The sequence below is a fragment of the Suricata suricatta genome, chromosome 8, assembly GCF_006229205.1.
Source record: "Suricata suricatta isolate VVHF042 chromosome 8, meerkat_22Aug2017_6uvM2_HiC, whole genome shotgun sequence".
Taxonomy (NCBI): Eukaryota; Metazoa; Chordata; class Mammalia; order Carnivora; family Herpestidae; genus Suricata; species Suricata suricatta.
The window spans coordinates 81,441,886-81,568,608 of record NC_043707.1 but is presented as its reverse complement, the minus strand read 5'-3'; the positions used below and the strand labels follow the sequence as shown (position 1 = coordinate 81,568,608).

The 126,723-nt window shown below is 38.0% G+C and overlaps 2 protein-coding genes, 1 long non-coding RNA gene and 1 other non-coding gene across 7 annotated transcripts; 1 reads left to right on the top strand and 3 right to left on the bottom strand.

The window, feature by feature from the left end:
• Positions 1-11,276: 11,276 nt before the first annotated feature.
• Positions 11,277-45,140, bottom strand: CRYZ (crystallin zeta). 2 transcript variants are annotated; one of them, XM_029947635.1, is made up of 9 exons: positions 45,039-45,140; positions 39,545-39,661; positions 37,985-38,134; positions 34,121-34,284; positions 29,535-29,586; positions 25,052-25,201; positions 21,597-21,698; positions 21,401-21,496; positions 11,277-11,347 (listed from the first exon to the last, which is right to left on the bottom strand). In XM_029947635.1, the coding sequence occupies exons 2-9, from the start codon at positions 39,653-39,655 to the stop codon at positions 11,342-11,344; spliced, it is 831 nt and encodes a 276-aa protein (XP_029803495.1). In that variant the 5' UTR covers positions 39,656-39,661; positions 45,039-45,140; the 3' UTR covers positions 11,277-11,341. The 2 variants fall into 2 exon arrangements, with proteins under 2 accessions (XP_029803495.1, XP_029803494.1); XM_029947634.1 differs by lacking the exon at positions 11,277-11,347 and adding an exon at positions 19,863-20,961.
• An 87-nt stretch (positions 45,141-45,227) lies between these two features.
• TYW3 (tRNA-yW synthesizing protein 3 homolog) lies at positions 45,228-62,665 on the top strand. Of its 3 annotated transcripts, XM_029949723.1 has the most exons (6): positions 45,228-45,475; positions 47,986-48,066; positions 50,077-50,175; positions 50,387-50,458; positions 52,685-52,818; positions 61,483-62,665. In XM_029949723.1, the coding sequence occupies exons 1-6, from the start codon at positions 45,302-45,304 to the stop codon at positions 61,697-61,699; spliced, it is 777 nt and encodes a 258-aa protein (XP_029805583.1). In that variant the 5' UTR covers positions 45,228-45,301; the 3' UTR covers positions 61,700-62,665. The 3 variants fall into 3 exon arrangements, with proteins under 3 accessions (XP_029805583.1, XP_029805585.1, XP_029805584.1); XM_029949725.1 differs by lacking the exon at positions 47,986-48,066; XM_029949724.1 differs by lacking the exon at positions 50,387-50,458.
• Positions 62,666-64,010: 1,345 nt separating this feature from the next.
• On the bottom strand, positions 64,011-74,971 carry LOC115300114. The gene is made up of 3 exons (XR_003912506.1): positions 74,880-74,971; positions 66,643-66,785; positions 64,011-64,128 (listed from the first exon to the last, which is right to left on the bottom strand). It is a non-coding gene; the product is annotated as an uncharacterized LOC115300114 (long non-coding RNA).
• A 38,371-nt stretch (positions 74,972-113,342) lies between these two features.
• Positions 113,343-113,540, bottom strand: LOC115300446. Its single transcript, XR_003912653.1, has one exon. It is a non-coding gene; the product is annotated as a U2 spliceosomal RNA (small nuclear RNA).
• Between the last annotated feature and the right edge of the window lie 13,183 nt (positions 113,541-126,723).

Below are 126,723 nucleotides of genomic sequence, written 5' to 3'. Positions count from 1 at the left end.
TCTTTTTATGGTGGTGGGGGTGGTTATGTTTAATTGAAGTTGCTTTTACAGCACCAAAGACTTAATCATCCATTTTCTATATAAAAAGTAGCTACTTTTTTGCATGGACCTCAAGTATACTGTAGTATAGAGGTGAAATTTAAGGAAAGGTTTTAAGCAGGCTGTGTTTTAGCTTATGGGCAAGTAATAAATTATATCATGTATCTTGAATGTACCATAGATAAGCTGCTATATTACAATTGCCACTCCAGATAGCTGTGAAATTAGGTGATTAACTAGTTGGTACCTAACCTTCTAATTTCTGTATAAGTCTAATTACATGAAATAGAAATGGGGGTTTTGATTTTTACTTTGCTTTTCTGTTTGGAGTATCATTGAAACTACTGTATTGCAAATGATGGAAAATAATTGCATATGTTAAAAAAATAAATTGTATATAAAAATAAAATAAAATAAAAACAAAAAAAACTTATAAAAGGGAGTGAGAATAGAAATAAAGAACCTAAAACTTCTCTGTTTATTAACGAGCTCTGCCAACTCCATGGTGAAAAAGATGTTCAATCTAGAATGTTTTTCTTCCTCCTTAAGGTTTTAAACCAAGAGTCAAAAACTCAAAGGGCGGAAGAAAAATGTAAGATGCCAGGAAGTAACAGGCCTGTGTGGATGAGCTGAAGGGTCAGTCTTAAGGGCCCGTCTTTTTTTTTTTTTTAATAGTTTATTGTTAAATTGGTTTCCATACAACACCCAGTGCTCTTCCCCACAAGTGCCCTCCTCCATCACCACCACCTCTTTTCCCCCCTCCCCCTTCCCCTTCAACCCTCAGTTCATTTTCAGCATTCAGTAGTCTCTCAAGTTTTGCGTCCCTCTCTCTCCCCAACTCTTTTCCCCTTCCCCTCCCCCTGGTCCTCCATTAGGTCTCTCCTGTTCTCCTGTTAGACCTATGAGTGCAAACATATGGTATCTGTCCTTCTCTGCCTGACTTATTTCGCTTAGCATGACACCCTCTAGGTCCATCCACTTTCCTACAAATGGGCAGATTTCATTCTTTCTCATTGCCATGTAATACTCCATTGTATATATATACCACGTCTTCTGATTCACTCATCAGCTGATGGACATTTAGGGTCTTTCCATGATTTGGCTATTGTTGACAGTGCTGCTATGACATTGGGGTACATGTGCCCCTGTGCATCAGCACTTCTGTATCCCTTGCAGAAGAATGAAACATGCAGGGCCCGTCTTTTAAGGCAACTACCCTTGGGCTCAGCTTCCAATTGCCTTCTAGAATGCTTTCTAGAATTGCCACATCTTATTTTTCCAGAGAAGGTGAAAAGCTGTTTTTTGGTGAATTTCTGTAATTTTGAGAACATTATCAGGCTGCACAAACATTATTTGTGGTTAGAAATCTGTCCGCTGGCTTCTAGTTTACGACTTCTAGTTTATGGCTGCAGGAAGGCTGAGCCTTCACCGAGAGGTGATGGGAAGCCCATACATGCATTTATGTCTCCACCTGAGCCAGCAAGTAGCTACTGGGCAACTGAAGCTGAAGAAAGTACAGACAACAGTGCTGGTGGGAAGCTCGAAGGAAGGCGGGATGAAGGTTTCTGCCCCCACATGCGATGGCTCAGCAGGTCTGAAGGGTGAGAGGCTGCCCTGCCCGGTCCTGCAGGAGCTCCGGTGTAACAGACCTGGGAAGGCCACTGGATCTCCAGGCGACTCCAGCCCCTGTTAACTCCCTGGAGAAGGGAGGAAAGTTTTCCCCTAAACGTAAACAAAAATTCTCAAGGCCAAGGAGAAAATTCTTTAAAAAAAAAAGTTTATTTATTTTGAGTATGAAAGAAAGAGAAAGAATCCCAAGCAGGGATCCCAAGAGCCTGATGCAGGTCTTGAACCCAGGAACCATGATATCAAGACCTGAGCCAATACTGAGAGTCAGACGCTTAAGCAAGCAAGCCATCCAGGCAACCTAAAAGAAGAGTCATTTTTAAATAGCGAGGCATTCTTAGGAAGGAGCAGAGATCTAAGAAGTTCAGCAAAGACAGAGATGGGAAGGCCACCAGAAGACTCTCATGAATGCTTTCATTCCTTGGATTTTGTTGCCCTCACACTGGGGGGAATGTTTTTTTGCTGTGTAATTTGCTGCCTTTGCCTGATTAAGGTATAATCCTTCAGCACATGGTGCATCTGACAGCAACCCTGTGTTTGTTTGTTTTTTATTTATTTACTTTTTAATGTTTATTTATTTTTAAAGAAGAGAGAGACAGAGTATGAGCCAGGGAGGGGCAGAGAGAGAGGGAGACATGGAATCTGAAGCAGGCTCCAGGCTCTGAGCTGTCAGCACAGATACCGACATGGGGCTCAAACCCACAGCCAGTGAGATCATGAGCTGAGCTGAGGTCAGACACTTAACTGACTGACCCACCCAGTCACCCCAGCCCTGATTTTAGATGGAAGCTCGACAGCTTGTTCATACAGATTTGAGTTTTGATAGAAATTTAGTTAAACTGCAGAGCACTAGAAGCACCAAAGTGACAGGCACAGAATGATTGTTTCACTGTGTGGAGGAATGTGTTTAAAAGGAATACATGGACAAAGAAGAGAGTCTGAGACACAGATATAAAGGTGATAGATGTAATATATAGATATTCTAGCAATGTATTTTATAATCACATGTGTTTCCTAAAATTAAAGGCAAGTCGCAGACAGGCGGTCTTTATAATTTTCTAGATTGAGAAGAAATGTGATGAGCGGCATCAGGGTTTGTACACTGTTTTTTACTTACTTAGCTAATGCCTGACACACTCTGCTATTCAGGGAAATCCATCAAGTGGAGAACAGCCGCATGATGAAACGGCTGGCCAAATCAGGCCAGATGGCGTCCAGCCTGAACCGCCCCTGCACACAAATGGGTGTCAAACAAGGTCATCAAGAGGCCCTAAGCCATCCAGCTTCTCCTGTACGGGGCTGGTCAGTGATGTGACAAGCAACGTGAACATCCAGGTGAGAAAGTGCTGCTGCTCCTCCCCAGAGCTCTTTGGTCTCACCAGACGGCTGGCCTCCACTAATGTCTTTGGGGCCAACCAGCCTTGAGTGACGGAGTGCTAATGAGTATGAACTGAAAAGTCGTGTACCTGAGGACGTATATCCAGTCATCAATCATTTCTCAAGTTTGGCACCACTGTACAGGCTGACAATTAGCCTGAATGAAGCTAAGGTGATGTTTTTAGTTGCCCTAAGCAAATCAGGCGGGCAACGTACCATCAATGGCATGGAGTTAAAAGCCATATCCAGTTCCCATTGTCCGCTGTCTAGTGACAGGTCCGCTGCTTCTCTGTGGTTCTCTGAGCAGCCACCAGTGGTGCAGCTCATTATCAGAACAAGAAGTAACAACCTGTGTTATAAATCCAACTTATTTGGGGGGAACTTGACAGACAGGATTTTTGGTGATAAAGCATCTGATTACAGATAAGGAACAAAATGCAAGGTTGCCCTGCTGCCCAGTCTCCATTGTGGATGGAGTTCATTGCCATTACCTCCTGGAACAACATTAATTCCACTCTGCAGAAAACACCAAATGGCAACACTGGTAAACCTGTCAAGGAAGAAAGCTACTGATCAGCAGTTGATATCGTATTTGCCCTGCCTTTTTAGTAACTGGCAATAGTTTCAGTTCAACAGTCTTGGAAATAATGAAATTCTGCAGGCGTACACACAAAAATCTGTGGAAATTATAATCCATTGCATAGATTGCTAATATTGGAACAGTATGTGATACTGATCCAAACTTTGACAACATTTTTAGGATGAAAATTTAATATCCTGCATTATTTGGTTCCTTTTGGCAGCAAATACCTCAAATATAATCTCTCTAAAAGCTAAGGATAAATAGAAGGGTCACATGGAGGACACACACTGCTGTCGGGTTTGCTTTCTACACCGTGAGCTGAGTAAGATCTTGGAATTTCCCTACTTTTTCACCAAATCCAATTATTCCTGGAATGCAAATCACAAACTATTAAACAAGTTATAATTCTGTTCATGTTTTGATGACAATAACCTTAGAAATATGGATTGCTAATATTGTCAGGATAGGGACTAATCTTAATTTATTTGGTACACACTGATAGAAAGCAGCAGGTTATTCCTGCTGTCTCAGAGTGTCATCTTCCCAGGTCATGATCTCACGGTTCATGGGTTCGAGCCCCATGTCAGGCTCTGCACTGAAGCTCAGAGCCTGGAGCCTGCTTCAGATTCTGTGTCTCCTTCTCTCTCTCTGCCCCCTCTCCTTTCTCTCTTTGCCCCTCCCCCACTCACTCTCTGTCTCTCAAAAGTGAATATTTAAAAAAATTAAAGCAAACAAACAAAAAGGTTCAAACTGTCATCTTCCCAACTGGTTTTACCCTGTAATAGAAGAAACATTTTCAAGGAAAAGTCTCATGTATTCACCCCATGAAGTCTAAAATGTATTCTTGATCTGATGGCAGATTTGTTTATGTCTTTTTCCTTCAAAAGAAATCTTCCACCAGGAATGTGTTGGCTTCAGAGCCAGCCAGAGCTTCCTCAGAAGCACGAGTTCTAACTGACCACTACCCGAAGTCACCTGGACGCTGAAAACTACCAGTTCTGGTACAGCTCACCTCCAGGGAAGATCCTTCAATGTTTAGACACGGGTAGCAATACCCATACTTTCCATATGTAAGGGATATTTATTGGAACATGGTGATGGGCCAAGAAAGAAAGGGGATATGGGAAAGAGGGGGCAGCTGCAGTTCACTGACTGGGAATCTCACCTCACTGGGAGAAACTGGAAGTGTTTTTATCTGAACTGCCTAGCACTTACCTGCTGCAGGGAAACGCTCAAAAAAAAAAAATGTAGCCTTCACTTTTCTGCTGTAAGACTACTTTATGTTAATGTAGCATTTTAAAGAGCATGAATTATGTTTACATGCATTATCTTATTTGACACTCACGACACTGAAGATACACATTATTTTTTGTTTGGAAACACGGCTGATCTGCAAGGTCAGATCTATGTGGGCCTGGGGCACACAGCAAGTCCATTTTAGAGTCCATAACCCGGACCTTCTGATTCCAAGGACCCTCTATCTCTTTGTTGCTCTGAGCTGCAAGTATTCAGTGATGGGTACCAGGCCACTTTTTTTCTTATTTAAAAAAATTCTTCTTCATTTATATCTTCATACCTTCAAGGATCATATATCATTCTCTCACATTTCCGTTTCTTCCTTTTTAAAAATTTTTTTAATGTTTATTTATTTTTGAGAGAGAAAGAGACAGAGCATGAGTCGGGGAGCACAGACAGAAGAGAGGGAGACACAGAATCCAAAGCAGGCTCTCACAGACCATGAGACCATCACCTGAGCTGAAGTCAGACACTTAACTGACTGAGGCTCCGGTGCCTTAACACATTTCGTTTTATTTGCTTCTCAGTTTTCTCCGGTTCTGTTTGTGAAAGTGTTACATGTGTGAGGGTCACGGATCCATGATTAAGGGTTCCTTACGCACGATCTTGAGCTCTTCAAGGTTAAAGAAACCCTACAAACAAGGCACATTTCATTTCAGCCCTTGGTTTTCCTTTCAGCACTTGTGCTCAAATTCCAAAAACAATTTGCGTTTTGCTTGGGATGGAAAGAAACCGTTGTGTAGCTATAGCTCTTATTGAGCCATTACCATACCGAGGTGTTGATTCTGTGCTTCACATTTTTCCTGTGTTCTTCACTTGATGCCCTATCTTGAATTTTTATTTCGCTCTAATCATTTTTTTAAATTTGAAGTCTTCCTTTTTACTTTGGCAATTTCAGTTGGAACGCTAGGTTTGGGGAAAAAATGTTCACAGAAAAACTGAAGGTTAAATCAGTTTTATTCTGTAAACAGTGCCTAAATTATCATCTCCTTCCCATAACAACCCAATTAATATGTGAGAGCAAAGCTGGAAAGCCAAAAACTGGGCTGAAACGTAGAGTTAGTGCGACACCTTGTGGCGAGGAACAAACTGCACTTGTCGACAGCAGCAAAAACTACTTCCGACAGGGGTCCTCCCGGGTAGCTTCCTTCCAGCAAACCCATCTTCCGTGAACACCCAGCGTATCTCAGGCTCTCCTGCACACACCGGGGATACGGATGCATTCAACAGTCGAATCACTGCCTGGGGAAGAAATAGCTCTAACGACACTCCTACCTATAAAGATGACAATCAAGTATGTCAGCACTCTAGTTAGGTTGGGCGCTCAGAAGATGCTACGGGGGCTGCAGGGCCAACCCATCCTCATGGATCAGGACAGCCTCACAGAGGTGGTGCTGCTCAAGTCTTGAAGGATGAGCCATTTTTGTGAGGCAACAAGCCAAGGGGTGGGTATATATTAGGGAAAGTGCCACGCACTGGAGACTAAGGGGACAGCAGGTGGGCAAGGCTGAGAGGCTGAGAGCGCTTGTTTCCTGACCAGAGCTTATTTCAGGTGCCTGGAGAGAGATGGGGCTAGAGAATAGAGTCTCAACCCTGAAGGGCTTTGGAAGCTTAGTTTAAGAAGTGTGGATTTCATGATCAAGGCTTCAGGGACCCATTGGAAGATATAACCATGACGGTGATTCAATCAGATTTCTCCATGACGAAAATCAGCTTGGCTCCAGCGTGGAGGAAAGAGAGGAAAACTAGTTAGAGTCCTTGTAAAACGGGAAGCTGTTCAAACCTGAACTGGGCAGGGAAGGGGTGCAGTAGAAAGTGTTTTAAGAAAGAGCAGCAGCGGGTATTAGAGAACGTTTAAATGTGGACTCTGAGAAAAAAAAGAATTATCTTATGCTTATATGGCCCAAAATAAAAGGCGCATTTCCTTTCCTTAAACAAAGAGGAAAGCCCCTCCTATGAATGCAGACGTCTTCCTTCTCTTTGTATGCAGACTTAGGAAAGAGTTAAAATACTTCTCATCATATGAGAGCATAATTGCTCTACAACCCAAGCATGCAATTTTACAAACTAAATTTGGAGACTTTCAAAAAAATATTGATCGCACCTGAAAACATTTAATGAATGCAATTTGGAAACAAGGGCCCAGAGACACCAATTTGTATCAACAGTGCTTAAATACTCCCATAAAAAACACACCCAGAGCCTCGGGAAATTTGGATCACCATAACATGTTTTCAAAGCAAGGTTTGAAATTTTTAGATGAACAGCTACAATTATAAATTGAAAGTTAATACAATGCAAAATAGGCGATGATTTCCCTTGCTGTCAAAGTAAATCTAAGGAATATATCGCGCCCACTGAGCATCAGACAAGGGCGTGCACTTACTCCCCGTCTAAACCACATTCCTTCTTACATAGCAGAGTGTTTTTACTTCTGTATCCAAATGCTAATGGATACATTTTTCCATCTAACTCAGATTTAGTATCTAAATATTTCCACTGATCTTACAGGCTCCCTGTTTCCTCACTGATGTCAGCGTCTGTTACTCTCCCACTCCCTCATTCCACCCCCGTCAGGACACCTTAATCATCCTGAAACACACCAGAGAAGTTCCTTCCTCAAGGCTTTTGCACTTGCTAATCCTCCTGCCTGGAAAGCTCTGTGTCCAGAGATCTGTCTGCATGACTCAGTTCCTCATTTTCCTTAGGTCCATTGTTCAAAGATCACCTTCATAGAAAGGCTTCCCCGACCACACTACATAAAATAGCACCCGCTTCCAACATTCCCTTGCTCCTTCCTCGGCTTTCTCTGTATAGCTCTTATCACCACTCAACAGTCTATGTAATTAATCTATTTGCGTATCATTTTCTCTCTCCACTAAAATTCAAATGCTATGAAACCACAGACTGTCACTGACATATAATCAGGGCATAGAACAATGTCTGTTTCAGAGTAGGTGCTTAACAAATATTTGTGAAGTGAATGATGTTTGTTTGAAGTATTTATTAAGTTTTTAGTTAGGTGGGCAAGCTAGAGGTTTTCAACCAATTTACCAACCATTACTATGTAGCAGGAACTATTCTCTACCTTTTATGAGACAAAAGACCACCCATGGATCCATGGATAAATAGAGCAGTGGGGGTCAGACCAGTCAGTTGATAATTGTAGTTAATTATACTTCAATAAAGCTGGAAAAAGAAACAGATAGCTGTAATCCATCCATTCATTCAACATGTATTTACTGAGTACTTAATAGAAGGAAACTGAGTTTCTTCACAGGCCTTTTACGTGCCAAGCATTGTGCAAAGGAACAGAAAGATGATATTATATTTTTTAGAACAATCGGTACCCATTAGTCCTGATTTACAACCATGAAACTTGAAGCTTACTAAGGCTCAAGGTTGCCACACTAGTGAAAGCTTAAAACTAGACCAGGTCTGGGTGCCTGGGTGGCTCAGTCAGTTAAGTGTCCAACTCCTGGTTTCAGCTCAGGTCATAATCTCACGATTTGCGAGTTCGAGCCCCACATGCACAGAGCCTGCTTGGGATTCTCTCTCTCTCTCTCTCTCTCTCTCTCTCTCTCTCTCTCTCTGCCACTCCTCTGCTCACTCTTCCCTCTCTCTCTCTCTCTCAAAATAAATAAATAAACAAACAAAACGACTAGGCCAGGTCTGACTAAACCAGCCCTGCAAGAAATATTAAAGGGGGCTCTGAGTGGGAAAGAAAGATCGAAAGCGACAAAGACTAGAAAGGAACGGGGAAAATCTCAAGATTAGACCAGGTCTTGGTCTGTCTAACTCTGCATTATAGTTACTCTGCTAAAGGAACTCAGAGAAAAACCATCTACTTGTTAGTGAGTTCAGAAGAGCCTTCCAAGCAGAAGTTACACCTAAGGTAAACCTTCAAAGTAATGTGCCAGAATTGGGCAGGTGGAGGGGAGGGCACGCTGAGCTGGGTGGGCAGCATGTGCGGACTATCATGACATTGTACTTTCCACAAAGAAACTTCTGGGCCTTTGTTTTCATTAATAAAGTGGGTTAAATTTTGGTTCTCTGAATTACTGAAACATAAAAATACAAACACACACATACACACCCCATTATAAACAATAGCAAAATCAATTTAATATGTGATATAACTCAATCATGCAATGCAAATAATCAGCATGAAGCGATAATATAAACACAAGACCCAGGAAGATTCAGATTTTAACAAAAGAGATACGATTGCCTATAAACAACATTTTCCATTTATGGTATATAATTAAATAACTTATGTGGCAATTAAATTACATGCCAATTAAATCGAATTGCAAGCTTTAATAAAACAAGTTAAAAACAAGTGGAAGTTATTATTGAAGCACATCAGCTGCTTTTTTCCTACTAAGTTGAATTGACGTCTAAAAATTAATCCTTACCTGTGTTATGCACTTTCTATATTTAGAATATAAGTTTAATAATTAGGCTGTTAAACGTTTTCAAGCTAAATTAAAAAAAAGTATGAGGTCTGGATGCTTGTTTCATTCAAGTAAAATAATAAAGGAAAATGAATGTTTTAATTCATCAGCTTTACTTTTATTTTCTTCGAAATTCCATTTTTTTCCCTCTTAATCATCCAGAGTGAGATTTTTCTCTGAAGCAAGATGGCAGGTACCCAGAGCTGAGCTTTGACAGTACATAAAGCCAAATTTTTCATACTGGATCCAAGTGTTAATTCAGCAATTTACAGTTAATGTACCAACATGTTTACATACCTCTGTGGTATGTAAACCACAATACAGTTTAAACTTCAAATTATATATGTGTGTGTGTGTGTGTGTGTGTGTGTATGTAAACCACAATACAGTTTAAACTTCAAATTAAATATATGTGTAATATACATCGTGTGCGTGTATATGTAGTACTTGAGACACAGCATTATTTGTAACAACACTTGATAAGCAAGCGTTGTTTCTGGGCCACGTGCCTCTCCCTGGTTTGTGGTTGTGCAGGGTTATGGTGCGTACCTGGGACTTTATATGCTTCAGAGAGTTTAGATACACACTGACCAGGATTACGGAGAGAAAGATCGATCTTTCCACTTGAACCTCCTTTGTACCTGTCCAGAGAAAAAATATAGAGTACACTAAACCTAACTAAGGTTATTACAGTCTAGTTGTTAAGTACCATATTCCCCTCATCCTGTCTTTTTTCTCACTTTCCAATGTACTTGAGAAAACTGAAAAATTGTAATGGATTGATTTAAAATATTTTATTTTCTAAAATCCTCTTTTGCCTGTTGTAAGGAGCCCCATTCTCCTCTGATAGGAGAGAGAGGTAGTTACCTGAATCTAGTTTACAAGGGGCACCTGGGTGGCTTAGTTGGTTACAAGTGACCAACTTCAACTTAGGTCATGATCTCACGGTTCATGAGTTCGAGCCCTGCGTCAGGCTGTGTGCTGACAGCTCAGACCCTGGAGCTTGCTTCAGATTCTGTGTCTTCCACTCTGCCCTCCCCTACTTGTGCTCTGCCTCTCAGAAATAAATAAATATTAAAAATTTTTTTAAATGTTATGTAAAAAGAAATTGTAATAAAAGGCATACTCCATTTTCTAAATCTGGGTATGCCTACCCAAAATAGATATGTAAAAAAAGAAAAGAAGTTGTCTTTACAGAAGAAATAAAATTAAAAGGCTTACAAACATATATTCATAAAAAATAGAAGTGGAGCTATAAATAGAACCTGATCTAGCAAAGCTTGCACGTAAGAAAAACATCACCGGCCATTTTAATCCTCACTCCCCAACCACGTGAATGCCTGTCCTCTACAGTGCTGTTAGGTTTTACTCCTCACCTCAAGAAGCTTAAGTTCTAGTGCATGCAAAAAAGTTAAATCAAAAGATAAAAACATTCACTCCTCCTGATTAGCAACTGCTTATCCTACTAAGCTTCAGCCATTCCACATTCCTTCCTACCATGTGGTTTATAACAATTTCCTTTCATTAATGGTTTCAGTGATATCTGATTAGTAACTGCTCCCACATTCTCTCTACTGTCCAGAGAGAAACTGCCTTGCCCGTTTTCCAAACATTGCACACAGGGATGTAGAGAGATCATCTTGTCATTAATCAAATGCTTACTTCTTGAATATATCTGGAGAAAGGGTAATAATGGGGCATAAATGGCATGAACAGGAGTACAGACAGGAAAGTTCTGGGTTTAAAGGCAAATGGGATGAGGAGGCTCAGCAGGACGTGCTCCTTGTGACTGGCTAGAGCTTAGGTGGGCAGACGAAGGGGCGAAAGTAAGGCTGGCGATTGGAGATGACGGCAGGCTCAATGCAGGACTAGGTTTCATTGAGTGACTCTGCGGACGGACGGTGGCTCATACTAGTTGAGGGTATTCCAGGGTCCACCAGGCCTGGTGGAATGCGAGGGCCGGTTATGGCTAATGGATTGAAGAGCAATGAGGGATCAAATGAGTAGAAGGACTGAACGCAGCCAAAGAATGGGTATAGTTAAAAAAATTTTAAGGACTTTAAACTACCCCTGCTCTGGAAGCTGATTTCTTCACTCTCTAGTCACTTTAGAATTGCGTGTTAACTTAAATCTTCCCAGTCCTCATCCCCCGGGGGGCTGGAAGTGAGGCCAGTGTCTGGTCTAGGGCATCCAACTCCCGAAAAAATCTTCCCCAAGTATTTCTAGGGGAGCCAGAGCTGTCTAGACCATGGCTCTTTCCCTGGTCCTGTGGCTGCTGCTTTCCTTCTGCGCACCCTGTGCTCCAGTCAGCCTCTGACACGCTTCTAGGAAAGACAGGCACAGTGCCAGGACGCGTCGGCTGCAAATTCCCCATCCCTTGGTGAAACCACAGTGTTTGGAATTTATACCTGAAAAATGCATTACGAATACATTTTCATGCAGAAGTTAAGGCACATCCCACAAATCAGCGCATAATAAATATTTATTAACTTATTCAATAAATGTTTGCTAAGTTCTTTTCAGTGAGGCAGAGACAACTTTAGGAATAAAAGACAGAGTCTTTTCACTCAAGAAATATATGCCCCTCTAGTCAGCAAAGCAGGCAAATCAATAATAAATTGCAATGATGTAAAAGGTATGCTTTTTTGTTTCCATGTTTATATGTGGCATGTGTGTGTGTGCTTACCTTCTTCCAAAAAGAAATGAATACCGTAGGCAGGGTGGCAAGTGTTCAGATTTATTTTAGGAGCAGAGAGGAAGGGTGCCTAACTCTGATTAGGGGTGGTCAAGGAAAATCATCTATAGGACATTATCATATTTAGTAGGGCTTGAAATTCCATGTGCTGCCTTCATATCTTTGAGACTCACAGGGCCCTGAAGGCTTAGCTATGAATTCCCCTACTCTTGAATGCCTATTCAGAAATGCCCCTGGCCTGGTGGGAATGGCTTCCCACCTTTGTTCCTCTGTCAGCTAGACTGACTGGCTGTGACCCATCCTATCCTCAGTGTAATGGGTAGCACCTCTCTGACAGCTTGTAAAACTCTTCAAACTAATCACTTTCCCCAGTGGGAGCTAGGGGATACTCTACCCTCTTGTTACTACAAAGCCAGACTCCCAAAGTGTATTTGGGTTCATTTTGCTACCAAGTACAACTCCCCATGTGGCCTTCTGGGGCATTCAGTGCCTCTTCCCTGGGCTGTGGGTGTAGGTGACGAATAATTCTTGCCAGTCTCATCTGGCCAGTGTTGGGTGTTGCATGTTTAGCTACCTCACACTGTTTTGGGTGGGGAATCCCTCCTTCACCAGCAAGGTGGAAAGGGGGTATTCAGAACACTCATGTTGGTTGTGTTTTGAAGAATGAATAAGATTTAGGAAGGTGGAGACATGGAGGAAAGCATGTCAGAACAGAGATACAAAAGTATGATGCATTTAAGGAAGGACAAGCAGGTTGGTAGGATGGAGATATAGCGAGGGTTGAGGCAAAAGAGGCAGTGCCATTTGTGAAAAGGTAAAGAGTTCATGTTTTTTTTTTTCTTTTCTGAAACAACATTAAGGGATTTTAATGAGACATTTCACAAAGATCACTCTGGTACCGTGTGGCCAATGGATTCAAAGTAGGGCAAGAATAACGGCCAAGCAGCCAGTGAGAATGCCATGATAGAAAGTCAAGCAGGAAGCAAGGAGAGCTCAGACCAGGCTCTGTAGCGACAGGTGAGTCAGGTTCTGTAGTTACAAAGAATGGAAGCCATTGAAGTTACTAGCCCATAAGATGCAATACTGGAGACAAGGGAAGGGGAAGAATTGGGAGATGACTGCTAGATGTGGGAAGCCAGGCACAAGCTGTCTTCATGCATTGACCTAGGACATGCAAGAAGAGGAACAGGTTTGAGACTGGGAACAGTCTAATTTTGGACATGCTGACTTTGAGAAGTTTGTGGAACATCCAAGCACTGTCCAGTGGATGGTTCATCCTATGGGTCTCAGAAGAGGCTGGAGATAAAGGTTGAGTGCAAAGGTGGTACTGATGCCTGGATTCTAATGCAAGTCAAGAGGAATGTACAGAGAAAAAAAGTCTAAAAGTAAAGCATGCCAACATTTAAAAGGTGAATGGAAGAAGAAATGTTTATAAAGGAAACTAAGAAGAAACCAGGACTATCAGGACAATGTTGTTCTGGAAGTCAGGACAGGAAAGAATCTGGGGTGTTTATGTACTTAGGGGGATGATGAAGCTACAATATTCAGGGAATACTCGATAGAGCAAGGTTCATGAAGAGGCCAGAGCAAAAGGATTCAGAGAAAAGATGAATAAATTAATGCTTAATAAGCAGAATGGTCATCACTTCCAATGAAAGACGAGATGAAGACACAAGAATACAAATAAATTTGTAAGTATAAATAGCTTAGTGCTTTCTTCATTGTGAAATAAAAATTCCAGATAAATTGCTTACCACTGGGTGGAACAAAACTGAAAAACAGTGCTCCTCATTTAGTTAGCCTGCAGGCTGACGATAAAGAGGCAAAGAATTCTAGCAACTTAAGAGTTTTCATTTATGTGGAAATGTAGTTTGCTAGACGTAAAAAGGAACATAATCTGAGAAGCACTTAGAAGCTATAGTGATAGATCTATAAACAAGACTGTGAGGCCAGCTAATAAACCCAAACCTACGTTAGGATAAAAGAAACGGCAAGACATGTAAAAACCCAAATTGTATAGATACACTGTGAAACAGAATTGCAGTTTTAATTCCTAAGCAAAATAATATTTCACCAAATAATACATGGGTCCAATTTTGTTAAAATGCATTTGTTATACCTACTAAAAATGATTTGATTACAACTGATGCTTGCAATTGGATTTCAAATGTGATGTTGCAATCAAAATAAACATCCGGCCCAGGCAAACTGATAAGCCCAAGTTATTCTTGCTTTTTTTTTTTTTTTAATTAACCCTGAGTTAAACCTGAGAGTTCATTACTAGAAATGTACACACAAAGTTTTCCCAGGTTCAGACAGTTCTCATCACCTGAAGAATATTTTATCTTTTTAAAACAGAATGGACTATTTTATGAGGACAATTTATTATTTCAAAAACAGAATAAAATAAGTAAATCATTACAATCCACTTAGTGCAAATTTAACACAAATGCACTAAAATAATTTTTTTCAGAGCACGTCATTAAGAATAAATCATAAATTACCAACACATAAAAATGAATTCTGAATGTACAGGCATACCATTATGGAAGATTCACAGTAAGATATATATATACGTACTCTGAAACTTAGTCATTTGTTTTGGTGTTTTTATATTAAACTTTTTAGAACCTAATATTAATTATATGAGGAAGTATTTCTCTTAAAGTTTAGCTATTGTCAGAAATAACTTTTGTCCAAAAATACTTGAAAATGTTGAAAAAATAAAAGTGTTGAGGGAAGACCTTTATAACTCCACTACTAAATCAGAACCTTCTGATAAGTGTCTAACAGACATCTCTTGAAATGCATAATTAAGCACAGTGAAAGAGAACTGGAATTATACATATTTTGTATGTGCTTTTTAAACTTTATATTTCTAATACTGTGCTCTGAACATCTTTCCATGCTAATGGCTATAGATCTACATGACCATTATAATAGTTACATTGTATTGCACTGTACAAATATATCAGCTTTTTAATCACTTAATTGATGAAAATCTGGGTTGTTTCCAATATTTCACTATGATTAGCTATGCTGCAGTGAAAACAATCTTGACATATGGCTCTATAGACATGTCTATCTCATTAGGATAAATTCCTGTAGTGAAATTAATGGGCCAAAGGTGATCCACATTTTAAACTTAAGGACATTGCCTATCTGCTCTCCAGAACGGAAGCAATTTTATACTTCCATCAATAGTCCATGAGCGCCCATTTCTTGAGTACTAATGAGGGTGAACAACTCTTTCTCTAAGTTTGCTGCCATGTGCATCTATCCTTGCATGGATTATCCACTCATCTCCATTCTCTTCGGGAGTGTTCATTTAATAACTTGAATTTTTTTTAAAGATTAATCATCTTTATGTGTTATTACAGATCTTTTTCTACTTTTCCTATTATGTTCTTTCTTTGATGGCATGTGCTTCTGAGTAATGATGTAAGGGGCTGTTCACCTCTCAAGATTATTAAAAAAATATTCTCCATGCATTTATTTATATAATTTTATTATATTTCAATTTTTGAACCATCTCAAAGCCTCTTGTTGTTACATGTGAAATAAGACTCTAGCTTTATTTTTCCCCCACTTAAAAACCATATTTATCACCCCCAAAAGTGAGAAACAATTTCTAGACTCTCTTTTGTTCCACTGATCTTGACTAATATTTTAGTAACACTAACTTCGGAAAAAATTTTTCCTGTCTGTGGGACTCATTCCAACTTTTAAAATATTTTTTTGAATTTGTCTGGCTATCTGCCCATTTTTTTTCCACAAAAAGTTTTAGAAACATTTTTTCAAGATTCTAAAAAGTCCTATTGAGATTTGGGTATGAATTATTTTGAATTTCCACAGTATTAAGGGGGGAAATCTATACATGAATCTGACCAAGAAATCTTTGAGTATTCCATTATGTCCTACAGGAATTCAATAGTTCTCTTTTTAGGGGGCCTGTATGCTTCCTATAAATTTGGTCACTTATATTTCACTGCTTTTTAAATTGTAATGTATTTCTATTGTGAATAGATCTTTCTCCATTATGTTTTCTAATTGACCAGAAGGTTTATATTAACTTTTGTATATTTATCATGCAATTAGCTATTTTTCTGAACTCATAAGTTTGAACTCTTTCCATTTATTCCTTGTATTCTCCAGAGTTTGAATAACATAACTGTAAATAATGATTTTTCTGTATGCTCCCTTTCAACATAAACATTTTAAAGGATAAACTAGTAGTTTTTATTAATTTTGCCTATATCTAATAAAAACTCTCAGTAAATAAACTTAGCTCTTTTGGTTAGTTTAGGAAAGTCTTTCATTATTATTTCTTTCATCTTTCTGTTTTCTTTGGGGTGGCACACATATAATTCAAAAAGGTGTATTTTTCTTTTTTCTGTCTTTTGTTTGCTATATCTTTTTTTTTTCTCATCTTTCTCTACATTTTTGAGAGTGATCAAATTTACCCATATGACTAATGAAGTTTTCAGTAGTATCAGTTATGATAATTTATTCCTTGTAAAAGAATTGGTTTTGGGGGTTTCCTTTTATTTTATTTTTTTATATTTCAGGATACTTCCTTTCATTCCTCTCTCTATCTCAACTTACTACTTCTTTTTGGCTAATAAAAAAAAAAAAAAGACTAATTGTTTAAACACTTTTGTAGAAAGTACCACTATGGACCTCTAGGGTGTCATGCTAAGTGATATGTCAGGCGGAGAAGAACAGATACCATACATTTGCACTCATAGGTCTAACAGGAGAACAGGAGAAACCTAACAGAGGGCCATAGGGAGGGGAAGGGGAAAACAGAGTTGGGGAGAGAGAGGGACATAAATCATGAGAGACTATTGAATACTGAAAAGGAACTGAGGGCTGAAGGGCGAGGGGGGATGGGGGGTGGTAACGGGGTGGGGCACTTGTGGGGAAGAGCACTGGGTGTTATATGGAAACCAATTTGACAATAAACTGTTAAAAAAATAAAATAAACACTTCTTTGTGCAAGACAGAGCACTAAGTACTTCACAGACTAGAATTTGTTTACTTTCTACAAACACTAAGGTAGAGGGGCGCCTGGGTGGCTCCTCGGCTAAGCCTCCGACTTCGGCTCAGGTCAGATCTCATATTCATGGGTTTGAGCCCCGCGTCAGGCTCTGTGCTGACAGCTAGCTCAGAGCCTGGAGCCTGTTTCAGATTCTGTGTCTCCTTCTCTCTCTGCCCCTCCCCCGCTCATGCTCTGTCTCTCTCTGTATCAAAAATAAATAAAAACATTAAGAAAAAAACCACTAAGGTAGATATTACTCCTACGTTTTGTGTGAGGAAATTGAAACTGAGTGACTAGATCATTTGCCCAGGACTCTACAGCTGGTCAGTAGGAGGGCCAGGATTTAAAGCCAGGTCGTCTGCCTCCAAAACCCATGCTTTTCACAGCCCTGCCAGACAGTCTCACATGCCCTTGAGTCTGTTCATAGGGCAGTTCAGTTCCTTTCAGATCTATACCTGGAATGAGGTGACCTCAGAAATACCTTGTGTCAATTCCAGTGCCTGCTGGACTAAGGCAGGAGCATCTTATCCTCCAATTTTTAGATACTTTGCCATTGCTCAAGTCAGACAAATGCTCTTTCTCCAAGGGTTATACATCCTCCAGCATTCGCCATCTAGGGATCTTCCACCCTCCACCCATTTGCAAGATTTTCTTTGTGGTGACTGTACATGCAGGAGTGCAAAGTCCCCCTCACTCCTGAATCTGCAATTGTACCCAAAACTGAAGTCTGTAGTTTCTAGAATGCAGGTGAAACAAAAGGGGAGATGAATGAACACCGATGGGGGCATAGATCTCTATTCTGGCCAGCTCAGATGATATCCAGGCCACAGGGACTTGATTTTCTGGGTGGCGCAGCTCCTGTGCCCTGAGTTTGACTATGCCCTATGACTGAGCTGGGGGTTGTTACTAATATCTCTCCAGCTAATCCTGGTCGACGAATCAAATGACGGCCACTGGAGTTAGTACACATTCCCAGTGGATTCTGGCACAGGGATCCTTGAGTTTCTAGTGCTGTTACAATCTTCGTAGGAACTTCTGCATGAAGCTGGGAAAGGACAACCAGGGATTGCCAACCTCTGGCATGTTTGCTGTGTTTAACGAGCAACTATCACGCAGCGGGCTTGAGATTTGATTTAGGCTCACTTTTTTATTTTTTTGAGAGAGAGAATGTGAGTGTGTGTGCATGCACGTGAGCAGGGAAGGGGCAGAAAGAGAGGCCAAGAGAATCTTAAGCAGGTATGGGCTCAATCTCATGACCTTGAGATCAGGACCTGAGCCAAAATAAAGAGTCATAAGCTTAAGCAACTGAACCACCCAGGCACCCCTAGACTCACTCTTAAAGAGTTTACATGGACCGTCCTCATCAACACCTAATATTCTGACTCTAGACCAAAGTGATTCTAGATTCCTTTTGATGATATAATGTTTCTAGGCTCTTTTCGTGGATGCAAGAAGTTCCCCAAATATGAGCTATTCCTAAAGCCCTATAATAAAACTGTGTCCTATGACAATTTTCAAATGACATATTTTTTTAAAATCACCATGCTAGGGGTGCCTGGGTGGCTCAGTTGGTTTAGCACTAACTTCAGCTCAGGTCATGATCTCACATTCATGGGCTCAAGCACCATGTCGGGCTCTGTGCTGACAGCTCAGAGCCCAGAGCCTGCTTCGGATCTGTATCTCTCTCTCCATCTCTCCCCCGCTCACACTCTGTCTCTCAAAAATAAACAAACATTAAAAATTTAAGAAAAAATAAAAAAATAAAGTAAAATAGAATCACCATCCTAAAAACTGGGTAGTGCTGGAAAAAGAACTAAGGACTGAGCTGAGGTGTCTTGGGTCTGTGAGACGTGGTTGAGGAGGCAGAGAGAGCCAGGTCAAAGCGACCTGACAGGTTTTGCTATTCTTGAGTGTTTTCTTGCAGGAAAAAAAGCTCTTCACTGGGTGAATTGTGGAAGCCCCTTGGCACACAGAATTTCTCACCTCAGTAAACCTGAGCTAAGGACATTATAAAATACTATCCCCTGAGGCACCTGTGTGGCTCAGTCAGTTAAACATCTGACTTTGGCTTAGGTCATAATCTCATAGTCTGTGGGTTCGAGCCCTGAGTTGGGCTCTGTACTGACACCTTGGAGCCTGGAGCCTGTTTCAAATTCTGTGTCTCCCTCTTTCTCTCTCTGCTCTTCCCCTGCTCACACTGTCTAATCTCAAAAAATAAACATTAACTTTTTTTAATAAAATGCTACCTCTTTTTTCCCCCTTTCAGAAGCACCCAAGTTATGTTGTACTTCTATGGCCAAAGCTACTCTGGATAGAGGCAGATAACAAATGTATCAAACACATTAAATTTGTAACTGGAAATCCCAAGCTACATTAAGTGCCCTTCACCTCTGTTCTTATGTCATCCCCTTGTGCTGATTAGTTTTATGCATCAACGTAGTGTCACCATGTTTTATTTATGTGTTTAATGAGTTACCACGTGACTTTAGGTAGATTATTTTCAATAATGCACATGGGCCAAACTCACTCAGTCAAAAGCCTTAAGAACAAAAACTGAGGTTTCCCAGAGAAAGAATTCAGCAATATAGAAACCCTGTTGGCCCACCCTATAGATTTAGACTTATCAGTCCCCATAGCTGCATGAGAAAACTCCTTAAATCTCTCTATACACATGCATGTGTGTTTGTGCATAGACGGGAGGCTGTGCTCATATGAAGAAAACAGGACAAAAATAACAATCAAACCTCATTTCCTTGCACATAACATTGATGGCATTTATTTAGTTTAGATAAAGACTTCCAACACAGAACACTGTCAGGAGTTAACCACCAGGAACAATGTAAAAGAGATGAGATGAAAGGCAAGTATTATATAAAGATGAAATAAACAGTTTTTGTTTTTCTACAGGATTTACTGCAAGTTACCATGCTGTGAAAACAAAAGCTGATCACTCTTAATATGTCAAATTTGTTTAGTAATTTAAAGAAAAATATATGACTCCCATCACACAGATAATACTAAATCTTCTTTACAAATCAAATCATCAAGAAGTATCTCTCTGGAGAGACTATGGACCTACTATCACACTATAACAAAAATAAGGCTACTATCTTCAGAATGTATGGATAATTAGCAATCACCCATTAACATAGTGAATGTTCTAATATTTGGGGAAATATCAGAAAACTATTTTTTTAGAAAACAAATTTCTCTGGACCTTGTTTACCATGCTGATGAGATTAGTTTGGAAAAGGGGTCTTGTTTAGTCTAGAAAATTTTCAGAGTCCAATATAGCTCTGGGCTAAATAGATACTGAACAACCTTTACAAGGACAAGTAAGCTTGGAAATTACAGTCTTATTTTGAATTAGCTTGCTTTAGTCCAAGGTATGAAATTAATAATCAAATACCAGGAATTTCTGTGATGTACCCAATGCCAAATGGCTACTAACATTCTATTTCCTACTATGACAACTCCTTGATTAGAGGTCGGTGGGAGGCATAAAGCATGTTGTGAACTATAAAATAAACTGTACTTCAATGCCCAGATCTCTAAAGATAAATCTTGTTTTTCAATATAAGAAATCCATTAAATCAAAGGACTGTTAATTAGAGCAAAAGTAGTATAAGTAAAACTGAGGCAGGAAACTTCTAGTTGCAAAGGAAATACATGAAAGGCTTAATCATTCTAAGAGAAGAATCATTTTCCCAGTGGCCCCACTGCTATGGATGATATTTTCATGAGCCTGGGCCACCTTCTCCAATGGATACTGAGAACCTATTACAGGTTTCAGCCAACCAATTTCCATTCCAGCTTGAAGGGCTGCTGCATATTGCCTAAATTCCCCCTAAGTAGAAGAAAAAGGTATGTCTGTAGAAGAACATATGACTCAAGTTTCAGAAGTGTTAAAAATTTTCCGATTCTAAGAGCTAAAACATAAACAGTTTCTTACAGATATGTGGCTTTTTGTCAACTTGTTCAGAACTACAGAAAAAGTAGTTCTATATAGAGTAACCATAAGTCCAATTTGTCTGAGACAGTGTCAGTTCACAAAAGACCTACTGTCCTGAAGGAATTACTAAGAATACGTCTTTTCTCTCTCAAGAGTATCCTGACTTGGAAAAAAAATTACATTTTCACCCTGGTTATCTTATAGTGACTAATCCTTAACATACTCATGTAGTCAGATAACTAAGTTTAACACCTACTTACACTTTCAGTCTGCCTGACTAGACAAACTATACCAATGTTTAAGTTACCAAGATCCCAAACACTTTTTTTCCTACCTTAGTTGATGAGTAGAGAGAAACTCCAATTATACTAGATTCCATTGTCATGGTGTCCCGGGGGTTTATCTCAATAGGACCTCTGCTGCCAACAACCTATTATGAAAAACAGCACGTCTATAGTTAAAGATTACTGCAAAATAGTATTAAATTATGGTAAAACTTCAATGTGGTAAAAAGAAACCAAAATACTTACTATTACTCGTCCTCCTTGTGACAGAAGCTTCAAATCATTATTAAGATTTACATTAGCTAACATTTCAATGATCACATCAATTCCTTTTTCACCAACAGATTTCTGTGTAATAAAAAAGAACCCAGAGGACATAAGAAAATAAGTAAAAAAAAAAAAAAAAACCTATAAAATAGTTATCATAGTCCCATATATGGTAGAATGTGCTTCAAAAGACATAAATGCTACATTTTTAAGACTATCATACAAAATTTTAATGATCTAATTTAAGGTGATGATATAATTGCAAGGCACCAGTCACAACATCTAAAGTGATAAAGATTTATACTAAATAAATTTCAAGTGCTTTGACTTGACTTGACTATAAAATACTTATTCCTTAGTTGAAAGTTTTGTCTTCAAAATGTATTTTCACAGAGAAACAAAAACAAATCCCAAATCCCAAAAAGGCTTCCACTTAAAAAAAAAACTAAAAAAAACTCCCCAAAGCAGACAATCACTGGCTGTTTGGTGATGCAGAATTTTTGTGTGTGTGCATTCAGTTTTGTCCCACGTGGTTTATACTCAGGTTGGCTACTACTACTTTCCATTTGGGTTTTCAGAGATTTCGGCCATCCCAAAGTGGCTCTCAAATAAGTTATAAATATATACCTTATATTCATTTTGTTCTAATAAAAAAATGAATACCTATGTCAGGCATTGTTAAGTACTGGAAATTCAAAGATGGACACAGAGAACTCAAAACACAGCTAGAGAGAAAGATGGACAATACAGCAGACACAGCTGTGAAGGAATGAGCTAGGTGCTGCGTGAGTGGAAATAAACCACAGGTTATGGCAAAAAACAGAGTTACAACCCTGATCACCTGTAATGATCACAGGAGGTTCCATGAGATGAGGACCTGGACACTGAGGAATGAACAGGCGTCCCTTAAGCAAAAAGGGAGGAAGAGGAGCCAGCAGAACTACAGCTGAGGCGCAGTCCCTCTGGGCAGAAGAAACAGAAAAGCAAAGAGCTATAGCCTGAGCATCCACATCAGGATCAGAAAGTAGCTGAGCAGAGCTGAGGCACGTGTTTGGGAATGTGAGGGGCAGGGAGGCAAGAGAGGTGGGGAGGTAGAGAGGAGGCTATAAATTGGAATGGACTGGAAACATGCATCGAATGTCATGTTAAAGGATCTAGACTTTTGGGGGGGGCAGGTGTTCACTAATTAATTTTTGTGTTCAGACTCTGTTTTAGACACTGAGGTGCAGTAGGGAATATGAGAGACAAAAATTTCTACCTCCTGGATATGTATATATATATGTATATATATATGTATAGTTAAGGAGAACAAACAACTCTGGAGAGAGTGAAAATAGAAGGGGGTAGTAAGTCAGTTATAAACAAAAGACAAAGCTGGAGAATATGAAGATTAAACTAAGTCACAACAGAGAAAAAGAAGAAAGATGTATTTGAAAGGCATGACAGAGATGAAACTGATAGAGGGAGGTGACCAGCCTGATGGGTAGGAAGGAGAACAGTGATTAAAAGATAGGAATATAAAAGAAAAAAACCTTGTGTCTCTGTCTAGGGGGAGCAGATGAGTGGTGGCATCGGCAGGTGGATGAAAGGAAGGCAAGGAACTCAGGCCAGAGACAGTGTTGGAAATCAGCAGATTGCGGGCACTAACTGAAGCCATGGCGGGAGATGAGATTGGTCAGGAGGAAGGTCTAGTGCCAGGGAAGATGAGAGACCAAGGGGAAAGCGTAAGGAGCAGCAACACTTAAGTAATATGAGGAGGAAGGGGACTGGAAATGAAGTCGGGAAGTAAGAAGAGAACCAGCTTTCAGGAGATGTGGTCAGGGGCAGCTGCTGCCAAAAAAAATCAAGCAGAATGAGGGCTAGGCCAAAAGCAGCAGATGGGTACCTAGGGGCCCACCGGTGACCTCTGACAAGCAGTATAAGCAGCTGCAGTGGAAGGAACATGCGGAGGAAGGTGATGGAGGTAAGGAAGGAAAAGAAGTGTGGTGACAGAGAGTGTGGAGGGTTTGATAAAAGGCTAAGGGAATGATCCGGAGAATGAGAGAGACTTAGGAAGAGAGAGACTTGGGCAGAGAGAGTCACTAGAAGATGTAGAAGCCACAAGACCTCAAGGTCTTAAGGTCAGACTTCTGCAAAACAAAAACATATTCTTAAAATAACTGGTCATTTTTCATCTTTATAAATATCCTTGGATAATTTTAGGTTTTCTAGATATATAACAAAAGAGTGCCTTTACCTAGCTTTTATTTGGCAAGATGATGTAGTGGTAATACATAAGTCTTCACTCATATTTTCCTCAATTTGTAATGACCTAGGTTACTCAGTAATCAGTACCTGAAAAATTCTAATTCTTTCTCAACATGAGCAAGTAGTCTGAGGATTAGCTTGAATTCTGCTCTAGCAACGAAATACATGCAACGAGTAACTAAAGTCTACCTCACCGCTCTGGTTGTGGCCGTGATTATTCCTCCATAGCGTACAATTAAAAGTAAACTTTGTCCCCTAGGTTAGACAGATCCAGTTCACAATCTGTAGCTACCTAACTTCTCTGGAAAAGTTACACCAACAGAAATTATATTAAGAAATTAAGAAAACCTCATGGTACCCAGAGGTGTGGGGTAGGAACCAGTGAAATGGGTGAATATGATCAAAAAGTACAAACTTCCAGTCATAAAAAAAATAAGTCATGGGGATGTAATGTGCAGCATGACAACTATAATTAATAATACTATATCATGGATTTGAAAGTTGCTAAGAGTAGATCTCAAAAGTTCTTATAAGAAGAAAAAAATTTGGGGGTGCCTGAGTGGCTCAGTCAGTTAAGCATCTGGCTTTGGCTCAGGTCATGATCTCATTCACAGTTCGTGGGTTCGAGCCCCGCATTGGGCTCTTGCTGACAGCTAGCTCAGAGCCTGGAGCCTGCTTCAGATTCTGGGCCTTCCTCTCTCTGACCCTCCCCTGCTCGCACTGTCTCTGTCTCTCAAAAATAAATAAAAACCATAAAAAAAAATTTTTTTTTAAAAGGAAGAAAAAAAATTTGTAACTATGTATGGCAATGGATGTTAATGAGACTCATTGTGGTAATCATTTCACAATATATGATATGTACAAATATAAAAAAAATTAAAAAGAACACCTCACAGCTCTAAATATGAAGCTGTAACTTTACTCAAAATGTGACTGCATTAAAGAGTACTAATTTTTATAGCTGAGGCCCTGGAAAGGCCATATTTTATTTGATAAACATAAACAAGTCAAATGACAGTGTAGGTTTGAAAATTAGACATCTCTGCTTTTTAAGTAAGACTTTAAAACACACATATGCATAAAAAAAGAAAAAACAACTTTAAGACAGTGGTTGATTAAAAAAGTTACAAATAGTAAGTCTCTCAAGAAACAAAATTTACTTTTATAAAACTGTGGACTAATTTTACCTTAATTTTATCAATATAATTATGTTCTCTGTGGTTAAACACTTTATGGGCTCCATTTTGCAAAACGACGTTTTGTCCTTCCTCAGTGCCAGCTGTGCCCAGAACCTCTAAACCATAAGCTCTAGCAATCTGGCATGCTGCCAGTCCAACCTGAAAAACAAAACATAAAACCCACAGTTTTAGATTCTTTGCATCCCTGAAAATGTTTATTAAATACATGTAATAAACTTAAGGTCCTTTAGGTCCTGCCCTACCCTTAAGGAATTTCAAGTCTAAATGAAGAAATAAGAACAACAATAGCTAACTTTTTCTGAGCATTTATAATGTGCCAGGTATCACACAAAATACTTCCTATACATTGCTTTATTTTATCCTCACTATAAGCCTATGAAGTAGATACAATTCAGAGAACAAGTTCCATAAGTGAGAAAACTAAAGCTTACGTAATGTAAGTGACCTGCCCAGATCACAGAGACGGGAAAAGGACCAAGTCACAAAGCTGGACCAAATCAGTCTGTAGAACTTTAGCCTCTAACCACTGTATCAAAATTTGTAGTTAGCATCTGCTTTGTACAGAGTTTAAAGATATTCAAAACATGCTCACTAGCTTCATACTACCACTGTACGTATAAAATATTATATAACAAATAGTATATCATTTAAATGGAAGAGACAAATATATGAGCAAATTAGTTTATTCATCCATATGATGACCATTTACTGAATGTTTACTATGTGCTAGACATGTTACTTCATGTAAGAAACTTATGTCCTAAGAAAGGGGAGAAATAATAAGCACAACAAATAAATGAATAAATTAAAATTCAGAAGATAAAAAGTACTATGATAAAACCCAGCCTATTGTGTTAGAAGGACACAGAAAGAAGGGCTAACTAGGTCATCACGAAAGGCCACTCTGAAGAGATGAGACCTGAGGGAAGTGAGGGACAAGCCATGTGCGGATCTGGAAAGCCTGGTGGAGAGTGCTATAGGCGGAATGGTGTGGCTCACCTTGTGACGTGGGCATGAGCCTGGGGCGTTAAGGACATAAAGAGCGTCCATGTGGCTCGAGGTCAGGGCACACGGAAGACAGTGCAAGATGTGGCCAGAAGGGTACACAGAGCCTTGCAGATCCAAAGGCTCTGGATTATATTTAATAAATATTCAGAACTACCAGATGGAGGCACATGGGTAGCTCAGTCGATTAAGTGACCAACCAACACTTGATTTTGGTCTGGTCATGATCTCATGATTTATGAGTTCGAGCCCCACATTGGGCTCTGCACTAACAGTGTTGAGCCTGTTTGGGGTTCTCTCTCTCTCTCCCTTTCTCTCTGACCCTCCCAGGTTCTCTCTCTCTCCCTCTCTCGAAATAAAAAATTAATAAAAAGAACATTTTATATGGGAGACAAATAAAAGGAGGTGGTGATGGGAGTAAGATGGACCGTCCTCAGAGATTGAATGTGAGAGGTGAGGCACAGAGAAAAGTCAAGGATGTCTCCTGGGTCTCCTCTCTGGGGAGGTTAACAGGTGAGGAAGATTAAAGAGATTACGAGAATCAAGTTTGTGAGAGGATCAAGACTCCCTCTGAACAAGCGTAGCTGTACTTGCTCGCCTAACCGAAGATGTGTAGTAATCAGCTGAACACGCATATGGAATTGGAAATATAAATTTGAGATTCATCAGTTTAGAGATGGTATTTAGAGCCACAGATTGTATGAGATCACTAGACCACTATATAAATGTGCTTATAATAAAGGAGAAATAAAAGAATATTAGGGATATAGATAAAAGCAACTACTTAAATAACAGTTCTAGGAAATCTATGTGTGGTTACATGACCTATGAATGGCACAAGTAAGTGTCACATACATTTAGAGCAGGGCCTCTCAAACTTAGCACTATTGACATTGGGGGTTGGACAGTTCTGTCTTGTGGGGGCTGTCCTGTACATTGAAGGATGGTTAGCAGACTGTCTGGTATCTACCCATCAGAAGCCAGAAGCTCTCCATCCAGTGACAATCAAAAATGTCCCCAGACACTGTGTAAAATGTTCGAGGGGGAGGAGGGATGATGCCACACCACCCCTCACTAATAACCAATGATTAAGGGGAAGGTAAAATCATGGATGGGGCATGACAGAAAAGATTTAAAATGAAAAATGATGATAGAAACTGATTAAAATTGTAACAGAATCACAGACTCTCATGCCTGAAATAGACTTTAAAGATTGTATGGCATATGGGAGTGATGAGCCTGAACTCAGTTGGGTTTTGGCAGGGATTTGTTTGATTTGACCAAAACAAACAAACTCACTGTCTGATGAGTGAAAGAGACATTCAATTCCATGAAATAAAATATACAAAGGAGTTAGCACTACTGATTTGCTATTTTAAATTTAAAAAAAGGGGCGCCTGGGTGGCTCAGTCGGTTTAAGCATCCAACTTTGGCTCAGGTCATGATCTCGCGGTTCATGGGTTCGAGCCCTGAGTTGGGCTCTGTGCTGACAGCTCAGAGCCTGGAGCCTGCTTCAGATTCTGTGTCTCCCTCTCTCTCTCTCTGCCCCTCCCCCACTCATGCTCTGTTTGTCTCAATAATAAATAAAAACACACAAAACACTTTTTAATTAAAAAAAGGCCTCTAATAAAACTATATCTATACTAAAAACAACATAAATATATCTCTTTATGCTCTACTTTAAAGAGGCACTTAATCACTATTTATTCTATTCTTGTCAACAATTATATCAGCAATACTCCTTTGAATAGATGATATACCAATATATGTCAACTATTTTTCTTCTATTTACTTTGTGACATTAAAATAGAGCACTCCCCACCAATCTATCTGCATAACAACCATGTTCATAAATTCCACACCATTTTAAATCCACACCATAATCCCAAAGGAATTTGCATTAAATGAGGACAGAAAATACAAACAGAAGCAAGACAAAACCCAGTACTATTTCCCTCTGGTAGGGCAGGGAGGATCAGAAGCACTTCACACACCAGGCCGCCAGCCTATCCCTGCCAGCCAGGGATTTAACAAACTCAGCCAGCTCAGAGAACAGTGTGGATTTTGCCTTAAAAAAAAAAAAAAAAATCATGGTGAAGCGACTGAGCTTTTTACAAGAGGGTGAAGGGAATAAAAAGAGATTTTCTTTAAATTCTTCTCTCCCTTTCCTACTGAAACCTCTCCCTGTTATACAGAGCACAAGGATAGCTCTCTCAAAGCTAAAACAATTTAAACAAATGCATGTTTGACAGATCCTTTAGTTATTTTGGGTGAAATTTAATTTAACCCAAAAATAGCCTCTTCAGTGAAGCCAGGCAATGGGAATTTTTGACAAGGTATATCTGTCATATTTTCTCAAGCTCCAAAAAGACAATCTTGGTCTTTTTAGGAAATAGTTTGATCTGTGAAATCCTTCGGAATTGATCTATTTGAGGTAGACAGGAAGCTAAGTGTGGCACTTCATGCTTCATCTATCTAAAGTAACAGAAACACAATGGGCTGAATCCTCTGTTTGCACGACCTGGCCACCTTTAGTGGTAAATTCACATTTCCAGGACGCTACTCATTATGCTGGGTACAATGTGCCATTTTTAATAGATTACTTGTGCCAATTTACTCTGCAGAATACACAGTTCTCTGAAAGGGTTAACCAGCTTCCTCAAGGTGAGCCATGTAGCCCCAGGACCTGTATTTTAAAACTGTGAATTCTCATCTCCAAAATTTCTAAAGCCTCTACGTGCAGGATAGAGGTCATGTGGATTTCTTGTTAAATTCCAACCTCAGAGCTCTAACTTTTCCTCTAAGCTCCTCAGAGGCAGATTGACAGCCAGTTTCTGGAAGAAGCTTCTGACAGCCCTGTGTTGGGTTATTTCACTGAAGGGCTTATTTTAAAAGTTCTCCATCCGCTCCCCACCTCCCCACATTAGCATTTTAAGCCACGGGTTGCGGTGTTAAGGACACAGCTGTACACTGTGCATTCCGTGAATGTCATCAAAGCGCAGCAGGCGAGCAGGGGAAGGGAGAGAGAAGGGCCGGAGCACTCACAGTGCAGCTCTGCAGTGCAGTCTGGGGCAACACAGGTGAAGCTTTAATGAGCCTTAGTTTCCTTATCTAAGGGAACACGGAATTAATACTACCTTTAAAAAACCGTTTAAAATTCTAAATAAATATTCTTATAGCTACTCGAAGGCAAAAACAAACCCAGTTTATCTGGGTCCACGCCCAACACAGGTGGAAAACCTAATAAAGACACTTTGAATGGGGTGATCTGTTGAATCTATTAATCAAGAAATGCTAAACTAATGACAAGGAATCACTTTCAGAAGACAGAAAGAAGCTTTACTACAAAAAGCAATATATATTGACTATGTTTATAAATTTGGCTTTTAAAAATGACTTAAAAGAAATATAATGTGAAACCCATTAACAAAATCCCATTTAAAAATAAGCTTAAAAAAATACTTACTCCTCCACTAGCCCCATGTACCAGAACACTTTCTCCAGCTTTCACTCGGGCACTACAAAAGAAGACAGGATCATCACCTCACTGTGAAGCCAATTAATTCAGGTGTTTGTCATTCTTAAGAAAATTCTACCCTCAGTTCAGGGAACACTTCCCCAAACAGGAAGTTCATTCTACTTTACAGCCCCAAATTTTCTCCAGTTTTCAGAGGCTCAAACAATGGCTCTTCAGAGCCACAGACAAAAGACAACCTTAAATTCATTTATTCATTCAACAAACATTTACTGGGAATCTGTTATGTGCCAGGCACTGTGTGGGATGCCTGCCTCTTAAATTCATTCCCCCACAAAGTATCTCAAAACAGGCTTCTTATTAGCTCAGTCTTTATTCTGTGGTCCAGGGTAATGCCCAAGTAAACACAGAAGTCAGATTATTTAAGAAAACATTCTTCCTTCTCTGTGCCTTTGAACATCAGGTTGCACAACCTCTAAGCCGGCATTTCAGATAGTAATGCTGAATCGGTGTGGTAGGAGAGTAAGGAGTATGATAAATCCTGTCACAAAGGGTTCCATGTCACCCCCAAAATGTCTAGATCCTCTTGTGAAACAACATGTTGTTTTTAATTCTGGCTCATACTACTACGATACCAAAACTAAGGCACAGGCAGCAAGACAGACAGGAGACGCTTTATTATTCCAGATGGACAAGTGCTAATGTCACAAGCCAGCAGCTGTTCTGTGATCCAGATCTGCCTCTCGGGAGGATCTCTTGCTTCCTAGAACAACAGGGGTGGCCACACAATACAGACACTGTGGTCAATCTAGGAATAAGAACAAAATAACCCAGGGCCTTGCTCAAGGCTGTATGCCAACAGCTGACAAATGGCAATTGTGAGCAGTAAAGGAAGCTTTTTCCAATACTCTTGCTTAGAGATAAGGGGACTGAGGGCAGTGAGATCATGGAGAGTCTGAAATGATACACTTAAGATAACTACTACCAAAACACGTTGACACTTTAAAACATAAATGTAAGGGAAAGAATAACTAATGTTACACTATGGGATATGAAGTACTTTTCCTCCAACAACGTTTAAAAACAACTTACAAACAATCCCCTCCAACACTAAGAGCACATTCTCCTAAACCATGGGGCTTGGGGCAGGTGGTGAAAAAGCAGACTAACCCCCTCCTGGATTCCCACTGGATTCTGGATATCTCTGTGAAGGGCCTCTTCCAATCAGCTGAAGGCTTTAATAGAACAAAGACTGGCTTCTGGAGCAAGAAGGGATTCTGCCTGCAGATTGTCTTTGAATTTGAAATCGAACTCTTTCCTGGGTCTCCAGCCTGCCAGTTTACCCTATCAGACTTTAAACACAAGCCTCCATAGAGCAATCTCCCTGCCTCAATCTCTCTCTCTCTCTCTCTCTATATATATATACACGTGTGTGTGTATATAGTACATACATATTTTTGCACACATTCTGTTGTTCTGTTCCTCTGGAGGACCCTGACTTATACAGTCATCTCCTCCTGGGGCTCATATCAGGGGCTGGAGCCTTGGCCTCTGAAGCTTCTATGCTTCTGTCCCTCATTCCCTTCCGGTCACTGAAGACCAGTACCTGGCATACAGGCTTTCTTTCCCACCCCAAAAACAGCCCTAATCTAAACATCCCCTGGGGGAAAAACCTTGAATCACAATTCATGAGGTCTCCTCCACTTCAGCAACTCTTTCCCAAGGCTCCACCTGGTAACCGCCCTCACCCATCCCATTCTACCTGAGAAGCAGCAGGCCCTGACAACCAATGCTGTGACAGTCATCTCCTCTCCTGATTCTGCAAGCCCATATTCTCTCAAAATCTTTCCTTTGACTTCCCAGAGACAGCCGTCTCTCGATTGTTCAGTTTCTGCCCACTCGTTGCTCCCAACCTTTCTTCCTACGCTGGACAGCCTGATCCCTGAAGCAGGTTTCCCCAATGCCTCTCTCTCTTCCTTTCCAATGCTCTCAACTTCCTTCACACAGTTCCATTTTACCACTAGTACTCCAGGGCTAGACCAACGTTAAAATCTAACTTCTTTGATAATCTATCCAAATAGCTTAGTACTATAAAAAAAATCACATGACCATGGGTTTTGGTGCCACTTCAGCTCTGATTCTCAAAAGATCACTTTGCCTATTTAATTATGAAAAGTGAGGCAATCACATAGGAGTTCCTTCAACACTCCACCTCCCTACCCACAAATTTTTCCATAATTATACCGTTTTTACCTCTTATAGGTTTAGCAAACGAGCTGTCCTTTGGATATCTGAAGCCAATCTCTCTACATATGTCCACCCTCTCTTCCAAGCCTTCCATCGCCTCCTCTCAGCTAGATCTTATCTCAGCTATAAACATGTTCAATTCTCGCCCAACCTTTAGAAAACCCTGTTGCCCCTCACTGTTCCCTGTTGCCCCTCACTGTCGCTCCCTCTTCCCTCCATTCAAGGAACCAGTTTCCGATTCCTTCTGCAGCCTACTCACTCAGGCTTCTGTCCCACCACTACTGAAAACAACCTGACTGAAGTCACCAATCACCTCCTCACTGCGAAGCCGGCCTGTTCTTTTTTTTCCTCAAACACACCTCGCTGCTTCATTTGATGGCCAGCTTCCCTCCCTAGTAACATCAACTGCTGTTTCTAACACTGCCAACACTGATGGAGTGCTTACTCTGCGCCAGACTCTGTGCTGAGCTTTACCAGGGTTGCCTCAGTAGCAGAACTACCAGGAGTTCTCACCACTCCCCTAGGAGGTTGGTGCTATTACTATCTGTGTTTTTCAATTTAGTAAACTACAGCTCAGACAGGGAAGTAATGGGACCACAGTCACAGGACTGATGGTAGGACAAGACAGTACTCTAACCTAAGTCTTCCTGTCTTCAAAGACCATGACCTTAACAGGTGTTTAACAGACACCAGGACCCCTAGACTCTCTTGGCCTTGGCATAGGCTCCCTTTGGTCTCCTAGGACTCTGACTATACTACATGCTGAAATTCTTGAAGGTTCTATTCTCACTCCCCTGCACTTTACTCCCTGAAGGCTTTCAGTCACTTTGATCTCATCAGCTCCCACCCACAAGCTGACAGCCCTCCTTTCCATCATTAGCCTTCAGGCTTCAGACTTTCACCTAACAGGTTGCTGGTCTTCTCCATTACAATGCCTATCATGGTTTCCACTCCAGAACTGGACTCGGCTTTCTTTTGAAACTTTTTCTTCCTTTTCTTTGTCACAGCTAAATATTATCCAAGCTAAAAAGCTAGAAGTATCTGTTAAGCCCCTCTTCTCTCTCATTGTCCACATGCAAACACTCACCAAACAGACTTGATTTCAGCCTTCAAAAGTTGTCCTTTCCCTTCCACCTTTTCTACCATGCCCCTTACTCTGGCCCCCAAGTATTGTGCCTAAGAGATACTTGTATAAGATCCCCCATTTTCTTCTCCATTCCTGTCACCAAATCCACCCTTCACAGAGCTGACAGGTGATCTTAATGAAACACTCATATGACAATATCACTCTCCTGAATGAAACATTTCATGACCCCCAATCCCTTACAGGACCAATATGTGAGCTCCATCATCTTGCTTTTTACAATATAAAATCTATACCATGTGATAGCTAACATTTATTAAGAGATGACTATACTCTAGCCTAATTCTGTGCTGCTCTTTGCCAAATTGTTATAGCTCTCCCTAAACATCATGATTTTCCCCTGGACACTAGGCTATTCCTATTGTCTAGAATTCCCTCTCCACTCTGAACTATCCTTCCTCAGGATAACTCCTTCTGATCTTTTTCAAATACGTAGGGAATTTGATGAAAATACAGATTCTCAGAGGGGTGCCTGGCTGGCTCAGTCAGTGGAGCATGTGAGTCTTGATCTCAGGGTTATGAGTTCAAGCCCCATATTGAGTGTAGAAATTACTTAAAAATAAAATCTTAAAAAAAAAAAAAAATATATATATATATATATACATACACACATATATGTTTAAGGTGCCTAGGTAGCTCAGTCAGTTCAGCATCTGACTCTTGATTTCGGCTCATGGTTCATAAATATATATATATATATATATATATATATATATATCCTCAGATCCCAGCCATGGAAGATAATCAGTGGGTCTAGGGTAGGGCCTCATATTGTACTTTTAAATTGCAGCAATTAGTTTCAAGGGCTAGATAACAAAGATTTTTGAACCATAACTTTAAAATAATCCAAGCCTTACATCTTGACAGGAAGCCCTAACACCACTGTAACATGCCTTATGATCCCATCAATCCCTATGCACATCTGTACCACTGTACTTCCTCCACATTATACATCAATATTATTACTCTGCCATCTATCTCTCTTACTAGACTATCAGACACATCTTAAAGACAAAGACAATGTTTTGCTCTTCTTTATACTCCCAGTGATTAGAATAATCTCCCAAATTAGCATAGTCTCCACTCCATAAATACTTAATGGTAGCCAAATATAAGAAACAGATATATGGACACATGGTAGGAAGAAGGCAGTATCGGCTCTATCATCGGCAGTGTGTGGTCTCACCTGTGGAGCAGAGCTCGGTAAGCGGTAAAATACGGGATACCGATGGCAGCTCCCTGTTTAAAGTCCAGTTTTTCTGGCAGCGGGTACACAGTGTGATCTGCTGCAAGGGCATACTCGGCATAGCCCCCAGAGATGGTGCTGGTAGTGAAAACTCTGTCACCTTTCTGGGGAAAGCAAGAGATTAATAAATGCACCAGGGGTTGAAAAGTATGTCAAAATGGGTATACCTTTAAGATGCAAGCGTTATAACAACAAATAAGTATTTATGTATTGCTTCCTACATATTAGGGACTGGTAAAAATAGCTTCAAAATCCTGAACATTAACATTTTTTTTAGAGAGAGAGGAAGCACGAGCCGGGGAGAGGGGTAGAGGGAGGGAGGAAGAGAATCCCAAGCAGGCTCCATGCTCAGCACAGAGCCCAAGGTGGGGCTTGCACCCACAATCCTGGGATCTTGACCTGAGCCAAAACCAGAGTCAGGACGCTCAACCGACAACTATCCAGGTGCCTCTGAGCATTTTTAAATGTTTTATTCATAGAAATAAAGAAGAAGAAAAATTAAAGGAAATAGAAAAGATAAGAGGAAAGAGAACCTCCAGAATGGTGTAGCAAGAAGACAACTAATCTTTATCGAGAGCTTACTGTGCAAGACACTGTCTTAGGTGCTTAATGAGTACTGTCTAATTTGATCTTCTCAAGAGCCTATGAGGTAAGTACTTTTCTTATCACCACTTCAGATTAATTCCACTATACAAATGAGGAAATGGAGGGACAAAGAAGTTCAATAATTTGCTCAGATTAAACAGTTAGTAAATGGCAGTTAATACAATCATTTGTTCTCTCTGCTATAGTAGGGAGAAAATAAAAGGTAAGGCTTCTTCCACACACCAAATAACTATTATAAATCCTTTCTACATTTTCACATATACACCAAGAGCAGGAAACTATGCCTGGATCCTGACAGGAAGATGAGCTGGGACAGGTTTCTTCCCTTGTTACAGCACCAGAAACACAGTAAACTCTCCGTAAACTCTGCTGGGTCCCTGCTATTGAACAGCAGATGCACAGTTGGAGGGCGAGGTAAGGCACTCTGCAAGCAAGCCTTGGAGCCTGCCCAACGTGACCTGCAGCTAGAGAAATTAGACTATTCACTGCAAACACCTGCCCCAACTCTTCTTTAAAAAAAAAAAAGTAAATATTCCTTGGAAGAAGCACAACCTTAAGGCATAACTCTCGGTATACTTAAATTTGTCCTTAAAAAAAAAAGAGATCTGAAGAAGTAACAGCACCATGCGTGCGATAGAAACAACAAAGCTTCAAAAGCCAGCCAGGAGTCAAAGACAAGCCTCAGGACTTAGCAGTGTCACTTGCAAATGGTCAAATAGGACTGTGCTGAGATCAGTATCATTTTTACAGCGTAAAAAACGTAGCACTCCTTCCAATATAATTCAAATATTTTCTAAGAATTCACTATGAAAGCAGTACTTTGAGTTCTGTGATGGGTATTAATAACAAAACACCTTCCCCCACTGAAAGCATCTCAAACTCAAGGAAGAGAGAAAAGAAAAGGGTAGGAATAACTATAATGCAAGACAAAGATGATGAACCATCAAAGCTGGGTACCAGGAAAAGAAAGGAATTATTTCCAAGTTGAAGGAATAAAGAATATCTTCACTGGGAAGCAAATATTTAAGGTAAGTCTTGAAGAATAGGACAAGATTTTAAAAACTAAAGCTGAGAAGAATCATTACGAGAGAGGGAGAAACAAAATAAGTAAAGAAACAGTGGCAGGAATAAGTGCTGAGAAATCACTAGCATTTGTACCCAACGAGTGAGTCGTCTAACGTATGGAATGTAATAGTTTCAGGGGGAAAATGAAAGGGAATTAAAGCTGGAGGGTAAAATCTCTTCCACCTATGCTTTTAAGTTTCAGTTCAATCCTGCCAAGCAGAAGAACAACAATACAGTAAAGAGCAACTTTACTAAAAAGTAAATTACAAGGTGAGAAGGAACAGAGACAAGAATGGAAGGATGGTAGGAAGGAGCGTGAAATACCTTCTCTGACAACATAATACTCTGAAATCTGCAAGGAACTAAGGTAAGAAATAACTGTAAAATAATCAATTACATTTTAGAAAATGCCCTTTATACAGCAAGGATTGACTGGAGGGGGAAGGAGGGCAGGTGCTAACTACCCGTTACGACATCAGGTAAGGGAGTAGGTAGAATATCCTGAACTAGAAGCAGTAGGAATGAAAGAGGAGAGAGAAAACATTTCTAGTCAGGGGGAGTGGAGAGAGAGAGTGAAGAGATAGGCCTCAAACCACAGAAGTCACCAAGGTAGTCACACAAGAGAGGGACAGATCTAATGTGACAAAAGATAAGCTCAGTTTCAGACACACATAGCGATTACCAAGAGATGACTATGTGGGTCTCATACTCGGTAACACAACTTTCTGTGGTGACGGAAATGTTCTGTATCAGCACTGTCCAGTAGGGTAGCCACTAGAAACAGGGGGCTATTCGGCATTTCAAATGTTGCTATTGTGACTGAGGAACTGACTTTTTAAATTTTTAATAAGAATTTTAAGTAGGCATATGCGGCTACCTTATTAGACAGCACAGTCCACAGCTTCAGCAGTTCTAAGCTACAGATATCACATGAGATCACGGACACCATGGGAGTGCATGAGATCTTTGCGAAGAAGGGACGGAATACAAAAAGCAGAGGTCTACGTAGGGGCCAAGAGCATTAGGCAGCACTAAGATTTGAGGAGTATCCCGAGAAAAAGAAGCTGGAACACCAATGTCCAGGAGGAAGTGGGGCAGAGGACAGGAGAAAATGATGTCATAGAAGCTGAAGAAAAAAAAATGTAAGGAAAAGTAAGCGGCTGAGAGTGTCAAATGTTACGGAGAAGTCAAGAGAGATAATGACATAAAAGGGCCCATTAACTCCAGCAATATAGAGGCCATTAGTGACATTAGCAGGAATCATTTCAGTGGAGCGATGGGGGCAGAAGCCAGACTGCCACAGGCCGAGGAGTGCAACGCTGTAGGACTCTGATGGCCTTCCTGTGCAGAGGCCACGTTAATCTCCTCTGGCTCGGTCCAATTTTGGTAAATGTGCTGCCAAAGTTGAGCAGGTCAGGGAATTATGGGGAAAGATGCTGGAACATGAATATACTCTCTGTGTTTTATATTTCTCTTGGCATATAAATAATGAAAGCCCTGATCATAACATTTTCATTGACTCAGTCACCTTGATCTGAGTCAGAGCTCTAAAAATGTATAGTTGACCTTGCATCTTTTTCATTTTTTACTCATATTCAAAAGAATTGGCCTTCCCTTTATCCTATGAAACTGAATTTATGAAAGACTTAAACACTATGTAGGCTTGTTTTTATCGAGAGGTAGGAAATAGTATAATTTCCTTGCTTACTTTCTTTCTTACATATATTTCTGCTACGTCAAAAGGATCACAGTTCAATTCTGTGAGAGGAAGGGAAGATACAGAATTTACCCAGCACTTGTCACCAAAAATGCAAACACAGAAGACCCCTAGACAAGAGGTAATCTCTTTTTTGAACAGAGGAGTCCCCCAAGTGGCAGAAATTGTGTAATGGGGACTTTTATTTTTTTGAGTTTTTATTTAAATTCCAGTTAGTTAACATCCGGTGCAGTATTAGTTTCAGGTGTAAATACAGCGATGCAACACTTCGCTACATCACCTGGTGCTCATCACAAGTGCACCCCTTACCGTAAAGGGGCCATTTAAAGATTCAGATACAGACACATTTGAAATCTATGTCAAAATATGTTAAGAAAAATATTATGCCAAAATAGAAATAATTTAAAACGTAATACCTTGAAAGATACATGATCTCCCACAGCTTCTATCACCCCAGCCACATCTGAACCAGGAGTATAGGGTAAGTGTGGTTTTCTCTTGTAAGTACCAGAACGAATATATGTTTCCACTGGGTTTACACCACATGCATGGACCTTGATTAGAACCTGCAATGACAATATATTTTAGTTAAAACAGAACATTAGGCATTCATTCAGCATCATGCTAGGACTATACAGATTATGAGAGCTACAAAAATGGAGGGCAAAACCTTGCCTTCAACAAGTTCACATTACAGTTTTGCAAACCAACATATAAATAAAAACATAAGCCAGAATGGTTTATGTGCTCAAAACATTTGGGGAAATGGTAGTGGAAATATCTGAGAAAATGTGTGGCACAAACCTCTATGTCCTCATCAAACCTATTTCCTCCTCCTCCTCCTGGGCACGTAGGAAGAATATCATTTCATGGCGTCTTCAGTTACGAGTAGCAAAATGACTGACTTTGGGCACAATGAGAGCCGCTCTCAGGGCTGGCCCATAAAGACCTTCTGGGCAAGCCATACTGTGCCTGCCCCCTTTCAGGAGAAGGGAACTCAGAAGGCAGACATGGAAGGCGGCAGAGCCACAGTGATGGAAGAAGCCTAGGTCCCTACCTTAGAATTCTGCGATTTAGTGAATGAGAAATAATTTTTTACGTTGAACGATTGAGATTTTGAGGTCACATTTACCACAGAAGCTAATTTTACCTTAATTAATACCTAATAATTACTTCTGGTGGAGGAGTAAGAGAAGGCCTTACAAAGAAAGCAGTATTTGAGCTAGACCTTTAAAAGAAGAATAGACATTCTTTCAGAATGGGGGAAAAAAAAAGACATTTTAGGTAAAAGGAATAGTATTGCAAAGAAAGAAAGAAAGAAAGGGCCTCCTGGGAGACCAGACAATCTTCTTGGGGAGACCAGACAATGCTGTTTGTTATAGCACAGTCTACTGAGAAGGAGCAGAAGAAATGAAACCCTAAAGTTAGGTTACGGCCAAATTGTAAAAACTCGTAAGGTTCAAGGTTCATTAAGGAAATGAGACTTGAGAGTCATGGAAGGTGCAGTAATAAAAATACATAATTTTTAATGAGAAAGTATACTATTAAAGTCACAGGAAATGATTAAACTCTTCATTTAAATTCTCTTAAATCATATGTGGAAAAGCATGTATACAGAAGAAAACTATTTTCCTATTGTGCACAAAATAAAAATCATGAAAGTTTATAATAGAATAACCTGTTCCAAACTACTTAGGATTTTATCCAGAAAAAATCAATTACTCCACTGCATAGATGATTCCCAACTTCAACAATTTTCTTGCAACAGGCTATTTTTCCTTTTCATAGCTCTACCTCACTAACTGTTATAATTACGTTCTCTTTGTCAGACCTTATATATATCATCAGTATAAACTCTGTCCTAATCCAAGGCCTTTTACAAATTATTGTGAGCCTGCTTCTTTTGAACATTAACCTGATTGCTGGAGACTCATACGCAGTGTAATTATTGCCTGTTTTTATGTCATTACTTCTACCTGATGGTCTTTTGGAGTTGGTACTGCCACATCCGACTGGAGTTTCAGCACTTCCGGTCCACCAAATTCAAAAACTCTAATTGCTCTCATCAATTTCAGTCCGGTTGCCATGGTGATCTAGATACCAAGAAAAAAAAAATGTATTGTCATATGCATCTAGGCTACCACTATGGGTTTTTTTTCCCCTGGAGGGGGCAGATCAAACAATTTTCAAACAACAATTTAAATCTTGAGCTTACACAGATCTCATTTCATGTTTAAGAACCTTTCATCTTACAAATCCTTCAGCTACAAAGCAAAATACTTCATACTACTTCCTACAGGGATTCAGTGCCTTCCACAAGGGAATCAAACATGCAAATAAAAACATCTGGCTAGACATAGCATGATATAATATCTTGGGTTCCTTTTTGTGTAAGCTTATGCTGCAACATCTTAGAAATTTTAGGAGCTGATGTTAAGTTTTATTAACATTAGATAAATAGACCTTCTGTTAGATCATGAAATATTTCAAATATATAGAAAAAAAAGAATATATATAATGAATACATTTGCCTACTACCCTGCTTTACCAAATGTTAGTATTTTAAAAGCTCAGAACTTTATAGACATGACTGAAGCCTTCTGAACCATCTCCAAACTCATTGCTGGCCCACCCTTTTAAGAGGCAATTATTACCATAGACTCAGTGCCCCTCATTCCCAGGCATGATGTCACACCACAACTACATGTATATTCATTAGTCAACAATATGTGCTATTGTGTTGCATGTTCTCAAACTTTATTTAGATTGGATCACACTGTCCTTAATTCTGCAACTTGCTTTTTCCTTTTAACAGTAAGTTTCTGAGATTTATCAATGGTGAAACATTTGACTTTATGAAGTTCTTTCACTTTAACAAAGGAGGAAAACATTAAAAACTAAAAATACTCCTTTGTGAGCAATCCTTTTATAAACTACAAGGGTCATTTGCAGTTAACCTTTATGTCCTACCACTGTTATTTTTTTCTACCACTGTTATTATTGAAATGAAAACTCAGAGCTAAAATAAACTCTAAAAAAAGGTAAAGAACATTTGAATATAAAAAGAGGTAATTATGGAAATCTTCCATACCTACAGATGTAATGAAAGGGTTCAGACTGGATCTCCATAACTTTGCCTGTGTGTTATCACAATTTCTTGAAATTAACCACATCAAATATTTAGATCCTGCCACCACCTAAGACATTGTTGCTAACTTCTGGAATAATTATATTCATCAACCATGAATAGCTAAAAGATCAAAAAGAGTTGTAGAAACTAGGACTTGAAAGAATTAGGACTTTTACTATATTGAAGTTCAATACAGGGCTACTTAGAACAGAGCACATGCTAATGATAAAATGTCAGTGCATGTACAGGGGGTAATCAAGAGTATTTGGATGGTGCTATTAATGGAAAGTTGTTGATCTAATTAATCAAAAGTTGTATCATTTAAAAATCCTTGAAGTGATGCAATATAGTACCTAGCACAGAGGAGTAAGTAAATTTTCCATTGCTAGAAGGCTGTTTAGCAATGGCATCTCCTGAAGGGCAGACCTCAAGGGGGCAGAAGCAGGCAAACAACATAAGCCAAAGGTCACTGTAGAAGCAGTGTGGCAGTCCCTGAGGGTGACACTTGTGGAGTGAGGATTGGGGAAAGGCAGTTCACTCCATAACTACCGGCAGTCTCACTACTATATTTCTACTTACGTCTTCAATCAGGCTGGGTATTTGTTAGACGAGAAAGTGAAACTATAAAGACCATAAAGGGGCGCCTGGGTGGCTCTGTCTGTTGAGCGTCCGGCTTCAGCTCAGGTCATGATCTCAGGGTTTGTGGGTTCCGAGCCCCATGTCGGGCTCTGTGCTGACAGCTCGGAGCCTGGAGCCTGCTTCCGATTCTGTGTCTCCCTCTCTCTCTGACCCTCCCCTGCTCATGCTGTCTCTCTCTTTCAAAAATAAATAAATAAAAATAAATAATAAAAAAAAAGACCATAAAATAGAAACAAGAACAAAAGAAGGTGGCTCTGACCAGAGTGTTCCATTCTGGTAAAATAAGAACACAGTTTTGTTTTTTTGTTTTTTCCTTTTTGTCATCAGCATGGTGTTATGGAAAGAGCATGGGCTTTGGAATCTGACAGCCTTCAGTAGGAATTCCAGCTCTGTCATTTACTAGCCACATGGCCCTGGGCAAGGCAGTCAACTGTTTTTAAGCTTCTTCATCTGAAAACCGGCTTCCCACCCAAGGTTACTGTGCTCGGGACAGGGCAAGCATCAGGCACTGAACCTGGCAAAAATGTTTACTCTTATATATAGTTGATGTCATTATTCCTTTCCTATTTATTTTCTCCTTTCCAATTTCTTACTGATTAAAATATGCTTGATTCTGTAATTCCATAATCACTTTTGATTTTACATAACAATATTTACAGGACTCGGATTATTAAAACAAGACCTTGGCCTCAATGAATTCAGTCTAGAGAATCATTTAAACAAAACATTAATATCAAACGTTGCTATTCATTTAACAATATCAAACATTGTTATTCATTCACCACATTCTCTGTGAACATTAACTGTAAGGGGGGCACTGTGCTAGCCTCAGAGGACAAAAGGGCAAAGAGAAAATGCCCCGGCCCCTCCTAGCTCCTGCTCCCTCCTGCTCATTTCTTCACACAGCTACACACACCATGGAAGATCCGTAGCTCCTTGGCCACTTTCTACCTGCTTCTTGCCTGTTTCTGTCTTTCAAGCACTCGCATCTACCTTTTCACCAACAGACGTCATTATTATCCTCAAAGAACTGCAGTAGTAATAAAAGCAAAATTATCCTGAAATAGGATCTGTCAAAATTATCTAGCACATACATTTCCCCCCCTACATTTTGACACCTACTAAGTTAGGAGAAAAGAACAAAGAAAGGAGGATACTCATTCTCAACAATGGATTTAGAAAACCCTGTTGCCTTGTCCAGTGTGGCCATCTTATCCTATCCATCTTGTTAGGAGACAGGGCATAACCTTGGAAGCGCTGTCTCCTACGTTGCTTCTGTCCATCTTATTTCCCACTGAGCCTTTGCTGCTATGATTGATCAGGCTCCAACTGGCACAAATTGCCTTTGAAAACCCCCTCCACTACCCACAGGATCATCATCTGCTTCATAATACATAAGGTGATAAGTCAAAAGGAAAAAGAAAAAGAAAATAATATAACACACTAGTAACAATTTTAATTCTTAAACCCCTATAATACCTAAGTTCTTCTACAAAGCATGTCTTTCATGTCCATTGGGATAATTATTTTCACCATATGTAAAAAAAAAAACCCAACCATTTAATTGTATGCAGAAATGGAAATAAAATCACCATCCATTTTATGGATGAGACAACATTCCAAGAAGTTAAGAGGCTCACTAGAGACACACAGAAGCAGGGTGAGAACCCAACTCCTCTATCTTAAATATTATAAAGTGACTTTTTCCCCTTACTGTATATCTTTTTCATGTCATCCTTTTAAAGTTGGCATAGAGGACCCTTAATTTCTGAAAAATATACTTTATAATGGTGATAACTGAGACCGGCTGAGCTAGAAATACGAAATTCTACTAACCTGCAGGTAGGATTACATATTTTATGATTAAGGCATCTGCTCAGAGTTTGAAATTTTCCAAACGCCTAGAAGTTCTGGAGATTCAGTGGTGATACACAGGGCATGACTCTATTAGGAAAACTAATTTCCTTATCTGTAAAATGGGGCCAGTATTCCCTAGCAGAGAATCCCTCTGAAGATTAACTCCAAGAGCACCCAGGTGGGCGCTTCCCAGGGCGCCCAACATGCAATAAGCTCTATTATTCACGCCAAACCATTTGCATGTCAGCAGACCTGCCACTTTGCTAGTGTTTTTAAATACATCTTTCTAGAGGCACCTGGGTGGCTCAGTTGGTTAAAAGGTTAAGCGGCTGACTTAGTTCAGGTCATGATCTCATGGTTGGTGGGTTCCAGCCCGCCATCAGGCTCTGTGCTGACAGCTCAGAGCCTGGAGCATGTCTTCAGATTCTGTGTCTCCCTCTCTCTCTGACCCTTCCCTGCTCGTGCTGTCTCTCTCCCTCTCAAAAAAAAAAAAAAAAAAAAAAAGAAAGAAAGAAAAAGACAGTAAATATATCTTTATATTTATCAAATATAAAATTTAAGTGAGAGGATCCTGGTTTAATTTTTCGTTGTACTTTTCACCTATAAAAGATTGCCAAGTATACTTTACAAATCAGAATTTAAAATTCTTCCTCAAATCTTTTCTATGCTCTGTTTCAATCTGTTTCGTTTCACTAAAAACTAAAGGGGTAGGGTAAGTGTTAGGAATATATGTTAACATAGGATAAGGAAAGTCACAGCAAAGGCACAGTACAAGAGAAGAGCGTAAGTGAAATTAAGCAAGAATGGCTGGCAAGACATAAAAAATAAGAACTTGAAAAGAGAATAATCACCAAATGTGCTGTTGATCAAGAAAGACTTATGTAAGCCTATTTTTTTTTATTAGCCTTAAACCAGAGATACTAAAAAAAAAAATTAGAAGTAATCTAAGAAGTCTCTCCCTGGCTGTATAACCTTGACCGTTTACTCCCGTGGCCTGGCTCTCAGAGCCCACTTCTAATAAGGGCGGGTAGTGGGTAGGGAGGGGTTGGTGGAGGAGGATTTGAATAGATAATTCTAAACCCCTCCACGTTTTGGGAAGAAAAGATTGGATGGAACTGGGCAGGCAGCTCTGCGGGTTTGGGAAGAGTTGGGTGGGATGTGCTTCCGCTGACCAGGCACGGTGCATGCCCCAGGCTTCAGTGAGAATTGCACAACCTTTTCCGCTAGCACTCCAAACTTTAGCCTTTAAACAGTTCAAATATTAACACATTCCCTGGTCACTGAAGCTAAGTCGCGTCTCGGAACGAAGTGAACATCAAATGATGTGTTTACGTGATGTTTTGTAAGTTTTTTTGCTTTTGAAAATGATTCCAGGTGGGGGCCACGGGGCAGGGGCAGTCCGAAACACCGTGTATTTCTCTCCAAAAGTATGATGGCAGAGCCGACACAGGGCCGGTCAGGAACGGCCGAGCACAAGCCGTGTCCGCCGGGCGGAGCGCAGGGGCCACGCAGACGACGCGCGCGGCCGCGGGAAGCGGGTGTCCAGGCCCGGCGGCGGGGGCAGAGCCAACGGCGCCCTGCGGCGTGCAGCCCAAACGCGGGTCTCACTGGAGTCCACGGCCGGGAGCTCCCAGCCAGCAAGTTAAAGTCCCCGCGTGATTTACGCCTCAGAACAAGCAGCCCCTAGAGGGAAACGCCCCCGGTCACGAGCTCCTTTTGCAGATTCTCCAGGAGGCAGGAACGCGAGATAGAAGCGCCACCTCAGTCAATTCGGCCCCTTATTGGACTAGCGGCGGGGAGATCCGCTGCGTGACCACCTAAGGGGACTTTCTAAAACTACTTACCCGGTTCTAGAGTGGGGAAGCAAACTCTGCGAGGGTTCACTCAGATTCCACAATAAAGGGGACGGACCTGGGCGTCTTCTACGTTTGCAGGCCCCACCTCGCTCGCCCGCCTCTCCCCGCCCCCAGACGAAGGCACGACCCTCTCCCGAGCTAGGAACGAAGAGGAAGTTTGGGCCTTTCCGGCCACCATCCGCCACAATATGGCTTCCCCCACGGAAAGGCGAGAGCTAACGTTAAAGTAGAGACTTTAAAGGCTTCCTCGCATGGATCGTAGCGCCGAGTTCAAAAGATGGAAGGCGCAGTGTCAGAGCAAAGCCGACTTCAGCCGGAAAGGCAGTGTGGATGAGGATGTGGTAGATATTGTGCAGCTCCTGAATGGGCGAGAACAGTACTTCACCACGAGTTCCTGCGCTGGGCGCATCATCCTCCTAGACGGGGTGAGGCCGTTTTGTGTCTTTCCAGCGCCCGCTCTGTGGTGTACAACACCTGGAGTCCTGTGCCCACCCAAGGCAACACCCCAGTCCAGGACCCCAGTCCAGCCTGTGTTTGTCCTTCTAATGGGTGGTCTCGGCTTCTTTATGAAACGTACAGGTTGAATTAGACCAGTGCTTTTAAAACACTAATGTGTTAGTAATCATCGGGAGCTCTTTAATAGTACAGATTCTGATTTAGGTGTTCTAGGGTGGGGCTTCTAACAAGCCCCCAAGCGATGCGGAAACTGGTGGCCTGGGAATGATCTAGAGTTGCAAAGGTTAGAGAATTTGATTCTCAATCTTAGAGGGAATTTAAAGACTTTCCAACTGGGCGAGGCTACTTTTCTCTTCAATCGCCCGACCAAATCATTGTTAACTACTTGCCAGAAAATCTCCAGGGTTAAGGAGTTTATTGCCTCCTGGTGGCCCAATCCGTTATTACAGTTCTGGAAATTTTTACATTAAGCTCAGTACTATACGGTATAGTGTAGTCTGAGATAGTAGACCAGCCCTCAGGCTTTAGAGTGATACTGCTTAGATTCTAAACCAGTTGTGGGACTTACTGGCTATGTGACTTCTGGAAGGTTACCCAAACTCAGCCCCTCCCTGTTCCATGAACTGAGAACAATAGAGTATTTGCTTCATAGGGATTCAGTGTAGAAGAAATGGGATAATTTGAAATGTTTAGTTAGCATCCTGTCTGTCCCATATTAAGTGCACTAGCACCGTAAAATTAAAGTTATTTTAGCGTTAGGACTGAATTCACAGCATGAAAGACAGCACATTCATATGCTCATTCTTTAGATCCCTCGTTCACTGATAATTTGCTGGTCCCCCAGGTTAAGAGGGCCTGTATATTTTTATATCGCCTCTATTGCCTCCTGAACACTGGCACTCTAGCTGGGCTTACTCTCTTCCACCATTTCTACTTCCTTGTTTTACCCAGATTTCTGCAGTGTTTTCCTAACAGGTCACTGATTTACATTTCTACCCCAAACCAGGCTAAATACTGTTAACAGATTGGCCATCCTAAAGACAACTCTGTGCAAGTCACTCATCTATGCTAAAATCTTTTATTACACGTTTTTCAACATCAGAGATTCCAAGCCCCTACCCTAGTATACCTTCCAACCCTTCTGCTGCTCCCTTATTTTCTGCTACTTCTCTTCATGTTTCTCTATTTACTAAAACTGAACTGTCGTTTTTCAGATTTACCAGCCTTTGCCTTTTTCATGTTTATTTTTCCTGAAATGTTTTCCCCCATCTCTGTGTATTTTAGATGGGACTCCAAAAACTCCCTTCTCCCATCTGAACACAAACATACACACCCACTTATAAGTAATTATAAGTAATGACTGCCTTAGGACTTTTCAGAACCTCTTTTCATTCTATGTAGATTATTTTCACTTAGCCTTATTTCCGGAAGGAATTGCATCAGATTACAGAAAAGCAGTACAGGAAGAAAAATAGAAACTGGGAAAATGTAGGTGAAGGGAGTATAGATAAGATGAAACTACAAATGGCATTAGTTACCAAACATGCCCATGTATTCTGTAAATTTTCTAGAGGTGGCCACACATTTGACTCTAAGATTTACAGCAGCCAGCATAAGATCAGATAAATGTCACTCAATGAAAGCAAACCAGTTATTTAGGACAAGCAGAACTTTTCCCCTTTCCAAAGCCAGACAGTCAAGTCTCCTGTGTACCCATTGTAAAAATAGTTACTTTGTAGAGGTATAGTGATTTAAAAGTACTTGTGGTTTACTGCATTCTCTTTCCAGTGTCCTAAAGGGTAGGATCTGTTTATACCCAAAGAATCTAATAGATCTTTAAAAATAAATATTTTCCCAGTTAATAAACAAACAAAAAAAATCTGATGTTAAGGTATTTGTCTTCTTGAAACTTTGACCTTGCCATCCTAGCTCTGCCCTTTGGGACACATATTAAGTCTAGTCCACAGGTTACAAATGTATGCCGCTAGAGACTAGAGACCTATTATAAGGGTGTGAACAGCTGAGGTGTCAGTGAAAAGTAATGGGTCCTGTGTGGGTTGGCACAGTGCTTTCTGAACTGAACAAAAGGAGTTCAACTTGTTTTGTTTGTTTGTTTGGTTTTTAAATATTGTGCAAGCCAAATAAAACAGCTAGACTAGAGGACAACTCAGGGTTGCTAGTGTACAACCCCTTAGAATAATCCCTTTTCTCCTGACAAAATTATAACCATATTTCAGAGACTATTAAATTTTTATACCTTAATAAACAACTTATTTTCTTTCTATCTTAACTAATTTGGTTTCATTTTTGTTTTGGGTTAACTTTACCCAAAGCCTATTGAATTGTTCTCAGTATTACTTAAAATTACCACTTGGGATTATTCACCTAAAAAAGCTTACAATTATGCTGTGTGTTGTATTTATTATTTTTGTAGATATTATGGGATTAAATTCGGTTTATGTTATCTTTTTAATTTTAGAATATAAATGGTTTTGAGGTTCAAAAGCAAAACTGTTGCTGGCTACTGGTTACACACAAACCTTGTGTAAAAGATGATGTGGTAAGTTTTTATATGTAAATTTAGATATAAGCTTTTTAAATTTACCTTTATTTATTTATTTATTTATAGAGAGAATATGCAAGGGAGAGAGAGAGAGGAAGAGAGAGAGAATCTTAGGCAAGCTCCACACTCATCACAGAGCCCAACCTGAGGCTTGAATCCACAACCCGGAAATCATGACCTGAGCAGAAATCAAGAGACTGATGCTCAACTAACCAAGCCACCCAGGCACCCCTAGAAATGAACATTTAATTCATAGTCACATTACATAAAGAACATAGAACACTTGAGGTTGATTGATGTGCACAGTTATAATGACTGAAAACTAGAAAGCCTGAAGAGAATTCATTACAGTGGACTTCTTGATGTGTAGACATAAAAGTCTATACATATATATACATACACATACATACACACATATATATACATATGTATGGATTACTTATTGCTCAACAAAACACATCTTCTTGGATGTGAGTATATGAACATTGGACACATAGATCAAAAATATGATTTCAGTTCTACCATTTGTTAACTTTGTAACCTGGAACAAATTATAGGAGAAAGGAGCTGGGTGGAAGGGATTAGGGCTGTCTGTATATTACCAGCATACTGATATCAGTAAATTATACATTACTGGGAGGCGTGGGTGGCTCAGCATCTGATTGGTTAAGCATCTGACTTTGGCTCCTGGTCCATGAGTTCAAGTTCTGTACTGACAGCTCAGAGCCTGGAACCTGCTTCAGATTCTGTGTCTTCCTGTCTCTCTGCCCTCCCCCACTCATGCTCTGTCTCCCTCTGTCTCAAAAATAAATAAACATTAAAACAATAAAATAATAATAAATAAATTATATATTACTTATCTGGATTGCTGCTTGAAAATCTTCCTATCTTTGCTGGGTTATTTAGTTTCCTAAATTAAAATGTTGAGATGAGTTCAGATAAGTTTCTCTTAGGCACTTTATCTTACCTGTTTATGTGTTCAGCTGTTGTCTTCGGGTTCTCACTCAGTCTCCATCTCCTTCTTTGGGTTCTGGTTTTTGCAGCATACTTGCCCTTATTCTCTTCTGCTGCAGATGAGCTTTTGTAGGAAAGTTAGCTGCCAGCAGGCTGCGCAGAAAGGAACTTCTTGCTAATATCCAGGTATCATTCCCAGAGGAGTCTGACTCACCCTGCTTGGGTATGTTTGCCCCTTAGATCAATTATTTTTGCCAGTGGAATGAAATGCTATCCTTGAGCAGACCTACGCATTTGGCATCTGTGAAATTATGATAGCAGGAGTCATGAGTGATATAGGGTCATGACTGACAGTCCCACTGGAATCAGATGGGGTAAAGAAGGGAGCATACTGCTCAGGGATACCAAGTGGACAGAAATAACAACTGCCTTGTATAAATTCTAGTTCACACATACATGGGTCTCAAACCTCAGTCTAACAGCAAAGCATTTAAAGAGCACATTCATACCATATTCCTTAATGAAAATCTGTTATGGAATTAAATAGAATAGTAGTTTACTTTCCAAGGTATGGTTGGGAAGAATAGCATAAAAGATTTATGGGAGAATTAGAAATCAGTTCTTTTTTATTTAAAATGTTTATTTTTGAGAGAGAGAGAGAGAGAGAGAGAGAGACACGGCATGATTTGGGGAGGGGCAGAGAGAGCGGAAAACACAGAATCCAAAGCAAGCTCCAGGCTCTGAGCTGTCAGCTCAGAGCCAAATGCAGGACTCACACCCGTGAACCGTGAGATGATGGCCTGAGCCTAAGTCAACACTTAACCAACAGAGCCACCCAGGTACTCCAGAAATCAGGCCTTTTAAAAGAATAAGCAGATTGATCAGTTTTTGGAGAAAGAGGACCAAAAAAGCAGAGTAAAAGGTTATTGTAGAAAAAGGATGCTGGATGAATCTGAATGCTTCTGGGAAAAACTAAAGTTGCATACGATAAAGGGTCACCACAGAACTGGATCATATTTTGGTGTCTTATGCACACATTTTTCATTTGTTTAGATTGTAGCTCTGAAGAAAGCAAATGGTGATGCTGTTTTGAAATTTGAACCACTTATTCTTCATGTGCAGTGTCGACAGTTGCAGGATGCACAGATTCTGGTAAAATTTTATGATTGTACTTGAATCTTGTACTTGGGGTAGATTTGATTTTAAACTTTAAAAGAAGAAACAATGCACTGTTAGTTTAATTAACTAGTTTTTAAATTTAATTATTGGTTCAATAATTATATATGTTTTTGCAGTTTGTAGAGCTAACCAGTTTGTCTGATTAGCCAGATTATTGGAATTTAAACAGCTTCTTTTCTTACAGCATTCAGTGGCAATAGATTCTGGTTTCAGGAACTCTGGCATAACCGTGGGAAAGAGAGGAAAGATTATGTTGGTAAGATAATTTTTGGCAAAAAGCAACTCTTTGGGCACAAAGTGATTCAGCTTATTGAATAACCTCATTAGATTCTAGCCTTTAGTCTCTCCCTACTCAAATCTTGCCATGCCCTTGCCCAGAAAACGTCAGTACCTTACTCTTTCCTACAGAGCAGAGTCCAGACTTCTTAGATTTGCATTTGAGACCTTACTTTATACTGTCCTCCTCTATTTACTTTCAGCCTGATTCTCTGTACCCTCCTCACCATAGTCAAGGCTCATTTAGTAAGCACTATGATATAGTGGAAAGACTCAAAGGCAGAGGGTTTATAAAGTCCTCTACACAGATGTTGGTGGCACCACAGCTGTGCTGTATTAGCTTGGGCAAGCTCCTTAATCCCTCAGGGTTGAATTTTCTTAGCCACTTCAGGGGTCCAGCCAACCACTGCCCTGGGGCCAAGTGCAGTCCACAGGAGGTCAGAGCCCACTACTCCTGCTTGATAAGTTATTGTCTAAGGTTGGTTTTGTGTTACGCTGGTAAAACTGAGTAGTTATGACAGATATAGTATGGCCACAAAGTCAGAAATATTTTCTCTCTATCCTTTTGTAGAAAAAGTTTGCCAGCCCTGGACTAGATGATCTTCAAACCCCTTTCTAACCTCCCAACCTCTCTGAGTCCTTTTCTGGCCAACTAACTCCTAGTGAGTTTGCTCTGGTCTGGTTTCCTGTAGTGTTTACTATTTGTAATGGCATGTATTCTTTGTTTTTGAACTATTTCAGGTTTTCTTCCATTCGAGCTCCCTAGACTTTCCAAGTTTTTATCTTTTTTTTAATCTATTTTAACAAATTGCTCATTCCCCAAAAGAGATGATTTACAAAAGAAAACACCTATAAAAAGCATGACTAGAAAGTCAGAGTCCACAGTCCTGGTCTGTGTCCCTGTCCCCTTCCCCTATGCTGCATCTGGTAGGCCAAGCAAGAACAGAGCCGTTCTTTCACTTTTGTTTCCTTTGTTTTCCATATTTGATTACTTACAAGTTCTATCACATCTGCCTCTAATTCCTTACACCCGACAACACCTCTCCAAGCACCATGTCACTGCCCTGTGTAAGCCCTCATGGTCCCACACCTCAGTCTTGACCATGGTCTCCTGACTGGTCTTCCTGTTGTCCACCTTCTCCTTCAGTCACCCTGAGCCATTCTGATAGTAATCAGAATCCCCCTTTTTAAAAGTGGGTCTCCATATATTTCCCCTGGTATTCAAGGCCTTGCCCAGGCTGTTTTCCATCTACCTTATTTATGCTCATCTCCTGCTAGCATACTTCTGTTCCAGCCATATAGTAAACTATCTGTTGTTTCCCAATATATCATGCTCTTTCGTGTCTCCATGACTATAGATAAGTCATTCTCTGGCTTGAATGCCTCCTTCCCCATTTTTATGTCTGATAAAACTGCACTTATCCTTCCAAAGCCCAACTCAAATGCTACCTTTCCCATGAAGCCGAGGCGTCAGATTCAATTAGTTGCTCCTCCTCTGTATTTCCTTGGCATCGTGTATGTGTATATGTACACACATAGGCATGTGCACACGTACATGCCTAGGTCTCCTGTCAAAGCACATCAAATATTGTAAATGTTCAGTAAAAGTTTATTGAGAGAATTTTTATTTCTCATAATAGTTTTTGTTGCTGTTCTTAAGCTATTTCGATTGTTCAGACTTGCTTGGAACATGTTGACTGTTTCAGCAGCCGGTTTGCTAAGATTGGCAACCCTCAAGCCTGAAGAAAGCAGCCACTTTGTGAGATAGAACAGGCCTGGTTTATTCTTATACCCACACTCTGCTCAAGCAGCACCAAGAGGCTCTTCTGCATCCAGTCCATTTTGATTTTCCCTTGAAGCTACTGTTGAGATTTCATTTATTTCTTTTCTTTAAATAGGACGTTAAAGCTTTGTAAGCTTTAGTGAGAGTGAACTGTTCAAGTGATTGGATTCTTGGATAGTATCTGCTTTTCTGAAAGACAATGTGTAGGATGACTTTCTTTAGAAATAACTTTATGTGATGAGAAAATCTATTTAATCTCCTTTGATTCAATTGTGTTTAGCTAAAGTATATTAAAGCATAAACTTAAATCCTGTAATGGAACCCAACTACCTTTAAACATGACCCTGACTAGGACTTTTCTTTAGTTATCTTCAGTGTCTCTAGTACACAAATCATTGTATCTAAATTGTTTGTTCCTTGTAGGCTATCCGGAGCACTCACGGCTTAGAAGTTCCATTAAGCCATAAAGGAAAGCTGATGGTGACTGAGGAATATATCGACTTCCTGTTAAAGATAGCAAATCAAAAAATGGAGGAAAACAAGAAGAGAATTGAAAGGTATATTAATTAGATAGTTCCATGTGATTCTTATATATCTAGGTCATCTTTGAAAACATTGACACACACCGTTTTCAGTTTATGCTCCCAACTACTTTTCTATTTGTAGCCTTATCACAGATAAAAAAAAAAAAAAAAGGATCAAAGTAATAGATGAGAGTAGCCCAGACTGTAATGAGTACTAAATGGAGCATAAAGGGGGCGCTCCATGGAGGACAGCGGGACATGACTGCCAGCAGCACGCATAGAGAGAAGCATAATCACTCAGGTGAGAGAGCCCAACAGGGACGGGGACCATAACCGTTCGACTCGAAGGCAGCCAGGGAAGAGGGAGGTACACACTGCCCCCGGATGTGTTTTGCTGGAGATTACCTACAATCTCCTTTTGAGGAAAGCAACCTGGTTCATTTTAGTCTGATAAATATTTTACATATTTGGCTGGTTCTTATGGGTTAAATCTAGAATTGCCGTAATTGTCCCAGTAGGAAGGATTATGGCTATCAATTCACATCCTTATACTTTTCTTTTTCTTAAACTTTACCTCCTGGTAAGTGAAACTCTCACATTACTTTGATTTCAGCCTTTTCCTAAAAAAAGTTTTTGACATAAAGAAGTGACTGTGATGCTGCTTTTCTTATATGAAGGTAATGCCACTGATCTCCCATTAGCAAGATGTTAGTTCCGAGTTATTCAAAGACTGATGGTCAACTTCTTGTCATGCATAATTTCCTTTTTCTCTTCTCCTTGGCTACCTCACAACCCAGTTAATCCTTGCCCAAATAATTCTTAAGTCATTCTGCCCTCCCTGTCTGTACTGTCCCTTTCTTTATTCAGGATCACTGAAATAGCCTTGTTAGCTGGTCCCATAGTAGAATGCTTCTAATGTGTCTCTCTGCTAAGCAATTCTCTATCATCACCTCAGAATCCTGACTGTAGGGGCGCCTGGGTGGCTTAGTCAGTCAAGTGTCTGACTTCTGCTCAAGTCATGATCTCCTGGTTTGTGGGTTCCAGCCCCACATCGGGCTCTGCACTGACAGCTCAGAGCCTGCTTGGGATTCTCTCTCTTCCTCTGCCCCCCTCATTCTCTCTCTCTCTCTCTCTCTCTCTCTCTCTGTCTCTCTCTCTGTTTCTGTCTCTTTCTCTGTCTCTCTCAAAACAAATACATTTTTTAAAAAGTTAAAAAAAAAAAAAAGATTCCTGACTAAAATGCAAAAGAATCCTATTGTTCAACTTGCCTGGTTAGCATTCTTTAATACCTATAATTTCTCCCCCCTTTGGAGCAGCTAAGGCTACAGGTGCCAATGGTAGCAGCGTAGGATGGTGGAAAGAGGTAGAATTTGGCTCCAGAGGCAGAACTGAGTTTGAATCCAGATTCTACCACAACTCTTGGCTTAATTTTTCTTGCATCTAACTTGGGAGAAGTACTTACCTTAAAGAACAGTTTTAGTATACATTAAATAGCATATATAAAATGACTGGCCCTATTCATGTCATGTCATGGATTCTCAGGATAGAATAGCTCTTTTCCTTCTTCACTGACACATATAGGAAATAAACCTATGATTGATCACATCCCTACCACCGTTCAGGCTTTCTCAATCAGGGCTCCTCATTTCAACGACAGAATTCACAAAATTATTCAAGTGACTATTTTTATTTCTTTCAACAATAGTATATATCTTCCATTCTAGATACGTTGGCGAGAACTTTACCCATTATGTACAGTGGATGTCTTAGGGCAGCATTAGATACTAATTTTCTGGTAGAACCCAGTTTGAAAAAAATGGGTTATCTGGCTACAAGATGCTTTGAGCAAACATTCTAAATGAAGTGATAATTTCAAGTATGTATGAAGAGCACCTAGCCGCTTGAGCAGACTGCAGAGTTTGAACTACATGTAGGTACTCATTGGTACCATTCCAAAAGTTTACTACTTTTCTTAGGTCGTATTCAGTGAGACTCTCTGCTAAAACGTAGGAAGTAACAAATCAGTTTCTCTGTTTCCTTACTTGAATTTCAACAAGATTATAAATATAGCCCAAGAGCAACTAACTATACACCTGGTGAAGTTAATTGAGCCACGTTCACCAACTATAAAATCAAATTATACTTTAAATCCATTGACTCAAAAATATGTTTTGAGATTATAGTGTGCATGCTGCTATCAAAAGAACCATGCTCATCATATGAAATCAGGGAAAAATTACAGAAGGGTAAAAAGTGTCTTAAGATACTGATTAGAAGATTACATGTGAATTCAGAAAGGGGGAGCAAATTAGAGCGCTCCCTTGGGAACAGCTGCACATCCAACCAAAAGCAGAGAAAAAGTCACCCCTCTGATGTTGAAAAGTGAAAAAATAATAAACACTGGAGGCGATAAGTTGTGCAATCAGATAGAGCACTAAAATTGGTTTGTCATAGGACCAAAGTTTCACAATTCAAATAACTATAGTAGAATGTTTAAAAGTCAAATTTTAATGAGTAACATTTCAGCAGTAAATAATCTAGAAATGTGAAAATCAGTGTTAAAAAGCAAAATGTTTTTAATATAAAAACGGTCTTATTTGTGTAAAACAGGTCCAAAGCCCACTTTTTAGTGGGAAGAGTAAACTAAATTCATAGATAATGATTTTCAGGTAAAAAATACCAAGTTTGGAGATCTACTTATTACTAATTATAAGAGGAAGGCTATCTTTGAATCTGTTAGTAAGAGATCAGGACTGACTTGCGTCAGATGAAGCCACATTTAGCTATGAGTAGAATGAAATTAGCCATGTTCTTCTTTTCACCAACTGTGTAGTAATAAAATGCTAAATGTAGAGTAAAAGGGCTGAATATATTGGCATATAATACTGTTGATAAAGCAAATTGGAGAGAAAAAGTAAATGAATCTATATCGGAAGGTTGGTTGGTTTTTTAAAACTTGTTCTTTTTTATGGTAAAATATATATAACATAAAATTGACCATTTAAACTCCATTTCAATGGCATTAAGTGCATTCACATTGTAATTCAGCCACTACGATCACCACTATCCATCTTCAGAACCTTTTTATCATCCTAAACTGAAACTTTGTACCCGTTAAATAATAAATTCCCATTCCCTAGAATCCCAGCCCCTGGTAACCACTATTCTATTTTCTAATACTGTGAATTTGACTATTTTAGGTACCTTACATAGGTGGAGTCATATAGTATCTGTCTTTTTATGTCTGGCTTACTTCATTTAGAATACTGTTTTCAGAGTGTATCCATGTTATAGCAGATAACACAATTTTATTTCTTTTTAAGACTCAATAATATTCCAATGTATTTATATACCGTATTTTATTTATCCATTTATTCGTCAGTGGATATTTGGAGTTTTTCTACCTTTAAGCTATTGTGAATAATGCTGCTATGAACCTTTTTGTACATACCTTGAGTCCCAGCTTTCAGTTCTTTTGGGTGTAGACTCAGAAGTGGAATTGCTGGATCATACGGTAGTCCCAGATTTAATTTTTTGAGGAACTGCTGTGCTGTTTTCCACACGAATGGCACTGTTTTGTGTTCCCACCATCAATGCGCAAGGGTTCCTTCCATGCCAACACTTGTTGTCTTTATGTTTGTTGTTGTTGTTTTTAAATAATGTCGATCCTCACAGGTTGAGGTGATGCCTCTGTGGTTTTGATTTGCATTACCCTGATAGTTAGTGACATTAAGCATTTCTTCATACACCTGTTGGCAGGAAATTCTGTTATATCACTGCTGCTTTCCTTCCTGTCTGTGGTGCTTCCTCTTAGCTTCCTTCTGGATTTCCCTTAATCTGGTTAAGTATTATTGTTCTCTAAGATATTGCCCTTGGCCCATTGCTTCACTGCTTCCCCATATAATGGTAGGTCTTCCAAATTTCTCCCAAGCCTGAGCCTATATATACAATAAGCTTTTGAACCTATTTAACAAGAATACTCTTTCAGCTTTTCTTTATAATCCTTATCCTAGTCTCAGCCCCATAGCCCGTTTCCTTCTTTCACAGTCTTACTGTCATTTATCAGTATTATTACAGTTTACGCCTCAGTGCAAAACAGAAATGTGAACCATGTTGAATTACAATTATTTAATTGTATGTCCTTTTCTTCCACTACAATGTGGTCACATTGGAAATAGGACTGACTTTTCTTTGTCACCAACCACACACACATATACAACACACACACACTTTAAATATCTCTTATCCTAAAACCTTACATAGTGTCAAGCTCATAGTGGAAAACCGTACATGTTTATTGAATTAATAATAAACAATGAAAGAACTTAATGTATTAAATTGAGTTCCCCAAAGACAAAGACCATTTCTTATTTTCTGAATGTCTGGCAGGTGAATAGTGGTTAATAAGTATTTGCTAAATTCATTAACTGACTTTTTCCATCAACAGTGCTACTTACAAGGCTTCAGAGCCTTAGATGATTATTCGGAAGATGTGCAGGATGGCTTAGAGATGAGATGAGCAGGTGTAGGCTCTTGCTACATAGTCCCATGAGGAGTAACAGGACCCCGAATAGCAAGATCAATGGGAGTGACAGTCCAGAATGTAAACTGAACATGGTGACAGACTAGAAATGGGGGTAGAGAGAAGGAAGAGGCAAGGATCACAGAGGTCTTAGACTCCTCACTGTTGCTAATCAAATGATTTTAAAAAATAATTTTAAATGGAACTAAAGCAAGTAAATAACTCGCATGTTTCCCTATGTACATAGGTCAAAAGAAGTAAATAATATACAGTGAACACACATGCTTTATTTTTGCATAGTTCCCCTTGGATATTTCCTCCTCTCCTTTTTTTCCTTTCCCATACATAGTCTGCTTTCATCCATCCTTACTACTCAGCCCTGGCATTGGTTTTTATTCCCCAATTCATTCCATCATCTCACTTGAAGCAGAGTACTGTCAGTGTGCCCCCATCTTGCCTTGTCTTTTTTCATGGCATGCCGAATGTGTCCTGTTAGTTCTGCAGCGCCCATTAAACCCTGAGCTCCCTGAGGGCACGACCTGGTCTCTTACTTCTCTTCCCGGCACCTGGCACAGGGCTTTGTTCACATGGCTTTTTGTTTTTTAAATAAAAATGCTACAGTTTAAACAAGTTAAAAATCTAAATACCTATATATGAAAATAGCCTTCTTTGTTATTTGTGAGTAATGGAAGCCTAAAAGGTATGAAACTGTGCCTAGCTTTCATTAGTTTTATGTTCCTATATCAGAAGTCAGAGAAATATCGTCTCTTTATTGCAAGTGGTCCTGTAACTGACCTGAAAAACAAGAATTCATTTTCCCAAGGCTGGTCGGAAAACTTCTGTCATGAAGAGAACTAAGTACAAGTCGCCCTGTGGCATGGTAGTCTTGACTGCACAAGTAGAGAAACTGAAGACAATTTGATTTTCTTAGGGGGCAGGGAAGACTGTTGCCTGTGCATACATTTCCTTTTATATCCGGAGCTCTTTTTCGTTGGCTGTGAGAGCTGAGAAAATCGCACGATGAGAATTGAGCTGTAGAATGCTGTGTAAAGGGCACCCTATGAGGGGAGAGCATGTAATTGCCAAACAAATTTGACTTATTGAGAGAGATAGTTTCCCAAAGAACTTCTTAAAAATTCTCTTTAAAAAGGAAAAGGAAAAAGTACTTGAAATATTTATTCTTGGCTTTCAGCACAAAGAGTCTTTGTTCCATTTTACCAGTTGTTTTTTGGTACCCCACAGATGTAGCTTTGAATTCCTAGGTTCTTTAATGGAAGATTAAAGTAAGGCACCTGTTCCTCTTTAATTACTTTTTTTATGTGATTGACAAGATTTTTTACACAAGTTGTTAATTTTCTGTGATGATAAAAGAGCAATTTAATCTTATCTTTAATTTTCTAGGAATAAACTATAATCCATAAAAAAAAAAAACCCACCTTGGTTACCTGAGTCTAAAGTTCAGAGTTGGTGGGGAAACGGTAGAAAATGAACTTGCATATCATGGATAGCCTCCTATGATCAAATAAGGGTGATTCACACCATTTTGTGGTATAAATTTTTAGATTTATGTTTTAGATAAAATGAGTCATTTCTACAGGGTCATTTAATTAACTATTCTAAATAGGCAGTATAGAAGATGAGAAGAAAACCAGTTATTGAAGTCACCCAGGATGATGGTAAGACCTAGGGAGAAAGATCATCCCAAGTGTAGAAGTTTTCATGAATGTAAGGGACTAAACAAAATACTGGTAGGTTGGCGTAAGGAGCAGATGAAGGAGTTTAGTATGGTGGAGTGTTGGTGAGCCAGCCGAATTCTGACCTGATCTCAACACTGCATTAGGTGGGATATGACAAGAATTAGCATCTCCACTTGGGAGGAATGCAGAGCAGATGGTGTCTTTGTGGGGGGACCAGATTTCAGTGAAGTAAGAATATAAGGGGTAAATTAAATTAAAAGGCTGTTCCCATGGAACAGGGTCTAAAAAATTATACATCAGTTATTATTTTTCAAGGCATTTTGCTATCCCTCCTACTATACTCTTTTTCCTTGTACTATACCTCTGTCTTTGAGATTGATTTATTATTGAAGAAATATCTATTGAGCACCTATGATTAGCCAATCATGGCGCTGGGTATCAAGGTATACAGTGATAAGTACATAATACTTGAAATACAGGCAGGATATGTGGTATTCGTGTTAGGTATATATTACAGTTGAGTAGAATGTTTGGAAACGGGTGTATATATCTTGGGCTTTTTAGGGCAGTTTTAGAGCCTTTGCACATAGAACTTAACCTGTTCATTGAATTAAAGAAAGAAGCAAACTGGTCCCAATAGCGATCTATTTTATAGGTGTCAAAGCCGCCTGTCACAGTTTGCCATTATAGTAGAACATAATGCATGAGATCCCCACAACGGCAAGGCAGGTCTCCACTCGCTGACTACTCTAACTGGGGATCTAGGATAACACATCTATATTCGCCTTTTTGCTCAGTGGTTATTTATTCACTTATTTGGCATATTTTTCTCTAAATGTGTCAGCATCGTACTACATTCTAAGAATATTAACAGAAAACAAGATAGATGGGGTCCTTGGTCTCATAGAGTTTATATTTTATAAAAATAGTCATATTGAGAATTTCCTTTGTGCCAGGCACTGTTCTAGGTACTTACGTATATCACCTGTAACCTCCTGGAAGCTTTGTACAGGATAGTATCCACTTGGATAAATGAGGAAATCGAAACTCAGTAAAGGTGGAATTAGCCTACCGTAGCTTTCCCAGTGGAATGCATGTGAAGCGCATGCAGTAGCCACCTCACTGCCTTTCCACATACGCTGAAGGCTACGGTGTGAGGCGGAGGAGTGTATCAGGTGCTAGCACAGAAGAAGAAAAGGCGTGAAGAATAATCTTCAGGGAGCTAACAGTTTATTGTACCACAAAATAAACAGTAACACTAAAGTAGAAAAATGAGGAAAGGAAAAGAATAATTTATATTTAAAAAGTTAAGATAGCTAATAAACAGGTGAAAAACAATTTCACTTGCAAACAAAAAAATGAAAAAATAATGAGACACCATTGTCACCTATCAAAGTAAAGTGTGTTTTTTGATGGTAATATTCAATATTTGAGAAAGTTGTCTTTCAACTACTGCTGTTAGAAGCATATTTTTTTGAACATCCTTTTTGGAAAACAAGTAGTATTTATGAAGAGCTTTACAATGTTTATACCCTTTAACCAGGTAATTATATTTCTAGGGGTTTGCCTTAAATAAACAGCTAGAAACTCAGATCACATTATTTTTAAAAATGTTTGTCACACTGTTTGTATTAGGGAAAGTTTAAAAATGAATTAAGGCCAATCTAGATGACATAATGTTATACTACCACTAAAAAGTGTTATTTTGTAGTTTATTTGATGATACAGAAATTTTTTTCAGGGGCGCCTGGGTGGCTCAGTCAGTTGAGCATCTGGCTTCGGCTCAGGTCATGATCTCACAGTTCATAGGTTCGAGCCCCACATCAGGCTCTGTGCTGACAGCTCAGAACCTGGAGCCTGCTTCAGATTCTGTGTCTCCCTCTCTCTCTGATCCTCCCCTGCTCCAGCTGTCTCTCTCTGTGTCTCAAAAATAAATTAAAAAAACATTAAAAAATTAAAAAAAAAACCTTTATAAAAATTCAGTAAAAGACAGCAGATATAAGGATACATGCATAAATACATTAATTCAGAATACATTAATAAACTGGAAAGAAATAAAATATTGAGAGGTTATATCTAGGTAGTTATATAGAGGTAATCTGTATTTGTAACCTCATATATTTGCCAAACTTTCTAAAGTGAGATTTTATTACTTTGTGATTTTTTAATAAAGAAAAATAATACCTCTTCTGTTTTTACCTTCTTTGTTTGACTCCTACATGTGGAATCAAAATTGAGGTAGAATACAGGTTGTCAGGAGGTGATTCCAGCCAATTTTCAGGAATGTTCTTAAAGAACTGAAAACACATTTCCTAATGAAATGATCATATAAAAAAGCAAGAAGCATATTTTCCTGACTCATCTTATATTTTCAGGTTAATACAAAACATCAAATCTATATAATTTATAAGTTCTAGATGTATTTCATTCATGCTGTTTTAGAACACAGGTATAACAATTGCATTTATTTCTTTATAGGTTTTACAACTGCCTACAACATGCTTTGGAAAAAGAAACTATTACTAACTCACATCCCAAAGGGAAAATCAAAGACAAAAATTATTCATCATGTACTCATAAGAAAAAAAGAAACCCAGAAGCATATGGCAAATGTATCACTGAAGAAAATGATAAAGAACTTGAAAATGACGATGATCCAGGAATCAGTGTTTCTTTCTTCCCTGAAGATTACTAAGATTTCGTCTTGGTAGTATAATGTTTCTAATAGATATTCCAAAGCTGCTCTTTATAAGAGTATTTTAGTTTCTTGGGTGTATGAGCCACTCAGAAAAGCAAGATTTATTCTTTCTCTATATTTTAGAGAAATCCCTAACTTTTAAAAATAGGTACGTATAATATTTGCTTATTAAATACCATCTGTTTTAGTAACATAGAGATTTCATTGCCAAAATTAAATTGACTGGAGCACCCGGGTGGCTCAGGCAGAGGCGCAGAGGACTCTCGATTGCAGGGTCATGGGTGCGAGCCCTACAGTGGGCATAGAGATTACTTAAAAATAAAATCTTCAAAAAAATCAAGTAAAATTGACTTTTTAATGCCTCTCTTTTTTTTTAAGTTTTAATTTCTACTTCTGCAAAACAAAACCATAATACTCTTCAATTGAAGAACCTTAACATTAGAAATAATTGAGTAAAAGTAATCTCCACATTTTACTTCTTTTTAACTTTGAAATCTCCAGCTTTTAAAAGGGGATAAGTTTGCTTCTTGTTGCCATGGAGTCCAGTAAGAAGTTCTTCCCTTCCTTTTGACCTTGTGGAGAAAACAACTACTAGGATTTTTGTGCAGAACAAAATCCCTGAGCCCTGTTTCTCATTACTTCTCACAAACCAGAGCTGGTCATGGGCACGGTCTCTGTGGCATAGGTGGGCCTAGTTTTCCACTAAACCTGATCAGAAATGATAACTTAAGAAATAGGAATCTTTGTAGGATCTTTACATACTATTTTGGAGAATTTCAAGGAATTGGAAGCCTTAGGTTGGAGTTCTGACTGCTGCACAGACCTTGGAGGGTTTTGAACAAATCCCTGAATTCCCAAGGCCTTCCGCTTCCTCTTCCGCATAAGAGCAGTTCTGACACCTGCTGACACCACAGGAGTGCCGACAGCATCGTGTTAAATAAAACTGAGAACGTTATTAATAGACTTCTGCATCTATGTGATCATTTACTTTTCACTTATTTTCATTATAAAATGAAGATGCTTCATACTGTATTTTAGAAACTATCAAAGTGTAAATTTTATATTTAAGGAGAAATTACCAGTTAGTCATAGGACTAAGAATAAAATTATCAGAATGTCAAGAAAAAATTATACAAGGTAGTAAATGTGACTTTGGCATTTCTTAATATTATAATAATTTGTCTAAGTTTTCATGTACATTATGTCTAGATTTGCATCCCAGATGCTTCCCTTCTGACATCTCATTTTGTACTCTCATTTTTAAAATAGATAGACTTCATAAACATCTATTATCCTCTAAATAAATGCATCAGGGATAATCGCCAAGGAGCTTTAAAGTTCTTGAGAGACTTTTCTTTGGTCTTCATAATAAGGTACCCATAGTTGCTATCCTAATTTCTTTTAGCATCCCCACAACATTTGGGAAGTCTTCCAACACGGTCTTCTCTTGCAGTGTTCCAGAAAGAAGCTCCTTGGAGTCCTCGGTCTCACCATCCTGCAGCATTTGCTAATCACTCTTGCATCCATAGACATCCCAAACACTTCCTTCTAAATAATTTCCCTTATGATGGTGAATCCTTCTCAGTTCTTTTTTTTCTAGAACCCTTCACAGTTTTCAACATTCACTGCACCTTAGTGCACTGCACCTCAGAACTTTGGAAAACTAGAGAAAGGATCTGAGCCTCTCCAGGGAAGGATAGTAACCATGTGTTTTTTTTTAAGCTACCAAATTGTTCTCTAAATGTAAACCAAAGGGCAATAATGTGTAGGCATTCCCATATTTCTGTCTTTAGCTTTCTTGCATTTCTCTCTTCACCCCAGCCATCTCATCCATTCCAGCAGCTCTGACCTCAGACAATGACTCCTAACTCCCGCCCTGACCTGTCTGCTAAACCCCAGCTAATTGCTGGGCTTCTCCCAAACAGCTGTTACTTTCTAAGTTTTCTCTCCTTACACGGTTTCCTGATTGTTTGGCTAGAGAGCAGTCTTTTACTGGGATTTTTATTTTCTTTTTGGCCTGAGCCCACTGGCATTTCTGGACTCTGGCTTTTCCAGTTCCCAGTCCAGCATATGTGGGGTAAGAAGAAAACCCAAAGAACTTACCACTGTGTTGTCCTTTAGGTGCTGAGATCCCTAGCTGGTCCACCTTCCCCTCTTCATCTTTCAGTCTTCTTATGTTTGTTTTCTACACATGTCCAGAGTTTTTAGTTGCACTTAGCAGAAGGAATGAGAAGAATGTATATCTACTCCATCTTCCAGAACCAGAAGTCTAATGTATTTTTTTTATTATTGGTAATATCACATTGTTGGGGTATTGTTGACACATTTGAAATCTAATAGCCACAGTTCCCTTTATTTAGTGCTGTGCTCCATCTCCCAGCTTGTATGCTTTGTTGCTCTTGCTTCAGGCTTCTGGAGCATATTCACTGTAAGATAAAAAGCCTGGAGTCTGTTTCCTATCTACCCCACCCCCTGCTGCCACATTCACACCCACTGTCTCATAGCCAATAATGACAAGTGCAGAGTTTCAAAAGGCAACTCTTGCTCAGAAATGGGATAAACTTGGACATGAAATTGCCATTTAAACTCCCAGCAGCATCAGGCTGCGGCTGGGACTTCATCTGAATCCTATCATGTTTTTTCCATTTCCTTACCCATTTCTCCTGGGAGAGCCTGTTTAATAAATCACGTGCACTAACATGGTGTCTTCTGTAAGAACCTAACCTAAGACAGGTATTGTGATTACTTTGGATCTATCTTTTAAAGGGATAGCATAATTTTATTATAAAGAGTTGATGTTTTACTATGTTAGAAATTCTGTGCTTGGTAGCGATGAAAGCTTATCATGTAAACATGATGCAAATAAACTTACTATGTTAAGTAATAGTTTAAAATTTTTTTAAATGTTTATTAGTTATTTTTTGAGAGAGAGAAACAGAGTGTGAGTGGAGGAGGGGCAGAGAGAGGGGGGGAACACGAAATCCGAAGCAGACTCCAGGCTCTGATCTGTCCACACACAGCCTGATGCGGGGCTCAAACTCACAGACTATGAAATCATGACCTGAGCTGAAGTTGGACGCTCAATCGACTGGGCCACCCAGGCACCCCAGTTCAGTGCATAGTTTTAAAAATATTTTAGGGAAGTATCTGACCAACAGTTTCTGAGGATTACTTTTTTTTTTAAGTAGGCTTCACGCCAGCACAGAGCCCAGTGTGAGGCTTGAACTCATAATCCTGAGGTCAAGCCCTGAATGCTTAACCAAGTGAGCTACCCAGGCACCCTAAGGATCACTTCTATAATACATACTATTGTAGGAATTTAGAGGCAGGAATAATTGATTCTAGGTGTGGGAGTACTAGAAATCCGATTCAACAGGATGTCATTTCATTTACGTCATAGAGGTCAAGAAACTAGTTCACCTGACTGAAAAAAATCCAAGAAAAACTCTTGCCTGACAGAAAGAATGTGTAATGTAATTAAGGCATTCAAGTGAGTGATATATTCAGTGATGTTGACTATTCCAGAAAAGCGGAAATGCAAGGTATGAAACAAGTCACGTTGGTTGAAACCCAGTTGTGAGGGGCTTTGCAGTCCACCAGGGACATAGGCCAGTGTTACCTAAACATAAGTATGCCTCAGAAATGCCCAGGCTAGCAGTGTCTGGGGTGAGCTGCATTTTAGAACACTGACTCCCAGACTTCACTTGAGATCTTTCAAGCCAGAATCATCAATCCGAGTCTAGGAATCCATTTTTACATAGATTTTTTAAAAAATGTTTATTTACTTTTGAGAGAAACAAGAGTGTGTGGGGGGGAGAGGTAGAGAGAGAGGGAGACACAGAATTCAAAGCAGGCTCCAGTCTCTGAGCTCTCAGCACTGAGCCCAATGTGGGGCTCGAACTCACGAACTGTGAGATCATGACCTGAGCCGAAGTTGGATGCTCAAACCAACTGTGCCCCTAGGAATCCATATTTTAAACTCATGCAAGTGATCCTGTTAAATCAGCCCACCACTTTTAGAATTCACTAGTAACAGACTTAATCCTGAAGGCATTGGAAATAAAGATTTTTAAATGAAAAAAAGTAACAAGATCAGATATCGCCATGTACCTATGTCACAGGTTTTGTGTATGAACATTATAGGAGGGTCAGCAGAGGTTCCAATACATTAATTAATGATGTCACTGTCCTTATGTCTAAAGCAGGTGCTAGGAGGAATGACAATATGTATAGCTGTGTCATTGGAACTCCGTTCAACTCCAGGAGGGGACATTCCCCACAGATGACAATATGCATGACACCCCTTAAAGGTGTGCAGTACACATTCTTACATACTAACGTACAGCAGCCCTGCCAAAGGGAAATTGGGGCAGGAAAGAAATCTTATAGTTTCAGAATGTCTGCAACATTTCTTCTATTTAATGAATAAAATGTGGAAATACCTGACACCAGGTAGATGAAAAGAGAAGAGAAACACTTTAAAAATAAGCCCTCAACACATATAGAAGTGGGGGAGAGGGAGAGGAACCAGGGGGAGGGGTGTCCTATGAGAAAGTAACTGTGCATTCTGTTGTGTAAAAATGTCTCTAAAGAACTCATAATCCATTGGCTTTCATAATCCCTCAACACATTTAAACTGAGCCCATTGGGATTTATGGATCCAAAAATTTTATAAAGTGAGTATATGCATAAGAATCAGGAAGAGAGGGGCTACCTCCCAATCCCTTTATCTAAGGTAACAGAATTATCCTGTTCCTCTTAGATTAGCAGAGGAGAGAATACAGATGCTGGCCATAAGCCCAAAAAGACATTGAACCCACTCACTCCTCAGCATAGTATATTATTTTATATTCAATTCACATTCCTGATCAAGAATATTAATAACTGCAGCAGGGCAATTAGTAATAATTTAATAAGCAAGATAACCTATTGAGAATTACCTTGTGGTTTCTTTTCATTGTTGTTGATCCAACCAAAACGAAGGGAATTTTTTCCCTTCCCCCAGGGTGGAGGCAGGCATTTATTCCTATGGCCTGGATTCCTCATGTCTTCATATCAACTACAAGCTAACTACTTTTTTGCTCTAAAAGAGAAAAAGAAAACTGTTAAGTTTACTGAGAAATAGGAAAGAATATTTGTTTTTTAGATGTATTTTATATTTTATTTTTCCAAATACAGTTCTTTTTATTTTTTTCTTTTATAGTTATTGTCAAGTTGGTTTCCATATAACACCCAGTGCTCATCCAAACAAGTGCCCTTCCCCATGCCCATCACCCACCTTCCCCTCTCTCCCACCTGCATCAGCACCAAGTTTGTTCTCAGTATTCAAGAGTCTCTCATGATTTGCCTCCCTCCCTCTCCCCAACTATTTCTCCCCCTGCCCCTCCCCCATAGTCCTCTGTTAAGTTTCTCCTGATCCACATATGAGTGCAAACATATAGTATCTGTCCTTCTCTGCCTGACTTATTTCACTTAGCATGACACCCTCGAGGTCCATCCATGTTGTTAAATGGCCAGATTTCATTCTTTCTCATTGCCATGTAGTACTCCATTGTATATACAAACCACATCTTGTGGATCTATTCATCAGTTGATGGACATTTAGGCTAGGAAAGAAAATTTAAAAACATGCTTTTGTCTTTGAAATTCTAGGGCAGACGTCATAAACTAGTGGTGGAGGTATGTACAAACAGGTATGTTTTGGCCTACACCGAATTTTTCCCCCAATTGAGCCTATATTTTAAAATATGATGAATTTTTTAAAGTACATTTCTAGTTTTGTTTTTTTTTAATTGGAATATCTGACTAAACTGGGCCAGAGACAAGACTTAGCCAGGCCAGTACTGCTGTCCACAAGGCTTTTCCGCTTCCCACAGTTGCAGCACCCCTGTTGGCTCTCTGACTCACCAGCTTCAATCTTTCCCACTTCGGTGTTTGTCCCCGCGGGCATCAGCCCTGGCAATCCCTGGTTAGAACTTTAGGGAGAATTAAACTATATAATGATGTTAGTTATCATATTACACAATAAATAAGAGATCAGAGTAGGACTGGCTACACAATTTGGAGAGGACAGTGCAAAATGAAGATGGGGGGCACCCCTGATGAAAAATGTTCGAGAATTACAAAATGGCAACAGCAGGATACTTCTAAGCGTGGGGCCCTGTGAAGCTGCACAGCTTACACACCCGTGCAGCTGGCCCTGGATCGGAGGCTCGGTGCTTCTAGAGTTGAAGAGCGGAATGCGCGTCAGGATGTTTGGCCCTCCTCCCTGCTTTTGGAATGGGGCAGAGTGCTTACAGATTCTGTGATGTGCCTGGTCCATGTGCCTGCTTTCATATAACACCCCTCAGGGGGCAGCACTTCGGGCAGCTGTTTAGGAGCCTACAGAGACTGAATACACATCACTGCTGTTTTGAAAGGTAAGGCAAAGGTCTCAGTGGCTAAACTTAGATCAACTGAAATGAAGCCTCTTTCAGAGACACCTGATTGCAAATGCAAAGGCGGTGATGCGCACCATAGTTTAAAGACAAAGGCTTGCCCCATTTTGACAGGGGTTGTGGAAGCTCCTGGGTGAAGTGTTGAAGAGCCATGAAAAATGGCTGCTGTCCTCCTTTGGTAGGTGGACCTTGAACTGCTTTAATTTGGTTGTGGGAGGACAGTAAACCTAACACTGCCATATAAGGTGTATAATAAGGAATATTTTTGGAGTAGGATTTTTAGTCTTTAAAAATGGGATTTGGCCTTCATTAAAAAATGGGCTTTTATGCTCAAGCCCTTCTTTTCCCTACTCTACTATGCTGCTGTCAACATGCAGATTTCTCTTAATGCAAAAGAACTGTAATACCCATAAATGCTCATGTTCTTAAACTCAGTTTAAACAACAGTTTAATGTACTGGATTTTTATGAATTTAGTTCTTGCTAAGAATTTATTTCTCAGCCCTTTTTCTTTCTGTCTTTAAGATGGTTCTGTTTAAACTTTAACTTTAGCTTACTATACATGTATTTATGTATTTTAATTATTATTCTTAATAAATTTATTTTAATACATTTTATTTCTTCAGAGCAGTTTTAGGTTTACAGGAAAATCACAAAGAAAGTACAGAGTTCTCATACACTTCCCTCATCCCATGCCCCCCGCCCACTTCAGTTTTCCCCGTTTTAACATCTTACGTTACTGGGGTGCTTTTGTCACAACTGATGTGCCAATATCGATGTGGTGTTGTTAATTAAAGTCCGTAGTTTACTCCTTTCCTCATCTCTATTCTCTCGTTTTAAAACTGTTAGCCATCTACTGGACCTACTTTATCTATCCGTTCTCCTTATCTTTCCATCCACCCTTCCCCTCCATCTCTTTATGCACTTCTTTCTCATGTACTCAGATTATCTCTAAGCAAACTCATTCTTGTTTCCACTATGTCTTAATCTGTCTAGCTAGCCTGTTAAGTTTTACATTTCAAAGACTATAGTTTATTTCTAGACGTTCTGTTTGGTTCATTTTCTTTTTTTTTTCCTTTAAATATAATTTATTGTCAAGTTAGCTAACATACAGTGTATACAGGGTGCTCTTGGCTTTGGGAGTAGATTCCCATGAGTCATCACTTACATACAATACCCAGTGCTCATCCCAACAAGTGCCCTCCTCAGTGCCCATCACTCACTTTCCCGTCTCCCCACCCATCCCATCAACCTGCAGTTTGTTCTCTGTATTTAAGAATCTTTTATGGTTTGTCTCCCTCTCTGTTTGAAACTACGTTTTCTCCCTTCCTTTCCCCCATGGTGTTCTAAGTTAAGTTTCTCAAATTCCACATATGGTACCTGTCTTTCTCTGACTGACTTATTTCACTTAGCATAATACCCATGTTGTTGCAAATGGCAAGATTTCATTCCTTCTCATTGCCAAGTAGTATTCCAGTGTGTGTGTGTGTGTGTGTGTGTGTGTGTGTGTGTGTGTATCGTCTTTATCCATTCATCAGTCAGTGGACATTTGGGCTCTTTCCATAATTTGACTATTGTTGATAACATTGTTATAAACATTGGGGTACATGTGCCCCTATGAATCAGTACTCCTGTATCCTTTGGATAAATTCCTACTAGTGCTATTGTTGGGTCATAGGGTAATTCTATTTTTAACTTTTTGAGGAACCTTCACATTGCTTTTCCAGAGCAGCTGAACCAGTGTGCATTCCCACCAACAGTGCAAGAGGTTCCTGTTTCTTGCCAACATCTGTTGTTTCCTGAGATATTAAGTTTAGCCACTCTGACTGGTGTGAGGTGGTATCTGAATGTGGTTTTGATTTGTATTTCCCTGTTAATGAGCGATGTTGAACATTTTTTCGTGTGTCTGTTGACCATTTGAATGTCTTCTTTGGAAAAGGTCTATTCATGTCTTTTGCCCATTTCTTCACTAGATTATTTGTCTTTTGGGTGTTAAGTGTGGTAAGTTCTTTATAGATTTTGGATAGTAACCCTTTATTTTTTGGTTCAGTTTCGAGTCAGTGGCAAGTTATCTAAAGGTTCCAGAAATTTATTTCCCTTTCCATGTGACCTTTTCCAGATATTTCTGTCAAATTTATTAACACAAACTTTTCATATGCCTGTATATCATAGAAGTGACCTACTTTCTTTAGCTATACCAATGATAATTTAAAAACTCTTTCTTCAAAATATAACTCTTGAAGAGGAAAATGAAATCTTTCTCAATGACCAAATTGTTTACTTGCTAGGCCTACATATATACAACAATTGCACAATAGTTATTTAACAAATGTTTATGGAGGCCTAACTATGTATCAGTCACATAGAAACAAGACAAACCCCCTACCTTCACAGGGCTTCCAATCTTATAACATTATCAAAGACTGTACTGTGGACACCATTACATAGTTGCCTAGGACCTTCTGGTCTCTTTACTACCGACCAATCAAAGCTCATCTCAAATGTTGCCCCTTCTCAGAAGCTTTCCTGATAGCCCATTTCAGAATTAACTTCTCCCATTTCTGTTTTCCCATAGCACCTTCCCATTGTTATACTTCCATAGCACGTTGTATGCCCTATAATCATACATATCAAGGAGTAACTTGATATTTGTTCATTGTACACATCTATGTCCACCAACACCATCCTATCAAACTTCGACGACTCGAAAGAGAAAGACATATTCCTATATTTTTGTATTTCTGATTCCTTGAACGTTGTTGGTTTCTAACAGGTACTCTCTAAACTATTTCAGTTTATAGACACATTATATGTGTGAGAGTGTAGATCATTATGTAATTTATTCCTTTACAGACAAATCACAAATTCCTAATCAAATCCTACTACTATACATTTCTTGCAAGGATGTTTATATGATTGATAAAATCAAGAGATGGGGTGAAAAAATAAGCCTAGAGGACACTGTGCATCATATCATGCTTTATGTATGATGATATATCCACATTTCCAGATTCAGCATTCCAAGATACACCTTGTGACCAAAGTTTATAGATCCTGTTTTTATAGAAAGCCTTTTGAAAGCTATTTATTGTGAATTCATTTCAACCAGAATGACTACTCCATCTTTCACTGTCTCTCTGTCTTTTTATACATATGGGCATATACATACAGGCCCATAAATATAAATATTTTTCCTGAACAATGTGAGAGTAAGTTGAAGATACCATGCTTCATTACCCTTAAATACTTCAATGCATATTTCCTAAGAATGAAGACAGTCTCATATAAATATAAAAACCTAATTAGGCAATCTCCAAATCTTATCAAATTTTATCAATTGTCTCACTGATATGCTTTTAAATCACTTTGTTTTTCTGATCCAGAATCCAATTTAGGAACTTAAGTTGCATTGACTTTCTCTCTGTAGTCTCCTTTAATCATTAATAATCAATTAGCAAGTCTTCGTCCTCGTAACAGTGACAGGTTTGAAAAATACACGGAGAGGGTTTTTTTAAATAGCTACCAGTTATTCATAGTTAGATACAGGTTATGCGTTTTTGGCAAGAAAACTACATAATGATAAGCTCTTGTAAATATATAATTTAGGAGGCATGTGACTTCAGTTTATCTTATCAGTGATCCTAACTTTAATTATTAATATGATGTCTGCTAGATTTTTCCATTCTTAAGAATATATATTTCCTTTTATATTTAATAAGAAATTTGTAGCATGCTATACTTTATGAGTATGCAAAAACCTGAGCTTCATAAAACTTTTACCCATATATTTTAGCATAATTCTTGTTTGAATCAGTTATTACCATGATGATTACAAAAGGGTAATTTACTAATCCTTTATTCGTTCTACATTTACTAGTTGGCATTCTACTTCAGGAGAAAGTTTGCTCTTCACTGTGTGTGTGAGAGAGAGAGAGAGAGAGAGAAGGAGATATCAGTATGGATTCAAATATTTTATCCAGTGGTTTATAATCTGTTGCTATCATTATTAATTGTCCCAGATGTGGACAGTGGGAGTCACTTCAAGTTGGTTCCTGTGCCCTTTCGACATGTTCCCATGAGGTTTTAACCATTTCTTTATTATTTTGCACAAGAAATGTGCCAAGTCCATCGTGTACTGCCCCCAGCCAAGGAATCCTCTGAAGAACCCATTTCCTTGGCATTTAGAAGTTATTTTCTGAACATTAGGTGTGTGCATGACAGCAAGTTTAAAAAAACACACAAATATAATTATGAAATGATTCATCAGTGTATAATAATCAGTTAGTGAGCGATCATTATTCAAAGGCTGGATCTTGCAGTTTACATCATCCATGAGATGTGTTGACAGAAATGACATCTCAAATTGTCTACTAAGTTTATTTCCCTGCAATGTAGCAGCAGGAATGTTCACATTAATACACAGAAATGCTCTCATTATATTCATTTAATGAATTCCTTTGTTCCTCAGTTTTTCACCACTTAATATCTGCCCTCATCTATTTTCCAGGACAAGATAAGTCTTAAATAAACTGTTCTCAACTCCTTGGGGGGAAAAAAAACACATCATGCAGAAATCAAGAAATCCTGGCTAATTTCATTTTACTTAACAATTGCCAATAAGTTACTCAAACCTCCTGTTAATCTTGTGGCTAATGTGTACTGAAGCTTTGAAATGAGGCAAGAGTGAATTAGTAAGTCACACGAGCCATCCAGTGCTCCCACAGTAACAGGCATATTATCAAATTGAAGTTTAATTCATTAGTTCTATAAAGGGGAGGGTAAAGAGAAAAAGAAACAAACCGCCCAAACACATCCCCTAGCGTTTTCACAAGCAGCCAGCAGGTGGCAGAACTCTACTGCCAGTGGCCTTGGCCGAGCGGTTTGAGCATCATTTAAAACTGAAATGGTGAGTGTGGGTTTTGGTTTGTTTCCTTTTCTTTATAAAACCAATTCCAGAATGTTTTGATGTTTTTTTTATTTTTAAGAAATAAAATAACAAAAAAATAACTCTACCACTTATTCTTCTAAAAATAAAATCAAGTAATGTTAAATGATAACTTGGTATTTTAATAACAAAAGTCATATACTCAGAAATGGTCACCTTTGTTGTTCCAGTAAGCCATTAAAATTGTATCATGTCTATGGTGTAAAATAAAAGAAATATTGGGAACAAGTTTGACTTCAAAATTCTAGTCTGCTTGAATCTAAAATTTACATATAGTTAGATTTGTAAAATCATCTTCTTAACTTCAAATATTCTTCACACACACATAAGTAAAATGTATGTGTAAGAATTAATAATGGAATTTTATGCAAATTTAGAAGATGAATCTATATATCTATAGATGACTATATAGGCCTCAAAAGAAAATTGCCGTGTCTCTCTGCGTACTTGTATTAAATCTACAGAAGTCCTAGAGAAAGAGTGAATAATTACATTTATTTGGACTATAGATTTCCATGTCAAGTTTTTTTGGTTAGTGTTTTTATGTTACTATTCCTCATGCAGTCCTGTTTATTCTTTACTTTAAATAGAAGTTCAACACTTGGGACAACAATTAGTTACAAAATTTAAATATATAATCACCAGTCTCTAAATAATCCATTGCTGTTGATTTAAAAGAATTGCCCTAAAATGAAGGTTCATAGATTCTTGGTGATTTATTCTAGATAACACATTCTAGATTTTGTATAACTGTTTACAAATTTCTTTGATCCCTTGATTTTAAGGGGCTTTTGTGATACTGAATTTTCTTTGTGATTGTATAGGGAAAATGTAAATGAAAGTACGCTTTCAGTGTAGACCGTAGAGCAGAGGGTCTCAAAACACAGCACAACCAAGTATTTGGGACTCTGTGGTTTGGCGGTAAAAAGTAGAAATAAGAGAATCTAAAAGTAAAGCCTGGTAAGCAATAGTGTTCTTAATTCAAAGATAAAGATAATCAAGTGCTGAGGAATCTTCAGTGATTTGTTTCCTTCCTACTGCTATTGTGTGTTAGATGTAGTCTTAGGAACATATGGCTTGACCTTGAGATTTGAAAAAACAAAGGAGCATTTTTTCCTAAATATTGCATTTGCATTTTCACTTACAAACTTCTGGAGGTACTTGGCACGTGCTCCTCTGTGAACTTACGTTTTCACTTTCTTGCCTGGATCTCTTTTTTGGATGCTCGACTTAACTATTTCCCCAGACTTCTCTATACTGCACTCTCAGCAAATCAATCCGCTAAGCGGGAAAATACTATTTGAGGGGACGTTCTTTCACTCAAGGAATGAAGACTAGTTCTTTAAAAGGGTTAGATTTCATCAACCATTTCTATAGTCGCTTCTTTTCTCTGTCTTTCCATATTTTTTAAAACCAAAAAGCTACATACGATGCCGTAACTCTTGGTCGGTCGGTGACTGCTACCGCGTTGACGTTAGCAGCCTAAATATAGAAATGAGCATATAGCTTGCATCAGCTCTAGTATCATGCCTTGTTTCTATGGAAAATACACGATTCAACTTAATTACATAATCTGCCGTTCTCTAAGACAGGGCTTCCAACAGGGCCGAACAATTCTAAAGCAGGTTCGTCTCTTTTTTAAAGAGAGCTAATCAGAAGGGATTTGTGATATTGAAATCACTAAGAGGTAATTATAAATGATTTTGTGCAATTCAGAAATGAAAAATTCCTCCCCAAAGCCCCAGATCTTTGAGTGTATTTTGTTGTAAAATAATGGAAGTTTGTGCTTCACTTACCTATCATGCTAATGTTGTGGCTAGATTTCTTTAATGCCAAAAACGGAAATATGTTCCTATAAAGAAAGATGAATGGATTCCAAGTGACAATAAGAAATGACATGCAATATATTTCTGGAAGAAATATCTGGTGAAAGACAAGGGAATTTATTGCACAAAAATAATATTAACAATGGGTTTCAACACTGATATTTTTCTTTTTTTTTTTTACAATCATAGAAGAAAAACATTTTCAAGAAAACTTTCCATGGTCTGTTGACATGTACATCAATTTTTGCTGTTAAAGTAGAAACTAGTAATTACATTCTAAAAAATGACACTCTGGTAATTATATATTTTAAATATGAATCCTGATGTTTAATTAGGTCATATGACTGTAATATCAGCTTGCATTAGCAGCAGATTATCAAATCCTAGCAATTCATCCCATAGAGAAATACAAGAAAAGGCTGCTATAATTGTGAGATTTAAATAGAATAAGCCATAATGCAGTACAATATTCTTTAAATATTTTAATGTTTACTCATATTATTGAGTAATGAAGTTTATCATCATGGCATATTCTTTGTAGATAATTACTGTGGTAGCAGTAAGTACATAGGAAGGAGCTTGGTGTGTTTTTTCCAGGAAAGCTTTCAAACTAAGCTCAGAGCAGAATTCAAAATGTATATTGGAAAATGGTGCTGTGTATTTTCAATATGCATATGTATGTGGTATTAGTTTTTTCCCTGAAATTAATTACATTGTGCTTGGATATTCTGTTAAACAATTTTTATTTTTAACCTATGTCATAAATCTGCATTTTATTAGCTCTTACTTTCACTTTTTTTCCCCAAATTTTCATTGGTAAATAATGCAGAGGAAAGAAAGCCCTTTTTAACATAAGTATCGATCACCTGCAGTCAATTGTTTCTAAACCACTTAACCATAGGCCTGTGTTTTCTATTTTAATGTTTCATTTTGAATTTATTACAATGCATGAAGGGTTTTGTTGATTTGTGTTTTAATCCTTCCTTGCTTCTCTAAATCGCACTGACTGGTATTTACTAGTTTCATTTCTTTGCCACAAACACAAAAATCATAACGGAGTTAATACAGAATCTTAATACAATGCTCTTTCGGTTGTATTTTTCTTAGTAAAGAGATATGTTTACAGTGTATATGTTGCACTTCTATGATGCCTTGTGGAACTGCATTCCATATTATTACATTTTCCCTCCAAAATTTGCTTTTTAAGATATAACAATGAATTTTTAAGTAGCTACCACAAAATTTATTTGTATCAGTTTAATGAAACAAGCGCTTTTAAGTCCTTATACATTTTATAGTCTCCTTATAATATGTCTAATGATTTATACAGCTAAAACAACTTGAGTACTTTTCCATTTAGCCCATAAAAGCTAGGATTTCCCATATATAGGTAACTTTACTACTCCAGAAGCCTGCTTGAAATTGTTCCATGCATTGTCCTGGATGATGCTACCAGAATTTTTATTCAAAAAACTTGCCTTTTTTCCTCCGTGCAGGTATGTCTGCTATCATTCATAGCTATAAGCATTTATTTTGTCATAAGAGCAAAAGTCTCGCTGAAGGACAAAACTCTAAAATTGCCTGTGTGGATCTGAGGATCAGATATTCTTTTATTTTATGGGCAAGAGAAAAGAGATTGCCTTTGTCGCATACTTTGTCTTTTTGTGTTGACTACAGCAGCTAATTGCTTAAAGCTGTGGCCAGATGTGTGTGCTAACATTACTGTATTTATGAACAATATTTGGTGCTTCTGATTCACCCTAAAGAATCTGTTTCCTAACACTAGAGGTCATTTTAGCTTGTGTGAATATTCTAAAATACTTAGTTTTAAAAAAGCAGAAGGTTAGAAATATGACACTTCTTAGAAGAGTGCTATCCTTGAAAAACATTTTTTTGGGCTCAGATCCCTAAATTTTTCTCTTAGTTGGGCTGTGAGTAGATTCTGCTACTTTATCTAATTTGAAAACTATTAAATGAAAGTATGCTTTGAGATTCTTATCTAAAGTTCATTTTTGTTAATTCTTCTAAAATGTTCAGGCTACTTCGCGGGCCTGGTGCTTTATCTTGTGTTTTTACCTATGGTCATTACTTTAAATTTTATTGACTTTGGGTTGCTTTTCCTTTTCTTTAAGCTCTTACATTCTGATCCTCTTCAGCCACAGTGAATGTCTTACTTATTTTTCATCAATTTTCAAACATCTGTGATGTACAGCAACTGTATCTTTTAGAACAGAGTTTTCCTTCCCATAACAAAACAAATATCTTCCATTACAATATCTGATTTCCAACTCTTTAAAGATTTTACATTTCAAACCCCTTCCTAAAAATATTTTATTTTTTGGCTCTGGGACGTAGTAATGCCAATTCTTTATTTATTTAAAAAAAAATCACTTTCGGGTCATAGTGGTGGACATGAGAGATGACATAAGGAAATTTCTTTTTCAGAATGGCATTATATATTTTAGAATGTGCTATAGATTATGTAATATGAATTATGATCCTGTTTATGGTGAATGGAGTGGGTAATTGCAAGCTATAAATCATTTCTGGGTATCTGAAAAATTTAGCCTTCTTACTCTAGTTACACACATAAATAAAGATAGTTATATTTGTTTTTCTAAATCCAATTTTTAGATCTGCTTAAAATCTGTTGTGCTTCAGAAAGCATGGCGTATTATGTTTAACATTTTCAATTTAAAATCAAAGTATTTCCTTGGATTCAAAAACTAGATATATTTTCTATACCTAGTATTTGCCAGACATATGAAAAATACCAAAAGAAAGTCATTCTTTTCTGCCAAAAGTGAATAAATAATTGAAAAAACGTTCATTATGCTTACATTGATTCAAATGATAGGGAGTCCCACGTTTTCTAACTTAGAGTCAGAATTACTGCCTGATTTTCCAGACATCAGTTACCTTGTATAGAGCCACAGCTGCAGCGGCCTGAATTCTGTCCTCAAAATTCTGTCAGTTGCCTACCTGAAAACAGAAATGCAAAAACAATAGTGTGTTTGAATTCTGCTACTCATGGTCTATTCCAGTTGTTGTGGGCAATTGGTTTTAGTTTCAAAAATAAGAGAATGAAATATATTTTCAACAGGTGACATTTTAATCTTCTCATCCCTAAGGACAAAAGAGTTCTACACTACAGAGAAGTCTCATTGCAAGGGTAATGGAAAGTGGTGCCACATACAGAAACAGTGGTATTGCTCACCAAAGTATAGTCTCTTACACAAGAACCACTGCTGTCTGTACAAGATGGTACTAACATGTCACATTCCTAAAATATATATATATGTATATATATATAAAATTTAAAGGCATTTGGAAGAATGGCTATAATGCAAAAGGTGCAATGGTGGGAGATTTTAATTTAATCTGACATTTTCTAGCTGTGTGACCTTTCGGAAGCTACTACCTTTACCCAGCCTTTGTTTCTCATTTCTATAAGAATTAAGAAGCTGAATACGGTGGTCTCCAGTATCTTTTCTGCCTCCGTGATTCAATATACCCTCTAATTTCTTTCGCAGAAAGCAGCATGGTCCTAACCTCTTTCATACAATATTATATATGTGTGTGTGTGTGATTGTTTTGCTTAGTAGAAAACAATTACATTAATTTCCAAACCAGTACCTATGTTATATATATATATGTATCATTTTAATGTTTTATGTATATTTTTATATAAGTACATATTTATATATAATATATTTATATAATATATGTATAAATATATATATTTCATTCTAATGTAGAAGTTCAAAATGAGAGTATGGAAGATTACTATATATTACTATATTTCTAATAACACAAACCTTACCTGAACCAAGCCCGTCAACAATGCAATAATGATAGAAAAAGCCAGGAGTATTTAACAGTATTTTTTTTATGAAGCCAAATTCTCCAAAAGGTCAAATCCCCTCTAAAACAGTGATGCTCAAGGACATTCACCCAAACTTATTTGGGAATATTGTAGGTAAATGTGTACAAAAGAACTGACACCCTTTCTTCCTCCCATTTTCTTCAGAGACCCATAACTTTGTATTGAAATATGTAACATGGCATAAAATATCACCATTAAAAAGACACATATTTCCCATATATTTTAGTTGCTATTCTAGCATGGAAGCAATGGGATTTGATGTCGTACAAATGGTAGCCCACAAGAGAAACATGTTACAAAAGCAACTCCTTTCGACCCCCTCCCCTCCCCCTGAAATAATAACAATTTGCTAAATTGTTGGGAAGTTGTTATAATTCCTTTTCCAAATTATTACTCGCCCTTTAGATTAGAAATGAGGCCAGGGTTAGCAATCAGCTATAAATGGTAGGATTTTTCAAGTAAGAAGCACTTGTCTGATTGTGAAGTGGAGGCCATTACTGCCTTGATTGGGCCTTTTTTTTCAGTTCGCTTGATTTGTGGTTGAGAGCCATATTCACTTCTGTACTGTGAGCAATCAGAGCCTCTCCTCTCTCATTTTTGCTCAGCGATTTAGGGTCCACTACTTTGGCACAGCTGCCACCTTTTAGCCTCCATCATGCAGAATATATCCTTGAAAAAATGAGGGGGAGAGTGGAGGATGGGAGCAGGTACCTAACGTACATTTGGCTTCTTAACGTGTGCCTATTTTACATTTTCAGAGAAAACTTTTTCACTCGAAATAACAATCATGCTGGAACTCGGACCTCTACACTTCATAAATAAATTTGGACAGAGACTTGAAACTAGTTAGACCATATTTTCTGTTTCTCTATTTTTCCCACCAGGAAAAACAAAACAGGTATAGGGGTACAAGCAGACACGGAAGCATTGAAGGCACATTTAACTTTATTGAGCACTAGCATAGTTCTGTTCTCTGGGAAATGATATCGACGTAAGGGCTTTTTCCTTTGCTTTTGTATTGGAGGCATTTCACAAGCTTTTCACCATACTTAAGGTCTAGAGAAAGATGCTATTAAAAGCTCTTGAAATCAGAGTCCTGTTTTGTCAGGTTTAAAATTACTTAATACATCCTCTAATTTAAGACAATCTATTCTTGTTGTCAACAGTCAGGAAATATTTTTGTCAGGAGTTAAGTTCAGTGCATCTTACTCCTTGAAACTCATTAGAGAATTCCCGGAAGAAACTGGAGCTTCGCACACTTGGAATTAGCTGATCATCTCAGGCACCTTCCTGGATCCGGTCAGTCATCATCAAATAACAATGTCCATGTAAAAGCATAAGTCCTATCACCCCCGTTCTGCTCTTGTTCCCCCAAACGAAGCACCCAGATAACTTCCATAAAATAAATACCAAACTTGCATTTTTCTAAATTCATTGTTCAGGTCTGGGTCTTACTAAACTTGTACAATACAGTGAAGCTCACCAAAATCAAGAATACCATCTGGTAAGTGGTATTTCCCTCAAGATCTGAGTTAGAGCTTATAATTTTTCCCATCAGCTTTATTGAGATATAATTTACCAACCACCATAAAAGTCACTCATTTTAATGCACAATTAAATGAGTTTTAGTGAATATATAGAATCTAATTTTACGATGTTGTCATCATCCTAGAAGGAGACGTTGTGCCTATTAACAATCACCCTAACTTTTACTCCAGGCCGTATGCAACCAATAATCCACTTTTTGTCTTTAAATGTTTGCCTTTCAGGGACATTTCATATAGATAGAACAATATGTGCTTTATTACATCAAGCTCTTTTACTGAGATGTTTTTGAGATTTAGAGGTTCATCCATGTTGCAGTGTGGTGTCTCTTGGATGACTAGTATTCTATTGTAGAGATATACTACGTTTTGTCTGTCCATTCATCTGATGAGAGATACTTGAGTTGTTTTCATTTTTTGGATGTTGTTATTGATGCTGCTACAAACATTTGTGTACAAATTTTGTGTGGTTTTATGTTATCAATTTTTTGGGAGTAGGAGTAGAACTACTGAGTCATATGGTAAGTCTATGATTAACTTAAACTGCCTAGCCAGGTTGCCTGGGTGGCTCAGTCAGTTAAGCATCTGACTCCTGATATCAACTCAGGTCATAATGCCACAGTTCATAAGATCAAGGCCCATGTGGGGCTGTGTGTTGACAACACAGAGCCTGCCTCAGATTTTTTCTCTCTCTCTCTCAATCTCTCTCTCTCTCAATCTCTCTCTCTCTCTGCACTTCCCACTCATGCCCAAACACATATGCATGCTCTTTCTCTCTCAAAATAAATAAACTTAAAAAAAAAAGTTTAAAAAAGAGAAACTGCCAAACTGTTTTGCAAAATGGCTGTATTATTTTACATTTCCACTAGCAATGTATGAGTTCCAATTTCACCACATTCTTCTCAACACTTGTTACTGTCAGTCTTTTTTATTATAGCCATTCTAGTGGGCGAAAAATTGGTTTCATTGTGGTTTTGATTTGTATTTCTCAGTGACCAATGATGAGGACAATCTTTTCATGTGCTTATTACCTATTTGCATACCTTTTTGGAGAAATGTCTCCTCAAATCCTTTGCCCATTTTTAAATTAGGTTGTTTTCTATTTATCGACCTCTAAGAGTTGTTTATGAATTTTAAATACAAATCCCTTATTGCATATATGATTTGCCAACATTTTCTTCCAGTGGATTGACTTTTCATTTTCTTGATAGTGTCTTTGAAGCACAAAAGTTTTCCATTGTGAGCAAATCTCCTTTGAACTCTTAATGGAGTTAAATTAATTCTGAATTTAATTGCTTAAGGAATCAGAGAAAAAGAAAAGTAGAAGTTTAAACACAAAATCAATAATTATATTTGAGTCATTATAAGGAGACATGGTTTTTCTAATTCATTTAGTTTAAAATAATCTGAAAATTTTCACTTCAAAAGAACAACTTTTTGTTTTTTGTTCTTTTAAACTCTTCATTGTTAACTTTATGTGGGTCATTTGAATCTTTTCTTACCTAGGATCACAGAAATTAAAAATTCAGCCCTGCCCAAGTCACCAATGGCTTTGAACCTGAAGCCACAAATTCCACTCCTTGTGCTTCTACCTCTGAGTAAATGTGGAAGATAAGCAAGAAGCTTATTATCAGGCAGGAGACCCTGAACTTGGTGCTCCCAGGGCCACTTGCATTACCTCATTTGTGAGATGTTTTCTTCCCAGGCGCGCCCACATTAGTGATTAGTGGCAGCAGCAACTTTACAACCACTGCTAAATGCCAACTGTTACAGACAAATTTGGTAGGGATGTGAATAACACTGCTGGCAACAAATCCATCTGTTTAAAAGTTCCTTGTGGGAGAGGGGGAGAAAAAAAAGAAAATAAAAGAAACTTGCCTGTGAGGCAAACCTAGAACCTGTTTGTAGGTATGGCTGGAGTGCATACACCTTGCTTTTAGTAATCAAAGTGGCAACCATTGTAATACTGTGCACGACCTGCACTTTAAAAATGCCCAGCAGCGAATGCTTTTGAAAATTAAACAATCAACTGTTAAGAGGCTTACTTTGCAAGTCCAGATTTTTATCTGGCATTTGTTGCGTATCATAAATAAGATATACTCCTAGATGCCTCTCTCATTTCATTCCCACCTTTGTACCAGTATGAATTTAGCCCCCCAAAGCACATACACTTGCACAAATATTGAGGAGTATTCTTATTTGACTATATAGTAACCGTCAGTGTTTTTTTTTAAACCAAAACTCTGGATACACATAACTAAGAATTCAGTAGCTACCATTGTTAGATTTTATCTTCTAGATGTGCGTGTTGTTGCAAATATAGTGTTAAAAATCACAAGCTTGAATGGCTTAAATATTCCTATCAGATTCTGTTGCACATAACTAGAGGCAAGTCATTATCTGTATTACGTTTATACTTAGTACTATGTGTCATCTGTATTACCTTTTAAAAAGTGGCTTTTCATTATTAACGTTACAGAGTCTTAAGAATATTACTAAGAATATTACTGTCTTAAGGACACTGTGAATCCATTTTTACTTTAAGCATTTATTCATTATTAATCCATTTTTTGACAAGGTTGCATACTTGTTCAAATCAATACACTTAAACCTGAACTAAAGGCTGGTGGAAGTTAAAACTATTGATTGTTATCAGCCCAGTAGAGTTGAAATACAGTGCAAATTAGTAATTAATTAAAATAGAAAAGTCTATTAAGTATAATCAAGTTTCACTAGAAATAAAAACAGGTGAACTTAGAAAAAGACTATGTCTAGATAAATGTCGGGTAACTAAAATAACTCCTGGTAGCTGTTATGAAGTGGAAATAGAAAAGGCATAGCCTCACATAGTAAGCTGTTCTCTGGGGAAAAAAGAATGCCAAACAAAAGGAGAGAAAGACTGTTGATTTCTCCCAATAACAAATGGGAACGTTAGTAGAACACCTGTGGTTTAGATCAATAGGACTTACACTAAAACAAGGTGAATATTCTTTGAACTCTTAAGTGAATGTGTTCTATCAACTGAGCAACTTTATACACAGAAGGAAATAAACCACTTTCCCTGTCATGAAAGTTCTGGAAGAAAGGAGATTGATTTGTTATAATGTATCAAAACCTGAGTTCGAGCAGGCCTCATCAACCTATTTTACAGCTGGAATAATATTAACAGTAATCATCCAGGCACCACTGCCTTTTCTTTTTGCCTACATGTGCTCTGCAAGGCCCCAGAGCCCTGCAAAGTCCTCAGGACATGTGCTTGGGAGTCCCCACAATAACTAGATTCTCATGAATAAACTGAGTGAGTGATCTTGAGATATTTACTGTTCTATGTTCCCATGGAGTGTTAACACATTTACTGACCTTCAATGCTGCGTCTGTTAGGTACCATAGTGTTACACCAAACATCACTGTCCCTCTCCCTTCTCCTCTTCCTCCTTCTAAGTTACAGCCCTCTCTACATGGGATTTGTTTGGGCATAAGAGCTAAGTGCTACATAGTACTCAGATTTGTTCCTCTTTCCCAGGTTTGGCTCTATTTTATAGTTTCTGTGTCTGTGTCTCATTTCTTCGTGCATGTTTTTTTGTTACCTTTTTCCATTAGATCCTTTAGTATTTGCATTATTGTTATTTAAAGTCCTGCTCGGATAATTCCAACAACTTGCTCATCTCTGAGTCTGCTTCTACTGACTGCTTCCTCCCTTAAAAACATTTTCTTGTTTATATATCTTGTAAAATTCTATTGTATTCCAGATATTTTTTTTTACTAAAAGAATGCTAGAGAATAAAGTAAATAATATTTGTTTTTAGAAAAGAGCACACACCCCTTTTTCTGCTATCATGCTTGAATGGGGAGGGGATCCTTGTGGTCGAGGTAGATTTGGTCTTTTTTGCAGCATTAGTTTGATCCAACTCACAACTGGCTTTAAATGTTTTGAGGATGAGACTGAGATTTTTCCATCAGTGGGAGATAGGCTCTGAGCACTGAGGAAACTCCTGAGATCCCTTTACACCTTTTAGCACTGCCTTCAGTTTTCCGAACTATGGGAGCGCTCTCTCTCTCCATACAGCAAGGATGTCAGATTTTGGAATTGCTTAGAAGTTCTCTTTGCTCTCTAGTCCTGCTTCAGGATATTTGCACCTGAAATCTTTCTAGTCCCTGATGCCCTGCTGCCAACTTCAAAGGTAGCTGCTTATTCTCTGTGAAGGTCCAGAATGCCCTGGAAAGCTCTCTCTTAGCTCTCCTGCCTCACTCCAACTGAAATTGCAGACTGCCTTGAAGGGGTTTCTTCAGTGCTCTTGCCTTACCCTCTGTTCTCCGCTGGCTGCCTGCCTTGTGCTTGCCCAGCGCTCCCGCTCTGCCCTCAGGCTTTGGTATACGACCCCAAGCACTGCATGAAGGCCTCGGAAAAGAGTAGGTGGGTGGGTGCCCATCTGTCTGCAGCTGTGCTCTGCGGAACTCTAAGCTGCGATGCCTGCCCGTTGGTAGCCATTAAAAGTCCTTTGAAAGTTTGATTATATTCTCCTTATCCTTATCTTCCTCTCCTCGCTTTCCAAAAGTCATGAAAACAGCCGCGTGTCTCTTCTCTTCTATGAAGGCATGTCATTTTCTGGAATATGGTTAATTAAGGTTTCTTTGTGTTCTCAGCTCTACAGTGGTTTCTAAATTTTATCCAGCTTGTCTTTGGTAATTAGGTAGACAGCAATGGTTTCTTACAACCTTGTATATCCAAATCAGAGACCTCCCAACCTTGTGCTCAGAGGAAAAAATAATGCTCCTTTACTCTTGTATTTTATGGGCTCATATAATATTCAATTAAGTTAGGGGATTAGTATTAACTGTATTGTTGCCATTATCAGTTCGGGGACAAAACGGAATCTGAGTAAACACAATACTTAACTGGTAGAAAAAGAAATGCAAGAGCACTATTAGCTCAAGTATTTATAACATGGACATCAACAAATAGGTTTTACATTGGGTTGTGGAGAATTCTTCAACAGCCGAAACAAAATAAAATGAGAAAAACACCCACTAGATTTTTCTGTATTACCTGTAACAAATTTGACCCTATATAATATTGACATAAAAGTAGTGCTTTAAATAAATGAAAGCTCTACATTAGGCGTGCTAACGATGTGTACTACTCAAACTAGGAAACAGAGTAACAGAGTATAAAATCTTTACTGATCCAACTCAAATATTCGTTTACTCAACAAACGTGTTTATATTACTATAATGTTCAGTTGTTCTACTTGGGTCTCTACTGTTAGCAAATTAATGACCCATATGTTGGATTGTCTTTATCTTGCATACCTACAAATTGTCCCCCCCTAATTGCTTTAATCTCTCTTTATCTGTATTTTTTATAATTCTAAATAATTCTATTATGTGAGCAATTTAATTTTCAGCAATTATTATTCTGTTTCTTGTCCTTTATAATTTATCCATTGATTTCACAGAAGTTTTAATTATCACTTTGTTTCTTTAGGTACAGAGTACCTCTCTCTCTCTCTCTCTCTCTCTCTCTCTCTCTCTCTATATATATATATATATATATATGTTTTTTTGTTTATTTAGTTTTGAGAGAGAGACAGAGTGTGAGCAGGGAGGGGTAGAGAGAGAGGGAGACACATAATCCAAAGCAGGCTCCAGGCTCTTAGCTGTCAGCACAGAGCCAACATGGGGCTCAAACCCAAGAACTGTGAGATCGTGACCTGAGCTGAAGTCCAACGCTTAACCGACTGAGTCATCCAGGCACTCCAGAGTGCCTCTCTTTTTGCCTTCATTTTTAAATTCATGACACACTCAATCCCATGACACACATACATTCACATATATACAAATACACACACACACACACACACACACATTCTGATGCTTTTCAAATTTATATGTCTATCTCATATTGCTCAGAATGTCACACCTACATATCCAACTGTTTACTTGACAATTCTACTTAAATGTCTAATAGACATTTGGTCATAACATGGCCAAAACTAAGTTTCTTATCTCTCCCACCCACCTACCTAAACCTATTTTCCTGCAATCCTGCCTAGCTCAACTAGTGACAATTCCATATTTTCAGTTCTACACATCAAAAGAACTTGAGATTATCCTTGACTGTATTATTTCTCTCATACTCACATCCAATCTTGTATACTTTACCTTCGAATTATATCCAAAACTTAATCATCTTTCAGACTACCACTGCTACCTTCCACCATCTTTATTCTGATCTGTTTATTACTCCTGTAATATCTGACCATTAGCTCTTTTCTAAGATCTTATTAAACATCTTCCATAGGGCTTACAAAACTACTTGGAGGGAGGGATTTGCCATTCATGTGTGCGAATCACCCTCAAGCTTTGGCTCATTTTGTTTTAGTTACCCAACTGGTCTTTAAACAGGATGTGTTGTTTGGGAGCCAAGGCTTTTCAGAATGTAGTTCTTATTCACAGTTGCTAGATTTTGAAGTTTACTGATGATTTTGTTATTATTTTTTTCTTAAGTTACACATTTCTCTGGTACAGTTTGAATCTGCCATCTTAAACTTGAAATCTACCTCTCCTACACACTTTACCTCTATTCTTTGAAACTTCACAGCAACTTTGTGAAATAAATAGTATTATTCTCTTTTAAGAACAAAAAATTAGGCTCCGAGAAGACCCAGGACTCAAAGTTAGTTCTTCTGATCCTAAACAAGAGGGGTTTTGCTTTGGCCATTTCTCCATACAGCATGCCTGTCAACTCTCCTTTAAAGGACCAGCTGTCTTCAATGTAGTAAGATACCTGATACACAAGCTATAGATCCCAGTAATTCTTTGTTGATCAGGAAGAGAGTAAGTTCCTCAGTATGGGGGTGGGTCTAAGAAAGATGACTCTTTTGAACATGTTAGAAGTTTGGTTCAGACAGAGGGGAGGAGAGTGATGATATCCCAGTGTAAAATCTTGTCATTTCTAGAGAAAAAAAATGAAATTGTCAGAAATATGATAGAATATAAAATTTGATATTGTATGAAATCAAGAATGTAAATTGAGAGCATCACTTCAGGTTAAAAATGGTGAATTGAATGCACCTATTTGGATTTAATTCTTCCCTGAAACCTATTGAGTTTGTTTGTTTTTAAATAGACAAATTACAGAGACAAAGAGAATGGGAAAGGAGGCAGCAGCAGCAACTTCAGAAGCTAGAAAACAAGTGGCTGAGTGTTAACTGACATTTGAAGATTTGTGAAAATAGCACCTTAAGCTCTTCAGTGGGAAAAACTGATAGATAACAGGATTTACACTCAGGAACCCTGAAGAGTCCTCAAGAACTGGTAGCATTTCTACCTCTGAAGGCGGGGCTAGAAATTGGGGGAGGTAATCAAAGACAGTTAATTTCTCAGATTCCTTTCTACACTCCACTCAGCTGAAGAACTACAGGTTTGGGGGCACCTGAGTGGCTCAGTCAGTTAAGCGTCCGGCTTCCGGCTTCAGCTCAGGTCATGATCTCATGGTTCATGAGTTCGAGCCCTGCGTCGGGCTCTGTGCTGACAGCTGGCTCAGAGCCTGGAGCCTGCTTTGGATTCTGTGTCTCCCTCTCTCTGCCCCTCCCCTGCTTGTGCTGTCTATCTCTGTCTCTCAAAAATAAAAAACATTAAAAAATTTTGAAGAACTACATGTTTGTTCTCCAAACAGGGATCCTGGGTACATTTCAGGGATCCAGAGTACAATTACTCACTTAATCTTGAGGTCTCTAGGCTCCTGCCATCTCTCAGCTCCCCAAATGTGTACCACTAAACATATGCCCTCCACACACATGACTGAAAGAATCTTTTCTGGAACTGATCAGTCAAGAAAGTAGACCCCAAAATGTTAACGACGGAGGGTATGTGAAAGTACCCAATGACATCACCTTACGGAGAAGAATGCAGTGGGCAAACCATCCCCACAGTCACAGCGCTGCCACTCAGCCTTTTAATTCCACATTCTTAAATATAAGCTTATGGTTAACAATCACTAGAACTCTGAGGCAAGTGCCTAAAATGGAAGATTGAGACCCCCGAAAAACAGATAAAAGAAACTTAGAAAAATCAAAGCTAAGCAGGAAGGAGAAATATTGAAAAATATAACAATTGCTAAAATTCTTTGAGATAAAAGGAGATAAGATAGTCATGCTATATGCACAAAATTCTATAAAAAGAAGGAATAATCAAAGAAGAAAGGCCCTTTGATATTAAAAATATGATGGAGGATTTTTTAAAAAATTCTGCAATCACATTTTAATTAAAAGTTTTTAAATTTAAACTTAAAATTTAATTAGAAATTAATTTAATTTTAAAAACTTCAATCATATGCTTAATATCCAAGACCCCTTTTTATTCTTTGAATGCCATTTCCCTTTCTATGGAGTTCTATATTTATAGTGTTTGGAAAACATCATGAATATTTTTTATTTGTCCTTCCACTTCCATTTTCTCTTGCCATCTATAGTGGACAGACCTTGGCCTGACCACCATCCAGTGCTTCACACCCTATATAATCCCCTCCCTTTGAGTATGAGTGGGATGTTGGCCTGCTAACAAGTAGAATACGGTAAAGGTGGTGGGATGTCACGCCCGTGATTAGAGTGTATCATATGGCAAAGTATTATGATACTGATAGGCTGACACTTCCATAAGCAAGTAAGTGATATGGTAAAGGTAATAAGATGTCACTCCTATGTTAAGTTGATAACTCGATGTTACATTATAATATACACACATATATACATGCACATAAATATACATACACATACATATATATCTTCATCTTGGTACCATGCACTGCAGAGACTCTGCTGCTGACTTTGAAGACATAAGCTTCCATGCTGTGAAATGCCTATGGACAGGCTGACATGACAAGGAATTGCAGGTAGCCTCCCAGAGCAGAGCAGCCACCAGCCTACAGCCACCAAACGGCCAAATTCCTCAACCATAGAGTTGTAAAGAAATTTGGCCAACACACCTGAAAACTTAGAAGTGAATTCTTCCCCAGTCAAGGCTTCAGGCCAATCGCCTTTATTGTAGGCTGCTGAGATCCTGAAGCAGAGAATCCAGCAGAGAATCAGGCATGACACCTGTTTTACAGAAGCTGTGAGATAATAGGTAGGTGTTGTTTTAAGCCACTAAGTTTCAGTAACTAGTTCCACAACGATAGAGAACTAAGGAAGCATTTAGAACTGCCTCAGTGGTTAAGATGCTGGTTTCTGGGAAGAACTGCCTGGGTTCAAAATTAAGTCCTACCACTTACTTATTTGAACAAGTTAATCCTTGTTCCTCAGTTCCATCTTGTATAAAAAGGGAATAATAAGGGCACCTGGGTGGCTCAGTGAGTTAAGCATCTGACTTCAACTCAGGTTATGATCTCACGATTTGTGGGTTCGAGCCCCACATCAGTATCTGTGCTGATAGCTCAGTGTCTGGAGCCTGCTTTGGATTCTGTGTCTCCCTCATTCTCTGCCCCTACCCTGCTCGTGCTCTGTCTTTCCTTCTCTCAAAAATAAATGAATAAGCATTAAAAAAAAAATTTAAGGGAGTAATAATAGTACTTATCTCAGTGAATAATTTTAAACATTAAATGAATTAACACATGTAAAGCACTAGAAAGTGCCTGGAACATAATAAGAACCATTTACTATGATTATAATAATTATAGTGATAAACTGATAAATATAAATAAATAACACAAACTAAAATAAAATAATAAAATGAAAGTAAATAGCCACAATTAAACAGTTGTGATAAGTAATACAGAATAAAAATAATACATCACAAACATTATATCAGTTATGATAGACTAGGGTATTTTCCAAAAACAAAAAACTCAAGATCTCAGTGGCTATAAGCACGCATATTTATGTATCACTTACATTAGATGCCGACAGCAGCAGCCTGTTTGTTGTATTCTCATAGATCCAGGCTAATGGAGCAGCTACCATTTTCAATGTTGCCAGGCACTGTACCAGAGCGAAGAAAGCTCTGGAGAGTCTCAATTTCATCATTAAGTCTCCGGCCGGGAAGTGACACACCCCTTTTCTGCTGACAATTCACTGGCTCCATGCGACTCTAAGGAAAACCAAAAACATGCAATCCTATCATGCACTCAAAAGTGGAGAGAATCAGAAATGTTCGGCAAAAAGACTACCGTGTTTGTTATTATCAGTGTTTGACTTTTTATTCATGAATAGGCTTTGATAAAAAACAAATTTAAGGAAGAAAATAATGCGCCATCTAGACTCGAAAAGGGTTAATCTTAATTCTTGTTATCCTAACTTGTTTTAGAAATCAGCCTCCAAAGCTTCATTTGGATATAAGTTATTGGAAAACTGATTACTGATTTTTCTTTTTTTTTAATAGTTTATTGAAAATTGGTTTCCATATAACACCCAGTGCTCTTCCCCACAAGTGCCCTCCTCCATTACCACCACCTCCCTTACCCATCCCCCTCCCCCTCCAACCCTGGGTTCATTTTCAATATTCAATAGTCTCTCAGGTTTTGCGTCCCTCTCTCTCCCCAATTCTCTTTCCCTCCTCCTCTCCCCATGGTCCTCCATTAGGTTTCCCCTGTTCTCCTGTTAGACCTATGAGTGCAAACATATGGTATCTGTCCTTCTCTGCCTGACTTATTTCACTTAGCATGACACCCTCGAGGTCCATCAACTTTCCTACAAATGGCCAGACTTCATTCTTTCTCATTGCCATGTAGTACTCCATTGTATATATATATACCACATCTTCTTGATCCACTCATCAGGTGTTGGGCATTTAGGCTCTTTCCATGATTTGGCTATTGTTGACATTGCTGCTATGAACGTTGGGGTACATGTGTCCCTATGCATCAGCACTTCTGTATCCCTTGGGTAAATCCCTAGCAGTGCTATTGCTGGGTCATAGGGGAGTTCTACTGATAGTTTTTTGAGGAACCTCCACACTGTTTTCCAGAGTGGATTACTGATTTTTCAACATACTTCAGATATACAAGATACCTTTGCCTCTTAGTACTACAGACATTTTTATCGAACAGATGTGTTCTTTTAAAAAATTATTGCAATTCTACAAGCTCTGCTTTACTATAAAAAGCTTAGATTTTTATTTCTTCAAGATAGAGACTAGAAACAAAAACTACAAGGGCCATGATGTGGAAGGATTCATTATACCTGATTGAGTCCCCTCCCCCCAAACTTTACAGGCATACTCTATTTCTAGAGCATGATGATTGCTTCTCCTCCTGCTCCAAGAAACTAGACCTTAAACAAGCCCTATATTGGTTTGAGAGAGAGCCTCAGAGACCAGGAGCAGACCAAAGTAAGCAGAGTTCATTGTAGTTCTGTTGTTGTCACAATGTTATCTTTTGATAAAGAGTTATGTCCCTACTTCACAATGAATATTTAAGAAATTCCAGACTAAATAACTTTTAAAATATATAAATAGATGAATATATATAAATAGATGATCATCAGGTGGTAAATGCATTTCTAAGCTTGATTTTAAATAAAATAAATACATTTGGCAATGTAAAAAAACTGAAAGACAAATCACAATTGAGAAGGTTTTTGTTTTCTGAGAATAATGAAAACAGAAATAATGTCAATATACATGGAAAAGAAGATACCCACATGATAAATAAGAGAAAGAGGGTTAATATCATTCTACATAAAGATAATGTATAAATATATTCAATGGAAAAGGATACTATTGCAGAAAATAAGCAAAGGAAAATTTCCAAAAGAAGAAATACAAATGACAAACATGATGTATAATCTATTCAAAATTAAAATGAAAATTAGGATTATATTTTATTTGGAATGTTTGCTAAAACATAAAATGGTTTGTAATAATCACCATCTGTGAGCTTGTGGAAAAATGGCCACTAATGTTAGATAATAGCACTGTAACTTGGTTCAACTTTTCTGAAAGATGACTTTCAATATGCTTTGAAAACCCCCAAATTATGCGTATTCTTCAGCTCAGAAATTTTATTTTTATAAATTTCCACATGGAGATAATCAGAAGTGAGTTGAAAACAACCAACTGTGCAGGAAGGTTAACTTGGTCTAGGATACAGAACAGAGTTAGTCCAGTGGTCGGCCATTCGTTGGTCTTCAATTCTTCAGTCTTTCTTTTAGTCAAGATGAGTGAAGAGCCAGACTTGTCTGAAGTGGAGAGGTTTGACAGATTGAAACTGATGAAAACTAAAACTAAAGAAAAAAAATACTCTTCCCTCAAAGGAAATTATCCAGCAGGAGAAAGTTTGTTCAAACACTCGTAAAATGGGAATTTCCTCCCAAGAGCAATTTCAACATTGTCTGAGTATTTTGGTTTCGAACTTGTGTTTTTGTAAACCTATGTGTTTGTAGAGATTTTAAGGACCTCCTGATGTCTTCTCGCCCATACTGCCTGGCTAGGAGGTCAGGGGTAGCTCATGTTCCCTTAGGTTAAACTTTTAAACTTTCCATTGGTGCATAAACTCCACCTGGCACGTGCTGTCAAAGTTCTCGCCATGAATGACTCATGTGTTTATCTTGTTTTGAGTGCTCAAAACAAGATAAACACCTTTTTGAAAAGTAATCTCTGCACCCAACATGGGGCTCAAACTCATGACCCCAAGATCAGGAGTCACATGCTCTACCTACTGAGCCAGCCAGGGACCCCTCAGTAGGATGAGCCACTTTTAACCTTCTACAACTGGGCACCTCCATTGCTCTATAATATTCACGAAGTGGCATGTGTTTGCACCTTCTCACAGTTTATTTTCATTTCTAATGTAGCAGTAAAATAATATTATAACTTAAAAAAAAAGAAAACCTAAATGTTCTAAAACAAGAAATTGGTTATGTAAATTGTTATAATCCAAATGATGAAATGCTAGCAGACATTTTACATTATTTAGTAATAAAAACATTAAATGAAATGAGAAGATCCTCATGCTTATTATTAAGTAAAGAAAGAAAACTATAAAATATTAACAGTGGTATGATCAGATTCACTAAAACAATAAATGATAAAATAATATTTAATATTTACATACACAGAAACAAAGGCTGGGAAGCTATAAGCCAAGGTAACCAATGGTTATATCTCTCTAGAGGAGGGACTCACAAGTAACTTTTTTCTCTTCTTTTTACTTACAAAAATTGTATTAATTTTGAAACAGTCTCAGACTTACAGAAAAGGCATAGGATACGTTCTGTGTAAAAAAAGTTTGATTTCCTAATCCATTTGAGAGTCACTTGTCAACATGTTACCCCAACACCCAAGAATACATTAGGGTACATTTCCTACTAATGAGAGCATTCTTATACGTAGCTACAATAAAACTATCAAAATAATAAAAATAACATTGATACTACCATCTATTCCTTGACCCCATTCAATTTCCACTAAATGTCTCCAAAATGCATATTGTAGCAAAATAAATCTCATTCAGAATCACATGTTGCATTTAGTTCTCATGTCCCTTTCATCTAATTTGTTCTGGAATACTTCTTTAGTCTTCCTTTGACTTTCACGATCTCGACACTTGTGAAGTTTTTAAGCCAGTAATTTTGTAGAAGTGTCTCCCCATAGTGTTTGTCTGGTGTGCCCTCATGGTTACATTCTGGCTAAGCATCTGTGGCAGGAATATCTAAAAGTGATCATGTTTTCTCATTGCATCATATCGGGTAGCTCATGATTTTGATTTGCCAACATTACAATGATGTTCATTCTAATCATTTTATTAGGTTGTGTCTCCCAGGTTTGTCCAATGTAGAGACATTCTTCTCTCCTTGGTAATTAAGAAGTATGTTTATAGGGAGATATTTTGGGACCATGTAAATATCCTGTTCTTCATCAAACTCTAATTTTTTAATTTATATCACTAAAGATTCGTGGTTTCCTGTTTTTATTATAATTCATTAATAATTTTATTTATTTTGGTGCTTAGTTTGTTTCCTATTCAGCAGTGGAAGCTTATTCAAGCGGGTTTCTGTGTGTGTTTTGGCATGCTCTCAATATTCGCTGAGTACGTCTTTGGTTTCTGTCACAATGTGCTCTGAGCTCATCTTTTACTTTCTTTGCCCCAGTCCTGAAATCAGTCATTTCTCCAAGAAGCCCTGGTTCCCTCTGTTGGAGAACCGGGTTTAAAAGCCAAGATGTTAGAGGTAGATATACTCATTGTTACTGGTGTGTCACTGTTCCCAGGCCCTCTCGGTGTACAGGGCTGGGGAGTACATGGATTTGCATATGTATCTGCATCTATATGTATTAGTATATATATATACATATCTATAGTTATTGAAATCTATGAGTATTACATAATTTATACCTAGAGATGCATTCTGAGAGGGTGAAGTAATGGAAAACTTTGTAAAGATCAAGCAAAAGAGTTTGGATTTTATAATAGCTAGTGGATATTTACTAATTTAAAAATGGAATATGAGTGATTCAGGGAATGAAAACATGAACTTAAAGCTCAGAGCTTTATGGGTTTATGTACGATAATAGAAACAAATTAGGTCCAATATAGGTGAAGGAGGAAGAGTCAGTGGGGATGTGTAAGCACTATACCAAGGAAAATATATAGTGGGAAGAAGAAAGGAGAAGGAGAGGAGGAAGGGAAAGACAGTAAGAGACAAGAGAGGGGAAGATTTTGTTAGATTTATTTGCATAAAAAAGCACCAAAAATATTCTGTCAACAGGCTATAGCCACTCACACTGAAATTTTAAAAATACTTGATCTCTAATTGAACATCACACTTTTTATATCAAGGAAATGAAGGAAAACAGATTTGCCTATGGTGACATTAATTTACTACATTAATTAAAAAGCCTCAAAAGCTGAAGAAAGAATACCTAAAGGTTTGGGGCAAGAAATGTGTTTAATATGGTATCGATGTCATAATGAACAAGTTCATCTGGGTCTCCTGCTGTATTGCCTCCTAGAGATCTATTCTCACCTTTCTAAGTAATATTCTCATTTTAACTTTTTGGCCCTGTAAATGAGTTTGGGAGTGTTCCCTCTTTTTAAATTTTTTGAAGGAGTTTGAGAAGGATTGGTATTAATTCTTTCATAAATGTTTGGTAAAATTCACCAGTGAACCTATCTGGTCCTGGGGTTTTCTTTGTTGAGAGATTAAAAAAATTTTTTTATGTTTTATTTATCTTTGAGAGAGAAAGAGAGACAGCAAGAACAGGGGAGGGTCAGAGAGAGAGGAAGACACAGAATCTGAAGACAGGCTCCAGGCTTAGAGCTGCCAACACAGAGCCTGATACGGGGCTTGAACCCATGGACCGTAACATCATGACCTGAGCCAAAGTCAGATGCTCAACTGACTGAGCCACCCAGGCACCCCAGTTGAGAGATCTTTAAATACTGACTTAATATCCTTACTAGTGTTTGGTCTATTCAGATTTTCTATTCCTTCCTTATTCAATATAAGGAAGTTGCATGTTTCTAAGAATTTTTCTGTTTCTTCTATGTTATCCAGTTATATAGCTGCTCTAGCAGCTTATGATATTTTGAATTTCTGTATTACCAGTTGTAATGTCTCCTTTTCATTTATAATTTTGTTAATTTGGGCCCTTTCTCTTTTCTTCTTGGTTAGTCTAGCTAAAAGTTTGTCAGTGTTTTTTATTTTTCAAGCAACTCTTAGTTTGGTTGATCCTATTGTTCTGTTGTTTATTTCATTTATATCTGCTCTAATTGTTATTATTTTTTTTTCTTCTCTAACTTTGGGCCCAGTTTGTTCTTCTCTTCCTACTTCCTTAAGGCATAGAATTAGGTTTTTTATTTGGGATGATTTTTTCTTCTTAGGTGGGTGTTTATGGCTATAAATTCCTTCTTAGAACTGCTATTGCTGCATCCCACAAGTTCTAGTCTATTGTGTTTCCATTTTCAGTTATCTCAAGGAAAATTTTTATTTTCCCTTTAATTTATTTGTTGTTCCATTAGTTGTTCAGAATAATGTTGCTTGATTTCCATGTGTCTGTGAATTTTCCAGATTTCCTCTTGTTATTGATTTCTTGTTTAATGCCATTGTGTTCAGAGAAGATACTTGGTATGATTTCAATCTTCTTGAATTTGCTAGGACTGTTTTGTGATCTAACATGTTCTATCCTAAAAAATGTTTCATTTGCATTTGAAAAGAATGTGTGCTGTTGTTGGATAGAACCCCCTGTATAAATCCATTTGGTCTATAGCATTGTTTAAGTCCATTGCTTCCTTACTGAATCTCTGTCTGGATAATCTATCTATTATTGAGATGGGGTATTAAGTCCTCAATTATTATTGTATTACTATGTATTTCTCTTTTTAGTTCTGTTAGTTTTTGTTTTTTGTATTTAGGTACTCAAATGTTGAGTGCAAAAATACTTGCCACTGGTATGTCTTCTTGATGTATTGACTTCTTTACCATATAATATCTTTTTTGTCTCTTTTTACTATTTTTAGTTTGAAGTTTATTTTTTCTGATGTAAGTGTAGCTACCTTTGCTTCTTTTTGGTTACCATTTGCTTTTTACATCTCTTTATTCACAGTCTATTGTGTTTTTAAGGCTAAAGTGAGTCTCTTATAGGCAGCATATTGTTTGATCTTGTTTTTTTGTCCATTCAGCCATTCTATGTCTTTTAATTGGAGAATTAAATGTTTATGTTTCAAGTATTGATAGAGAAAGATTTACTATTACCATTTTTAACTGTTTTCTGGTTTTTCTGTTAATCTATTATTCCTTGTTTCTTATCCTCCTGTCTTTTTTTATGTTTTGATGTCTTTTGGTATCAGTATGCTTTGACTTCTTTATCGTGTTCTCTTGTGTAATTACTGCAGGATTGTCCCTTGTAATTGCCATTGAGGCTTACATAAAATATCTTAAACTCATAATACCCTATTTTAAACAGGTAACAACTTAACTTCAATAAAATTCATCAACTTCACACTTTTACCTCTCCTCTCCCTCACATTTTAGGTATTGCTATTACAGTTTACATGCTTTTTATATTGTGTAACTAGTAGTAGATTACTGTAGTTATGGTCATTTTTACTATCTATGTTTTTAACTTTCAAACTAGAACTATAGTAAATTATGTACCACACGTATATTGCAGAATCTAATATATATTTAGGATTATCAGTCCGATTTACACTTTTTATGTTTTTATCATGTTAGTGTTCTTTAACTTTGACTCAAAAATCTCTCTTTAGCATGTCTTATAAGGCAGATCTAGTGGCAATGAACTCACTCAGCTTTTTGTGTGTGTGGGGGTGGGGGGAAAGTCTAGCTCTCCTTTGTTTCTGAAGGACAGCCTCATGGGGTATATAATTCTTGGTTGACAGTTATTTTTTTCCAAAATTCTAAATATGTCATCCCATTCTCTCCTGGCCTGAAAAGTTCCTGTGGAGAAATCTGCAGTTGCTTTATGGAGGTTCCCTTGTATGTAACTTAATTTTTCTCTTGCTGCTCTTAAAATTCTTTGTCTTTGAATTTTGACAGTTTATTTAGAATGTATCTTGTGGTAGCCTTGCTTGGGTTCACCCTATTTGGGATCCTCTGGGACTCATGGATCTGGATGTCCATTTGTTCCCCCCAGGCTCAGGAACTTTTCAGTCATTATTGTTTAAAATCTAATTTCTCTCCCTTTCTATTTCTCTTCTGCTTCTTTATAATGTGACTATTGTTTTTTTTTCCTTTGTGTCCCATAATTCCCACAGACTATCTCTATTCTTTATCACTTTTTTCTTCTTTTTGCTTCCCTGACTAGGTAATTCCCAATATCTTATCCTCCAGGTCACTGGTTACTACTAATGTATGGTCAAGCCTACTTTTGAAACCATTCATTGAATTCTTCAATTCATTTATTATATTGTTCAACTCTCAGAGTTGGGTTTTTTTTTCATGGTTGCTACTTCCTTGTCAAGATTCTCATTTTGTTCACACATTATTTTCCCAATTTTGTTTAGTTGTCTATCTGTGCTCTCTTATAATTCACTAAACTTCCTTAAGATTCTTAATTCTTTGTCAGACTGTTAATAGATCTCTGGTTTTTTAGAGGCAGTTATTGGAGCTTTATCATTGTCCTTTGGTAGTGTCCTATTTTCCTGATATCTCATGATCCTTGATTCCTCACATTGGTATCTGCATATTTGAGTAGTTGGGCTCCTCTTTCAGATTTTATAGATTCATTCTGGTAGAGACAGATCATCAGTCAGCTCAGTTTTGGTTTCTGGAGGTATCTGCTGGTAATCTCTTTGGGCAAGTGGAACCTATTATTATCTATTTTGGATGATTGATTCCACTGGAAATCGTTTGACCTGAAAGATTCTTCTGCAATCTCCATGGCTGGAGATCAGAGTAGGGGGTTTTATAAACTGACTCACAATGCTGGAGGGCAGTGCAGGTTGTCCATCCTGGGCTCTTTTTTCCCACTGAAAACACTAGAGGCTCAGGGTAGATCTCTCCATGTGGTTCTGCACTAGCCTGAGGGAGGGGCAGCATGGGCAACGACGTTAGCGGCTTCTCTTGCCCTTCGAATGCAGTCTGCCTTGATCTCTGTGAAGCAGGGGGCGGGGGCTCTTCAGTCTCATCCCTGTGTTCTAGAATTCTCTCAATGGTGTCTTGTTTGTGAATAGTTCTCAGCTGTTCTTCTAGTAGGGGGTGCAAAGTCAGGAATGACCTAGTTAGCCATCTCCCTCTCATTTTAATTTGATACAAAGAGATACAATGAGCTCTATCAATATTAAGCCAAGAGTGATGTTGTAGTAAATGTAATGTGATGAGTAGAAAATGGTATTGTAATATCCTCAGACTTCTCTGCACATTTTTTCTTTTAGTCATAAAAATCTGGACCTTTTGCTATCTGAAGGAAACAAAATCAAAATGTTGCATAAAATTCTGGAAGTAAATCTTTTTCTCTAATTTGGAGAAAAAGTGATATTATTGTAGATTGAGAAAAGATGAAGGACACAAAAGGAGAAGGCTTGAAACATTCAGTTTTATGTGACAGAAGAGAATATGAAAATTCTTCAGAAAAGGGAGGGGCAAGACTGGTTCAGGCACTTGCTTTGATGCTTAAATATAACAAGAAAGAGAGCCAGAGTTACCCAATTCCTGGCCCTATGTGACAGCTCCTTGTTGCTTATTATACATACTTCCTCTTTAATAAAGTTCTAATTCAAGTGTCTATGTCAGATGGGGATGATTTGGAAACATTTTAGGGACCCGAGGCTTATCAAAGTACTTAAATGGCCATGGAATGATTAAAAGGAATGCATGTGTTCAAATACAAATGAAGAATGATTTGAAGGTTGGGCACAGGGATAGCAGATGGTAACTATTAATTATTAGCCGATTACCGAGGTTTCAGTCCAGTAAGAAACAAGGTATTCTATGTCTGACTCATCATCATCTAGCCCTTGTAATGCTTTGATTTCTTGTAAGAACAGTAAAGAAAGACATGTTCTCCCTCTGTTGATACCAAGAGATCTCTCTGATGTTCAAAAGAGTAGAATTGTGTGGCCGTTGATGGAATAACATCACATTAAATTCCTGAACATATGTATCATGGGCTCAACAGACAAAAAAGGCCAGAGGCATTATTACTAATGTATAGTGTTCTTGGGAAATTATTTGGTATTTCTTATTCTTAATGCAGTTCTACAAGACTTAGCGGCGCACATGGGGATTTAAGACCCCCCTCTCAGCCTTGAATGCATTTAGGTAGCACATAATAAGCATGTAGTCAGTTTGTGCCCTAGTCAAGAGGTTTTAATAAATCCCTACAAGCATTTCAGATCTGAAGCCAGCAAGGGTGTGTGTGGGGTAAGGCTAGACATGAGTTGAGCCCAACTTTATGAATGAAGTGCCTACATGTCATTAATGTTTCAATAGGTCCCCTAACAGGGGTAATTGGGCCTCCAGGGAGCTTCTCCAAGCCTCCCAGTGAAATCTGCCAACGGTGAGGATGCTCAGGCCTTGTAGGTAAGCGGAACCATTCCTGTTTTGCCCTGAACTCAAGGGTCAAACCGGCCTACGGGAAATCGTTTGGAACTGTCATTTAACATTATCACCAACATGTACTGTATTTCCAAGCAGCCTGCAAAGGGAGCCAGCGGCGTGCGTGCGTGCCCCGAGCTGCAGGGTGGTAGCATGTCACATGTCTGGTAACAGAAGGGGATAACCATCCCAGTACGAACTTGACATATATAAATTGATTACATAAGTGGGCAGTGGTGGTCCTTTCAAGTACACTCCTTTTGTTTGAGCTTTACAGTAAAATTACCAGCAGCAGTTTACAATTAAGGGGAATAATAATAACTGAATCTGCTTTCATCTGCACATACAATTACAATGAACTGCATGCCTTAATAGGATTGTGAAAAATCTGCGTTTGACCCATACAAAAAAGTAAACATTCTTGTTCTGGATACTATATCATTATCACAACAAAGAGAAACTCCTGAAATCTGATGATTTAAACATCTGGAGAATGTTAATCACTTCAAAATGACGGATGTTTTTTATTTCAGCTTTTGACAGACACACTCCTTTCATAGATAGATGATTATTTACATAAATTACATCATCAATGTGAAAAAAATCAGAATAACTTCAAAGGACAAAATGCTTAATTAAAAAGAGACTCGTATTTCTATTTTTCTCCCTTTCTCTGTGTTTTCCCTTTAAAGAGGAGTAAAATACTCACTTACTTGGCAAAGCCACCAGACCCTTTGTAGGTAAATAAGAGAGAATTTATCTTTTTGAATTGCTTCATGTAGAAGGCAATCACCTTTAAGAATAAATTACTCTGTTTTCAGTGCCCTGAAACCCATTAATTGCTTTGAGTCCACTTCTAACTTCTAAAGTTTCCCCTCTAGTAAAAATGACAATTTGGAGTTTACTCCATTACTCCAGTGGATGAAACCAAACAGATTCAAGCTCAAGTTGAGTCTCAGACTCACCTTCATTTCCCATTCAGACTCCCCAATTAGCCTTAGTAGATGGAGGGAAATAAAGTGCTTTCAAAGCAATTCAGCTTTGAACCATTTTATTGCTGATTGGGGAGAGGGGGGTGGGGAGATAAAATTCGAGACCAGCCCGGAGAGAAAGGTTTGCAAACTCTGCTCTTGAGGGGCTGTGGTCCCTCAGGGCCGGCCTCTGACTGGCGGCGTGCTGCCTGATCCTGGTGGGTAGAGCTGGTGCAATTTGGCTGATCCACTACAATTTCCTCCTACACTCGGAGCTGATCTGCAGGCTGACCTTAGACAATTTGTCTTCTTTCAGGGAGAAATGTCACCCGAAAGGAAGCTATTAAGTCAAGAAGGTAATTCTCTCAGAACAGTCCACTGTATAAACAGAACTTGACCTCAGGTAATTTATTGCTGGTCCCTAACAAAGAGACTTAAGATATAGGCCTGATATAGCGGAGATCTGAATCTGTCAATAAAAAGGGCAAGCCAGAACCTCCTAAGATTTCTTTCAAGTGGCCATATTTAGAGTATAAACTACATTATTATATTCTTCAAATAAGAAGGGTGGCGTTTGGTTATTTAGAATGAAAAATTTGTTTCATTAAGAATTCAGAAGTTTGTGCTTACACGGTGAAGCCACTAATTATCTTACACTTTAATATATTCTAACTAATGTTTGTTAGGCTAACATTTAAACATGATAAAAAGATTACATTTTTGTAAAACCAGTGATTTGGATTCAGTGCTCAAGACTCAGGTATGTCCCAGATTGCCAAGAGTTTGAGGTCCTGTTTTCACAGACAGTGGAAAACAAAAAGCTGAATTTCTTAATTGAGCACAATGAAGAGTGGTTCTTGGGTCTGAGAGAACTATGGCTGATGGCATCCCATGGTTTGGGAACTGAGAGGGTGGGGCTCCTGAGACGGACGTCTCTTAACAAATATCTTGGATCGTCTTTAATGAAGTGGAGAGAGGCTTTTGAAAAAAAAAAAAAAAAGGAGGAAAGAAAGGAAGAGGAGAAGAAACCAGGGAAGGGGAAAGGGGAACAGCAAAAATACCAGAACTCCTTAACTCATTTTGAAACTCCTTACTTTGTGTTACTGAGGTGAAAATTTCCATTTCCAATGCCCAAATGAGATTTTCTGCCTTTTTCTCTTACAAAAGTAAGTACTAGCACCTTAATTAATAGTTTGTTTTATGCTTTCCTTCTAAGGTCCAGGTTTTCCACTCTGACACTGAGTTTCATCAGAGAAACCTCCCTGACCTCCAGCTCACCATTCACAGCCCTCTCTTTCCCAAGGACCTCTCTCCCTCTTTGGTCCCTTCCAGCTCAGGAGCCAGCTCCACCAGGGTCGGCTGCCTGGAGACCACCCACAGCCTACAGGAAAACCTGTCAACTACAGCTGACACAGAGTCCATCAGGTTAGATTCTACTGTTGTGAAAATTTTTCTGATATTTTTCCACAGAGTACTGCTCGGTGTTGACATTTTAGGTTTCAGAGTAGCAGCCCATACTTTGCTTCTTGAATGGCACTTTCAAAATGATGGCCACAGAACCTTGAAACTCTCTGGGATCTCCAATTGTCCAGGCTATAAAATGGGGCTAACACTACTGAATTCCCTGGACAAATTGCAATGCTTCCCTTGAATGCATGAAGTGCTTTGAGATCTTCACGGGAAAGCTCTAAAGGAGGAATTGGAAAGTATAATGGTGTTTTTTTAAATTGAAAACGACAACCAGCATTTAGCAGGGGGAATCAGAAGATAGAATTTAGAGCAGAGCCTTATATTCGTTACAACAGATGGTTTAGTTTTCACTGAATGATGAGGAAGAAGCTGAGTGAATGAACAGCAGTATGTCCTTAAAAGATTCAGCAGCCATCCAATTACACAGGAACAATCTAGCAGTTACTAAAGACTTGGACTGGTCTGTATTATGCAAAACGAAGCATCCCTACTGGGTTTGACTTCAGCTGGTGGAAGTCATAAGCATAGTGTTCCACTATTAAATAACACTGGTACAATTACCACTGGCATGGCTCTAAAAAATAGGATTTCATTCAAATTCCTAGCACAAAAAAAAGTCACATAGCAAATCTGTAATAAATGCCTGTTGAATAAAAATAATGAATGATTTTCAGTGCGAGGGATTGCTTTCTTTCACTGCTTAGTCTTTCTCGTAACTCTTGCCCACCTCTGCTTTTTCTTTCCTTTGTAAAAAAATTATCACACATTTCATATGAAATATAAAACATCCAGGAAAGCCCAGAACACAATACAACAGACCTGCTTTCCATGACCAAGATTTAGTAGATGTTCACAGTTTTCAATATGTTTGATCTCTTTCTCTTTTATAGACATACAAGATTATATAGAGAGAGCTTCACCCCTTCATCTTCACCCCTCCTCAGAGGTAAAAACTTATCTGAAGTTGTTTTGCATCATTTTTGTCCCTATGTTTGTAGTTTTACTACATAAGTACGTGTTCCGGAACAGTTTGTACTATCATCTCACTTAACTACTTTCATACATGTCATTCAGCTGTATTTATCCTTTTTCAACGTTTAATTAACATGTTTTAAAGCATGTTATTCATATTGCTAAATGTAGCTTTAGTTCATTTATTTAGCAGCAATATAACATTCCTTCATGTGTTCCTAACCCATTCCACTCCTGAGGGACCAATCTGAATCCTCAGTAACTGTTGGCTGGCCCTGTTTAATAGGATGGCAAGTTGATTTTTATCAAGATACATATGTATGAGGGTTCACAGAAAACTGTGACTCCTGATGGCAGGTTTTTGTTCGTTTATTTTTTACTATTACTAACAATGCTGAAATAAACATTTTTGTACATGTGGAGGAGAAATCCAGGAGTCATAGCGCTAGCTCCTGCAGAATGATCATCTTTGTCCTTATCTGGTATCACCAAATTGCTTTCTGAAATGGCCATATGGGCTCTCGGGTGGCTCAGCTGGTTAAGTGACTCTTGATTTCAGCTCAGGTTATGACCTTACAGTTTGTGAGTTCAAGCCCGTGTTGGGCTCCAAGCTAGATAGCCTGGAACCTGCTTGGGATTCTCTTTCTCTCTCTGTCCCTCCCTCTTTCTCTGCCCTTCCCTCTTCTCAAAAATAAAAGAACTTTAAAAAATAGCTATAACAGTTTACACTGCCATCACCAATATATACAAATTGCTGTTTCCTTACATCACCACTAACCCTTGGTGTTATCCCACCAATTAATTTTTGATTATTTAATGATTGTGGAATTATATCCCGTTGAGGTTTTAATTTTAATTTCTCTGATTACTAATGATATTGAGAATGTTTTTTTTTTTTTATCAATTCTTTACTCTCGTGTGAATTGCCCATTTATATCCTTTACTCATTTCCTTTTTGGCTTGCATGTCTTTTTCTTCTTGCTGGTTTTTAAGATACAGTTTGCAAAATATGTCCCTGTCAATCTTTTTGCTTTATTTGTGATATCTTTTCCATGAAACTGCTTTCATGTTTAAAGTGCTCAAACGTAGGGATCTTTTCTTTTATGGTTTTTGCTTTTAGTGTCCTGTTAAAGAAATGCTTTAAAATGGCATAAAGGTATTCTCTAATTATTCTCTAATTTTTTTCATCTTAAAAGATTTAGCTTCTCTTCTTATAGTATTTTAAAAACTTATTTTTGCATAAATATAATATGAGGGTCTGTTTTTACCTTGCCCCAAATAATTGATACTTCACACTATAACTTGCACGTCTTCTTTTTAATAGAAAGCCTAAAGCTTCCATAAAAAGCTAAAGGCAGGCGGGATGGGGAAGTGTTAAGGTGGGGGAGGAAAGCAACATGGAGGCCTGAGCATGTCTCATCCTTGGAATGCAGCTAGATCAGCACCAAACCATTTTGCACATCTAGAAAATTGATCTGAGGATTAATACAACAATCTGCATAACTTGAGCCACAGAACTTAGCAGGTATGCAGTGTGGAGAGGTGAACGGGAGGAGAGAAAAGCTGCACAGGGTAGGGAGCTGTTTCTGTGGAGAGAGAACAGAGAAAGAGAAAGAGAGAGTGTGTGGCACATCTGGACCGTGCAAAAAAAGCAGCGCCCCTGAGAGTAGCTGGAGAGAGAGAGCGAAAGAGTGAAAACACGGGCAGGGGACCGAACAAGAAAACTATTCCCCAAAACCATTGATGGGAAGAAAGGAGAGGGTTTCAATATCACCAGGATTCTTTAAACAGTGGAGGGCAGAGTCTGAAGTTCTGGAGCTCAGTGCTCTGGTGAGGAAGTAAGATGAATCCCCAGGAACGAAGAGTAGGGTCTGCAGGGTCCACGTGCCACATGGAGAGAAGTGGTTCCCCTACTTGGAGTGCATTTGGTAGAAGCCATAGTCTTCCCACAGGCAGAGGTCCCAGCAGACCCCAGAGAGCAGCCACCTTTGCTGGTATTGGGACACAGATGCCAGAATCCAGTGAAACCTAGCTCTGGCTCTGTGTCATGATTTGCCATAATCTCTGAACTCTGCTGCTACAAGATCACACAAATGTTTTCTGGGGCAAGTCAGCACCCATCATTGTTCAGTGAGACTCTCCCCCAGAGAGTCAGTACAGGTCCAAGCTGCAAGGGTTTCTAAAGCATGGGGTTTTTAAAAAACACCCCCCCCCCCTCCATGAGATAAAACCCTGGAGGGAGCTGCTGCCCGGCAAGCAGACACCTTGGACGTGAACAGGGTAAAGGTGGGGAGTGGACAATGGACAGAGAACAGACAAAGACAAAGAAGGGGTGTTTGACCGTGGGTCAGTAAGAGCATTGAAGTTCCTATGCCAGAGACTAGTGACCTGGGTGAAGCCATTTCCACCTCTATGCATGCATCCACATAGATCCCCCACAATAAGCTAAGCAGCGCCACCTAGTGGAGAATGGAGACATTACACCAAGCCCCGCCCAACTGCACCCTCCAAGCACATCCCCTAAGAGACCAGCACAAACCAGTCCACCTGCTTAGGGTACCGACTATAGAGGTTTTCATAGTCTGAGTTTTAGAGAAAAGTGGATGTAACTTCATTTGGGTTTTATTCTGTTTGCTGGTTCATTTATTTATTCATTTTCTTTGCTCCTATTTTTGCTTAATTTTTTTCTTTTATCCTCTCGAATATAGAAAGAGAAAAAAATATTTTTCTTTTTCTTTTTCTAAAAAAAATCTTCTATTTCATGTTCTTTATTTCATTTTATTCTATTTTATTATGTAATTTTTTTTAATTTTTAAATCTTTTCTTACTTTTTTCCTTTTATTTGTCTCCCCACCCCTGCCCATTCTATCAAACGTCTTTCAACAAGAAGACCAAAACACATCTAGGATTTAGTTTCTTTTATTTGAATTTTTGTTTAGTGTTTAATTTTTAATTTTTTATTTTTTATGCTATTTCATATTTTCCTCCAAGGTGACAAAATGAAGGGATTAATCCTAAAAGAAGGAACATGAAGTAATGACAGTCAGGGACTTAATCAACACAGATATAAAGAAGATGTCTGAATTAGATTTTAGAACCAGAATACTAATATTATTACCTGGGGTTGAAAAAAGCATAGAATCCCTTGCTGCAGAGATGAATGAAGTAAAATATAGTAAGGAAGGACAAAATTAAAAATCCTGTAAGTGAGATGCAGTCTTGAATGGATGCCATGACAGCAATGACGGACAAAGCAGAGCAGAGAATCAATGATATAGAAGACAAAATTATGGAGAACGATGAAGCAGAAAAAAAAAAGAGGGAAGCAGGGCAAAAGATCATTATACAAGACTTAGAGAACTCAGTAACTTATTAAAAATGAATACCCTTCATCTATCAGAAGATGAAGAGAGAGAGAAAAAAGGAAGTTTATGTGAGCAAATTATAGCAGAAAACTTTCCTAATCTAGGAAAAAACACAGACATCAAAATCCAAGAAGCACAGACAACACCAATTAGATTCAGCAAGAATTGACCATCATCAGGCATAACATGGTCAAATTCACAAAATACACAGACAAGGAAAAAATTATGAAAGCAGCAACAGAAAAAAAAAAGTCCTTAAACTATAAGGGAAGACAGATCAAGTTTGCAGCAGACCTATCTACAGAAACTTGGCAGTCCAGAAAGAAGTTGCAAGATATATTCAATGTGCTGAATCAGAAAAATATGCAACCAAGAATTCTTTCTCTAGCAAGGCTGTCATTCAAAATAGAAGGAGAAATAAGAGTTTCCAGACAAAAACTACAGGAGTTCATGACCACTAAATGAGGCTTGCAAGAAATATTAAGGGAGATCTCTGAATGGAGAAAAGACAAAACAAGACAAAAAAGACCAAAAGCAGTAAAGACTAGAAAGGACCAGAGAACATCACAAGAAACACCAACTCAACAGGCAACAAAATGGCACTAAATTCATATCTCTCAGTGCTCACTATAAATGTCAATGGACTAAATGCTCCAATCAAAAGACACAGGGTATCAGAATGGATAAGAAAACAAGACCCATCTATATGCTGCTTACAAGAGACTTATTTTAAAAAGTTATTTTAAAGTTTATTTATTTTTGAGAGTGAGTGAGAAAGAAACAGAGCCTGAGTTGGGGAGAAGCAGAGAGAGGGAGACATAGAATCTGAAGCAAGCAACTCCATGCTCTGAGCTATAAGCACAGAGTCTGATGCAGGGCTCAGCCCCATGAATTGAGATCCCCACTTGAGCTAAAGTCAGATGCTTAGCCAACTGAGCCACTCAGTTTCCCCACAGGAGACTCATTTTAGAACTAAAGACACATGCATATTGAAAGTAAGGGGATGGAGAACCATTTGTCATGCTAATGGTCATCAGAAGAAAGCTGGAGTAGCCATACTTTGAATGACACACTGAACTGGATGGACTTAATGGATGTATTCAGAACGTTTCATCCTAAAACAGCAGAATTCACATTCTTCTCAAGTGCCCATGGAACATTCTCCAGAATAGATCACATACTGGGTCACAAGTCAGCCCTTCACAAGTACAAAAAGATTGAGATCATACCTTGCATATTTTCAGACCACAATGCTATGAAACTCAAAATCAACCACAAGAAAAAATTTGGAAAGGCCACAAATACTTGGAGATTAAAGAACATCCTAATAAAGAATGAATGGGTTAACCAATAAATTAAAGTTAAAAAGTACATGGAAGCCATGAAAATGAAAACACAAAAGCCCAAAACCTCTGGGATGCAGCAAAGGCAGTCATAAGAGGGAAGTAGATAGCAATCAGGGTCCTCCTAAAGAAGGAGGAAAGGTCAGGTACACAACCTAACCATACACACAAAAGGGCTGGAAAAGAACACAAATAAAGCCTCAAAGTAAGAGAAGATGGGAAATAATAAAGATTAGAAGAGAAATAAAAGGTATCAAAATCAAAAGAACAGTATAACAGATCAATTAAACCTGGAGCTGGTTTTTGGAAAGAATTAACAAATTGATAAACCCCTAGCCAGACTGATCAAAATGAAAAAGGAAAGGACCCAAATAAATAAAATCATGAATGAAAGAGGTGAGATCATAACCAACATCCCAGAAATACAAAAAAATAATAAGAAAAGATTATGAGCAATTCTATGCCAACAAACTTGGCAATCTGGACGAAATAGACAAATTCTAGAAACATACAAAGTATCAAAACTGAACCAGCAAGAAATTAAAAATTTGAACAGACCCAAAGCCAGTAAAGAAATTGAATCTGTAATCAAAAATATCCCAACAAATAAGAGTCCATGGCTGGATGGCTTTCCTGGGAAAATCTACCAAATATATTTTTTTAAATTATTAATACCTATTCTTTTGAAGCTGTTCCAAATAATAGAAATGGAATGACAACTTACAAACTCATTCTACAAGGCCAGCATTACCTTGATTCTAAAACCAAACAAAGACCCCACAAAAAAGGGGAATTACTGACCAATTTCCCTGATGATCATGGATGCAAAAATTCTAAACAAGAATCTAGCAAACTGGACCCAACAATACATTAAAATAATTATTCACCATGATTAAGTGGGATTTATTCCTATCATTCAGGGTTGGTTCAGTATCCTGAAACCCATCAATGTGATATGTCCCATCAATAAAAGGAAGGAAGAACCACATGATCCTCTCAGTAGAGGCAGAAAAAACATTTGACAAAATACAGCATCCTTTCTTCATAAAAACCCTCAAGAAAGTCGGGCATAGAAGGATCATATCTCAAAATCAAAAGACTATATATGAAAGACCCATGGCTAATATCATCCTCATTGGAGAAAAACTGAGAACTTTCCCCCTAATGTCAGGAATGGACAAGGATGTCCACTCTCACCACTGTTATTCAACATAGTTTGGGAAGTCCTAGCCTTAGCAATCAGACAGCACAAAGAAATAAACAGCATCTAAATTGGCAAGAAGGAAGTCAAACTTCCACACTTTGCAGATGACATGATATAAACCCAAAATATTCCACCAAAAAACTGCTAGAACTGATACATAAATTCAGCAAAGTCACAGGATATAAAATCAATGTACAGAAATTGGTTGCATTACTATACACAAATATTGAAGCAGCAGAAAGAGAAATCAAGGAATCGATCCCATTTACAATTGCACCAAAACCCATGAAATACCTAGGAATAAACCTCACCAAAGAGGTGAATGATCTATATGCTGAAAACTATGGAAATGAAAGAAATCAAAGAAGACACACAAAAAAATGGAAATACATCCCACGCTCATGGATTGGAAGAAAAAATATTGTTAAAATGTCAATATTACCCAAAGCAGTCTACATACTCAATGTAATCCCATCAAAATAACACCAGCATCCTTCACAGATCTAGAACAAACAATCCTAAGATTTGAATGGAACCAGAAAATACCGCGAATAGCCAAAGCAATCCTGAAAAAGAAAACCAAAGCTGGAGGCATCACAATTCTAGATTTCAAGCTGTATTACAAAGCTGTAATCATCAAGACAGCATGGTATTGACACAAAAATAGACACATAGATCAATGGAACACAATGGAGAACCCAGAAATGGACCCCCAAACATATAGCCAACTAATCTTTGACAAAGCAGGAAAGAATATGCAATGGAAAAAAGACAGTCTCTTCAGCAAATGGTGCTGGGAAAACTGGACAGCAACATGCAGAAGAATGAACTTGGACCACTTCCACCAAACACAAAAATAAACTCAAAATGGATGAATGACCTACACATAAGACAGGAAGCCATCAGAATCCTAGAAGAGAGAACAGGCAACAACTTCTTTGACCTCAGCTGTAGCAACTTCCTACATGTCTCTGGAGGCAAGGGAAACAAAAGCTATAATGAACTATTGAGACCTCATCAAAAGAAAAATCTTCTGCAAAGCCAATGAAGTGATCAGCAAAATTAAAAAGCAACCAATGGAATGGGATAAGATATTTGCAAATGACATATCAGATAAAAAGTATCCAAAATCTATAAAGAACTTACTCAACTCAACAACCAAAACAATAAAAAAAACAAAAAACAAATAATCCAGCGAAGAAATGTGCGAAAGACATGAATAGACACTTTCCCAAAAGAGATATCCAAATGGTCAACAGACACATAAAAAATCCTCAACATTACTCATCACCAAGGAAATGCAAATCAAAGCCACAATGAGCTATCACTTCACACCTGTCAGAATGGCTAAAATTAACTCAGATAACAACAGGTGTTGGGAAGCTGTGGTAAAAGAGGAACACTTTTGTGCTATTGCTGGAAAGACAAACTGGTGCAGCCACTCTGGAAAACAGTATGGAGGTTACTCAAAAAATTAAAAATAGAATTTCCCTATGACCCAGCAATTGCACTACTACCTATTTATCCAAAGGATACATTCTAAGAGGCACATGCACTCCAGTGTTTATAGTAGCACTATGGACAATAGCTAAATTATGGAAAGAGCCCAAATGTCCATTGACTGATGAAAGGAATAAAGAAGATGTAGGGAAGCAATCGATTAAACATCCAACTTCGGCTCAGGTCATGATCTCACCACTTGTGGGTTAGAGCCCCATGTTGGGCTCTGTGCTGACAGCTCAAAGCCTGGAGCCTGCTTTGGATTTGTGTCTCCCTCCCTCTCTGCCCCTCCCCAACTCTCACTCTATCTCTCTCTCGAAAATGAATAAATGTTCAAAAAATTTTAAACAGATGTGGTGTATATACATATGTATATGTATATACATATGTATATGTATACACACACACACACACACATGCACACACAATGGAATATTACTCAGTGATCAAAAAGAAGGAAATTTGCCATTTGCAACAATGTGGATGGAACTAGAGTATATTGTGCTAATTGAAATAAGCCAGTCAGAGAAAGACAAACATCACATGATTTCACTCATATTTAAGATACAAAACAGAAGAATATAAGGGAAGGGAAGCAAAAATAATATAAAAACAGTCGGAGACAAACCTTAAGAGAATCTTAAATACAGAGAACAAACTGAGGCTTTTTGGGTTGGGTGTTTATGTGGGGGTGGGCTAAATGGGAGGGGGCATTATGGAGGACCATTGTCAGGAATCACTGGGTGTTAAATGTAAGTGATGAATCACTAAATTTTATTCCTGAAATCATTATTACACTATATATTAGCTAACTTGGATTTAAATTTTTAAAAAACGAAATAAAAAATAATAAAAATAATAAAGAAATAAAATGCAGACATGAGGGGTGCTTGGGTGGTTCAGTCGGTTAAGCATCCAACTCTTGATCTCCACTCAGGTCTTGATCTCATGGTTCATGAGTTTGAGTGCAGAACTTGCTTGTGATTCTCTCTCTCTCTCCTTCTCTCTCCCTGTCCCTCCCCTGCTCATGCTCTCTCTGTCTCTCTCAAAATAAAAATTATACTTTTTTTAAAAAGCCTGTTTCTAAATACACATGTTTTTTTTTCTAGGTCTCTATCCTTGTAGACTTATACCAGTACCACAGTGTTTGATATAATATAACTTAAAATTTGATAAGTGGTATGGCAGGCAGAAAAACCTCTCCCCAAAGATGTTTACATCATAATCCCTGGAACCTGTGAATATGTTACTTTGCATGGGAAAGGAACTTGGCTGATATGATTAAATTAAAACCTTTGAGATGTAGAGATTATTCTGGATTACCTAGATGGGCCCAATCCAATGCTTAGTTCTCCCAGCTGAGATCAGCATGAGAGAAAGATCTGATAGAGGAGACTGAGAAGACACATGTAACGTTCTTGGGTTTGAAGGTGGAGGAAAAACGCCATGAGCCAGGAATGCCAGCAGTCTCCAGAAACTGGAAAGGGCAAGGAAATTACACCTCTAGAGCCTCCAGAAATTCATACAGCCCTGATAATACTTTGAATTTAGCCTAGTGAGAGAAAGTAAACACACACAGTATGTAATATATAATGTAATATTTTACATTTATCTATATTTATATGTGTATCTATACCTATAGATATCCTATCAGTACTGTTTCTTTGAAGAACTTTAACACACATATTTTTAAAATTATTTCAGTCATCTTTTCCAATGTTTCTCCATATGAATCTTTCTCTTACATCTTTTTTAGATTTAGTCTTGATTGCCATGTATGTTTATTGATGTCATAAACAGTACCTTTTTATGTCATTTTATAGTTTGATGCTTGAATATAGTTATTACATAAATGATTTTTGAATATTGGTCTCATTTTCAGCAATACAACTGAGCTCTACAATGGCTTCAAATACTTTGTCAGTTCTTTTGGATGTTCTACATAGATTATCACATCAGTAAAAATTAACCATTTTGTTTCTACTTCCTAATCCCTTTGGGCTCCTTCTCAGTGTTGTAAAGTGTTGATAGTGTGTATTTGTGAAAGTAGGCTAAGTGGTATAATAAATATACTATTTCAGTGGCCACATAGAGAAAGAGAGAGAGTGCCTAGAGGTTGTATGGAAGGTTTCCTTATAGCTCAGGTCTTGAGACAGTGAACATCACTTATTCCCACATTTCTTTACCCAGAATTCAGTCACACAAGTCTGCCTAACTGCAAAGAAGACTGAGAGATATGAGTTCTGGGCCCAGGAAGAAAGATAAATAGCAGTTGTTAGTGGTAGCTCAATGTTCTTTGGGTATCTGTTTGGCTAGAGGAGGTGTCAGATCTTAAACTGATAAGAGCAGACACTACACTTGATCTTAGCCAAAAGGCCAAGAAGCAATGGGTGTCTATTTGGAATGAGAATTGCTGGGCCAAAGCATATCATTGTTTTTGTACTTTTATATTATTCTTATGCTTTATTTTTGTATAAAATATAATATGGGGATATTCACATAATTTCATGTTGACCTCAGATACTTTGTAACAATACATAATTAGAACTCATTTAAAAAATTGATCTAGCTCTGTCCAAGATTGCTAACTTCTATGAAGTTATAGCAATAGCCGAGTATTTCTTCTAAGTAGAAAGAAACTGTTAAGGGAGAACATTGCTCAGGGGCTGTTAAGGAGCCATCTCTGAGAGAAAGGAAAAGCAACATGTACTAGCTTCCCCATTCCATTGGAAGCATCTTTATATTCATTAAATCAAGTGATAATAAAAGTCATAAAAGAACACACTGAAGCTTTAGGAGAGGAGGGGATGTCTTTTTGGTCACAGATATGATGGAGGTAAGAGAGTTCAGATGACTGTGAAGTGTGCAGAAGCCACTGGGCTTCTCTAGCTCTTGATGAAAAAAATTCCTCTTTCTCCTCCAACAGATGCCTCTTCGAATCTCATTCAACTCCAATGAAAACCGTCACATCAATACATGGCTTTATTTATATGAAATTGTAGTACCTGGAAGAACAGCTCTGCCTCATTGTTTTCACTTATGTTCTTCAAGCCTTCACTTAGAAACTGCCATGAAAGCCTCCATACCATTGATCAACGAGGCACTAAGTTTTCTGTGATGGGCACCAACACTATCAGGTTGTAGGTCTAACAAAAAAGTGCTGTGCTTGTAACAATGAAAAGTTTTCATTTCAACTTATTCTATAGAAGAATATAAATCAGGTGTGATGATGCATTTAGATATCTAGTGTCCAGGTTAGAGAAAGTTGATTAGTTACATAGGTAACACATGATTAACAACAGGAAAAGTAGTGACCTGATGATCTGTATGTGACCAAGGTTTAAGTTATCAAACACGATACAGCCCTATCTCAGACTTTTCCAGTATCTCCTGTTGTTTGAGCTTTGTGGCTACTGAGATTAGGAAATCTACAAAAACACCAGATTGGGGTTTCTCTGCAGAGAAACATCTTCCCTCTAAGAAATTCTATGGTTTAGTCAACATATTGCTAGCTGAAATTCCTAGCTGTGAGAAAGGTTAGCAAATTTGCTAACCAGAATTGCAAAGAAGGTGGAAACAAAGTGATAATTATTCAGAAAGCTAACTATCTACTAAATATTATTAAATAATATTTAAATTATTATTTAAAAAGTAGGCTATATGAATACTCCCCTTAAAAGCTACTTAGACCCTTCTCATACTTTTCAGTTTCTCCCTGTGTAACTGTGTACCTCTTTCCCCTTCCTGATTCCAATTCTCCTGTCTTATATTCTTGTATCTTTCCTATTTCCCCAATATTTACCTTTGTCTTCTTTTTCTCTCCTTCTCCCACTCTTTTTTCAACTTCTTTATCATATTTTCTCTTCCCTCACCTCTCACCTTTTTGTCACCTTCTCATAACAGGAGTAAATATATTTCTATTTTTGGCCGTTAATGTTATAGACAGAGTGTTTCTTATTTCTTGATCTTAACACAACATTCAAATTAATTGACTGTTCCTTATACAACTTCATGTTACATGACTCATCTGAATACTTGGTTAGAGTGGGACTAAGGACTCTACATTTTTACCCACAGGTGATTCTGCTGTGGGTATTCTGTAAGAGTACACTTTGAGAAATCCTGCTTTCACTCATTTTTCACTGCTTTCAGTATTACCTCCCATGCTGCAATTTGAAAACCTCCTCTTTTCTTAAATTTCAATGTTGACTATTAACAAATGACCTTGCAGATTACTTTATAGAGAACAAGGTAATAAAGTGAGTTTCTTCAGTTTTCATCTTTTGACAACCACTAAGGATTTGTCTCTTTTTTTCCTGAATTCATCCTTGCAACCCTTCTTTTATCAAGGTTGACAGTGTGCCCTGAAATTCCATCATTCAGAAGACAGTCCTTCTCCCCAACCCTCACTATTCCTTCTCTTTATCTTTTTCTCTCTGTCCCTGTTTCTCTCTTTTTCTCTCTCCTTTTCTCCTCCCACCCCTATCTCTGCTCTAACGATTCCTTAAAATTTATCATTGTTGTCACAGTTACTATTATTGAAATGAAGATTTATCTCTTTTACAAACTGATAAGCTTCTTGAGTTCAGGGTTCACATAATCATCTTTATATACCTAAGAGTACCTAGTTCTATCCTTCAGTAAATACTTGCTGAATAAACTATTAGTTGTTCTTTTCCCTAATACAAAACGAAATCTAATTGGTTGTTTGTCTTCATGCATATTCCTCAACTGAGTATTTTTCTGAATCATGGAAATGACAATCCTTAGCCTTGTGTTAAAGAATAGATGTTCAGGGGCACCTGGGTGGCTCAGTTGGTTAAGTGTCCAACTTCAGCTCAGATCATGATCTCACAGTTCATGGGTTCAAGGCCTGCATCCGGCTCTGAGCCAACGGCTCAGAGCCTGGATCCTGCTTCAGATTGTGTATGTGTGTGTGTCTCTCTCTGCCCCTTCCCCAGCTTGTGTTCTCTCTCTCTCTCTCAAAAATAAATTAGAAACATTAAAACTTGAAAAAAAAGGAATAGCTGTTCAGAAACCAGTAACATTCAGAAAATGTAATCAACATTTTTATTTGTAATGGCAATTAAATCTGAAAATATTTAGAAATAACCTTCTCAAGAAATGTGATATTTGTATGTAGGAAACCACATTTACTGATAATAAAAGCTTTGAATAAAAGGAAAGGCATATTTATTTCTCTGGCAACTGAAAAATGAATATCATAACAATGTCATCTCTTCCAACCACTAAACACCCAACCCAGAATATGATAAGGCTTTTGATTTCTTGCTCACAGGGATGGGCAGTTTCAGAAGCTGTCATGTGGTGTTTGTCACTATGCTATCCCTAATCCCACCGGCCAAGAAACTACGGAACCCATGGGAGGGTTCTGCCAATTACTGAGGATGTATATTTTAATTATACACTTGAGGCCTGAGGAGCTGGCCACTGGGTTTGTGAACATAGTAGAACCACTGTGAGCAAGATCAAGATTAGATTCTATTTAATATCTGACCCCCATTGACCCTAATGGGAAGGGGTATTGCAACACCTCCTTCAATGTCAACTTGTGCAATTGTGTCCAATAGTCTCTAAATGTCTGAGAATTCCCCTTTCCCCAGTTTATGGTCACCTAAGTAAAGGAACTGAGTTCCTTTGGTGAAGGATAGGGGAGATCATTACCATAAATCATGGCTGTTCTAGGATCTTTCCTCATGGGGACAGAGTCTCTCTTTTAGGTAAATCTGAAAATTGCCTAGTTTAGGCAATGATTCATGAGTAGGGACTTGGGCCCTCGACTTTCTGATTATTTATCCTCATTTCTTTTGGTTAAATAAATTAAACATATCTTTATCGGTTGCCAATTATCTTGCTCTAAGGAACACCATGTTCTATTAACTACCACCACAGCTCGATTCAGGTCAGGTCCCTTGGCTGTCACTCTGAACTTACTACACATGATGCTAATTCCACCCATTTTGCTTCTGATGGTTATATGCTGTCATTTTGCCTCTATGGCTTCAGTATCCTTTCATCTCCATTGCTATAGAAAGCCTAATTCTGGAACAGCCCTGGACTACAGAGGAAGCCACCTTCGATCATCTCAATGATCCTGACTCCTTTACCAGCACATTCCTCACTGCTTTGACAGAGTGTCTCCTGAATAAACATAGTTGACTGGTAATCCAGCTGCTCACCAATTTGAACCTTTCAATCCCTTTTTCCACCATCTGCCATTGCAGTTCTGGAGATTTCTCCTTCATTTGGGCTATCACTTTTTTCCAAGTTTTCAATGGCCATTGTAGAAGCATGGTAATGTTGTCTTCTGGGGCCTTTGCCAGGGCATTAAATCCTGTGGAATGGGAAAATGTTCTACAGATAAACTCTCTTTTCTCCAATTTCATATTCTATCTCATTGATTTAGCATCTCCAGGATTCAATCCCATATATACTCTCATGGCTTTTGGATGAAGACAGTCCCCTCAAAGAGGGTAACCTTGGGCAAGGCAGCTCTCTTTGGTAGAGAGCAGTTTTAGTATCCACAAATGATGCTTGTCAGAAACAATTAGCATTATGGTTGCAGAAAGGATATTTTCCAATTCCTTCATTCCTTTAGTTTACACATCTCTAACATCCCAATATAACAAAACAGAGAAAATAATGACAAATACTATTTGAAAGAAAAAATACAAGTGATCCCTAAAATGAAAAACATAATTACTTTTCCAAAGGTCAAGTAAATGCAAGTTATGATAAAATAAAATATTGCAAAGTTATGCTTGGGTTTTTTTTTTTGTTTTTGGGTGAGTTGTTGATTTTTTAGCACTAATTTCCATATAAGAAAGGAGTATAAACTTGTACAATTTAGCTCTATGTATCAAGAAACAGATAATTTCTTCTCTTGTCTCACTTTAAGAAGTTTCAAAGTATAGTGTCATCTTATTGGTCTTAATCAGCCCAGGCTGCCATGAGATACATCATAGACTATGTTGCTTAAACAAAAGATTCTTTTCCCCTCGCAGTTGTGGAGGCTAGAAAGTCCAAAATCAGGATTCTGGCATGGACACTTTCTGATGAGGACTCTCTTCTGGGCTTACAGATGTCTGCCCTCTTTCTGTTTCTTCGAATGGCAGGGGTGGGAAAGTGGAGGGGGGGATGGAGGGGAAGGAGGCAGGGTGGATGAGAGGGATGAAGGAGAGAAAGAGAACATTTTCTTTCTCTTCTTATAGGCTGAAGTCTTATCAGATTAGGGCCACATCCTTATGGCTTCATTTAACCTTGTTTCTTCTAAAGATTCAACCCCAGATACAGCCATATTGGGAATTAATGCTGTCTACAGCATCATCTCTTAAAGTAATTGAGTTTACTCTACTTATTGATATATTTGCAAAAAGTTGTCAGAAATGGTATTTCCATGATGTTAACTTTGGTGATTTTTTCTTTTTTTAATGCTTATTCATTTTTGAGAGACACACAGAGCATAAGCACTGGAGGGGCAGAGAGAGAGGGACACAGAATCCAAAGCAGCCTCCAGGATCTGATCTGTCAGCACAGAATCTATCATAGGGCTTGAACTCACAAACGCGAGATCATGGCCTAAGCTGAAGTTGGATGCTTAACTGACTGAGCCACCCAGGCACCTCGACTTTGGTGACTTCTGAATGGTAAGAATTTTTGGTTTTGGTTTTCCTCTTTGCACTTTTCTATCTATTGCTTGATGTTTTCATAAAGCTACTTTCTGAAGTTATAAATTTAAAAAAGTGACGTCTTTTCAACAGTACCCTACCTTGTTTGCTATCATGCTGGGTTGATTGTGAAGAAAGACTTTTTCATTGTCAGGAAGATGACTTCTAACTCACCTAGTGCTTCTCCTATTTCCCCAACAAACACTGCTTTGAACACATGAGGAAGCAGTAGGCAGGGGGAGGAATTACTAAAGGTGTAATCAGAGGTATCTATCCTATCTCAAAAATGAAATTTCTTTAAAGTCTTATAATCTTTAAACTGATTTGATTTTTCCATTGTACTATATAATAGTTCTCAGTTTATTTCTATATAAAATCACACTTAAAATTACTTAACCTTTGAGGAAAATTCATATTAAAGGAAAATATATCATTATGTATCCTTGGACATTAAGTGTCCCTTGAGTCAATAACCTTATATCTGGAGGTACTCATATCCTCGTTTGAGAGGATCTAATTTTATGATTAAAACTATCATTTGGGGTGCCTGGGTGGCTCAGTCAGTTGAGCATCAGACTCTATTTTGGCTCAGGTCATGATTCTAGGGTTGTAGGATTGAGCTCTGGGTTGGGCTCTGCACAGAGCATAGAGCCTGCTTGAGATTCTCTCTCTCTGTCTTCTCTCCTGCTCATGCTCGCTCTCTCTCTCTCTCTCTCTCAAAAAAAAACAAAACAAAACTATCATTTGACTGGACCTCTACAAATTGTAAAATATTTTCCACATAAATTATGTCACGGACCTTTTCAGCATCTTCTTTTCCAGGCTATGCCTACTTTACCTAATCTTTCTTTTTCTTTCTTCTTTTCTTTTCTTTTTTTCTTTTACCTAATCTTTCAATACTAGAATCCCTCCAGGAGGCTCAGTCTTTTTTTTTTTTTATCACTTTATATTCTCTCCCTAGATAATAATTTTTTAAGTGAAGGTTTCAAGTACTTTGTAAATTTCAGTGATACTCAAATCTATATCCTTAGAACCATCTATACAACAGCTTGCTTGACATCTTATCTTGGGTATCTCACAAGCATTTTAATATTTAAATATCCAGTATGAAATTCATGAACTTCCTCCAAATCTTGGCCTGCTCCATTCAAAAGCACCACCATCCATCTAGCCATGCAAACCAAAAACTGGAATTATCTATGACATCTCAGCATCCCTCACATCAACATCCAATATATTATTAATGTTTACCAACTTCTAAAAATGCCTCCAGTTTGTTGATTTATCATAATTTCACCACCACCATCCCAGTTCAAGCTACCATGATTTTTTCTACTAAAATAGACATTTGTATTTTTTTTTCTGATGTCATGTAGGCATCTCATAATTAGATGTCCAAACAGAATTCTTGATTGTTGACTCAAAGTTATTATTTTCCCATATTCTTCATGGGAAATGGAACCGCCATAAATCTAGTTTCTCAAGTGAAAACTAGGAGATAATTCTAAATTACTCACCTTCTCCCATGCTCTCAACTCAGTTGTCATTGTGTTCTGCTGGCTATATCTTCAAAATATATGTCAGTTTCATCTCTTCTCTTAATTTTCTCTATTAACATCCTATTCTAAGCCACCATCATCTATCAACTGGATTCCTTTTGGAACCTCCTAACAGGTCTTCTTACTTCTACTCTAGCCTACCTGTATTCTACTTTCAGTGAAATTCTTTTTAATATTGTGAATAAGATAATGGCACACCCATTACAAAACTGTCCATATTCAGGAAAAATCTTGCAAGTCTTTCTATATCTGGTCAGCTTATGTTTCCAACATATTCTCCTACCAGTCCCCCTGTCTTTCACTAGACACATTGGCCTTCTTTCTGTACCTCTCTGCAAACTTGTTCCCACTTCAGGGTCTTTACACTTGTGTCCTCTCTGTTTAGAATTTATTTACACCTTGGGAAAGTTCTCCTTCATTTAATTCATACCTCTGTTCAAATGCCATCTTCTCACAAGGGTCTCCTCTAAATACCCGTCCAACTCCTTCCAGTCACTTCCCATATCCTTACCTGTTTTTTTTTTTTCAGGGACCTCTAAGTTATATATTATTATTTGCTTACATGTTTGTTATTTATATTTGTTGTCCACATCCCTCATGAAGATAGAGATTTCACATATCTTGTTCATAATTATATCCCCATTTTCAAACATAGTACATGCAAATAACGTGCTAAATAAATAAATTCTTGAATGAATGAGTGAATAAATAAATAAATATTGTGAGTTGTACAGGACTAATATTAATGCATACCTATTTGACAAATAAGTCAATGAAAGCACCAATGTTCATCTAAGGTTTTATATGACATTATTTTCTTCCAAAGAAAATAATAGCAGCTTACATTATTGAGCTCTTACTAAATGCTAAGTCTCCTTCTAAGCACTAAGCATGTTCTGTCTAATTAATCCCCCCTACACTCCTATGAGACAGGTGTTATTATCAACCTCATTTATTGATAAGGGATCAGTGTAACTGAGTAACTAAGAAATTTACCCAAGCTTACAAAACTAGTAAAGAGTAACTCAGAATGTGAACCCAAACATTCTGACTCAAGAGTCTATGCCCTTAAATACTACATTAAATATATTAAATTAATTAATAAAGGGAAACCACTAACACAGTGTCTGGCACATAAGCACTATGGTAACTAGATATTAGTATTATTATGTTACTTTGTTGGTGAAATGTTTGTTTAAATATTTGCCCATGTTTATTGGTTCTACTGGTTTGTGGTTTGCCTTTTAATTCCTTATTGATGTTTGTCAAAGAGCAAACATTTTACATTTACATAAAGTACAATTTACAACATTTTCTTTTATGTTTTGTATTTCTTTGTCTTATCTAATAAACCTTGTAATGTCAGAGCACAAAAAAAATTTTTAATAAAAATTATAGAGCTTTAAATCAATACATATTTTTTCCATTGAAGATATTAAGTCAATCCAGCACCATTTTTCTTTTTTTCATTTAATTGCCTTGGTTTCTTTGTGGAAAGTCAGTTGAATATATATGTATTGACCTATTTCTAGACTTCTATCTATTCCATTGATCTATAGGTCTTTCTTTTTGCTAATACCAAACTGTCCTGATTAAAGTAGCCTCTTATAATATGTTTGTGCTATTCAATATAGTATCTTCTAACCTTGCTACTTAAATTTAAATTAATTAAAATAGAATAAAATTAGAATTTCTGTTCTTTAGGTGCAGGAGCAACATTTAAAATGCTTAACAGCCACATGTAACTAGCAACTACTAAATAATGCCACACACAATTACAGAAAATTCCAACTATCATAGACAATTGTATTTAACAGTGCTATAGAAAGTCTTGGATAGAACTTTGTTGTTTTTTTTAATTGCTTTGGTTGACAATTTTATATGTCTGTAACAATTGTAATTATCTATGCACCAAATATGGAAGCACCTAAATACATAAAGCAATTATAAACAAACATAAAGGAAGAAATTGACAGTAATACAATAATAGGAAAGGATTTAACATGCTACTTACATCAATGGGTAGATCCTCCAGAAAGAAAATCAACAAAGAAACTGTGGCTTGGAATGACACATTAGACTGAATGGATCTAACAGTAACAGGTATGTTCAGAACATTCCATCCCCAAACAACAGATTACATATTCTTTTCAAGTGCACATGAAATATTCTCCAGAATAGACTTCATGTTAGGCCACAAAATAAATCTCAATACATTTAAAAGGTTTTAATTCATATCGTGCATCTTTTCTAATCACAACAGTCTAAAGGTAGAAATCAATCATAAGAAAAAGTCTGGAAATAACACAAATATGTGGAAGCTAAATAATGTGCTACTAAACAATGAATGGATTAACCAAGAAATCTGAGAGAAAATTTAAAAATAGGTGGAGACAAATGAAAACGAAAACACAGTGGTCCAAAGTCCTTAGGATACAGCAAAGCTGTTCTAAGAGGGAAGGTTTTTTTTTTAATAGTTTATTTTCAAATTGGTTTCCGTGTAACACCCAGTGCTTCTCCCCACAAGTTCTCCCCACCATGACCATCACTCCCTTCTCTCCTTCCCCCTCCCCCTTCAGTCCATGGTTCGTTTTCAGTATTCAATAGTCTTTCATGATTTGTGTCCCTTCTTCTCCCCAGCTCTCTTTCCCCCTTCCTCTCCTTATGGTCCTCTGTTAGGTTTCTCCTGTTCTCCTGCTAGACCTATGAGTGCAAACATACGGTATCTGTCCTTCTCTCCGACTTATTTCACTTAGTATGACACCCTCGAGGTCCATCCACCTTGCCACAAATGGCCATATTTCATTCTTCTAATAGGGAAGTTTATACCAATACAAGTTTATACAGAGGGAAGTTTCTATCATGAAAAAAAATATATCGACCTAACTTTACACATAAAAAGGCTAGAAAAAGACCAACATACAAAGCCCCACACCAGTAGAAGGAAGAAAATGATAAAGATTAGAGCAGATGTAAATTAATAGAAAATGAAAAAGCAATAGAACGGATCAATGAAACCAGGAGCTGATTCTTTGGAAAGATCAACAAAGTTGATAAACTTTTAGCTGGATTAATCAAGAAAAAAAGAGAGAAGACCCCAAAAAATGGTAGGGCGAAATAAAAACTAACATCACAGAAATAAGAAGGATTATAAGAGAATATTATTAAAAATCATATCCAGGGCACCCAGGTGGCTCAGTCGGTTAAGTGTCCAACTTCGGCTCAGGTCATGATCTCACTTCTTGTGGATTCGAGCCCCATGTTGGGGTCTGTTCTGATACCTCAGAGCCTGGAGCCTGCTTTGGATTCTGTGTCTCCCTCTCTCTCTCTCTGCCCCTTCCCCGCTCACACCCTATCTCTCTCTCAAAAACAAATAAATGTTTAAAAAAATTTAAAAATCATACCAAACAAATTAGACAATCTTAAAGAAATGGATAAATTTCTAGAAACATATAAACTTCCAAAATTGAAACAAGAAGAAATAGAAAATTTGAACAGACCAATTATTAGCAACAAAATTGAATCCATAATCAAAAAGTGGCCTTCAAACAAAAAATTCACAGGTGAGTTCTACCACACATTTAAAGAAGAGTTCATACATATTCTTCTCAAACTACTCCAAAAAATAGAAAAGAAAGAAAAACTTCTAAATTCATTCTACAAGGCCAGCATTACTCTGATACCAAAATCCGATAAAGCTAGACATTACAAAAAAAGAAAACCACAAGCCAATATCTCTGATGAACATAGATGCAAAAATCCTCAACAAATATTAGCAAACCAAATCCAACAGTACATTAAAAATATCATTCATGATGATCAAGTGGAACTTATTCCAGGAACACAGAGGTGATTCAAGATTTGCAAGTCAATAAGCATTACATTAACAAAGGAAAAAATAAAAACCATATGATTACCTCAAAAAATGCACTGATTATTCTAGGTTTGTACTGTCATATAAATTTTAGAATCAGATAGTCAATGGCCATATCAAGGCTACTAGAATTTTGTTTTGGATTGCATGGAATCTATTGATCAATTTGGAAGACCTACAATGTTATTGAGTCTTCCAATTCACAAACATCTCTCTCCATTTATATAGGTTTTCTTTAATTTCTCCCAGCAGTGTTCTGTCAGTTTTAGTAAATAGAACTTGAACATCTTTTATTAGGTTTATTACTGAGTATACTGTTTTTTGGCATGATTGTAAATAAAAGTTTTAATATTTTACAGTATATCTTGATATCAGATAATATACGTTTACCTAACTCTATTCTCATTCAGTATTACTTTAGATATTCTAGATTCCTTACATTTCCATATACATTAAAAAAGAGGTTTGTCAACTTCTACCAGAAATACTTGCTAGGATTTTGACTGAGATTTAATTGAATCTATAGGTGAATCTGGGGAGAAGTGACAACAATATTGAGTACTCTAACTCACAAGTAAGGCACATCTTTAAATTGGTTTAGGTCTTCTTTAATTTCATCAGTGTTTGCTAATTTTCAGTTTATAAGATTTGTACTATTTTATTAGATGCATCCTTTTATATTTCTTACTGTAAATGTGAATGCTATTGTAAATGGCATTTTTTTACATTTAAATTTTAATTTTCAGGGGTATTTTTTGTGCTTGTATATCGGAATACAATTAGCTTCTGTATACTGACTTTATTCTGTGACCTTGCTAAACTCATTCATAAGTTGTAGTAGCGTTTATTTAGGTTTCTCAGTATTTTGTGTACCCAGTTGTGATGTCTACAATATGACAAATACAAATACAAAATTTATTTCTTTCATTTCAATCTGCATGTCTTTCCTTTCTCTTACTTGTTGTAGCACACTGACTCGCAACACTAGTACTATGCTGAATAGAACCCTGGAGGAAAGCATGCAGGCTTTCATTCTTTTTTTGAGGTTATTTATTTTGACAAAGAGAATGTGAGTGGAGAGGGCAGAGAGAGAGGGAGAGAGAGAGAATCCCAATGTGGAGTTTGATTCCATGAATTGTGAGCTCATGACCTGAACTGAAATCAACTGAGCCTCCCAGGCACCCCAGTCTTTCACTCGTAGGTATGACATTACCAGTAGGTTTTCTATAAATACACTTTGTCAAACCCAGGGAGCTCCTTTCTGTTCCTTGTTTGAGTAGAACTATTTTTGTTTTAAATCAGTCATAGAAATTAGAGTTTGTCAAATGCTTGCTCTACATATATTAAAACTATGTTTTTCTTTTTAAATGCAGCTAATATAATGAATTGTATGGATTGATTTTCAAATACTAAGCCAAATTTCCATAATTGTTAATAAATTTTATTTTTTATTAATTTTTTTCTTTTTTAATGTTTATTTATCCTTGAGAGAGAAAGACAGAGTGCAAGCAGTGGAGGGGCAGAGAAGGAAACATACTATGAAGCATATTATAGGTTCCAAGATGTCAGCACAGAGCGCAACACGGGGCTCGAACTCACAAACTGTATCATGACCTGAGCAGGAAGTTGGAAGTTTAACCAACTGAGCCACCCATGTGCCCCCAACTTTCTATAATTGTGATAAAACCCACCTGATCATGATCTAGTATTTTTTTTTATGTATTACTGCTTTAAATTTACAATATCTGTTAAGGATTTTTGAGTCTTTGTTCATAAGAGATATTGCTTTATACTTTGCCTCCGTTCAGATTCAAGATAATATGGACTTCCAAAAATGAGTTAGGAAATATTCACTCCTCTTTGTTCTTCTAAGACTTTGTGTAAGATGGTGTTATTTCTTCCTTAAATATTTGACAGTGGAATGTTGTTTTAACAGATGGAAGAAACCAATATAGTGAAACACATACTATATAAACATGTAAATAAAAAATAATATTCTAATTATATAATATAAAGTGTATGTTGTATATTTCCTAACATATTAAAATAATTTATATTCTTATGAAGATTTTCTTAGATCAGAATATAACTTGTTTCAATTTCTCCTACAGTTATGGAAGGCCATTCCACTAGTATTTGATACCCTCAGAATATTACTGAGAGAGGAAGAGAAGGAAAAGCAATAGGCTCCACATTTACTATTTTGTGACCCTATATACATAAATGGTTATTTTTTTGTGTCATTTCACAGCAAATTCAGGTCTGAGAGGGAAGGATATTTCAGTGGAAGTGTCCTAACTCTTCCTCCCCATCATGCCTCCTATTTTAAATATATCAAACCTATAAAAGCTGAAAGATTATCATCTGTCAACCTTAATAATGAAGGCAGAACTAGAGATGCAAAAAAAGATGAACATATCACTATTATATATTATGCAGAAAATGAAGAA

Excerpts from the sequence above, each read along its gene's own strand:
- CRYZ (XM_029947634.1), bottom strand. The coding sequence starts at position 39,655 with ATGGCAACCGGACTGAAATTGATGAGAGCAATTAGAGTTTTTGAATTT. Across the intron at positions 21,497-21,596 it reads CACAAGGAGGACGAGTAATA|GTTGTTGGCAGCAGAGGTCC; the intron begins GTAAGTATTTTG and ends TTTTCATAATAG. Across the intron at positions 20,962-21,400 it reads CTCTCTACTCATCAACTAAG|GGGGAATTTAGGCAATATGC; the intron begins GTAGGAAAAAAA and ends TCTTCTACTTAG.
- TYW3 (XM_029949723.1), top strand. The coding sequence starts at position 45,302 with ATGGATCGTAGCGCCGAGTTCAAAAGATGGAAGGCGCAGTGTCAGAGC. Across the intron at positions 45,476-47,985 it reads GCATCATCCTCCTAGACGGG|AATATAAATGGTTTTGAGGT; the intron begins GTGAGGCCGTTT and ends TTTTAATTTTAG. Across the intron at positions 50,459-52,684 it reads AGAGAGGAAAGATTATGTTG|GCTATCCGGAGCACTCACGG; the intron begins GTAAGATAATTT and ends TGTTCCTTGTAG.